Source organism: Salmo trutta, chromosome 16 (assembly GCF_901001165.1).
Source record: "Salmo trutta chromosome 16, fSalTru1.1, whole genome shotgun sequence".
NCBI lineage: Eukaryota > Metazoa > Chordata > Actinopteri > Salmoniformes > Salmonidae > Salmo > Salmo trutta.
Window position 1 is genome coordinate 18,233,951 of NC_042972.1, and position 121,402 is coordinate 18,355,352.

At 42.7% G+C, this 121,402-nt stretch overlaps 5 protein-coding genes, 1 long non-coding RNA gene and 1 pseudogene across 21 annotated transcripts; 3 read left to right on the top strand and 4 right to left on the bottom strand.

The window, feature by feature from the left end:
• Nucleotides 1–3,451: 3,451 nt before the first annotated feature.
• On the bottom strand, nucleotides 3,452–50,292 carry rhobtb3 (Rho related BTB domain containing 3). Of its 2 annotated transcripts, none has more exons than XM_029693260.1 (12): nucleotides 42,952–43,448; nucleotides 42,174–42,402; nucleotides 24,062–24,254; nucleotides 19,831–19,988; nucleotides 19,284–19,392; nucleotides 17,660–18,064; nucleotides 12,806–12,915; nucleotides 11,951–12,056; nucleotides 10,781–10,954; nucleotides 9,451–9,617; nucleotides 5,692–5,788; nucleotides 3,452–4,955 (listed from the first exon to the last, which is right to left on the bottom strand). In XM_029693260.1, coding segments are annotated over exons 1-12 (1,869 nt in total). In that variant the 5' UTR covers nucleotides 42,954–43,448; the 3' UTR covers nucleotides 3,452–4,836. The 2 variants fall into 2 exon arrangements, with proteins under 2 accessions (XP_029549120.1, XP_029549122.1); XM_029693262.1 differs by lacking the exon at nucleotides 42,952–43,448 and adding an exon at nucleotides 50,210–50,292 and having other exon boundaries at nucleotides 3,454–4,955.
• Nucleotides 50,293–50,308: 16 nt separating this feature from the next.
• On the top strand, nucleotides 50,309–53,337 carry LOC115150207 (uncharacterized). Its single transcript, XR_003867070.1, has 4 exons — nucleotides 50,309–50,586; nucleotides 52,210–52,271; nucleotides 52,361–52,446; nucleotides 52,743–53,337. It is a non-coding gene; the product is annotated as an uncharacterized LOC115150207 (long non-coding RNA).
• A 962-nt stretch (nucleotides 53,338–54,299) lies between these two features.
• LOC115150210 (Rieske domain-containing protein-like) lies at nucleotides 54,300–62,985 on the bottom strand. 5 transcript variants are annotated; one of them, XM_029693278.1, is made up of 5 exons: nucleotides 62,906–62,985; nucleotides 56,278–56,465; nucleotides 55,327–55,361; nucleotides 55,050–55,086; nucleotides 54,300–54,776 (listed from the first exon to the last, which is right to left on the bottom strand). In XM_029693278.1, the coding sequence occupies exons 1-5, from the start codon at nucleotides 62,959–62,961 to the stop codon at nucleotides 54,769–54,771; spliced, it is 324 nt and encodes a 107-aa protein (XP_029549138.1). In that variant the 5' UTR covers nucleotides 62,962–62,985; the 3' UTR covers nucleotides 54,300–54,768. The 5 variants fall into 5 exon arrangements, with proteins under 5 accessions (XP_029549138.1, XP_029549133.1, XP_029549134.1 ...); XM_029693273.1 differs by lacking the exon at nucleotides 55,050–55,086; XM_029693274.1 differs by lacking the exons at nucleotides 55,050–55,086; nucleotides 62,906–62,985 and adding an exon at nucleotides 62,292–62,366.
• On the top strand, nucleotides 62,335–67,255 carry nudt2 (nudix (nucleoside diphosphate linked moiety X)-type motif 2). 6 transcript variants are annotated; one of them, XM_029693267.1, is made up of 3 exons: nucleotides 62,335–62,513; nucleotides 65,278–65,410; nucleotides 65,924–67,255. In XM_029693267.1, exons 1-3 carry the CDS (start codon nucleotides 62,505–62,507, stop codon nucleotides 66,244–66,246), a joined length of 465 nt encoding a protein of 154 aa, XP_029549127.1. In that variant the 5' UTR covers nucleotides 62,335–62,504; the 3' UTR covers nucleotides 66,247–67,255. The 6 variants fall into 6 exon arrangements, with proteins under 6 accessions (XP_029549127.1, XP_029549128.1, XP_029549130.1 ...); XM_029693268.1 differs by having other exon boundaries at nucleotides 65,281–65,410; XM_029693270.1 differs by lacking the exon at nucleotides 62,335–62,513 and adding an exon at nucleotides 62,960–63,092.
• Nucleotides 67,256–70,540: 3,285 nt separating this feature from the next.
• On the bottom strand, nucleotides 70,541–81,223 carry ube2r2 (ubiquitin-conjugating enzyme E2R 2). Of its 4 annotated transcripts, none has more exons than XM_029693266.1 (6): nucleotides 80,893–81,223; nucleotides 79,758–79,944; nucleotides 77,574–77,660; nucleotides 77,376–77,473; nucleotides 76,377–76,511; nucleotides 70,541–73,837 (listed from the first exon to the last, which is right to left on the bottom strand). In XM_029693266.1, the coding sequence occupies exons 2-6, from the start codon at nucleotides 79,932–79,934 to the stop codon at nucleotides 73,546–73,548; spliced, it is 789 nt and encodes a 262-aa protein (XP_029549126.1). In that variant the 5' UTR covers nucleotides 79,935–79,944; nucleotides 80,893–81,223; the 3' UTR covers nucleotides 70,541–73,545. The 4 variants fall into 4 exon arrangements, with proteins under 4 accessions (XP_029549126.1, XP_029549124.1, XP_029549125.1 ...); XM_029693264.1 differs by having other exon boundaries at nucleotides 79,758–79,947; XM_029693265.1 differs by having other exon boundaries at nucleotides 80,610–81,223.
• LOC115151232 (uncharacterized) lies at nucleotides 72,931–73,091 on the bottom strand (annotated as a pseudogene).
• Nucleotides 81,224–86,204: 4,981 nt separating the features above from the next.
• Nucleotides 86,205–108,614, top strand: LOC115150211 (ubiquitin-associated protein 1-like). Of its 3 annotated transcripts, none has more exons than XM_029693280.1 (7): nucleotides 86,210–86,447; nucleotides 97,455–97,585; nucleotides 97,712–97,836; nucleotides 98,080–98,862; nucleotides 99,033–99,179; nucleotides 100,112–100,213; nucleotides 105,676–108,614. In XM_029693280.1, exons 2-7 carry the CDS (start codon nucleotides 97,552–97,554, stop codon nucleotides 105,814–105,816), a joined length of 1,332 nt encoding a protein of 443 aa, XP_029549140.1. In that variant the 5' UTR covers nucleotides 86,210–86,447; nucleotides 97,455–97,551; the 3' UTR covers nucleotides 105,817–108,614. The 3 variants fall into 3 exon arrangements, with proteins under 3 accessions (XP_029549141.1, XP_029549140.1, XP_029549139.1); XM_029693279.1 differs by having other exon boundaries at nucleotides 97,545–97,585; XM_029693281.1 differs by lacking the exon at nucleotides 99,033–99,179 and having other exon boundaries at nucleotides 86,205–86,447; nucleotides 97,545–97,585.
• Nucleotides 108,615–121,402: the final 12,788 nt, after the last annotated feature.

Below are 121,402 nucleotides of genomic sequence, written 5' to 3' on the forward strand. Positions count from 1 at the left end.
ATCAACTATTTTACACCATTTTAAAGATAAGACTCTCGTTAATCTAACCACATTGTCCGATTTCAAAAAGGCTTTACAGCGAAAGCAAAACAGATTATGTTAGGAGAGTACATAGACACAAATAATCACACAGCCATTTTCCAAGCAAGCATATATTTCACATAAACCCAAACCACAGTTAATGCAGCACTAACCTTGGAAGATCTTCATCAGATGACACTCCTAGGACATTATGTTATACAATACATGCATGTTTTGTTCAATCAAGTTCATATTTATATCAAAAACCAGCTTTTTACATTAGCATGTGACGTTCAGAACTAGCATACCCACCGAAAACTTCCGGTGAATTTACTAAATTACTCATGATAAACGTTGACAAAATACATAATTATTTTAAGAATTATAGATACAGAACTCCTTTATGCAATCGCTATGTCCGATTTTAAAATAGCTTTTCGGCGAAAGCACATTTTGCAATATTCTGAGTACATAGCTCGGCCATCACGGGGTCACCTAAACTCAGAATTACTATTAGAAAAATTGGATTACCTTTGCTGTTCTTCATCAGAATGCACTCCCAGGACTTCTACTTCAACAACATGTTGTTTTGGCTCCAAATAATCCATAGTTATATCCAAATACCTCCGTTTTGTTCGTGCGTTCAGGTCACTATCCGAAGGGTAACGCTCGAGCGCATTCGTGACAAAAAAATTCAAAATATTCCATTATCGTACTTAGAAGCATGTCAAACGCTGTTTAAAATCAAATTTTATGCTATTTTTTTCGTAAAATAGCGATAATATTCCAACCGGGCAACGTTGTATTCATTCAAAGGCTGAAAGAAAAAAAAATGTCTGAAAGAAAAAAGTCTCGTGAAAGCGCATCTCAGTCTCACTGTTCCCAGGCTGACCACTTACAAACTCTGCTGCTGTGCTTTGCCCAGAGACAGCAGACACCCCATTCCACTTTCTGGTGGCTTTAGAGAGCCAATGGAAGCCTTAGAAAGTGTCACGTTGTGCTGTAATGTCGATAGAGATGCAACATAAGGACAACAAATTGTCAGACAGGGCACTTCCTGTATGGAATCTTCTCAGGTTTTGGCCTGCCATATGAGTTCTGTTATACTCACAGACACCATTCAAACAGTTTTAGAAATGTCAGTGTTTTCTATCCAAATCTGCTAATTATATGCATATTCTAGTTTCTGGGCAGGAGTAGTAACCAGATTAAATCGGGTACGTTTGTTATCCGGCCTTGAAAATACTGCCCCCTATCCCAAAGAAGTTAATTGAAATTACAGGTGACTACCTTATAAAGCTGGTTGAGAGAATGCCAAGAGTGTGCAAAGCTGTCATCAAGGCAAAGGGTGGCTACTTTGAAGAATGTCAAATATAATATTTGTTTAACACTTTTGGTTACTACATGATTCCATGTGTTATTTCATAGTTTTGATGTCTTCATTATTATTCTACAATGTAGGAAATAGTCAAAATAAAGAAAAACCATTGAATGATTAGGCGTAGCCAAACTTTTGACTGGTACTGTAATAGTAATTAACCCTTAGGATAGGGAGAGACATCTATAACAGCCCGGCATTTATATTTGCAATATAAGTAGTTAGGCTTTCGTAAGGTATTATGAGCCAATGGTAATCTATAAGGCATTTATACAGTAGTTTTTCTGCTTTATCTAATGTGTCTATTCATTCACAACTAGGATGTTGCTGGGCCCAGCACAAGCATTGTGTTCCCCTGGTCTTCTGGTACCATTGCTGTGGGAAAGTATGCTAAGCTTAGCTGAGACAGCTCAGGGGTGAGTGCAGTGGAGGTAGGAAGAAAACAGAGACACAGATGTACTGCCAGTTCCTTAATATGTTGGCTCTATATGGAATAGCAATTAACACAGGGAGGTAACAGAGGCACAGTTATAGTGGTGAGTTGTATCTCCAGTGGTGCTTTTACATGTTGTATGTGTATTAAACATGAGCTAGTTAAAAAACAAGGAAGACTTTCACTGGTACAATAAATGTTGAGAAACGCTGTACTAGAGTGTACTGCAGCCATACTCAACGAACGGGGTCAATATAGACCGAGGGTCCCGGCTTAAAAAACTAATACTTTTAACTTGCTGCTGTTGAGAATTGTAATAGTACAATGCAAAAGGATTAATTTCAAAATGAATTTGGTAGTGCGTGGGTATATTTCCTTTTATATCATTTACTGACAGAAAATAGAGCTAATTTTAACGTGTCAGCTAAGTAGTGGAACTGGACATTTCTATCTAAGTATAGTAGTTATCATTGCCAGATTACATGCCCAGGGGCCTCAACCCCCAAGGGGCCCACATTGATGTTGTTGAGTCACTCCGGTATCCCAACACACTCAAGACATGGAAAAATGTGTAGAATTGCAGGACATTTGCTTTAAACCTGAAAGATTTTCTCCGCCCCATGGCAAAATGTGTAGAATTGCAAGGAATGAGCTTCAAAATGCAACATTTCTGAAAAGGGGTGGGAACAGTTTTGTGTCGCATCAGTCGCGAGGTGTTTTTTTTCTTCCACTGAGCCAATAAATGACAATATACATCCAGACCTTTTCCATCTAAGAAATGTGTGACCCGGACCTTCTCAATTAGTAGTTGAGTACCCCTGATGTACTGCCTATGTCATGTAGCAATTACTGCTTGTGTGTGGACTACCTGGCCTGATGACTCCTTGCTGTCCCCAGTCCACCTGGCCGTGCTCCTGCTCCAGTTTCAACTGTTCTGCCTGCGGCTATGGAACCCTGACCTGTTCACCGGATGTGCTACCTGTCCCAAACCTGCTGTTTTCAACTCTCTAGAGACAGCAGGAGCGGTAGAGATACTCTGAATAATCGGCTATGAAAAGCCAACTGACATTTACTCCTGAGGTGCTGACCTGTTGCACCCTTGACAACCATTATTATTTGACCCTGCTGGTCACCTATGAACATTTTGAACATCTTGGCCATGTTCTGTTATAATTTCCACCCGGCACAGCCAGAAGAGGACTGGCCACCCCTCATAGCCTGGTTCCTCTCTAGGTTTCTTCCTAGGTTCTGGCCTTTCTTGGGAGTTTTTCTTAGCCACCGTGCTTCTACACCTGCATTGCTTGCTGTTTGGGATTTTAGGCTGGGTTTCTGTACAGCACTTTGAGATATCAGCTGATGTAAGAAGGGCTGTATAAATAAATTTGATGTGTATGTGTGTGTAAGTAGCATGGGGGGGTTAGAAATTGTTTCAAGTCATATTGTGTGTATGAGTTTATACAGTTTAAATTCAAGACAAGCAACTACGCTTCAGACTAACCTTCAACACATGACATACTGTATGTGCATTATTAATGCATACTAACACACTCGTGACTGCTCAGTAAGAGATGTACAATAACGATTCAGTAACATGTACAATAACGATTCAGTAGGCGGTGTGCCAACGTGTACTTCTAAAACATGTTTTTATTCCGAGTGACTTAGGTCACAATTATTACTGTACACAACCATCCCCAATGGCCGGCTGGTCACCAAATAAAACACCTACACCCTCTAGTCTCCACATGCAGTTAGCTCTACTCCAGACGTTACAAAACACCCCCTGGTACAGGCAGTACACAGTACAAAAATAGTTGCAGCACCATCAAATTATAATCTAATGGCAAAAAAATACACATTTTAGGTGTGGTCAAACCAGAGGTGTTGTTTGGCTAGGGTTTCAATGAATGTGTGTGCGTTTTTAAGTCTCCAGGTGCCCCAATGCTGTTAAACATGAGTGCTCTCTTTTGAGGATTTAGCATTGCAGAAGAACCCAGTAAGACAACCATGTAGGACCACTATGTACTCACAGTTATGGTGGCCTCGACCCAAATCAACTCCTATAGCCCTAGACATTTCTTGATGAACCATTATGGATATGAAGGAAGGGGACATTAACAAGTGTGTAGGGTGTAGTGCCTTGGGGTTGATTTGGGACTGAAGGATTGTGTCCATAGATTAAATAGACATCCTCTATAGATGCACAATCAATAGTCACGTTCATTAGACAGAACACTCCCAAACGTTTTAGATGCGTTTCAGCCTGTTCCCGTGAACGTTTCCCGTGCACATATGTTCATTTGAGCACCGTCTTCGCTTAAATAAAAATATATGTATCTCCTGTGTGGAGATGGCAAAGATGATCACTGTCCATTCTACATGGATACACAGTTAATTTGCCTTAAATGGTTATGGTTCGCCATGGACACAACCATTTTTCTACCAATAATCTCCGGGCCACAGATGCATCCTCTATGGACAGGTTATGTTTTTGCAGCTGCACAGTGCCTGAAGAAGGATTTACATCTCAGGAACCACAAGTATGCTATAGCAATCTTCTGAAATATGCAGCCACCGCGACTGCAAAGATAAACCTGGAATGTAGCCATTTTCTTTTTTCCACCCTAGTCTGTCATTTTGAAATTCTCCCTGGTTAAAAATATCAGTCATTTTGTCCCAAAGACAGTCACGTGTTGGTCTTAAAGGACCAGGGTGCGTCAGTCTTGCATTTCACCTCCCGTTGACGTCGCCTTTTGACCTTTTCTGCTCCACGCTCAACCCTCTGGGTCTTCTTTTCCCAAGCTGCCTAGCTTTCTGTCCCCGTTATCGCTGTCCAATTGAGGCAGATAGCTTGGAATTAAAGTCTGGTTTGTTTATAGCGTCTTCTCTCATTCTCTCTCAAGTCCTCCCTGCCAACCTTCTCCCACTCTTCTTTGTCCTTTGTCTCTTGCCCCACACCTCTCGGTCTCTCACTATTTCTCCAGGGTGTGGCGGCGGGTGGGTGTCACATGACGAGGCAGCGGGACTTCTTGAGTTTGCGTCGGCGCTGCTGATACTCGCTCAGCTCCTGCAGGTAGCCTCGGGAGGGCCAGCGCAGTCTCTCCACCTGTTCCCGCTCCTCCTCTGTCAACCGAGACAACAAAAACATAAGGTTGCCGTGATGATATCACCATGGCGACATGTCTCGCTCTCGCACACAAACAGTGCCAGGATACATTTTTCTGTCATTGCCTAAACAAACATTTTCAATGAAGCCATCATGCCGCCTAAGTGTTCTGCCTGATACCCCTGTGCTTACACCTGAGAACTGCACCAGTGTGAATAATAATGTGTAGTAGGCCTACTGTCTAGTCTTTATCTCTTCACTTGTGCCCTTCCAGACCCGTCCATTTGACCTGATATATGCACTTGTGTACGTTGACATTGTTAATGGAAATAAACCTGTTGTAGATGCTACTAAATGTGCATTGTGTGCTTATTAACCAGTGTGTGTGTCTTCTAAATCTGTCATAACCAGGGACCTCGTGGCTTGATTAGGCATTAAGAAAGGTAAATGCCAATTTAGCGTCGTAGGTGTGCAAGCCCTATTTACAAAATTGGAAGGTGTAAATGTTTTTTTACACGCTTTAGCAATCCACTATTCCACTACATCGGCAGTCATAATTCATTTAACTTGTAATATGTCTCATTAAAAAGCCATTAGCTTTCACAACAGCTTGCATCAGCCATAGCTTATGGTGACTGTCATGCAGGTCCAATTGCTCAGTTGGTCGCCGCATGGGGCTTGCAACACCAGTTGTACTTAGTAAGTAGCTTTGACTTATTAATATGCCCTGTGATCTGCCCTATGCTTTCTCACCTGAGAGCTCCAGGAAGTCAGGCTTGTGGCTGAAGATTAGGTAGTTATTGGCTATGAAGTGGAGTAGCCATACATACAGCTGCTCTGCATTGTGGCACTGTGAGAGAGAGAGAGAGAGAGAGAGAGGAACAGTGACCATGTTTACATACGCACAGTATTCTTGATGTATTCACAGTATTCTTGTAAGTAGCTCATATCCCGCTTCAGGTTTTATTTGGGATAAGCTGTGTTAACATGCACCTTTTGATATCCCACTCACGAGTATGCCTGTATCCATGAACTGAATATTCCAAATGTTTTAAATGGCTTAGTTTTGAAGTATGGACACTGACTGTAGGCTTAACCTCTCATATTTACTCCTGCAGAAGTATGCATTTCTTGCATTAAAAATGAACAAATGTTAATTTTGTCTCGAACAGGAGTGGATAAATAATTTCTTTCAGCATTTCATGAGAAAATGCAAATGTCCTGTAACTTGTTACATTTGACACTTATGCAAGCAGACAGTATTTCAACCATAAAATATGCACACCAGACCAACTGAAATCTTATCAGAAACGTGTTAAATCGTTTTCTCAGCTTTTCATTCTCTTAAAACCAGTCAAACTGACATTTTGCACAGAAATCTTTTCACTGTTTTTGAGTTATTGCGTTTTTCTCCCCGGTCCCTAAACGAAAGACAACTTTACCGATGTTACATCGATTTAATTCATTAGTAATCTAGTTACGACAATATTCTGTGGAGCACTACTTTATGGCAACAAGTTATAACAGAAGGGAAGATGCATGTATCTAACTATAGTTGACAAATAAATGGCCTACCAAATGTAATAAATTATAAACAGAAACAAGTAGCCAGTAGGCTATATGGTCCAATACGGACTATCAGCCAAATTAATTATTATGGTGGATCAAACTACTCAGATAAGTTACTTTAAGTTATTTGTTTCAAAATCAGATGAAAACATCAACACACAACATCCATGATATGCAAAAATGACTCCACAGACTGCAAAAAACAACAGTAAATGGGCTAAGATGTTTACATGCCATAGTATCAAGTCTAAAATCGGCATAGCCCAGGCTTCTCATAACCTTGATTTTAACAAAATGTAGGGATATGATGTTTATATGCATCAACTCAAAAACAGAATACTCGAGTATCCCGAATAACAATGGGTCATTGGTGCGCATGTAAATGTGGTAACTTGTCAGCTGTTTGAGGAAATATGTACTGTCACTACAAAGAGAGGGATATGGAGGAGGTAAGTCAGCTATGTTGTAGCTTTTAAAATAGAAACTACAAGGCAGAATACAACAATGACTTCCACATGGAAAATGTCATTTTCCAACCCTGTGAAATGTGCATGCATGCATATGCTCTCCTTGCCTCAAGCTTTTTTAACCAATGACCTGAAAGCTGGATAGGTGACAGCACAATGGTATAAACGCTTCACAGCTTAGGATACAAGTGGCTTTCACCAACCACATCCTCTCAGGTTTGTGGTAAGGATTGTAAAATAAAATAAAAAATACTAGCATTATTTAATAATTTCTCTCTTTATTGGCACAGAGTTAAACCTTGTTGAAACCTCAAGGGGTGCATCTCAATAGTCTGAAGTGTTTTGTCCTTGTCTCATCTCTCTGGAAAGCAATGTGGAGGATGCTGCTGGAGAAGTTTGTCAATGCAGATAAGGAACGGATACAAGCAGAGGAATATTATTCAGAACCATGGTCAGATAATGATAGACCCATGGTCTTTGTCAGGTTGTGAAGGAAAGGAGACCATTGAGGATTGTGGGAGCTAGCCCCATACACAGAAGAGAGAACACATACACACTCTCTTGCTGAATACCAAATCCTTCCCCTAGGACAGGGCTGTTCAATTCCGGTCCTGGAGGGCCAAAACATATCTAGTTTTCATGCCCTCCTTCAAACCAGGGACTGATTCAGACCTGGGGCTCCAGGTGAATACAATTAACTACCAGTTAAAAACATAAACCAGAAGTGATTTGGCCCACCAGGACCGGAATTTAACAGCCCTGCTCTAGGCCCTCCTGTATATCTGAATATGAGTTTATGGTTGTGAGAATCTTCACCGTATTGCTTCCACCGATCCAATGTTTCAGATATATAGGAGTGTGGAGAGGTTGAGGAGTAGGGGTCGATTTGGAATGGAGTCGGAAGTTCACATACACTTAGGTTGGAGTCATTAAAACTCGTTTTTCAACCACTCCACAAATTTCTTGGTAACAAACTATAGTTTTGGCAAGTCAGTTAGGACATCTACTTTGTGCATGACAAGTATTTTTCCCAACAATTGTTAAGACAGATTGTTTCACTTATAATTCACTGTATCACAATTCCAATGGGTCAGAAGTTTACATACACTAAGTTGACTGTGCCTTTTATACAGCTTGGAAAAATCCAGAAAATGATGTCAGGGTTTTAGAAGCTTCTGGTAGGCTAATTGACAATTTGAGTCAATTGGAGGTGTACCTGTGGATGTATTTCAAGGCCTACCTTCAAACTCAGGGGCTCTTTGCTTGACAAAAGAAAACAGCCAAGACCTCAGAAAAACATTGTAGACCTCCACATGTCTGGTTCATCCTTGGGAGCAATTTCCAAACGCCTGAAGGTACCACGTTCATCTGTACAAACACTAGTACACAAGTATAAACACCATGGGACCACGCAGCCGTCATACCGCTCAGGAAGGAGATTCGTACTTTGGTGCGAATAGTGCAAATCAATCCCAGAACAACAGCAAAGGATCGTGTGAAGATGCTGGAGGAAACCAGTACAAAAGTATCTATATCCACAGTAAAACAAGTCCTATATCGACATAACCTGAAAGGCCGCTCAGCAAAGAAGAAGCCACTGCTCCAAAACCGCCATAAAAACCCATGCACATGGGGACAAAGATTGTACTTTTTGGAGAAATGTCCTCTGGTCTGATGAAACAAAAATAGAACTGTTTGGCCATAATGATCATCATTATGTTTGGAGGGAAAAGGGGGAAGCTTGCAAGATAAAGAACACCATCCCAACCGTGAAGCACGGGGGTGGCAGCATCATGTTGTGGGGGTGCTTTGCTGCACTTCACAAAATAGATGGCATCATGAGGATGGAAAATTATGTGGATATATTGAAGCAACATCTCAAGACATCAGTCAGGAAGTTAAAGCTTGGCCGCAAATGGGTCTTCCAAATGGACAATGACCCCAATCATACTTCCAAAGTAGTGGCAAAATGGCTTAAGGACAAAAAAGTCAAGGTATTGGAGTGGCCATCACAAAGCCCTGACCTCAATCCTATAGAAAATGTGTGGGCAGAACTGAAAAAGTGTGTGCGAGCAAGGAGGCCTACAAACCTGACTCAGTTACACCAGCTCTGTCAGGAGGAATGGGCCAAAATTCACCCAACTTATTGTGGGAAGCTTGTGGAAGGCTACCTGAAACGTTTGACCCAAGTTAAACCATTTGAAGGCAATGCTACCAAATACTAATTGAGTGTATGTAAACTTCTGACCTGAGAATGTGATGAAAGAAATAAAAACTGAAATAAATCATTCTCTCTACTATTATTCTGACATTTCACATTCTTAAAATAAAGTGGTGATCCTAACTGACCTAAGATGGAATTTTTACTAGGATTAAATGTCAGGAATTGTGAAACTGAGTTTAAATGTATTTGGCTAAGGTATATGTAAACTTCCGATTTCAACTGTATATCTCTCACACACACACACGCACTAACCTTAGCCCTGCGGAGAAGGCGGATCACACTGATGCCGGTTGATGCCAGCTCTCGGCTAGGCATGCTCTGGAGGTAGGCGCATACACACACCTCACACAGGTGCTGCAGACGCTTCACCTGGTACATCTCTGCACAGACCAGCACAGCCATGGCCTGCAATACACTGGCTGGACACACACACACACACACACACACACACACACACACACACACACACACACACACACACACACACACACACACACACACACACACACACACACACACACACACACACACACACACAGTCAAACATACTGGAACCTCGTTGAGAAAATGATCATACTCATGCACAAATTTGATTGTAAATTGTGGTTGAAATGCACACTTGTGATTTATAACACACACACACACGCCGCTGTACTGTCATATCACATTAACCAGCTGGGAAACATATCAACCCCAAGATAACATCACAAACACACAAAATCCCTCCCCCTTCAAACAAATCGGCCTACAGTACTATCCATCATATCGTAGTGTCATGGTGTCCACTCCAATTGCTCTTGATCTTCCCCCAGCCTGTCAATCATTTTGGGGGAGCTGTCAGTCAAATCCCTCTGGGCCTTATGAGATACTGTTAGTTCCATCTGAGAGTGTAAATCCACCGCCATTCATTTTCCCAGCCTGTACTGAGCAGCACTGAGGACTTGGCATGTTCACTGACAGGTTGCAGATAGAAATACATCTTTATCTTAAGTTTAGGATTCTGTTCTCCTGGGTTTGTAAGCTTTTGCTCCAGCCCTGCTGAATCACACCTGCTTCTAGAGAATCCGCTGCTCATAATAATGACCTTAATTTGCTGAATCCAAGTGTTAGTTAAAGTAGGGTTTCCCAAACTTGGTCCCCTCCTAGGTGCGCGTTTAATTTTTTTGCCCTAATACTACACAGCTGATTCAAATAACCAACTCATCAAGCTTGAACCACTGAGTGAGAGCAAGGCTGCAGCAAAAGCCTGCATACTCCATAGCTGTCCAGGAGGAGGGTAAGCCACCCCTAGGCTGTGTGCGAAAACTTTTCTAGCCCTCAAATTCTTGCTTCATCCGTCCTTGTTTCCTCAATTACTCACACCCCCCTCATAGCACATTGGCGGAGAGGATCCACGGTCCCTCCCTCGAACCTCCTCTTCCAATGAACTTAGAGAGTGAGGCGAGGAATTGAGGAAACAAGGGCAGAGGAAGAAAGAATTTGACAGCTACCGGTAGTAGCGTTTTCAGACACAGCAGTCTAAAGTGGGTGGGCCCCAGCCTATAATGAGCCTGTTTTTGTTCCTGCACTGCAGTGGACCCACCAGGACAGCAGGTGTCAGTGTAAAGGTACTCCAGGAAGGAGAGGAAGGTGTCAGAGGAGACTCCGTGGATGGGCACCACCCGACTCCGTGCCTCCGCATACTTCCCGCTGAACATAGCCGCCATGACATCACAGCGGGCCACCAGGACCGCCCGGTGAGCCGGTAACACACTCCCTGAAACACAGTCTGTTTTTAAATGTAATCCTTATTTTGACCAACTTATTGAGAATCCATTCTCTTTTTATACAGTCTCCTTCACAGCAAGACCTCGGGGAGAAGTTGCTGGAGGAGAGGGGTTGAATGGTGGTTTTCGGTAACACATTGCTAATCGTTTCCCTGACAGACACCAGTTGTAAGAGGGAAGGTTTTCACAATACAACTGAGGATAATAGCTACAGCTATTGTCGGTTTCTTGTACTTTTCTGACAAGCTTCCACATTACAGCTTCACATCAGCCAATCATATCTACCGAATGATCTTCTCATACACAGTCTAGGTGCAAGGTGAATTTAATCTAAAACTGTCATAGTTATGAATTGATGCCTTTCAGGAATGGGTCATTTTAATTAACCCAGACCTTATGACCGCTATAAAGCATAGCATAATGGTTGTCTTGAAGTATTTTCCATCTAATGACAGGCATTGTTACACTCATGAAAGTGCTCTCTACAGTTGGATGCAGCGCAGGTGAAGCAAAGTGGACATTTTGAAGTGTCAGGAGCAGAAAAAAAAATTCATTTCATTATATGAGTTATTGTAGATGATTGCTAATGCACTTGGAGCCTGGCGTCACCATGCAATAGTTTCTCATTGTTAAAAAGAAAAATGTACAGTTGCTGCATCAAAGGCATTCAAAAAATGTACACACACATCTAACATATCAGGGGGTTTTTAACATTACTGAGTGTTTATACCCCAAAAAAGATACAATAATTGCACAAAAAGACATGAATTGTACATACATTTCTAAAGGACCTTCTAGCACTGTGGTTATTGTATAGCAAGTGTATGTCATACGAAACACCCTGAATTATGTTGACGGCATTTTCTCTATTCGATGCAATAATGAACTGGACTGACTCCCTGAGAGCCCCCAATGAAGGAATCAGCTAATCATGTTTAATAAAAAAAGGTGACCTGAATGTAATTGTCTGGGGTGTGTGAACTTGCCTTGCACCATAAAAATTACATCAGAATAGAGAGGAGAATTGAAGAGGTTGACCAGAGACTGAGGACCAAGCTGGGCGGCCCGGGCGTTGGGCGTGTCCCTGGGACCCTACAAACACACACACACACACACACACACACACACACACACACACACACACACACACACACACACACACACACACACACACACACACAGACGCGCACATGCACGCACACACAAACATGCACAGGAACACGTGTGCACACAAACACAAACCGACACACACACACAGCGTGGGTTAAGTCTGAGAATTCCGCCACTGTTGGTGTTTACAAGCATTAGTGCCATTTCATTCTGAGCTTCCACATCCAGCTCCCCCGTGGCATCAAAATAGCCTGTCTAACAGCCTGCCTCAGCAGCGGGTAACTCCACCGTCCCTGGCCTCACTGCCAAGACCGCCTCAATGGAGCTGGCGAATGCTGCATATCAAACTCATGGCTTCATTATGCTGCATTTTGTTATAACATCGCATGGATCATTGATTTTCAGCTGCTTAGTCAATTCCACTGATGGTTTGAAACCAAACATATGAAATGCTCCTTGATAAGAACTAGTGCAAAAGTGACACTTCATTTTTGATGGAATTGAAAAAGAATGAACTCAACCCTCATCACCAGATCTAATTATGACCCTGCATGTCACGTGTCTCCTGATGTTAAGTCCCACATCACATTCCCTTGGCTCAATCTGAGAGTTTACCCTATCCCAAATTAATCATTTAGTGCACTGCTTTTGACCAGAGCCACATATTGTGTTATATCGGGATTAGGGTGCGTGCGTGCGTGCATTTGTATCTGTTCAAGCCTCTGGGTCACCTTGTCTCTGCCCAGGAAGGAGCGGATGCGGTCCATGAGTTGAGCCACGGCCAGAGAGTTGTTAAGCTTCTCCCCCATGGCCTCCTGGAGGTGCTCCCACTCCCACGCCCCTGGATCACACCAGAACCACAGGCACACAAACACTCATAAATACCACAGAAACAGACTTATATATAAACATACTTATATATAACTTATATATAAACATACACACATAAGTTCGGAGTCACTTAGAAAATGTCCATTGTTTATTTAAAGAAAAGCACATTTTTTGTCCATTAAAATAACATCAAATTGATCAGAAATACAGTGTAGACATTGTTAATGTTGTAAATGACTATTGTAGCTGGAAACGGCAGATTTTCGTGGAATACCAACATAGGCGTACAGAGGCCCATTATCAGCAACAATCCCTCCTGTGTTTCAATGGAAAGTTGTGTTAGCTAATCCAAGTTTACCATTTTAAAAGGCTAATTGATCATTAGAAAACTATTTTGCAATTATGCTAGCACAGCTGAAAATTGTTGTTCTGATTAAAGAAGCAATAAAACTGGCCTTCTTTAGACTAGTTCATTATCTGGAGCATCATCATTTGTGGGTTCCATTACAGGCTCAAAATGGCCAGAAACAAACTGGCTCTAACCAGAATAGAAAGAGGAGTGGGAGGCCCCGGTGCACAACTGAGCAAGAGGACAAGTACATTAGCGTGTCTAGTTTGAGAAACAGACGCCTCACAAGTCCTCAACTGACAGCTTCATTAAATAGTACCCGCAAAACACCAGTCTCAACTTCAACAGTGAAGAGGCGACTCCGGGATGCTGGCCTTCTAGGCAGAGTTCCTCTGTCCAGTGTCTGTGTTCTTTTACCCATCTTAATCTTTTATTTTTATTGGCCAGTCTGAGATATGGCTTTTTCTTTGCAACTCTGCCTAGAAGGCCAGCATCCCGGAGTCGCCTCTTCACTGTTGACGTTGAGACTGGTGTTTTGCGGGTAGTTATTCCATTCCATTCTGTTTCTCAAACTAGACACTCTAATGTACTTGTCCTCTTGCTCAGTTGTGCACAAGGGCCTCCCACTCCTCTTTCTATTCTGTTTAGAGCCAGTTTGCGCTGTTCTGTGAAGAGAGTAGCACACAGCGTTGTACAAGATCTTCAGTTTCTTGGCAATTTCTCGCATGGAATAGCCATAACTTCTCAGAACAAGAATAGACTGACGAGTTTCAGAAGAAAGTTCTTTGTTCTGGCCATTTGGAGCCTGTAATGGAACCCACAAATGATGATGCTCCAGATACTCAACTAGTCTAAATAAGGACAGTTTTATTGCTTCTTAAAACAGATCAACAGTTTTCAGCTGTGCTAACGTAATTGCAAAAGGTTTTTCTAATGATCAATAAGCCACTTAAAATTATAAACTTGGATTAGCTAACACAACGTGCCATTGGAACACAGGAGTGATGGTAGCTGATAAATGGGCCTCTGTACGCCTATGTAGATATTCCATTAAAAATCTGCCGTTTCCAGCTACAATAGTCATTTACAACATTAACAATGTCTACACCGTATTTCTGATCAATTTGATGTTATTTTAATGGACAAAAAAATTGCTTTTCTTTCAAAAACAAGGACATTTCTAAGTGACCCCAAACTTTTGAACGGTAGTGTATATACCATAGAAACTCAATGATAATCATATATACCACAGAAATACTACAATACGGGCCTCCAGGGTGGCGCAGTGGTCTAAGGCACTGCATCGCAGTGCTAGCTGTGGCACCAGAGATTCTGGGTTTGAGCCCAGGCTCTGTCGCAACCGGCAGCGACCGGGAGGTCCATGGGGCGACGCACAGGTTAGTGAGGGTTTGGCCGGGCGCAGTGCACGCTGACACGGTCGCCAGGTGTACGGTGTTTCCTCCGACACATTGGTGCGGCTGGCTTCCGGGTTGGATGTGCATTGTGTCAAGGTTGTGTTTCGGAGGACGCATGGCTCTCGACCTTTGCCTCTCCCGAGTCCGTACGGGAGTTGCAGCGATGAGACAAGACTGTAACTACTACCAATTGGATACCACGAAATTGGGCAGAAAAAAGGGTTTAAAAAAAATATATATATATAATCATATCACAGAAACAGACTCAAATAAACCATATAGACGCTAATACCAGTATATGTATAGGCTACAACACAAACACAAGCACAAACACTGTATTGCTGAAGCGTTACAGATTCCGGCTAGAAATGTAAAGGTAATTTCCTATCACAGAGCCAAAGTCACTGTTGCTGAGAGAGTGCACTGCACACGCTGAGACATTTCCACTACTCACATTCACAACTGTTACACTGAGATGAATGGTCACAGACAGTTTTGAATCTTAATTCAGAGGCGTTTTTGGAAAACTTGACATCGCCACTGTTCTTTGAGTAAAATGTTCTGTGGAAATTATTAAAAGTAGTCCATAGGTCTATGGTTTGTTTAATTTTGCAATCAATGGTTTTTGTTAAGCATACTTTTGAATTCTCAGCATCATTCTGTTACTGTGGAATTGCCCAGACACGAATATCCCATGCTCTTCCTCCTCCCTCTCCCGCCACATACTCTCTCTCACAAGCACAACCACCTACACACACACTCACGCACACGCGCACACTGTCTCATTGTCCTGGAGTAACTGGTCTGCTACTCTGGAGCCTGGTGAAGCATACTGTAGTTAGTAAGACACTACGTTCTCTCTCTCCCACCATATCCCCACTTTCTCTCACACACAGGCGTGCATGTGAGCGACACAATCAATTCACAGAGATGCCATTTAGACAAATATATGTAGCTGCAGACACACACACACACACACCATATACTCAGCCAGTCACCCTTCCTCACATGTATGTAAAGGCATGAATCAGCCAGGTCCCAGTTTGCCAACTTGAGCACTACAGTAATCGCTTTCCATAATGAGTGAGAAAAACCACAGCCAACACACACACACAAAAACTTCTCCCTCAACATCAGCACGACAAAGAAGCTGATCGTGGACTACAGGAAATGGAGGGCTGAGGGTAGTGTGTACGGCCCAGTATATCACTGGGGCCGAGCTCCCTGTCACCCAGCACCTCTATACCAGGCAGTGTCAGAGGAAGGCCCTAACATTTTTAAAAGATTCCAGCCACCCAAGTCAAAGCCTGTTCTCTCTGCTACCGCACGGCAAGCGGTACCGGAGCGCAAAGTCTGGGATCAAAAGGCACCTGAACAGCTTCTACCCCAAAGCCATCAAACTGATGAACAATTAATTAAAATGGCTACTCAGACTTTCAGTTTTTCACTCCTATCTACAGGATCAAAAGTATGTGGACAGCTGCTGGAACATCTCATTACAAAATCATGGGCATTAATATGGATTGATCCTCCCTTTGCTGCTATAACAGCCTCCTCTCTTATGGGAAGGCTTTCCACTAGATGTTGGAACATTGCTGCGGGGACTTGTTTCCATTTAGCCACAAGGACATTAGTGAGGTTGGGCGATTAGACCTGGCTCACAGTCTGCGTTCCAATTCATCCCAAAGGTGTTCGATGGGGTCAAGGTCAGGACCTCGCTTTGTGCACAGGGGCATTGACATGCTGAAACAGGAAAGGGCCTTCCCCAAACTGTTGCCACAAAGTTGGAAGCACAGAATAATCTAGAATATCATTGTATGCTGTAGCGTTAAGATTTCCCTTCACTGAAACTAAGGGGCCTAGCCCGAACCATGAAAAACAGCCCCATACCATCATTCCTCCTCTACCAAACTTTACAGTTGGCATCCAGGCAGGTAGGGTTCTCCTGGCATCTGCCAAACCCAGATTTGTACGTTGGACTGCCAGACGGTGAAACGTGATTCATCACTTCAGAGAACGCGTGTTCAACGCTCCAGAGTGCAATGGCGGCAAGATTTACACCACTCCAGCAGATGCTTGGCATTGCGCATGGTGATCTTAGGCTTGTGTGCGGCTGCTCGGCCATGGAAACCCATTTCATGAAGCTCGAACAGGTCTTGTGCTGACGTTGCTGCCAGAGGAAGTTTGGAACTCGGTAGTGAGTGATGCAACTGAGGACAGACGATATTTACACGCTACGTGCTCCAGCATTCAGCCGTCCCATTCTGTGAGCTTGTTTGGCCTACCACTTCGTGGCTGAGCCGTTGTTGCTCCTAGACTTTTCCACTTCACAATAACAGCACTTACATTCTCTCTCTCCCACCATATCCCCACTTTCTCGACTGTCCAGTCGGAAAGGTGACGGTACTAAGTTGAAAGTTACTGAGCTCTTCAGTAAGGCCATTCTACTGACAGTGTTTGTCTATGGAGATTGCATGGCTGTGTGCTCACGTTTAAAATAGGCTGAAATTTTTGCAAAATCCACTAATTTGAAGAGGTGTCCACATACTTTTGTATATATAGTGTACATGTACATTGATTAAAGTACTATCACCTAACCTAAATGTACATATTACCTCAATCATTCACCCAACTACCTTGTACCCCAGTACAGTGACTCAGTACTAGTGCTCCTAGTATACAGCCTGTATAAGCCTCGTTATTGTTATTTTATTGTGTATTTTATTATTTTCTTTTTATCTATTTGATCATTGTATTTTTAACTGCATTGTAGGGAAAGTATACACTTGTTGTATTCGGCACGTGACAAATAAAATTAGATTAGAAACACACAGAATGGAGACTGCAGATAGTCGTAGCAATAGGTTTCATACAGCGATGGTAAATTATCCATTGTAAAAGAAGACAACATTATCTCACTTAGCTACAGCCTCGCTCTCTATCTCTGCTCCACGTGCTTATAGCGAACAGCACTTGAACCAGTAGTTTACCTCGGTAGAGGAACATGAGCGTCTCCCACAGGCACAGGCACAGCAGCGGGTCCTTTACCACCAGGCGTGATAGCTGTCCAGCCAGATGCCCATCAGGCCGTGACCCGTCCTCTTTGCCCAGACCCCCATCCCAGGTGGAGAGCAGTGATGGGGGTCCCCCATCTCCCCGGCCGTCCCCCCGGCAGGCGCAACGCGAGATGGGCCTCTCCCTGGCCTTGGGCCCCAGCAACAGCTGTCTGAAGTAGGGGCTGACAGCACAGAGGACGGCGGCATGCCCCCAGCCCAGCTCCTTCCCAGAGTCCCCAGCGTAGAAGGCTACATCGGCAAACTGGACGCCACGCTCCAGCAGCCACTGTAGGTCCTGAGAGAAGCTGGACTCCTCCACTCGGATGGGGGGAAGACGTGCTGGATGGATGGAGAGAGGGAGAGAGGGAGAGAAAGAGAGAGATTAGAGAGTTGGGCGAGGGGATGAGGGAAAATCAGAGTATTAGGTAGAAGGTAAACAGAGGCAGTGTTAAGGTAAATCAATGTCCTATTATAATCCTATTTATGCTTACTCCATGCTGCACCCCTGTGCACCTCATCACTTTTTTATTGCCACTCAGTTTTGGCCTGGTTTACAGGAAAGCTTCTCCAGGAATCAATGCACTTCATATTTAATGGATGTTGCACTACAGAGCGAGAGAGAGTTAAGTAGAGTTGGACGGGCCCCAGGCAAGCCAACCCACCCACCCACCTACTTTGGCAGTGCTGCTCTTCGCTGTCAATCACCAAGTCAAAGTTCATCAGACATAGTGGCTAAATGGCAAGGCTGCTATATTTAGTATGTTTACTGTAGCTTAGCCATGTGCTCTGTACATGAACACAGATAGGTGTAGTATTTGTACTACACATTCACAGGAATAAACAAACAAAGAATGAACACTATATGGTGAGGGGCTGACTAACAGATCATTTTAAACTTTGATAAAGCAGTGAAAGTTTGTTTTCTATATTGAGAAAAGGAAGCAAATGTGCACTCACAGTTTGCTACAACCAAAATGTGATAATCTACTGAAGCTTAAGATACAGCGACAAAGTTTCAACAATGTTTCAACCAACATGATCTGATCTTCGTCAGGTCACCTGTATAATGATGTATTATCACTAAGCTTCAGTCGAAGATCCCATTTGGGCAGGAAACTCCCCAATTATTTATTCAGCTCCTCTGGCATGTTTGGATATGCGCAATTACTCTCTTTTCATAATTCCTAATTAATCTCATGAGCTAAAAATAGTCCTGATATTCTCATCTCAGATCTCACAGACCTTGAATCCATGCAAAATAAATCCCCAAAAAGTAAGGTATCTATTAGATTGGTCCAGCTGTAGAAATGTTGTAATTTTACTATTCTGTGTCTACTATACATTTGGTTATAACACCCAACCGTGTAATTGATTGGTTAAAATGTAGTCACATACGGTTGGGTGATTATCAGAAGAAAGAATATATGTATAATTCAAAACATCTAGTAGCATGTGCAGGGAGAACAAAAACCCCGAGGAACACCACAAGTAAAGTTGTTATAAAATACACATAGAACTGATTTAAAGGTGCCCCTATTCTAGTATTACAGTCTCTCACCTGGTTGTTCCAGATGAGGGGGGCGGGGCTCATTCAGCTTGTTGCCACGCCTCTTTTCTGGACGGTCATTGGCCTTCTGCTTCAAACATTGAATCATGAAGTACTCCAGCTGAATACATACACAAACACACCCTAGTTAGCATAAACACCAAGATAAAATTGTGACATAATTAAAACATTTTATAATCACACAGCAGCCAGTCCCATTCTTATCTCCACTAGCACTATGGCCAATAACATAATACTCTGCCATCTACATCAGGGATGAGCAAATTCAGTCCTCTAGGGGCCGGAGTGGTGTGACACTGTTTCCCAACCCCTAGCAAACACGGCTAATTGCATTCTATACTGAAGATCATATGATTAGTTGATTAATGGAGTTAGCTGGGGCTGGGGCAAAGGTTTGACACCAATCAGGCCCCTGAGGCCTGGCATTGCATCCCTGCTCTACATCATCAATGATGAATGATAACATTGATCACACACCAGTCATAAATCACACCATCAAAGAATGATCACTTCATAACTGGCAGATGCCAACACTCACCACGCTGCCAAAGTAGCGGCTCACAAAGACATGGTTGAGGGAGGGAAGCTCCAGATAAGTGGCCCCCAGGTCCCTAGAGAGCTGCAGGCCCTCACTGTGGGGGACACAGCTGCTCCAGTCTGATGCACATAGGGGGCATGTGCAGGGGGGCCCCTCATCTAGACAGTGAGAGGACAGGAGAGGTGAGTGAGACAGGATGAAATGTAGTTCCTCTAAACATCCACCACAGGAGGCTGCTGAGGGGAGGACAGCTCATAATAATGGCCGGAACAAAGCGAATGGAATGACATCAAACACATGGAAACCATGTGTTAGATGTATTTGATACCATTCCACAAATTCCGCTCCAGCCATTACCACAAGCCCCTTCCTCCCCAATTAAGGTGCCACCAACTTCCTGTGATGTACACACACTCAGTGCACAAGTTCCAGCAGAAAATCTCACAATTATATTTTATCCATCATAGATATAAGCACATACTGACATTCAGATGGATTTACAATGCATGCATAGACATACCCTGCATATGCATACTGCAGCCTACATGCAGAGAGACAAAGTCAGAGAGCCAGAATATAAAGAAAAAATGACGCATCTATCAGAATCCTAAATGTGTACTCAGCAGTGTTCTAGAATATTGGACCGTTCATACTTTCCGAATTCTCAGCGTGGTGTAGCAATTTCTCCAACAGTCACCCCATTCAAATGAATAGAGGACACGTTCGCAGAGCCGCGTTGGTTGGGATGTTTGGGGAGGTGTGCGGTCGGGCGTTTGAGTCCCTTGCGGATGGTGGACTCAGAGCCACGCAGCTATGTCACAATGGGATGCTGGATTATCGCACCTCTGCGTCTGTGGACTCTGGATTACATTTAAGAGGGAAATGTAGGGAGAAGTAAAAAGACGTGGTGAAGGAGCCAGAGAGAGAGACAGAGCTGGGCGGTCTGCTCAGTGCCAAATGCAAGGAATAAATCACTCTGCTAATAAAACTGCAGGCATAGAGTGAAAGGTAGACAATGTCTGTTGTGCGTGCGTGCGTGCGTGTTGCAATGATTTTGCCCTAAATCCCCTAACCAAGGCAACAGGAAACAACTGGACACAGCTGTCATCCGCCACATTCATTTGGGGATAGTTTTAGCACAGACAATAAAGCAGCGACAAAACAATACAAAAACAGGGTGTCAGATCCACCACCATCCCACAAGCCCCCTCTCTCACCACCAAAGAGTTATCAAATACTTTTATCATCTTGCAATGAAGCTCTGGCATGATCTTAAAGCATCTCACCAAGCTAAATATAACCCATCATGAATGTGGTGTATTCGTTTACACCACTGAAATAAAAAAGATGGTGACACACAGAAGCATAGACATTAAAGTGGGCATGATGGTTAATACTTTGATAGTTTAACACCACTGACCTGGGTAATACCAGGTGTGACTGTACCACTCAAAGTGTGTGTGGGTGTGTGTGTCAGGGTTTGGACTTTGCCTACTTCTTTCATGCACCAGATTATGCTTGGATTGTTTGTTGTTTAAGCCATGAAGACACATTACTTAGATGCAAAAGCCTGGGGCCTGTTTGAGATTTAATCATAAAATGAGAATCATCCCCTTAACTGAAAAGACAAATCCACTCCTTCAGCCATTTCCTCTGCTCCTACAGTATGTAATGTAGCCATATTTTCAAAAGACACAAAATGCTATAGATGAGATTTTTGGCTGATATTAGTTTAGTTTCAGTTTATTGCATCGTAACAGGATTATGTCAGATGGCTTTAACGTGGTTGGAAGACATAACCTATTATGACTGGTGTGAGAGGTCTCATATCCAGTCAATGTCAGTGTTTCTAAAAGTTCTGTGAGGCAACCATTGACTGCAATGGATTGTAAGACTGCCGAGCAAAACTCCCCCCCCCCTACATTATACAAAATGTAATCTTTCTTTTTTTTACTTTTTTTTATTTCACCTTTATTTAACCAGGTAGGCAAGTTGAGAACAAGTTCTCGTTTACAATTACGACCTGGCCAAGATAAAGCAAAGCAGTTTGACACATACAACAACACAGAGTTACACATGGAGTAAAATAAACATACAGTCAATAATACAGTAGAAAAATAAGTCTATATACAATGTGAGCAAATGAGGTGAGATAAGAGAGGTAAAGGCAAAAAAGGCCATGGTGGCGAAGTACATACAATATAGCAAGTAAAACACTAGAATGGTAGATTTGTAGCGGAAGAAAGTGCAACGTAGAAATATAAATAATGGGGTGCAAAGGAGCAAAAATAAATAAATACAGTAGGGGAAGAGGTAGTTGTTTGGGCTAAATTATAGATGGGCTATGTACAGGTGCCGTGATCTGTGAGCTGCTCTGACAGCTGGTGCTTAAAGCTAGTGAGGGAGATAAGTGTTTCAAGTTTCAGAGATTTTTGTAGTTCGTTCCAGTCATTGGCAGCAGAGAACTGGAAGGAAAGGCGGCCGAAGAAGGAATTGGCTTTCGGGGTGACCAGAGAGATATACCTGCTGGAGCGCGTGCTACAGGTGGGTGCTGCTATGGTGACCAGTGAGCTGAGATAAGGGGGAACTTTACCTAGCAGGGTCTTGTAGATGACCTGGAGCCAGTGGGTTTGGCGACGAGTATGAAGCGAGGGCCAGCCAACGAGAGCGTACAGGCCGCAGTGGTGGGTAGCATATGAAGCTTTGGTGACAAAACAGATGGCAATGTGCTGCATTTAGCTGTGGTTTTGGTTTTTGTGACATTATATGCTAGCTTGAAAAATGGGTGTCTGATTATTTCTGGCTGGGTACTCTGCTGACATAATCTAATGTTTTGTTTTCGTTGTAAAGCCTTTTTGAAATCGGACAGTGTGGTTAGATAAAGGAGAGTCTTGTCTTTAAAATGGTGTAAAATAGTTATATGTTTGAAAAATGGAAGTTTTCGGATTTTCGAGGAGTTTGTATTTCGCGCCACGCCCTATCATTGGATATTGGAGTGGTGTTCCGCTAGCGGAACATCTAGATGTAAGAGGATAAGCTACAGCCAACTAGCACTGCAGTGCATAAAATGTGGTGAGTAGTTGACTCAAAGGGAGAGAAAGAAAATAGTGGAACAGTTAAACAAATTAATTTATTCCTAAATGAAGGAGAAGCAAGAGGGAAATAGAGAGAGAGAGAGAGAGAGAGAGAGTCATTTTTTTCAGTTTCACTTACTTAACTAGCTAATGCAGCTAGCTAGTTTAGCCTACAAAAACACCCTGCTCAAACAGAGGGATGCTATGTTAGCTAGCTGGCTATGACTATCCAACACAACACTGGAACTGTTCCAAGTCAAGGTAAGCTTTTGGTTTAAATAATTTATTGCCACCGGGGCCTGCCGGTGTAACTGCTTACTGACTGTACACTGTAACGTTACTGCATGATTGTTGCGAGTTCACGAACGCGTTAGTTCTATTAGCCTAGCTGACTATGACGTTACTTTAGCTAATATGGTGACAACGATGTAGGCTGTGTGTAGCGGTTTAGCTTGGAAAGGTTTTTTCGCCTGGTCCCATAAAGCTGATGTGTTGTGCATTGAAGTCCACAGGCGATGGGAAGATGTGAAAGGAGGAGAGTGTATAATGTAGACGCAAGAAGGAATACAACGTGGCTGCTATGAAACTGAACTGTGTGTGCGTGTGATCAGGGGTGTATTCATTCCGCCAATTCTGTTGAAAAACGTTTCTTCAACAGAAGCAAACGGCACAAAACGGGGATAAACATACCTGAATTTGTCCAATAGAAACTCTTGTTTGCAACTGTTGGGCTAATGATTACACCCTAGATCAGATAGATGCAGGCAAGAGTGTGCAAGGCGGTATTGAATGTCACTGTCTGTCCATGTGTCACTGTTTGTCACCTCAAATGTGCCTCTCAACCTGTGTGCAACTACGTTGTAAACTTTCATTCATAGACTAGGTTGTAGCAACCTCATGATGGATATAGGGAAAATTTGTTGTAGTGTAGTAGCCTAAACCTATCGCTGTTACATTTAACTGGGTGAATGGAATATGAATGACAGTCATCCAATATGCTGTAATAGAAATAAGGCCATGCTCATAAAAAAATATATAGTCCTCCCTCATCTGAAACGGCACTGACCGTCACTGGCACACGGCAATACAAAATACAGCACAAGAACACAACAGGACAAAATGGTGTTGTGGTCGAGGATAGACCAATGTTATCTCACCGTTTAGGCGGGCGCCCACAGCAACCAGAATAACAGGCATGCCCCAGTGGTGTAGGAGGGGGCGAAGTCTAGGGGCGTATCCATTGCGCACTTGCTGGAAGGCCAGCTTGTCGTTGACCGAGTACTTGATAACCAGGATGTCAGCCTGTTCTAGAACGCTCCGCACGCCGGCCCAGTCACTGTCCAACAGATCCTGTCCACACACACACCAATCTCATTAGTAATGCATGAACATTATAGGGGCCATTTCCCGGACCCAGATTAAACCTCATCCTGGACTAAAAAGAAATGCAAATTGAGACTCGCAATCAGTCTCCATCAGACCTGGGTTCAAATATTATTGGAAATAATTTCAGTTTCCTTAGTTGTGCTTGATTCAGCTTGCCTGTCTTAAAGGAACCAATAGAGTGGCCTCAAAAAGTTATACCCCACCCATCTGATACTCCAGGCAGGCTAAAACCAGCCAGATTTCAAATAGAATTTGAACCCAGGTCTGGCCTCAACCAAGCAGGCCCCAAAGGTTTTATACCGGAAAAAGATTGAAAATAGTAACAGTAGCTGTGGTATGCTTAATTACATGCTATCTCATCTACGCCCTCAGAGAAGAAGCGGTTAGATTTGTTCAGCTGCCCTTGCTAAAAACGGTTTTGGAATTCAAAATGCGGTTACATCTCAAGAGCACGCGTCACAATCAAGCCAGCTGGGTAACAAACATCAACAGTGGCTGGAAGAGTGACTCACTAACTCCTTTATGATGACAATGGTCTTATGACAAAACAAAGGCCTTTCTTCCCTGCCTGCTTATTGGACTGGCTTGGCTTGGCCCCTGATAACCTCCGTCTGTCTCCACTAATCAAATCTATCCTGAAAGGGAAAAGATTAGCCACCGTTGTGGAGAAGACAAAGCTCTGCCTATTTCCAGCCATTCTACACATTTTGTCATGGGGTGCAGAGAAAATGTTGCTGTTTTAAAACGTATTTTCTTCTATACATTTTACCATGTCTAATGTGTACTCATGATATTTGAGTGACTTGAACATTACTACAAAATCTATGGGCTAAAAAACCTAGCTACCACACGTAGCTTACAATGCCTAGTTGATCTGGACATTTGACAAGTTATAAATAGCTCTCTAAGGTGCTTCATTCTATAGCTAGAGGACTCCTGATATCTCTAGGATACATCTCCAGGAGTGATAAATATATTTTTTGTCTTTATCTGTTGTTGTTTAGTACTGTCTTTTTGTTTGCAAGGGCCATCTACTTTAAGTGCTGCCTGACTTCACAGTAGTCTACTTGGTGTGTGAACTGCTGACCGCTCATAACAATCAACCAGGAATAAGGTACAGGGCACTTTGTGACTTGTTTTGGTAATCAGTTGCTGTATTGGAGGGGGAGTGGTTTCTCCTCTCCTAGGCAATCATCAATTAATACTGGGAGCTTTGCTCTTCACCTAAAGTAGGCAATTAGCAATTAGTGTTAGTACTTCAGTCTCCCCTGGTTGCTCAGCAGCAGCTGTAAGTGGCGGTCTCATCGGAAAAACTAAGACCGTCGGGAAAACAAAGACCGCTCTGTGAAGTTATTTGAGGAAGGAAAGAGCGGAAGGCTCCACACCACTATCTCACTTATCTTGCCTAGTACCTAGTTACACTACATGACCAAAAGTATGTGGACACCTGCTCGTCGAACATCTCATTCCAAAATCATGGGCATTAATATGGATTTGGTCCCCCCTTTGCTGCTATAACAGCCTCAACTCTTCTGGGAAGGCTTTCCACTAGATGTTGCAACATTTCTGTGGGGACTTGCTTCCATTCAGCCACAAGAGCATTAGTGAGGTTGGGCACTGATGTTGGGCGATTAGGCCTGGCTCGCAGTCGCCGTTCCAATTCATCCCAAAGGTGTTTGATCGGGTTGAGGTCAGGGCTCTGTGCAGGCCAGTCAAGTTCTTCCACATCCATCACAACAGACCATTTCTGTATGGACCTCGCTTTGTGCACAGGGGCATTGACATGCTGAAACAGGAAAGGGCCTTCCCCAAACTGTTGCCACAAAGTTGGAAGCACATAATCGTCTAGAATGTCATTGTATGCTGTAGCATTAAGATTTCCCTTCACTGGAACTAAGGGGTCTAGCCCGAACCATGAAAAACAGCCCCAGAACATTATTCCTCCTCCACCAAACTGTACAGTTGGCATTATGCAGTTCGGCAGGTAGCGTTCTTCTGGCATCCGCCATTCTCAGATTTGTTTGTCAGACTGCCAGATGGTGAAGCGTGATTCATCACTCCAGAGAACACGTTTCCACTGCCACAGAGTCCAATGGCGGTAAGCTTTACACCATTCCAGCCGACGCTTGGCATTGCACATGGTGATGTTAGGCTTGTGTGTGGCTGCTCGGCCATGGAAACCCATTTCATGAAGCTCCCAACGAACAGGTCTTGTGCTGACATTGCTACCAGAGGAAGTTTGGATCTCGGTAGTGAGTGTTGCAACTGAGTACAGACGATTTTTACGCGCTACGTACTACAGCATTCGGCGGTCCTGTTCTGTGAGTTTGTATGGCTTACCACTTCGTGGCTGAGCCGTTGTTGCTCCTAGACGCTTCCACTTCACAATAACATCACTTACAGTTGAGCGGGCAGCTCTAGCACTGACTTGATGTGAAGGTGGCATCCTATGACAGTGCCACATTGAAAGTCACTGAGCTCTTCAGTACAGGTCATTATTATTATTATTATTATATATTTTTTAAAACCTTTATTTAACTAGGCAAGTCAGTTAAGAACAAATTCTTATTTACAATGACAGCCTACCAAAAGGCCTCCTGCGGGGACGGGGGCCTGGGATAAAAAATAAAAAATAAATACAATAAATATAGGACAAAACACACATCACAACAAGAGAGACAACACAACACTACATAAAGTGAGACCTAAGATGACAACATAGCAAGGCAGCAACACATGACAACACAGCATGGTAGCAACACAACATAACAACAACATGGTAGCAATACAACATGGTAGCAGCACAAAACATGGTGCAAACATTATTGGGCACAGACAACAGCACAAAGGGCAAGAAGGTAGAGACAACAATACATCACACAAAGCAGCCACAACTGTCAGTAAGAGTGTCCATGATTGAGTCTTTGAATGAAGAGATTGAGATAAAACTGTCCAGTTTGAGTGTTTGTTGCAGCTCGTTCCAGTCGCTAGCTGCAGCGAACTGAAAAGAGGAGCGACCCAGGGATGTGTGTACTTTGGGGACCTTTAACAGAATGTGACTGGCAGAACGGGTGTTGTATGTGGAGGATGAGGGCTGCAGTAGATATCTCAGATAGGGGGGAGTGAGGCCTAAGAGGGTTTTATAAATAAGCATAAACCAGTGGGTCTTGCGACGGGTATACAGAGATGACCAGTTTACAGAGGAGCATAGAGTGCAGTGATGTGTCCTATAAGGAGCATTGGTGACAAAACTGATGGCCGAATGGTAAAGTACATCTAGCTGCTCGAGAGCACCCTTACCTGACGATCTATAAATTATGTCTCCGTAGACCAGAGCATACCGGACCTATTTTCTCTCCATATCCCTGGCTTTCTACCGCAACCTCTTTACATTTACACCTGGATCTTGCAGCTAGCTAGCTGCTATCCGAGTGACTATTGGATAACGCCGGTCCCGGAGCTAACATCAATTATTCCGGAGCTAGCCAGCTGAAGAGTTCCATCAGCCACTCCTGGGCTACAATCACCTATCCGGACCCGTTTTACTGCCGATGCGGAGCCCCATCGGCCTTCACGACTGGACTACCGACGTTATCTGCCTGAGGGAGTAATCCAACTGGCCCCTCCGTCGCGACGTAACCTGAACGCTCATCTGCGGCCAGCTAATCGTTAGCTGTCTTATCGGCTGCTATCTGAATAGGTCTATCGGCAAATTTTTCTTGGGCCACTATAACTATAACTATTTTGCCAATTGGATTGGTCCCCTCTACCACACGGAACCCCACTAATCTACCGACGGCAACGCACGAGGTGACTAACAACAGACCATCTTCTGCCAACTTGCTACCCATGGCCCGGCTAGCTGTCTGAATCGTCGTGACCGCAACCGACCTCACTACTGTCTTCTGATCCCTCCTGTCTCAGCCTCCAGTATTTATGCTGCAGTAGTTTATGTGCCGGGGGGCTAGGGTCAGTCTGTTTCATCTGGAGTATTCTCTTGTCTTATCCGGTGTCCTGTGTGAATTTAAATATGCTCTCTCTAATTCTCTCTTTCTCTCTTTCTTTCTTTCTCTCGGAGGACCTGAGCCCTAGGACCATGCCTCGGGACTACCTGGCATGATGACTCCTTGCTGTCCCCAGTCCACCTGGCCATGCTGCTGCTCCAGTTTCAACTGTTCTGCCTGCGGCTACGGAACCCTGACCTGTTCACCGGACGTGCTTGTTGCACCCTCGACAACTACAATGATTATTATTATTTGACCATGCTGGTCATTTATGAACATTTTAACATCTTGACCATGTTCTGTTATAATATCCACCCGGCACAGCCAGAAGAGGACTGGCCACTCCTCATAGCCTGGTTCCTCTCTAGGTTTCTTCCTAGGTTTTTGGCCTTTCTAGGGAGTTTTTACTAGGGAGTTTTTCCTAGCCACCGTGCCTCTTTCACATGCATTGCTTGCTGTTTGGGGTTTTAGGCTGGGTTTCTGTACAGCACTTTGAGATTTCAGCTGATATACGAAGGGCTATATAAATAAATTTGATTTGATTTGATTTGACTACTCACTGGACCCTTTTGATCACTTGGCTAAGCATGCCGCTCCTTAATGTCAATATGTCTTGTCCATTGCTGTTCTGGTTAGTGTTTATTGGCTTATTTCACTGTAGAGCTTCTAGCCCTGCTCATTATACCTTAACCAACCTCTCAGTTCCACCACCCACACATGCGATGACATCACCTGGTTTCAATTATGTTTCTAGAGACAATATCTCTCTCATCATCACTCAATGCCTTGGTTTACCTCCACTGTATTCACATCCTACCATACCTTTGTCTGTACATTATACCTTGAAGCTATTTTATCGCCCCCAGAAACCTGCTCCTTTTACTCTCTGTTCCGGACGTCCTAGACGACCAATTCTCATAGCCGACCAATTCTCATAGCTTTTAGCCGTACCCTTATCCTACTCCTCCTCTGTTCCTCTGGCGATGTAGAGGTGAATCCAGGCCCTGCAGTGCCTAGCTCCACTCCTATTCCCCAGGCGCTCTCTTTTGATGACTTCTGTAACCGTAATAGCCTTGGTTTCATACATGTTAACATTAGAAGCCTCCTCCCTAAGTTTGTTTTATTCACTGCTTTAGCACACTGCCAACCCGGATATCCTAGCCGTGTCTGAATCCTGGCTTAGGAAAACTCTGAAATCTCCATCCCTAACTACAACATTATCAGACAAGATAGAACGGCCAAAGGGGGCAGTGTTGCAATCTACTGCAGAGATAGCCTGCAGAGTTCTGTCCTACTAGCCAGGTCTGTACCCAAACAATTTGAACTTCTACTTTTAAAAATCCACCTCTCTAAAAACAAGTCTCTCACCGTTGCCGCCTGCTATAGACCCCCCTCTGCCCCCAGATGTGCTCTGGACACCATATGTGAACTGATTGCCCCCCATCTATCTTCAGAGCTCGTGCTGCTAGGTGACCTAAACTGGGACATGCTTAACACCCCAGCCACCCTACAATCTAAGCTTGATGCCCTCAATCTCACACAAATGATCAATGAACCTACCAGGTACCACCCCAAAGCCGTAAACACGGGCACCCTCGTAGACATCATCCTAACCAACTTGCCCTCTAAATACACCTCTGATGTTTTCAACCAAGACCTCAGTGATCACTGCCTCATTGCCTGCATCCGTAATGGGTCAGCGGTCAAACGACCTCCACTCATCACTGTCAAACGCTCCCTGAAACACTTCAGCGAGCAGGCCTTTCTAATCGACCTGGCCCGGGTGTCCTGGAAGGATATTGACCTCATCCCTTCAGTACAGGATGCCTGGTTATTTTTTTGAAATGCCTTCCTCGCCATCTTAAATAAGCATGCACCATTCAAGAAATGTAGAACCAGGAACAGATATAGCCCTTGGTTCTCTCCAGACCTGACTGCCCTTAACCAACACAAAAACATCCTGTGGCATTCTGCATTAGCATCGAACAGCCCCTGCGATATGCAACTTTTCAGGGAAGTTAGAAACCAATATACACAGGCAGTTAGAAAAGCCAAGGCTAGCTTTTTCAAGCAGAAATTTGCTTCCTGCAACACAAACTCAAAAAAGTTCTGGGACACTGTAAAGTCCTTTGAGAATAAGAGCACCTCCTCCCAGCTGCCCACTGCACTGAAGACAGGAAACTCTGTCACCACGGATAAATCCACTATAATTGAGAATTTCAATAAGCATTTTTCTACGGCTGGCCATGCTTTCCACCTGGCTACCCCTACCCCGGTCAACAGCACTGCACCCCCCACAGCAACTCGCCCAAGCCTTCCCCATTTCTCCTTCTCCCAAATCCAGTCAGCTGATGTTCTGAAAGAGCTGCAAAAACTGGACCCTGACAAATCAGCCGGGCTCGACAATCTGGACCCTTTCTTTCTAAAATTATCTGCCAAAATTGTTGCAACCCCTATTACTAGCCTGTTCAACCTCTCTTTCATGTCGTCTGAGATTCCCAAAGATTGGAAAGCAGCTGCAGTCATCCCCCTCTTCAAAGGGGGGGATATTCTTGACCCAAACTGCTATAGACCTATATATATCCTACCCTGCCTCTCTAAAGTCTTTGAAAGCCAAGACAACAAACAGATTACTGACCATTTCACATCCCACCACACCTTCTCCGCTATGCAATCTGGTTTCAGAGCTGGTCATGGGTGCACCTCAGCCACGCTCAAGGTCCTAAACGATATCTTAACCGCCATCGATAAGAAACAATACTGTGCAGCCGTATTCATTGACCTCTGTCAATCACCACATCCTCCTCGGCAGACACAATAGCCTTGGTTTCTCAAATGATTGCCTCGCCTGGCTCACCAACTACTTCTCTGATAGAGTTCAGTGTGTCAAATCGGAGGGCCTGTTGTCCGGGCTTCTGGCAGTCTCTATGGGGGTGCCACAGGGTTCAATTCTTGGGCCGAGTCTTTTCTCTGTATACATCAATGATGTCGCTCTTGCTGTTGGTGAGTCTCTGATCCACCTCTACGCAGACGACACCATTCTGTATACTTCTGGCCCTTCTTTGGACACTGTGTTAAACTAACCTCCAGACGAGCTTCAATGCCATACAACTCTCCTTCCGTGGCATCCAACTGCTCTTAAATAGAAGTAAAACTAAATGCATGCTCTTCAACTGATCGCTGCCTGCACCTGCCCGCCCGTCCAGCATCACTACTCTGGACGGTTCTGACTTAGAATATGTGGACAACTACAAATACCTAGGTGTCTGGTTAGACTGTAAACTCTCCTTTCAGACTCACATCAAACATCTCCAATCCAAAGTTAAATCTAAAATTGGCTTCCTATTTCGCAACAAAGCATCTTTCACTCATGATTCCAAACAGACCCTCGTAAAACTGACCATCCTACCGATCCTCGACTTCGGCGATGTCATTTACAAAATAGCCTCCAATACCCTACTTAATAAATCGGATGCAGTCTATCACAGTGCCATCCGTTTTGTCACCAAAGCCCCATATGCTACCCACCACTGCGACTTGTACGCTCTCGTTGGCTGGCCCTCGCTTCATACTCGTCGCCAAACCCACTGGCTCCAGGTCATCTACAAGACCCTGCTAGGTAAAGTTCCCCCTTATCTCAGCTCGCTGCTCACCATAGCATCACCCACCTGTAGCACGCACTCCAGCAGGTATATCTCTCTGGTCACCCCCAAAGCCAATTCCTCCTTCGGCCGCCTCTCCTTCCAGTTCTCTGCTGCCAATGACTGGAACGAACTACAAAAATCTCTAAAACTGGAAACACTTATCTCCCTCACTAGATTTAAGCACCAGCTGTCAGAGCAGCTCACAGATTACTGCACCTGTACATAGCCCATCTATAATTTAGCCCAAACAACTACCTCTTCCCCTACTGTATTTATTTATTTATTTATTTTGCTCCTTTGCACCCCATTATTTCTACTTTGCACTTTCTTCCACTGCAAATCTACCATTCCAGTGTTTTACGCGCTATATTGTATTTACTTCACCACCATGGCCTTTTTTGCCTTTACCTCCCTTATCTCACCTCATTTGCTCAAATTGTATATAGACTTATTTTTCTACTATATTATTGACTGTATGTTTGTTTTACTCCATGTGTAACTCTGTGTTGTTGTATGTGTCAAACTGCTGTGCTTTATCTTGGCCAGGTCGCAATTGTAAATGAGAACTTGTTCTCAACTTGCCTACCTGGTTAAATAAAGGTGAAATAAAATTTTGAAAATAAAAAAATCTAGCATGGGTAGGATGATCATCTGAATCAGGGTTAGTTTGGCAGCTGGGGTGAAAGAGGAGTGATTACAATAGAGGAAACTAAGTCTAGATTTAACTTTAGCCTGCAGCTTTGATATGTGCTGAGAGAAGGACAGTGTACCGTCTAGCCATACTCCAAGTACTTAACCCTCAAAGGTAGTAATAACACCTGTGGGAAGAGGGGCATTCTTCTTACCAAACCACATGACCTTTGTTTTGGAGGTGTTCAGAACAAGGTTAAGGGTAGAGAAAGCTTGTTGGACACTAAGAAAGCTTTGTTGTAGAGCCTTTAATCTCTTATGGCTAGGGGGCAGTATTTTCACGGCTGGATAAAAAACGTACCCGATTTAATCTGATTATTAGTCCTGCCCAGAAACTAGAATATGCATATAATTATTAGCTTTGGAGAGAAAACACTCCAAAGTTTCTAAAACTGTTTGAATGGTGTCTGTGAGTATAACAGAACTCCTATGGCAGGCAAAAACCTGAGAAGGTTCTGTTCAGGAAGTACCCTGTCTGACCATTTATTTGCTTTCTTTGACATCTCTTCCAAAAACTAAGGATCTCTGCTGTTACGTGACACTTCCCACGGCTCCAATGGGGTCTCAGAGCCCGGGAAAAACAGGAATGACGTATTTCAAAGCCCTGGCTGAAACAAAGGAGAGCAAAAGCTAAGTGGTCTCTCAGTGGAGTAAGCCTTACGCTCGCGACCCGCCCCGCCCCCGGTTTTCGGTTTTCCCCTCAGTTTACAGGCATGCACCTTCCCGGTCGGAATATTATCGCTTTTCTACGAGATAAATTGCATAAAAATTGGTTTTAAACAGCGGTTGACATGCTTCGAAGTACGGTAATGGAATATTTAGATTTTTTTTGTCACATTCTGCGCCATGCTCGTGACCGTGATTTAGCGTTGGGATAGTGTCTAGAACGCACGAACAAAACGTCGCTGATGGAACATAACGATGGATTATTTGGGACCAAACCTACATTTGTTATTGAAGTAGAAGTCCTGGGAGTGCATTCTGACGAAGAACAAGAAAGGTAAGACCATTTTTCTTATAGGAAATGTGATTTTGGTGAAGGCTAAACTGGTTGGGTGTCTAAATAGCTAGCCCTGTGATGCGGGGCTATGTACTTAGAATATTGCAAAATGTGCTTCATCCGAAAAGCTATTTTAAAATCGGACATATCGAGTGCATAGAGGAGTTCTGTATCTATAATTCTTAAAATAATTGTTATGCTTTTTGTGAACGTTTATCGTGAGTAATTTAGTAAATTCACCGGAAGTGTTCGGTGGGAATGCTAGTTCTGAACGTCACATGCTAATGTAAAAAGCTGGTTTTTGATATAAATATGAACTTGATTGAACAGACATGCATGTATTGTATAACATAATGTCCTAGGTGTGTCATCTGATGAAGATCATAAAAGGTTAGTGCTGCATTTAGCTGTGGTTTTGTTTTTTGTGACATTATATGCTAGCTTGAAAAATGGGTGTCTGATTATTTCTGGCTGGGTACTCTGCTGACATAATCTAATGTTTTGCTTTCGCTGTAAAGCCTTTTTGAAATCGGACAGTGTGGTTAGATAAAGGAGAGTCTTGTCTTTAAATAGCTGTAAAATAGTCATATGTTTGAAAAGTGGAAGTTTTCGGATTTTAGAGGAGTTTGTATTTCGCGCCCCGCCCATCATTGGATATTGGAGCAGACGTTCCGCTAGCGGAACATCTAGATGTAAGAGGTTATTAAGACAAAATCTGGGGAGGGGCCAGCTGAGTATAAGACTGTATCATCTGCATATAAATGGATGAGAGAGCTTCCTAGTGCCTGAGCTATGTTGTTGATGTAAATTGAGGAGAGCGTGGGGCCTAGGATCGAGCCTTGGGGTACTCCCTTAGTGACAGGCAGTGGCTGAGACAGCAGATTTTCTTACTTTGTACACCTCACTCTTTGAGAAAGGTAGTTAGCAAACCAGGCCAAAGACCCCTCAGAGACACCGTATCAAAAGCTTTGGCCAAGTCAATAAAAAAAGCAGCACAATATTGCTTAGAATCAAGGGCAATGGTGACATCATTGAGGACCTTTAAGGTTGCAGTGACACATCCATAACCTGAGCAGAAACCAGATTGCATACCCAAGAGAATACTATACACATCAAGAAAGCCAGTTAGTTGATTATTGACAAGTTTTTCCAACACTTTTGATAAACAGGGCAAAATAGAAATAGGCCTATAACAGTTAGGATCAGCTTGATCTCCCCCTTTAAAGGACGAACTGTGGCTGCCTTCCAAACAATGGGAACCTCCCCAAAAGGAGAGACAGGTTAGAAAGTTGGAGATAGGCTTGGCGATGATAGGGGCAGCAACCTTAAAGAAGAAAGGGTCTAAACCATCTGACCCAGATGGCTTTTTGGGGTCAAGTTTAAGGATCTCCTTTAGCACCTCAGACTCAGTGACTGCCTACAGGGAGAAACTTTGTAGCAGGGCAGGGGAAAAAGAGGGAGAAGCATCAGGGATAGTCGCATTAGAAGGGGTGGGAGATTAGGAAATGTTGGACAGGCAAGGAGGCATGGCTGAGTCAAATAGGAATCCTGACTTAATGAAGTGGTGATTAAAGAGCTCAGCCATGTGTTTCTTGTCAGTAACAACCACATCATCAACGTTAAGGGACATGGGCAGCTGTGAGGAGGAGGGTTTATTCTCCAGGTCATTAACCGTTTTCCAGAACTTCTTGGGGGTTAGACCCACAGAGAGAGAGAGAACTGCTCCTTCAAGTAACTAACTTTGGCCTTCCGTTTAGGCTGAGTGCACTTATTTCTAATTTGCCTGAACGATAGTCAGTCAGCCTGAGTATGCGTGTACCGAACCTTTCACCAAATGCAATTCTAGAGGTGGAGAACTCTGCAAAATCACAGTCGAACCAGGGGCTGAACCTGTTTTTAATTCTCATTTTCTTTATGGTGGCTTGTTTGTTAACAATACCACTGAAAATATCAAATGCCATTGTCAGTAACAGCCATTCTACTGCCAATGTTTGTCTATGGAGATTGCATTGCTGTGTGCTCGACTTTATACCTGTCAGCATTGTTTGTGGCTGAAATAGTCGAATCCACTAATTTGAAGGGTGTCCAAATACTTTTGTGTATATATAGTGTATTTTCTGATGATTTTCTTTTGTTGTAAAGTGGTTGTTCCACTGGATATAAGGTGAATGCACCAATTTGTAAGTCGCTCTGGATAAGAGCGTCTGCTAAATGACTTAAATGTAAATGTTCTTTTGTAGGTTTGTCAACTGTATGTGTTTTCTCTATACCCTGTTTGCTCCTCTCCCTGCAGGCTTTACAGACACTCCCCAGCCCTTGGCTGCAACCCTTCTATACTGAACAAAAATATAAACGCAACATGCCACAATTTTACTGAGTTACAGTTCATATGAGGAAATCAGTCAATTGAAATCAATTCATTAGGCCCTAATCTAAGAATTTCATATGACTGGGAATACAGATATTCATCTGTTGGTCAGATACCTTAATAAAAATGGGCCTCACATTGGGCCTCAGGATCACATCACGGTATTTCTGTGCATTCAAATTGCCATCGATAAAATGCAATTGTGTTCCTTGTCCTTAGATTATGCCTGCCCATACCATAACCCCACCGCCACCATGGGGCACTCTGTTCACAACGTTGACATCAGCACACCGCTCACCCCCACACAACGCCATACACGTGGTCTGCGGTTGTGACGTTGGAGGCGGCTTATGGTAGAGAAAATTACATTCAATTCTCTGGCAACAGCTCTGGTGGACATTCCTGGGGTCAGCATGCCAATTGCACACTCCCTCAAAACATCTGTGGCATTGTGTTGTGTGACAAAACTGCACATTTTAGACTGGCCTTTTATTGTCCCTAGCAGAAGGTGCACCTGTGTAATGGTCATTCTGTTTAATCAGCTTCTTGATATGCCACACCTGTCAGGTGGATGGATTATCTTGGCAAAGGAGAAATGCTCACTAACAAGGATGTAAACAAATTTATGCACAACATATTAGAGAAATAAGCTTTTTGTGCATATGGAACATTTCTGGGATCTTTTATTTCAGCTCATGAAACATGGGACCAACACTTTACATGTTGCGTTTATATTTTTGTTCAGTGTAATATAGTGTATCCTATGAGCACAACCCATGTGAAATTCCAGGTCTCTGGCCGTGTTTGGAACTGCCGATCTGCTGTCAAGAACGCAGAGTTCATCTCAGCCTATGCTACCCCTAAGCTACCAGTACCTTTTTTGCCCTGACAGATCACCCCAAAGAACACAGCTACTCCAGCTGCTCTCTCTTCATCTGACTACGTTTTCTCTCATAGACCAAGAGCATCTGGTCGTTGCGGTGGTGGCACAGGGCTATTAATTTCTCCTAAGTGGAGATTTTCTCTTTTTTCCCTCTTTTACCTGTCCATCTCCTCATTTGAATTCCATGCTGTCACTGTCACTTGTCTACTCAAGCATAACATTGTTATCATCTATCGCCCACCAGGTGCCCTTAGAGAGTTCCTCAATGAGCTTGACACCTTGATAAGCTAATTTCCTGACGATGGCTCACCACTCTTTGTACTTGGAGACTTCAACCTCCTGACATTTCCAGATCTCTCTATTTCCCTCCTTACCTCTTTTGACCTCACCTTTTCCCAGTCCCCTCCAATTCACAAGGCAGGCAATACGCTTGACCTCATCTTTACTAGAGTCTGTTCTCCTACTAATGTCACTGCAACCCCCTTCCAGGTCTCTGGTCACTACTTTCTTTCCGTTTCTGTCTCCCTTTCTCAAACCCTAGCCACTTAGCCCCTACCCAGATGGTCATGCACTGTCGTAATCTTCGCTCTCTATCTCCCACTACTCTCTACTCTTCTATCCTATCATCTCTCCCTTCTGCTAAATCCTTCTCCCTCCTTTCGCCGGATTCTGTCTCTTCGACCCTACTCTCCTCCCTTTCTGCATCCTATGAGTCACACTGCCCCCTTTCCTCCCGGCCGGCTCAGCCCTCCCCTCCTGCTCCATGGCTGAGTGACTCATTGCGAACTTACAGAACAAGGCTGCGGGCATCTGAGCGAAAATGGAGGTAAACTAAACTTCCGGAGGACCGATCATCTTTTCACTTCCTCCTCTCTACCTTCTCTTCCTCTGTATCTGCTGCTAAAGCCACTTTCTATCACTCTAAATGTCAAGGTTCTTCCTCTAACCCTAGGAAACTATTTTCCACCTTCTCAACCCTTCTTAATCCTCCACCCCATCCTTCCTCCCTCTCTGTGGACGACTTTATCAACCACTTTGAAAAAAAGGTTGACGACATCTGCTCCTCATTCACTCAGCCTATTGAGTCCACTGGTCCCGCTGACACAGAACTACCGTACGCCTTGACTTCTTTCTGCCCTCTCTCTCCAGACAAAATCCTGTGACTAGTGAGGTCTGGCCGCCCAACAACCTGCCCGATCGACCCCATCCCCTCCTCCCTTCTCCAAACCATCTCTGGAGATCTTCTCACTTCCCTCATCAATTCATCCCTGACCACTGGCTGCATCCCCTCTCACTTCAAAATGGACCATGTCTCTCTCCTCTTCAAGGAACCAACACTCGACTCATCTGACGTCAGAAACTATAGACCTGTATCCCTTATTTATTTTTTTACATTTATTTTTTTACTTTATTTTATTGAATATCCGAAACATACAATATACTTGCAGTGAAGCCGCTCAACAACTACACCACAGCAGTCATCCAACAGACTCCCATTCAGAGCGACACACAGAAGCATCCAGGGTCAATGCCCTGCTCAAGGGCAATGCCCTGCTCAAGGGCCAAAAAATGTGAACCCAAACCCTCCAAGATCCCCCCACAGTTCCCCAATAGCTGTCCCTCAACCATCCGAGACCCCTCCCACAGTCCCCAGAGAAGAAAAAACAATTTTTAAAAAATCATAAAATTAATTCCATTCCCCACCCCAAGTACCCATCAATGCACCAACAACCAAGAAAATTAACTAAAGAGAAAAAAGAAAAAGGCAGAAGAAAAACAGCAAACAACAATTCAAAAACATTTAAAAATGTTTTAAATAAACAAAGGACATCAAGGACGACTCAAATCATAACAGCGATGCCAACTGTATATGTTTGAATGCATGTCTGGCACTAGTACATGTGTGCGTGTCCGTGTATGTGTGTATTTGAATGAGAGTGTGTGTATATGCATGTGTACAAACACCTGCACGGCATCAGCCTCAGGCAAACCAGCATTAGCTGTAAAAACACTGCCCCTCAGTGTCATTCAAACATACCTTTTCTTATGTTTTATTTTGACTTTATTTTTTACTTTTATCTTTGACCATCATTCACAGCAACTCCACTCCCACTTGTCTCCAATTCCACCCACATCCCAACCCTCAGCTTCCCTCAGCCCATCCCACCTATCTCTGCTGGCCACCCTCTTCGTATTTCTACGCAACATATCTTTCAGCTGTGATGTTTAATGTACAATTTCAATCTATCTGATTGAATAGAATCCACAGATTGTGAGTTGAAGATAAATACTTTTACTAAGAGTATTAGTATATTAGTAATTGACTGACCCGGTCTCTCCAGATCTCCTAACAGTACTATATATCTAGGGTCAATTTTAGATCAATGCTATGCATTTTCAGCCATTCCTGAACCTGAGACCAGAAACAGGCTACCTGGGGGCAATACCAAAATAAATGGTCTATTGATTCTGTATCCTTAAAACAAAATCTGCAGAGCTTCGATGATTTTATGCCCCAAATATTTAACATTTTGTAGGTGGCAAGAATTCTATATAATAATTTTAGCTGAAAAGCACGAAGTCTTGAATCTTGTATATCTTATATATCAACTCATACACCCTGTACCATGGAATCGGTACATCAAAAATCTCTTCCCAACTATTTTGCAATCTGTATGGCACAGTTATCAACATCCTGGTCATCAAATGAAACTGGTATACTTTCCTATTTATGTAATTTTTATTCCTCCGCCAGTTTTGATCCTTTATATTGGGCAGACAGACCAGTTCCCTACCTCCTCCTGCTGCCACCTGCCTCCTCCATTTTGGGGGTAATGCTGTAATCAATTGGTTGTACTCTTGGATTGAGCAGACCTTCCCGTACAATTCTGATAACTCCAAGAAGGACATAACTCTACCATTCCAATTTACAATATCATTTAAGAACAAAATACCTTTTCAAACATCTTTCTCATAAATACAGGTATTTTATCAACCAGCACATTTGAGTTCAGCCATCATATTTGTTGTAATGTTTGTTCTATCTTTTCAGGGGGATGAAATTGAAATTGTAGCCAGCTCTGCAATGCTTGTTTGAAAAAGAGAGAAACTTTGAAAAAGTAGCATTTTCAATTAATCGAAAATGAGGCATGGTAATCTGCACAAAGGCAAAAAGGCAATTTTTAAACAATGGATTAACTTTTCTTAGTAATCTACTTGAGAACCATTTAGGGTTCAAGTAAAACGTTTGAATAAGCGAAGCTTTTAGAGAGAGGTGTAGTGCTTTTATATTTAATAATCTCAACCCACCCAATTCCTATTCATTATATAGATAGGCATGCTTTATCCTGTATCCCTTCTTTTTTTTCTTTCCAAAACACTTGAGAATGCTGTCTCCGATCAACTCTCTCATTATCTCTCTCAGAACGATCTTCTTGAACCTAACCAGTCAGGCTTCAAGACGGGCCACACAACCGAGACTGCTCTTCTCTGTGTCAAGGAGTCCCTCCGCACTGCCAAAGCTGAGGCTCTTTCCTCATCCTCCTAGATCTATCCGCTACCTTCAAGAACCGTGAACCATCAGATCCTCCTCTCCACCCTCTCAGGGCTGGGCGTCTCAGGCTCTGCACACTCTTCGATTGCATCCTACCTGGCAGGCCACTCCTACCAGGTGATGTGGAGATGATCCATGTCTGCACCACGTATTCTCATTCCTGGTGTCCCCCAGGGCTCCATTTCTATGCCCTCTTCTCTTCTTTTTATACACCAAGTCACTCGGCTTTGTCATATCCTCACATGGTCTCTCCTATCATTGCTATTAGGATGACACTCAACTACTTTTCTCCTCCCCCAGACACCCAGGTGGCGACATGCATCTCTGCATGCCTGGCAGGTATCTCAGCTTGGGTGTCAGCCCACCACCTCAAGCTCCACCTTCACAAAACCGAGGATCTCTTCCTCCCAGGGAAGGCCTGCCCGCTCAAAGACCTCTCCATCACGGTTGACAACTCCCCAGTGTCGCCCTCCCAGAGTGCAAAGAACCTTGGCGTTACCCTGGACAATACCCTGTCATTCTCTGCAAACATCAAAGCAGTGACTCGCTCCTGCAGGTTCATGCTCTACAACATCCGTAGAGTACGACCCTACCTCACACAGGAAGCGGCACAGGTCCTAATCCAGTTACTTGTCATCTCCCATCTGGACTTCTGCCAACTCGCTGTTGGCTGGGCTCCCCGCTTGTGCATCAAACCCCTGGAATTTATCCAGAACACAGCAGCCTGCCTGCTTTTCAACCTTCCCAAGTTCTCCCATGTCACCCCGCTCCTCCGCACACTCCACTGGCTACCAGTCGAAGCTCACATCCAATACAAGACTATGGTGCTTGCCTACGGAGCACCCAGAGGAACTGCCCCTACACCCTCAAACCCTATATCCCAACCCGAGCACTACGTTCTGCCACCTCTGGTCTCTTGGCCCTCCCACCCCTACAGGAGGGCAGCTCCCGCTCAGCCCAGTCAAAGCTCTTCTCTGTCCTGGCACCCCAATGGTGGAACCAGCTTCCCCCTGAAGCTAGGACAGCAGATTCCCATCTTCCAAAAGCACCTGAAACCCTAACTCTTCAAAGAGTTTCTTAAATAATCCCCTTTCTCACCTCAACCCCCCCACTTAATTTTTTTTCCTCCTAAACCAACACTTGCACTTCACTCTACCCCCCCATTCTAGCTGGGATTTTGCTGATATGTGGTTGTCCCACCTAGCTATTTTAAGATGAATGCACTAAATGTAAGTCGCTCTGGATAAGAGCGTCTACTAAATTACTAAAATGCTAAATGCAAATGACAAGATAAAAACTGATGATGGACCACCCAATTTCAAAATTGCACCTTGTGCATTCTACTATTACAACTTTAGGAGTAACTTAAATGCCGGACTGAGTTCATTTACAAAAAAAAAAAACACTCCCATAGGGGACAACATTTATTAGGATGTCATTGTCTTCCTACTTGTCTGTTTTAACTCTCAATAATTTCTTATCACCTTACAGAACTGTGCAAGTCATTTGGTCTCTCACTTGCAACACTCTCTAACCCTATTTCTTGTACTCCCCCATTTCCAACCCCCTTCCCTTTACTCTATCACAGCCCCCCACACACTCACCCACCCTAACAGCTCCAGGGCCAAACCTACATAACAACCCTCTGACTCACCACACACACACACACACACACACACACACACACACACACACACACACACACACACACACACACACACACACACACACACACACACACCCAGCTAGGGCAGTCCTGCACCACCACAGTGACGTCTCCAAACACGCGGGATGTGTACTCCATGAAGGCTGAGTTGGACAGACTGCTCTCCTCAGGTCCTCCAGCCACGGCTCCATGGCCCAAGTAGCTCCACAGCAGGCCCCCCTGGAGCTGGCCCTGACCCATGGCCTCTTCCCCGGGCCTCACTCCCCCGGGGCACTCGCTGCCCAGAGCAACAATATGAATGGACCTGTAAGCAAAGCACACCAGCGGGGACACAGTGAAAGTCGGAACCTGGTACACCATTGGGATGAATGTGATGTGGGGCGGCAGGTAGCCTAGTGGTTAGAGCGTTGGACTAGTAACCTAAAGGTTGCAAGACCAAATCCCCGAGCTGACAAGGCCGTGAATTTGTTCTTAACTGACTTGTCCTAGCATTGTTGAATGCAGCAAAGGAGGGAATGTAATTTAGGGGGAAAGTGTGGTGAACATGTCTCTAATGCTGTACCTGTGAGGGATGCAGCAAGGAGGGAATTAAGAAGTGCATTTTTCCCTTATTATACATATCTATCACGGAGACAATGCATCACGTTGTGTCATTGAGCGAATGACACTTGACAGGCGATGCTCCGTCTGAATGTTTTAGATTAGAAAATAATTGGAGGAGAATTGCATTATTATTATTATTATAAATATTATTATTATCATTAGGCAATTGCCTAATCCTATACCCTATTTTTGGCAAAACATGTGTGGTGCAAGCACATACATGCAAGGGGAGGTACAGAGAGCAACTTACATGGTCACCACGGTTTTCCGCTGGTCAATGCCTCTAAAAACACGTTATCCCCGGATGCGTTTTCACATGAGACCGCAGTGAAAGGCTTTTCCGCAATGAGTCTCTGGTACAGGGACGCTAATCCCTCATCGGTGGCTCGCTCACCGCGATCACGTTTGTATTGTTGTATTTCCTTCTCGTTGTTCATTCATAAAGCAAAACCTCCTACAGTTTACGGTAATGTCCTGTCCGCATAGAGACGCTGCGTCCAGGCATGCAAGAATGTAAACACCGCTTGGATCTAGCCGGCGACATGGACTACCAATGCGCTAAAAAAAAGAAACAAGTTGTAAATCGGTAAGAAAAAAATGAAAATAAAAAACTAGGCGGAGAAAGCAGAACCTGAGGCTTGTACCACGGCTCGATCCAATGAAAATTGACGTCACCTTATAAAACAAAGTCCCCTGAGAAGATGAAGAAAAGTGGGGAGATAATGTACAGAGAGAGAGGGGGAGGGAGAAGGGGGAAAGACTGGAAAAGAGCAACAGACCTTCTGGAGAGTGGACTCGCCTGACTCAGCAACAAACACTAGACACACACAGTACATACACACACGCCAACAGCAGCACACGTCCACAAATGACGCGCAGCCCAAATTGCATTGTTATGTCCACTCTTTACGCGGCCCTCTCAACACACCCACTGTTTTCTCCATAGTCTGTATGAAAAAAAACTCGCCCGTTCTTTGACCTAATCTTATTTATTCCAGTTGATAATAATGATTGCAAGTGATTGGGTTTGACAACATGGTCTTTGATTTGCATTATTCAGTAGCTGTGAACACAAATAAATCCAACAACAGAAGCTAAATTAGGAGGGATTATAGTCAAAACATGTCACTTCGACAAAGTGACAAACATTGGACCGCTTTATTCTCACTATAATAATATAGTGATTGCAAGATAATTGTCTATTCCAACATGGCGCCTCTCAGCAATCTATGATCATGTATAATGAATGAGGCTCATTTACTCTCCCAATCAATGTATGGAATTGACTTGCAATTCTTGAAGTCGTGACATGATCGCCAATAGGGCCTATACACCAAGACACCATGGCACACCGAGACACTGTGCCTTATGCAATGATAATGACATGATAATGGTATGGTAATTGCATGATAACGGTGTGATAATGTCGTGATAATGAAGCAATGTTGAAACTGGCATATATGCTAATTAAGCTTGAGTCATGGAATAATTGGTGTTAATTGATTGATGCAGTGTGATACTGTAGTATCTGTAGTTATTACAGATCCCCATTGGCAGCAGCTGCTCTTCCTGGGGTCCAGCAAAATGAAGGCAGATTCTACCATTTTTAAAACATTACAGTTCATTCACAGGTTTCACAACACAATGTTTGCCCTCAGGCCCCTACTCCATCACTACCACATATCTACAATACAAAATCCATGTGTACGTGTGTATAGTGTGTATGTTAAAGTGTGTGTGTATGCATGTGGCTGGGCCTATGTTTGTGTAGCTCCACCGTCCCCACTGTTCCATAAGGTGTATTTTTATCTGTTTTTTAAATCAAATTTTTCTGCTTGCATCAGTTACTTGATGTGGAATAGAGTTCCATGTACTCATGGCTCTATGTAGTACTGTGCCCATCCCATAGTCTGTTCTGGACTTGGGGACTGTGAAGAGACCTCTTGTGGCATGTCTTGTAGGGTATGCATGGGTGTCCGAGCTGTGTGCCAGTAGTTCAAACAGACAGCTCGGTGCGCTTAACATGTCAATACCTCTCACTTTTAATGAGTTATGTGCAGTAGGTAGAGTCACCTTTGGACAAAGGTTCCAGGATCTTAATGGGGTTGTTCCCTCAGGGGGACAGACATGAAGACAAATCAAATTTGATTTGTCACATGCGCTGAATACAACCTTACCGTGAAATGCTTACAAGCCCTTAACCAACAATGCAGTTCAAGAAATAGAGTTAAGAAAATATTTACTAAATAAACTAAAGTAAAAAATGTAATACAATAAAATAACAGTAACGAGGCTATATACAGGGGGTACCGGTACCGAGTCAGTGTGCAGGGGTACAGGTTAGTCGAGGTAATTTGTACATGTAGGTAGGGGTAAAGTGACTATGCATAGATAATAAACAGCAAGTAGCCGCAGTGTAATGTAAATAGTCCGGGTGGCCATTTGATTAATTGCTCAGCAGTCTAATGGCTTGGGGGTAGCCATTAGGCCTATATGTAACAGGGATTGTTCGGTGAACCACGCTCATGTGAAGAGTATCTTGCATAAATGAGACCTGAAGATTTGCGTTGACACCCAGAGCTAATTTGCTCAGCGGGCTAACACTGTCCGAACCCAGGGTCACATTGGTGTTCTGACTTGGATGGATCTCTGTTAGGAACAAGAGGTCAAAGCGAGGGGTGAAGTGTAATGCAGGTGTTTCAGCTTGCGTGATGAGTAGCCTTTAGCTTAGTGGGCTAACACAGTCTTCTGCATAGAAGAACAGGGTTCAAACAGTTGGTGAACTCAGACCTGCACTATGACTGACATAGCGAATCATGTTTTCTATTTTATATTCATGCCTTCAAAAGAAACAGTCGCAAACTTTGCACTGGAATGCTTACCAAATGTGCCCTTGACTGGAACCAAATAAAGCCTAAAAGCCTATTAACCTATCTTTCCATGACATGACTCTCCTAAAAATAACATCTAGAATTCAACATTGTTTGATTGTACATGCCTACGTTTGTGACTTGTATAACCATATTATAATATTTAATTTCTTAGTTATTATTGTGCTCAGCTTTATGTTACCTTGGGCATTTGTCATGTCTTGATGCAATGCAATGCGTCACATAAGGGCTTGTGGCTCTATTCGCGTGCATTGGAGGTTACTGCAGGTCAGCAGAAGAAAACAGGATCATTCACGCACGAGAGCATATTAATATGCCCCCCACACAAATTCCCGGACCACTGACTTCTGCTATTCAAAGGGTGATAGAGTACAACTAGGCCGATCACTCTCAACTCAAAGCATAATAATGCTCCTTTGTGGTGAGAAATTGGCTGATAATATGTAGATTTGATTTTCAAAGGAACAATTTTATTTTCTTCTAAATAGTACCAGATAGGGGTTCTTTGTCTTGTAACCATAGCAGAACTCTTTTTGGTGCTGCAGTATATAGAACCGTTTTTTTAAGGTTCAATAAAGAACCATGCTCATAAGGTTCTAAATGGAACCTGTATGGTGCTATAAATAATCCTTTCTTAAGGTTCCACAAAGAAACATTAAAAATGTTATATATAGCACCAAAACAGGCTTTCACTATGGTTACAAACATTTTGGGATATACAGAACCCTTTTTATAGTACTTTATATAACCTTTATGGAGAAGGGTTCTATAAATAACCTTTTTCAATCTCAAAGATTCTTTGTAGATCCTTTTGAAGAAGCATACAGGGTTTTCTATTCTGGACAGTCATATTATATTGTTAAAATTCCATAGGAGGTATTATTGTGTTAAGGTGAATCAGGTGAGCTACCTCTGGAACAGCTGGGGATCCCTGAGGAGGTAATTGAGAGCCACTGACTGATTTAGTCAACCGTTCACAATTGACACAATTCCATTCACTGGTCATAGTCATACATAATATGTCATGGCATAACACAACAGATTAGATCAACCGGAATGAGCTATGAGTAAACCACGCTCCAAAACATTCTAATGAGCCGCCTACCCGACATTTGAATGATCACAAAAAGTTAAAAAACCCTTTGGTGAACTGCAAAGCACCATTGAAGAGCTCAAAGGGTTAATTGAGGCATTATGGTTCCACATTGAACCATCACCCTTCCCAAAGAAACCCAGATTTTTTTGTGTGTACTGTCACCTCTTTAGTTTGAATTTGAAATCGCATTGCATTATCCTATAGACTATAGCCTGGCATTGCACTATTCTTTAGGCTATAGCCTGTCAGGGAAATGGAAGCCTGGTGTCTTAATCACATCATAGGGCCATTTATTTGGGCTTGAAACTACACTGAACTAAAATATACAGTACCAGTCAAAAGTTTGGACACACCTACTCATTCAAGGGTTTTTCTTTATTTTGACTATTTTCTACATTGTAGAATAATAGTGAAGACATAAAAACTATGAAATAGCACATATGGAATCATGTACTAACCAAAAAAGTGTTAAACAAATCAAAATATATTCTTCAAAGTAGCCACCCTTTGCCTTGATGACAGCATTCTCTCAACCAGCTTCTTAAGGTAGTCGCCTGGAATGCATTTCAATTACCAGGTGTCCCTTGTTAAAAGTTCATGTGTGGAATTTCTTTCCTTCTTAATGTGTTTCAGCCAATCAGTTGTGTTTTGACAAGGTAGGGGTGGTGTACAGAAGATAGCCCTATTTGGTAAAAGACCAAGTCCATATTATGGCAAGAACAGCTCAAATAAGCAAAGAGAAACAACAGTCCATCATTACTTTAAGACATGGTCAATCAATCCGGAAAAATTAAAGAACTGAAAGTTTCTTCAAGTACAGTCGCAAAAACCATAAAGCACTATGATGAAACTAGCTCTCATGAGGACTGCCACAGCTAAGGAAGCACCAGAGTTACCTCTGCAGCAGAGGATAGGTTCATTAGAGTTAATTGCACCTCAGATTGCAGCCCAAATAAATGCATCACATAGTTTAAGTAACAGACACATCTCAACATCAACTATTCAAAGGAGACTGCGTGAATCAGGCCTTCATGGTTGAATTGCTGCAAAGAAACCACGACTAAAGGACACCAATAAGAAGAGGAGACTTGTTTGGGCCAAGAAACACGAGCAATGGACATAAGACCGGTGGAGATCTGATGAGTCTAAATTTGAGATTTTTGGTTCCAACCGCCATGTCTTTGTGAGACACAGAGTAGGTGAACAGATGATCTCCACATGGCAGCATTCGCGCAAAACTGAAAGCGTGAACCACCGCATTTAACCATGGAAAGGTGACTGGGAATATGGCCAAATACAAACAGTGTACTTATTCCCTCCTCTGTCCCCACGTTTCAAGATGGCCACCATTGTTCCTGTACCCAAGAAGGCAAAGGTAACTGAACTAAATTACTATCGCCCCGTAGCACTCACTTCTGTCATCATGAAGTGCTTTGAGAGGCTAGTCAAGGATCATATCACCTCCACCTTACCTTTCACCCTAGACCCACTTCAATTTGCTTACCGCCCCAATAGGTCAACAAACGATGCAATTGCCATCACACTGCACACTGCCCTATCCCATCTGGACAAGAGGAATACCTATGTAAGAATGCTGTTCATTGACTATAGCTCAGCATTCAACACCCTCCATGCTCATCATTAACTTCTATGGGCTAGGTGACACAGCCAGTGAAATATCAGGGCGGCAAATTCAAAAACAACAAAATGTTATAATTCAACTTTCTCAAACATACAACTATTTTACACCATTTTAATGATACACTTCTCCTTGATGTAACCACATTTTAGATTATGTTAGGAGAGAACATAGACAAAAATAATCACACAGCCATTTTCCAAGCAAGGACATGTGTCAATAAAACCCAAAACACAGCTAAATGAAGCACTAACCTTTGACGATCTTCATCAGATGACACTCCTAGGACATTATGTTACACAATACATGTATGTTTTGTTCGATAAAGTTCATATTTATATCCAAAAATAGCATTTTACATTGGCACGTGATGTTCAGAAAATGTATTCCCACCAAAACGTCCGGTGAATGTGCACGTCAATTTACAAAAATACTTCATAAACGTTGACAAAATATATAACAATTATTTAAAGAATTATAGATGGACTACTCCTGGATGCAACCGCTGTGTCAGATTTTAAAATAGCTTTAAGGAGAAAGCACATTTTTCAATATTCTGAGTACATAGCTCAGCCATCACGGCGAGCCATTCAGACACCCGCCAAGTTCGGGGCAACCTAAACTCAGAATTAGTATTAGAAATATTCTATTACCTTTGCTGATCTTCGTCAGAATGCACTCCCAGGACTGCTACTTCCCCAAGAAATGTTGTTTCTGTTCCAAATAATCCATATTTATGTCCAAATACCTCTGTTTTGTTCGTGCGTACAGATCACTTATCCAAAGGCATAACGCGCGAGCGCGGAAGCAGAGACGAAAAGTCAAAATGTTCCATTACCGTACTTAGAAGCATGTCAAACGCTGTTTAAAATCAATCTTTTGTAGAAGAACTACAATTGTAGAAGAACTACAATTCTCAGACTTTCCACTTCCTGCTTGGATTCTTCTCAGGTTTTTGCCTGCCATGGGAGTTCTGTTATACTCACAGACACCATTCAAACAGTTTTAGAAACTTCAGAGTGTTTTCTATCCAAATCTACTAATAATATGCATATTCTAGTTTCTGGGACAGAGTAGTAACCTGTTTAAATTGGGTACGTTTTTCATCTGGCCGTGAAAATACTGCCCCCTAGCCCAGACAGGTTAAGCTTGAGGCCCTGGGTCTCAACCCCACCCTGTGCAAGTGGGTCCTAGGAAACAACATCTCCACTTCACTGATCCTCAATACTGGGGCCCCACAAGGGTGCGTGCTCAGCCTCCTCCTGTACTCCCTGTTCACCCATTACTGCGTGGCCATGCACTCCTCCAACTCAATCATCAAGTTTGCAGACGACACAACAGTAGTAGGCTTGGGGGCGCTGGTGAGCAGCAACATGTGAAGACGCATTTTCTCGGTGCTCCGATCAAGGGCGAACAATTTACTTTTAATACTTGACCAACATCTCCCCCACCGTGCTAATTTTGTAACATTTAATTTGGAATCGAACCCAATTTACTAATCAGGCTTTTTTTCGGACATTTTTGGCCTTTTAATCGTAAAATGTCGAGACAACAACGGCCGCGAGCCACAAAAGAGCAAGTCTCTGCTGAAGTCTCGGGCTCACCTGACACGGACTCTGATCCCCCCGACCTAGCCATGGTAATGGCGGCTATCATTAAATCTGAACAGACTGCTGGCTAAGGTGGAGTCACTATCCACTGACCTATCCACACAAATAGCTATTCTCGCCACCGAGGTCAACATAAAGATCGACTCTGTTAAGGATTCGAGACATGACATCCGTCTGAATAGCCTGGAAGATGGCGCAAATATTTACTCCGACAAAGTGGTGACACTGGAATAGCAAGTCACCCGGCTATCATCAGATGTCATCAAACTCACTTCCAAGGTTGAGGACCTCGAGAACAGACAGCGCCGGGGGAACGGTCACATTTTCGGCATGAGAGAGGGACTCGAGACCGTAGGCGGAATGCGGCCTAGCCTGTCCATAGCTAAACTTTTACAGGAAAGTCTAGGCCTCGATTACGCCCCCACCCTTGACCATGCGCACAGAAGCATACAGTCCGCACTGAAGAATGGGGAGCTGTCCAGACCCATAGTAGTTAAATGCCACTATCTTCAGGAGAAGGAGGATGTCTTCCGTAAGGCAGCGCAAGCGGCTCCATCACCCACGACGGTAATCAAAGCCAAAAAGATAATCAAGGACAACAACCACCCAAGCCACTGCCTGTTCACCCCGCTATTATCCAGAAATCAAGGTCAGTACAGGTGCATCAAAGCTTGGACCGAGAGACTGAAAAACAGCTTCTATCTCAAGGCCATCAGACTGTTAAACAGCCATCACTAACACAGAGAGGCTGCTGCCTACATACAGACTTGAAATCGTTGGCCACTTTATTTAATGGATCACTAGTCACTTTAATAATGCCATTTTAATAATGTTTACATATCTTGCATTACTCATCTCATATGTACACTACCATTCAAAAGTTTGGGGTCACTTAGAAATGTTCTTTTTTTATTGAAAGAAAAGCACATTAAGAAAAGATTAAGATGGGCAAAAGAACACAGACACTGGGCAGAGGAACTCTGTGTTCTTTTGCCCATCTTAATCTTTTCTTTTTATTGGCCAGTCTGAGATATGGCTTTTTCTTTGCAACTCTGCCTAGAAGGCCAGCATCCTGGAGTCGCCTCTTCACTGTTGACGTTGAGACTGGTGTTTTGCGGGTACTATTTAATGAAGCTGCCAGTTGTCTGGTTTGAGAAACGGACGCCCTACACAAGTCCGTGTAGGGCGTCTGTTTCTCAAACCAGACACTCTAACGTACTTGTCCCTTTGCTCAGTTGCAGGAATGTTCAACAGAGCTGTTGCCAGATAATTGAATGTTTGTTTCTCTACCATAAGCTGCCTCCAACGTCATTTTAGAGAATTTTGCAGTATTTCTGTCTGTAATAAAGCCCTTTTGTGGTGAAAAATCTCATTCTGATTGGCTGGGCCTGACTCTGCAGGGGTTAGGTCCCCCTCCCCAGTGGGTGGCTGCGCCCCTGCCCAGTCATGTGAAATCCAAAGATTAGGGCCTAAGGAATTTATTTCAATTGACTGATTACCCTCTATGAACTGTAATTGAGTAAAATCTTAGAAATTGTTGCGTTTATATTTTTGTTCAGTATAGATTGCCAAGAAACATCATGCTGCCAGGAGGCCTGCAACAGCAGTTTACTAGCCCCAGGCACAAACATTCAGTAGCCTACCATGGACAGTGCCTTGATCAGTGCGAACTAAAATAACATCACCATGACCATGCAACAATGGGTGGGGCTTGGGCTGTAGGAAGCTTGGCCTGCTGACAGACTCTGCCATGGTTTTGCTATTGTTCCCATTCCCCTGACAATTTGAATTGTGAAATAAATAGGCAAAAAAATCTATTGCAATACTGCTATTGGACTCTTTTTGGTTGGCCCATCCCACTACTAAACATGAGTAGACCTACACATTGCGTAGGTCCACTATGACATCTAGATGGACGTCATCTCTTTATGTTATGTGCGTTGTTTTTCTATTTCGCTGTTTTTCTTCTTCTGGTGTTGAACACCCGGGACACATGCAAGGTTAGAACATGTAGGATGTTTCATATAAATATCATATGGTTATGTCCATGTCACAATTCTTTCCCCCATGTTTTTGGTTCACATTTCATCTCATTAGAAAGTTTTTCTTGTAATTTATATATTTTTCTTAAATAAATATCTTGGGGATAATGTTAATTTGCTGCTTAGGATATAATAATGGTTCATTTAATCTTGTAGGCAACCTATTCGCAGTTTAAAGTTAAAATTGCAGTATAGGTCTATATGGATAAAATATTTTGGTATTATTGCAGGTCATCAATGCAGCAGCTGGGTTGGTTTTGCGGCAACCTGCTGAAAGCGTTCTCAGAGAGAGGTAACCGACACAGGTCTATTGGCTATCCTTTCTAGACCCAAATGTACCATATTAACCTATATTGCAATAATATACTTGCCTTATTATAGCCCAGGTGTTGCAGCGGATCGTCATCAATGTGTTTGACGAGGTCAAAGAGGAATGGTCCAGAGACAACACATCCAACCCCTCCCAGGTGACTATAGCCTAGGCCTACCCATATTTCTGAAATTATAGCAATGATATAAACATCTCAACAGCCAAGCGGTCAAATTAACTTGGACTAGGTAGGGCCTATACAATGTTACACGAGTTCTTCTCAATAGGTCTGTTTATTTCAACCGTACAGAAACCTTTAGCCTACTCTAGAAACAAGGGTGCTTCACCTACCAAAAATAGGCTAACCTGAGTAAATGGGATAAAACACTTAACGTATTTTGGTGACACACAAGGACTGAACTTCAGTTGTTAACCCCCTCACGGCAAAATTAGCTTTCCCAGAGGTCATGCGCGGCCAACCTCGGGCGCAGGAGTGAGCCGGGGACCATGTTGGCTTTTCCAGCAGCTGGAAGTGCGGGGATGCACCAAGCATCTCAGCTAACCCCAGCGCTGCCGTGAGGGAGAGCATGGGACCGGTCTCACATCTCCCATGTCGACCAAGGACTGATGAGTTGACTGCGCGCTACCGCAGCCTGTGGAGAGAAACATCATCCCGTGACCGCCTCATGCAGTCCAATCATAACATCGACATGAAAAACAATTCAATCCCAAGACGTGTGTTGTTATTTTTTTTTTTGGTCAATGGTTTATATTAGGTTAGAGAACCACTTCAGGGGGGGTTTGAATCAATGGCCTAGTTTTCCTTTCCACACATTCAATTTAATGGTAACAATATCAATATGTACCTATTCCTAAGAACGAGAGAGGGGATTTCAATCATTCAGTTTAATGGTAACAATATCAATATGTACCTATTCCTGAGAACGAGAGAGGGGATTTCAACGCTGCTGTAAAGGACTGAATACACATTTTATGTGGGCCTACTTACTTACCCATCCTCATTGGAATATAAAGCCATTAGATTATAGGCTGCTACAGATGTAGGATCTTAATTGTATCGCCCTGTTGTTGCAGGAAACATCCTGCACAGCAGTAAATACAAACTTGTAGTGTCTTCAAGGTTTTAAAAAAGCTTATAAAATTAGTAATTTCCACTTTAAAAAGTCAAACTTGATTTGCCCAAACTAAAAATGTATCAATCCATGCAAAAAGTATCATTATAATCCACACACTAATTCATATTTCCTGTTGCTGAGGGATTATTTTCCTGCTGTGAGTAACTGCTTAAATTAAGATTCTACATCTGTACACATCTAAACCAGAGGAAAACAAGCCATCAGCACTCATTTTATTATCTGAACCACAGGAGTCTTGTGCTTTTCAGGCAGAGGAAGCCGCTGAGGGGAGGACGGCTCATAACATAGGCACAGACACATGCATATGCACACACACACACACGTACGATTTTGTATTGTAGATATGTGGTAGTGGTGGAGTAGGGGCCTGAGGGCACACAGTGTGTTGTGAAATCTATGAATGTATTGTAATGTTTTTAAAATTGTATAACTGCCTTAATTTTGCTGGACCCCAGGAAGAGTAGTGCTGCCTTGGCAGGGACTAATGGGGATCCTTAATAAATATAAATAATAATGGACATTTGATAATGAAATACAATAATAATTCACATTTGACTTGTAGCTCCTTCTCAAGTCGGATGAGTTAAATCTACCTGGAAACACAGGAAGTTGGTGGTACCTTAATTGGGGAGGGCAGGCTCATGATAATGGCCGGAACGGAGCAAATGGAATGGCATCAAACACATGGAAACCGCTCCAGCCATTATTACGAGCCTGCCCTCCCAAATTAAGGTGCCACCAACCTCCTGTGTTTCCAGGTAGACTTAACTCATCCAACTTGAGAAGGAGCTACAAGTCAAATGTTCAACAAAAAAAACAGAAACCCCTACCCCACACATTAAGGACAGAGACATGTAGTTAGTCGTTTTTAGTTCAGTCAAATCCTGCCTTTAGCATTTTTATGTCAGTGATCTGATTTGCCACTTACGCATCTGGACATGAATCAAATGTCAAAGGTCGGGGTTGCCATAAATACTTCATCCCCATTTGAATACAAGTAAACTTCAGGAAAACCCCCAACTGTATATTAATAGTTTGACGTGGCATCCTCTCCAGGCCTCCTTCCCTCTTTCACCTTCCCTTCAGATCAGTGCAGATGAGAAAGCGAGGAGAGGAAGCAACTTTAGACTATTGACATGCAGCCAATCAGGAGGTTGTGGCCTTAGATTTCGGTCACCGTGTGGATTCTTTGCTTGATGCCCTTGGAGTACCACCTTGGTGTCGGCACAGGGTCATAGGGGTTGGTGGCCCTATAGATGCTCTCCCCCTTGGCGAGAGAGATCTTGAACTTGTGCTTTGGACACACAATGCACAGTTTGCCGTCAAATTCCTGCAAGAAGAACCAAATTAAGACGATAAGGTCTTTATCAATTTAGATTGAGCGTATATGTACAGAGGAAAATATATGTCGCTAGCAGAGGAGGCTGATGGGAGGAGCTATAGGAGGACGGGCTCATTGTAATGTCTGGAATGGAATTAATAGAACAGTATCAAACATATTGAAACCATATGTTTGGCTCCTTTCCATTCATTCAATTCCAGCCATTATAATGAGACAGTCTTCCTATAGCTCCTCCCACCAGCCTCCTCTGGTCACTAGTACCTTGTTTCCAACCAAGGTGCATGAATAAAGGAGCAAACTGAAAATGTGAAAGATATGCAACAATGTTATATTTATTTACGATAGAAACCAATGATTTATTTGCTGACACTGTTAAAAACCCAGCACACGACACAAACACCGACAGGCACAGGCACACTAGGCACCCTGGAGCAGTTTGGGGTTTGTGTGCCTTGCTCAAGGGCACCACGACTGTAGGTGGCACCTGAGATATTGATTACAACAAAGATTAAATAGATTACAATACTAGGTAATTTACCTCTATGTCTCCATTTTGCAATGGTCCTCCAGCATCTGTCCAAAGAGGAGAAGATCAGAGTATTGCAGAATAAGCAAACAGTTTATGGCACTGTAACCATACCGATGTTATGTGGGAAAATGTCCCATAGATAGTGACGTAAATCTACCACAGTGGTCGAGAGATGCTCCCCAAGAGCATTTATTTAATTACAGTAGATTGATAGCACTTTATTATTATTTATTTATTTTTAACCCCTTTTTCTCCCAAATTTCGTGATATCAAATTAGTAGTTAGTGTCTTATCTCATTGCTGCAACTCCCGTACAGACTTGGGTGAGGCGAAAGTCGAGAGCCACGAGTCCTCCGAAACACGACCCTGTCAAGCCGCACTGCTTCTTAACACATTGCTTGCTTAACCTTGGAAGCCAGCCGCACCAATGTGTCGGAAGAAACACCTGACGACTGCACTCAGCTTGCATGCGCCCGGCCCGCCACAAGGAGTCGCTAGAGCACGATGGGACAAGGAAATCCCAGCTGGCCAAACCCTCCCCTAACACGGACAGCGCTGGGCCAATTGTGCGCCGCCTCATGGGTCTCCCGGAGGCCCTGATTGATACCACTTTTGACATATATAACAGCTACTGAAGATTATGCAGAATGCATCTTCAAAGCTAGCTCGAGTCACAGATCTGTTTGCTGTCTTGCCCAACTCTGATGTCATTGTCACACCAAACAAAAGCCCTGTTAACACCTTGCACAATATGTGTTTTTTGTGATCTGATCAAGATGATCAGGATGTGGAATTAGAGACAAGTGGAAGTGGAGTTGCTGGGTGGGGGATAGAATGATGGTCCAAGATAAAAGTATTCTAAAAATTAAGTCAAAATAAAACATAACAAAAAGTAAGTTTGAATGACGGCACAAACAGATCTGGTACTCAGGCACATGAAGGAGCAGTTATTCTACTCACGGTAGCAGTGGAAGTCCAGAGCGTAGAATATCTCCTGGTGACAGAGCACAAGTATGTCCCGGCCCTCCACGGTCCTGAACGACCGCTTGGCTTTTATCAGGTCCTCCTTCTTGCCCACAAAGTGTGAACCTGTTGCAGGCTCTTGTCTTTCTTCCCTCTCCTCCATGGATATGCTGATATTCCAAACACTGCTTACATAGTGTAGAAAAACATGTGAGATTTTTAGCATAGCTTTCAACTGTCCTAACAGAGTTAAAAAAGTTCAATATTTAATGGTGTGTACATAAATGGTAACAAAATGCTTTGGCCTAAAAGGCAGATGCAATACATAAAGTATTTGATTTCTCACATCTTCAAAACATGAATTACAAAGTGATGACTTTGTGACTAATATGTTGTGTCTGTGAGTATGTCCATATAATTTAAGTGACAGTGTAGAAAATCTCTCATGGCTACTTGATGGATTCTGACCCTTAAGTGTTTGATGTATTACAGAGCGGAATAATGAGCATATCAGTTCAAGTTGAGTAATTTCTGAGAGCACATAAATAGTAAGAGCAGCAGGAGTCTGTGCCACATGTCCAATACCCTCTGGCAAAACCATGCCATGTACTAAGCTGCATATTTCCTGTTGCAAAAATATGAATCACCTGATGCATTCTAAATAATATAGGCCTATTTATAGTGGCTTCAGAAAGTATTAACACCCCTTGACTTTTTCTACATTTTGTTGTGAATTTAAAATGTATTAAATTTAGATTTTGTGTCACTGAGCTACACACAATACCCCATAATGTCAAAGTGGAATTATGTTTTTAGAAGTGTTTACAAATTAATAAAAAATTAAAAGCTGAATAAGTATTCTACTTAATAGAACAAGTATTCTTAATACTTAGAATAAGGTTATATAATATATAGAATAAGGTTATGGCAAGTCTAAATAAGTTCAGGAGTAAAAACATGCTTAACAAGTCACATAATAAGTTGCATGGACTCACTCTGTGTGCACTAATAGTGTTTAACATGATTTTAAAATGACTTCCCCATCTCTGTAGCCCACACATACCATTATCTGTAAGGTCCCTCAGTCAAGCAATGAATTTCAAGCACAGATTCCACCACAAAGACCAGTGAGGTTTTCAATGGTTCGCAAAGAAGAGCACCTATTTGTAGATGGTTGAAAAAAACAGACATTGAATATCCTTTTGAGCATGGTGCAGTTATTAATTACACTTTGGATGGTTTATCAGTACACCCTGTCACTACAAAGATACAGGCATCCTTCCTAACTCACTTGCAGGAGAGGAAGGAAACCACTCAGGGATTTCACGAGGCCAATGGTGATTGGGTATGCTTGTCATCGGCAAGGACTAGGGAGTTTTTTAGGATAAAAAGAAACGGAATAGAGCTAAGCACAGGTAAAATCCTTCCTTGCAAAAAAGTCCTTCAGGAATCTTGCTGGATTGTTTTCCTGAAGGACTACCGGCATGATTCTGACAGGATCCTGCAGGATTCCTGCAAGGATTGTCCAATAGGAAAGTGGCCCCAAAAATCCTGTGCGATATCCTGCAGGACTTCTTATTCTTGCAGTATATATATATTTATATATAATATACTGCTCAAAAAAATAAAGGGAACACTTAAACAACACATCCTAGATCTGAATGAAAGAAATAATCTTATTAAATACTTTTTTCTTTACATAGTTGAATGTGCTGACAACAAAATCACACAAAAATAATCAATGGAAATCCAATTTATCAAAATCAAAATCAAATCAAATTTATTTATATAGCCCTTCGTACATCAGCTGAAATCTCAAAGTGCTGTACAGAAACCCAGCCTAAAACCCCAAACAGCAAGCAATGCATGTGAAAGAAGCACGGTGGCTGGGAAAAACTCCCTAGGAAAAACTCCTGAGAAAGGCCAAAAACCTAGGAAGAAACCTAGAGAGGAACCAGGCTATGAGGGGTGGCCAGTCCTCTTCTGGCTGTGCCGGGTGGATATTATAACAGAACATGGTCAAGATGTTAAAATGTTCGTAAATGACCAGCATGGTCAAATAATAATAATCATAGTAATTGTCGAGGGTGCAACAAGCACGTCCGGTGAAACAGGTCAGGGTTCCGTAGCCGCAGGCAGAACAGTTGAAACTGGAGCAGCAGCATGGCCAGGTGGACTGGGGACAGCAAGGAGTCATCATGCCAGGTAGTCCTGAGGCATGGTCCTAGGGCTCAGGTCCTCCGAGAGAAAGAAAGAGAGAAGAGAGAATTAGAGAGAGCATATTTACATTCACACAGGACACCGGATAAGACAAGAGAATACTCCAGATGTAACAGACTGACCCTAGTTCCCCGACACATAAACTACTGCAGCATAAATACTGGAGGCTGAGACAGGAGGGATCAGAAGACACTGTGGCCCCATCCGATGATACCCCCGGACAGGGCCAAACAGGCAGGATATAACCCCACCCACTTTGCCAAAGCACAGCCCCCACACCACTAGAGGGATATCTACAACCACCAACTTACCGTCCGAAGACAAGGCCGAGTATAGCCCACAAAGATCTCCGCCACGGCACAACCCAGGGGGGGGGCGCCAACCCAGACAGGAAGACCACGTCAGTGGCTCAACCTACTCAAGTGACGCACCCCTCCCATGGACGGCATGGAAGAACACCAGTAAGTCAGTGACTCAGCCCCTGTAAAAGGGTTAGAGGCAGAGAATCCCAGTGGGAAGAGGGGAACCGACAAGGCAGAGACAGCAAGGGCGGTTCGTTGCTCCAGCCTTTCCGTTCACCTTCACACTCCTGGGCCAGACTATACTTAATCATAGGACCTACTGAAGAGATAAGTCTTCAGTAAAGACTTAAAGGTTGAGACTGAGTCTGCGTCTCTCACATGGGTAGGCAGACCATTCCATAAAAATGGAGCTCTATAGGAGAAAGCCCTACCTCCAGCCGTTTGCTTAGAAATTCTAGGGACAATTAGGAGGCCTGCGTCTTGTGACCGTAGCGTACGTGTAGGTATGTACGGCAGGACCAAATCGGAAAGATAGGTAGGAGCAAGCCCATGTAATGCTTTGTAGGTTAGCAGTAAAACCTTGAAATCAGCCCTTGCCTTAACAGGAAGCCAGTGTAGGGAGGCTAGCACTGGAGTAATATGATCAAATTTTTTGGTTCTAGTCAGGATTCTAGCAGCCGTATTTAGCACTAACTGAAGTTTGTTTAGTGCTTTATCCGGGTAGCCGGAAAGTAGAGCATTGCAGTAGTCGAGCCTAGAAGTAACAAAAGCATGGATTAATTTTTCTGCGTCATTTTTGGACAGAAAGTTTCTGATTTTTGCAATGTTACGTAGATGGAAAAAAGCTGTCCTTGAAGCAGTCTTGATATGTTCTTCAAAAGAGAGATCAGGGTCCAGAGTAACGCCGAGGTCCTTCACAGTTTTATTTGAGACGACTGTACAACCATCCAGATTAATTGTCAGATTCAACAGAAGATCTCTTTGTTTCTTGGGACCTAGGACAAGCATCTCTGTTTTGTCCGAGTTTAAAAGTAGAAAATTTGCAGCCATCCACTTCCTTATGTCTGAAACACAGGCTTCTAGCGAGGGCAATTTTGGGGCTTCACCATGTTTCATTGAAATGTACAGCTGTGTGTCGTCCGCATAGCAGTGAAATTTAACATTATGTTTTCGAATAACATCCCCAAGAGGTAAAATATATAGTGAAAACAATAGTGGTCCTAGAACAGAACCTTGAGGAACACCGAAATTTACAATTGATTTGTCAGAGGACGAACCATTCACAGAGACAAACATATCTTTCTGACAGATAAGATCTAAACCAGGCCAGAACTTGTCCGTGTAGACCAATTTGGGTTTCCAATCTCTCCAAAAGAATGTGGTGATCGATGGTATCAAAAGCGGCACTAAGATCTAGGAGCATGGGGACAGATGCAGAGCCTCGGTCTGACGTCATTAAAAGTTATCAACCCATGGAGGTCTGGATTTGGAGTCACACTCAAAATGAAAGTGGAAAACCACACTACAGGCTGATCCAACTTTGATGTAATGTCCTTTAAACAAGTCAAAATGAGGCTCAGTAGTGTGTGTGGCCTCCACGTGCCTGTATGACCTCCCTACAACGCCTGGGCATGCTCCTGATGAGGTGGCGGATGGTCTCCTGAGGGATCTCCTCCCAGACCTGGACTAAAGCATCCGCCAACTCCTGGACAGTCTGTGATGCAACGTGGCGTTGGTGGATGGAGCGAGACATGATGTCCCAGATGTGCTCAATTGAATTCAGGTCTGGGGAACGGGCGGGCCAGTCCATAGCATCAATGCCTTCCTCTTGCAGGAACTGCTGACACACTCCAGCCACATGAGGTCTAGCATTGTCTTGCATTAGGAGGAACCCAGGGCCAACCGCACCAGCATATGGTCTCACAAGGGGTCTGAGGATCTCATCTCGGTACCTAATGGTAGTCAGGCTACCTCTGGCGAGCACATGGAGGGCTGTGCGGCCCCCCATAGAAATGCCACCCTACACCATGACTGACCCACCGCCAAACCGGTCATGCTGGAGGATGTTGTAGGCAGCAGAACGTTCTCCACGGTGGCTCCAGACTCTGTCACGTCTGTCACGTGCTCAGTGTGAATCTGCTTTCATCTGTGAAGAGCACAGGGCGCAAGTGGCGAATTTGCCAATCTTGGTGTTCTCTAGCAAATGCCAAACGTCCTGCACGGTGTTGGGCTGTAAGCACAACCCCCACCTGTGGACGTCGGGCCCTCATTCCACCCTCATGGGTGGTATGAGGTCTGTTTCTGACCGTTTGAGCAGACACATGCACATTTGTGGCCTGCTGGAGGTCATTTTGCAGGGCTCTGGCAGTGCTCCTCCTGCTCCTCCTTGCAAAAAGGCGGAGGTAGCGGTCCTGCTGCTGGGTTGTTGCCCTCCTACGGCCTCCTCCACAGAACCACTCCTTTATTGGGGGTGTCTTGCTTATTGCCTATAATTTCCACCTGTTGTCTATTCCATTTGCACAACAGCATGTGAAATTTATTGTCAATCAGTGTTGCTTCCTAAGTGGACAGTTTGATTTCACAGAAGTGTGATTGACTTGGAGTTACATTGTGTTGTTTAAGTGTTCCCTTTATTTTTTTGAGCAGTATATATATATATATATATATATATATATATATATATATATATATATATATATATATATATATATTCTGCAGGATTCTTGTAGGACCTTTTTGTAAGGGCTAGAGGAAAACTTGGTTCAGTCCTTACAAAACATCCTGTGCAATATCCTGCAGGACTTCCTATTCCTGCAGTATATATATTCTGCAGGATTCCTGTAGGACTTTTTTGTAAGGGTTAGAGGAAAACTTGGTTCAGTCTGCTTTCCAACAGACACTGTGAGACAAATTCAACTTTCAGCAAGACAATTACCTAAAACACAAGTCCAAATATGCACTGGAGTTGCTTAGCAAGACTACATTGAATGTTCCTGAGTGGCCTAGTTACAGTTTTGACTTAAATAAGCTTTAAAATGTATGGCAAGACTTGAAAATGGCTGTCTAGCGATGATCAACTTGACATAGATGGAATCATTTTGTTAAAAAAAATGGATAAATATTGTACAATCTAGGTTACCCAGAAAGACTCACAGCTGTAATCGCTGCCAAAGGTGATTCTATTTTTACATAAATAAAGAATGTAATATATACATTTATTCCACTTTGACTACAGAGTATTTTGTGATTGTTGATTAAAAAAAATACTATTAAATCCAAGTAAAGGGGTATGAATACTTTCTGAAGTTTTCAGGCCCATAATCATTTGACCCATAGAAGAGGCATTTTATTTTAAAACAAGATTGTTTAAATTTTTTAAAAACGACCCCTCCTCCTCTCTCCATCACTCTCTACTCACTTTTCTCTTTAATAAAGTAAAAACACATTTCCATTTTTTTTTTAAATTATGTCATAGTGTTTTCGTTTTACCTTGGTAGCAGCTTGTTCTCCTCTCTTACTGAAGTTGTAATGAACTGATTTTAGACGCACCCAGTGGCCTGGTCTAATAAGGAGGTACCATGTCGTTATCTTGTCCCACCGACCCATTTCAGCTGGTCATATCTACCCATCTCACTCTCCCGAGTGGGCACGTTGTTTTTTTTGGATCTCTAACACAAGGTGGATATTCGCAGACAGACTAGAATGTTTGATGTAAGACCATTTTTTTAATACATCAAATGTTATCAGTATTATTTAGTAAATTGTTTAATTGTTATCAGTCATTGCATGAATTCCGTGATAGCCTGCTAAAGATATCATAATACAAATAACATCTTAACTATCAACACGTTAACTATGTTAAGCCTTTGAGATATGCGCTGCCATTTTTGTTGTTTTTAATTAATGACGTTTATTTATGTTTTTTTATCCAACGCAATGATAACATGCCCTTTTTCCTCGAAAATACGTAATGTCCCGATTCCAAAGCTATACGATATTACAGCAAACAAGTTAATTATCTCACATCTCTGAAAATATTTGTAATGTTGTACTTCTTGTTCACAAAATTAATGTTTGGTTTTTGAGCTAGCTACCATTCACACCTTGAAGGAAAGCTCCCCTTGTCCCCAAATTGCCCAAAATGCAACGCGCGGCCCATTGACGACGCATGGGCAACGTACACAATGTGCGTTATCCAATGCAATTTCCAATTTCCTCAAAAGTATCTCTGGACATTCAGCCTACTTTCTCGCTATCCTCGAGTTGAAGTTCCGATTTAATGTGGTTAAGGTAAGGGTTTAGAGTTAGGCGTCCCAGGAATAGCACGAACTATTCAGCCAATGGGAACGCGAAATTAGAATGAGGAAAGCTACGTTCAAGAGTGTCTGAAATCAAGAAATGTTCATCAACACCCGCGCTTCTTACAAGTATTTATGATGTAACTTGAGTAATTGCACAGTAAGTCAGTGTAGTGAATGATATAACTTATTTCAGAAACATGATAGACTAGTGTGAGACCAAGCTAGCGAGCAATGGACAAAATTCAATTTTTCCCAGCGACAATTTTTTCAAGATAATATGTCATGCTAACGCTAGTTTACCATGTTCAGTGTTAACCGTTTACGGTTATGGCGAGAAGATGTGGAATTATTGTATTGCGTTGTCTATGCTTATTAGGGGGCATTGCTAAAATCCTGTAAATGTAGTTATATAGCTTGCTGCATTTTAGAGTGGCTACTGTATGTACAGTAACCACGAACTCAGGCTAGTTTCAGTAGCCAATGATTCAACAACATAGTCGTTCAAATCAATGTGTGCTCTACTAGGCCTAGTACAGCCCACCCTAATTGTTAAATAACAAAATCATTGGAGTGTCATGTAGTATGTCATCATGGAGTTAATGTTTGAGTGATCATAAATGCATTTGTGAATGTACCGTGCATTCGGAAAGTATTCAGACCCCTTCACTTTTTCCTAATTTTGTTACGTTACAGCCATATTCTAAAATTGATTTAATTATTATTTTTCCTCATCAATCTACACACAATAATAACAGGTTTTTAGAAATTTTTGCAATTGTATTAAAAATAACAAATAAATACCTTTTCAGACCCTTTGCTATGAGACTCGAAATTGAGCTCAGGTGCATCCTGTTTCCATTGATCATCCTTGATGTTTCTACAACTTGATTGTAGTCCACCTGTGGCAAGGCACAAACCTGTCTATATAAGGTCCCACAGTTGACAGTGCATGTTAGAGCGAAAACCAAGCCTTGGGGTCGAAGGAATTGTCCATAGAGCACTGAGACAGGATTGTGTCGAGGTACAGATCTGGGGTAGGGTACCAAAAAAATGTCTGCAGTGGCCTCTATCATTCTTAAATGGAAGAAGTTTGGAACCACCAAGACTCTTCCGAGAGCTGGCCGCCCGGCCAAACTGAGCAATCAGGGGAGAAGGGCCTTGGTCAGGGAGGTGACCAAGAACCCGATGGTCACTCTGACAGAGCTCCAGAGTTTCTCTGTGGAGATGGGAGAACCTTCCAGAAGGACAACCATCTCTGCAGCACTTCACCAATCAGGCCTTTATGGTAGTGTGGCCAGACAGAAGCCACTCCTCAGTAAAAAGCACATGACTGCCCGCTTGGAGTTTTCCAACAGGCACCTAAAGGACTCAGACCATGAGAAACAAGATTCTCTGGTCTGATAAAACCAATATTGAACTCTTTGGCCTGAATGCCAAGCATCACATCTGGAGGAAACCAGGCACCGCTCGTCACCTGGCCAATACAATCCCTACGGTGAAGCATGGTGGTGGTAGCATCATGCTGTGGGGATGTTTTTCAGGGACTGGGAGACCAGTCAGGATCGAGAGAAAGATGAACGGAGCAAAGTACAAAGAGGTCCTTGATGAAAACCTGTTCCAGAGTGTTCAGGACCTCAGACTGGGGTGAAGGTTCTCCTTCCAACAGGACAATGACCCTAAGCACACAGCCAAGACACTGTAGGAGCGGCTTCGGGCCAAGTCTCGGAATGTCCTTGAGTGGCCAAGCCAGAGCCCGGACTTGAACTTGATCGAACATCCCCGGAGAGACCCGAAAATAGCTGTGCAGCGACGCTCCCCATTCAACTTGACAGAGCTTGAGAGGATCTGCAGAGAAAAATGGGAGAAACTCCCCAACTACTGCTGTGCCAAGCTTGTAGTGTCATACCCAAGAAGACTGGAGGCTGTAATCGCTGCCAAAGCTGCTTCAACAAAGTACTGAGTAAAGGGTCTGAAAATGTTGTTTTTTTTAAAATGCATTTGCAAACATTTCTAAAAATATGTTTTTGCCTTGTCATTATGGGGTATTGTAGATTAATGAGGGGAAAAAAACAATTTCATCCATTTTAGAATAAGGCTGTAAAAATGTGGAAAAGGTGAAGGGATCTTAATGCTTTCCTCATGCACTGAGGGTAATGACTATTTCTGTGCTTCAGCAGGTGATGGCCTTGCGTGCGTGTGGATTCATTGTGTTTCGTCAGCTGGCACAGTCTTCACCTCCCCCTGACAACATTGAGTACCTCCTCCTACAGACTTCATATGGCAAGCACCACTGGACCCCACCCAAAGGTATGGTGCATATCAGTGGCATATTAGTGTTCATACCCTTTCGGCCTGTTATAACAGGCATAATATCACTCTTATGAGGGTCATAAGGGTCTATTGACAGCAGGCTACATATTTTAGTAGCTAACACTTTACTTGAGGTGTAGCCTACTGTCAATAGTCCCCTTGTGAGTTTTATAAGCATGACATTACGCCTGTTAAAACAGACCTGAAGTATGAAAATAAACATGCCATTCATGGCATCTGACCCATGTCATGTTTTGTGACACATGTTCTCTAATGTGCAGAATAAGGTGTAGAATACATGCTCTATTCTAGCTTGCACTATCTTTGGTCCCATACCAAATCGTGAAACACACCATTACCTTTTGTTATGTCATTAGGGCACACTGTAGCAAAACATTTTGCAACAGAAAACAAAAAGGTTCAGATTGATCAAGGCCAAGAAGTCCCTCCCTGTTTGTCTGTTTTCTTTTGTTTGGTGCCTAATGAACACAACCCTGTGCTGGTCTCTAGGCCACGTAGACCCTGGGGAAGATGATCTCACCACCGCTCTGAGGGAGACGCAGGAGGAAGCAGGGCTGGGGGAGGAGCATCTGCAGGTGGTGGATGGCTTTCTCCAGGAGCTGCACTACGAGGTGAGAGGGCGGCCCAAGACGGTTCTGTACTGGCTCGCGGAGCTGAGGGACCCCAAGATGGCCGTCACGTTGTCGAAGGAGCACCAGGACTACCGCTGGGCCAAGCTGGAGGAGGCCTGCTCCCTGGCCCAGCATAAAGACCTACAGGACACCCTGAGGGCAGCACAGCAACACCTAGACACAGAGCAAGGGAAACATTAATACACTACTACACACAATGCTGTGCTAGGAATTGTGAAGAGCAAGCTGCAAAAGCAAGTCTCTAGCTTTAAAAAAAGTGTTTGTAACCTCATCCCCAGGCTATTGGTCACAGATGCGCGAGACTAGTGTCTGTGGGACTGCACAGCCTTAATAATTAATGGAACAGAAAGTGTGAATCTAAAGTGAGTTATAATTCCTAATTCTATGGTGGTAATTTGGTCTGAGCAAGTCATTGAACCCCTGTGTCACATACTTATACCCCCAAGGAACTGCCACCAAACTAAGGGTCAGAAAAGGATAATCTCTGTACTTGGGAACCAGTGGCCAAATCATTCAATAGACACTTAAGTGTTTTATGTGTTAACATTGTGTGATGACCAATAACCTTTTTTGTCTTGCACTTTAAACAAGATTAAAAACCACCCCTTAAATATGGACCTTTCAGTATGCAACTTCAGCATTGACTCACTGGTCTTTCACCCTTACTCCTGAGATATTTAGGGAAAATATACAGTAATATGATTTTGATTTATGATCACAATGAGTGTGGAAATCTATACACAACTATGTGATAGTTAATTGGACAAGGCAACTACTGCTGAGATTTGCACACTCACCTTGACTGTACTGCAACACATCACCACTAGGGGGAGACAAAAATAAGTAGAATTTCACAGGAGGTGCACCAATTCATTCTCTGGTCAGCCAGGGCACAATTCAACCAATGGCTCATTTCATGCTTGAGAAACCAGATGGAGGTACTTTTGACAATAATGAATCTAGATTCATATTTCGGGTAAAATGAGCAGCCTAACATCCAATGGGGACTCATGCACCCCTGTTGTAAACATATTCAGGAAAAGCCCCAGAGCATTCACCCAATTCAAGTCCTCAGACCTACCAGTTCCAATGGCTTCCTAAACAAGTTCCCGTGAATGCAAAAGGACATGGTTAAATTCACCTGAAGTAAATTCTGTTAAACTGTGTGTCCTTTTAAAGTTGCAGTAAACTCATTGTGGCATTTTATTTTTTTCCTACACCAGAACTTTCACTCTTTCCATAATCGCATAGCCTAACAGCTCATAAAACTTTCATTAGGAATTGCATTAAAATGGTGGGAGGGGAGGGAAGGAGGGAGAAGGAAACAGAGAGAAAGCTTGAGACCGGGACTGGCTATGTGTACATAACTAATGTTGCCTAACAATGATTGAACCAGGAAAGAAAATAATTCTTAATTTCCCCCTTTTTCCAAGTCCAAAGATTGAAACCTGAACACATTTTTAAGAGTTTTTCCCCCCTGCTTTTCAGTGCAAGCCAAACAAAGAAACATCTGATCCTCAGGTGAGAGAGAATGTGATTTTGGGTAATGAAAGGAGAAAGGATGTCTAAGTGAACAAAAATAACTACTGTAGAAAAAAGGTATTGTCCACTGACTGTTCGATGATTGCGCTTTACATTTAGATTTTAGTTACAGAAAAAATGCTTTGACGGGTTAGATTTGTGAGGGTTAGATTTCGACTCAGGAATCAGTTTTTTGCCAACCCATCCCACTTCAGGGTTCATGCAGCGTCAGGTCAGGATACCCTTCAACCCTCTGTGAAGAACTAAGTAATATCCTGACTGCATAATCATAGAAAGGGCTACATACTCTGAACAATGCAGATGTAAGAGTGCATTTTGTGCTGCCCCGAACAGGGATCGAACTAGTAACCTTCTATACAACACCACTTGTAAATCAAAGCCAACCATTTTAGGCAACAGAGCAAGAGATAATCCGGTCACTCTATGCTCAACCGTTGCCTTTAGATCTCATGGTGAAGGTCACTGATTTACTCCAGCCAACATGCTACTGGCGAGTTTCACATCCACTACAGACTGTTTTGTTCTAACCAATATTATTCATATAAAGTTCATGTTTAACTCAGGATGGCAGAAATCCACATCCAAGGAACTGCAATGAGGTAGGAGTGAAACCAGCCTGTCTCATAGATTAGACGTAACAAAGTAAATGTAAATCCGGGAAACTCAAATTACTATGATATGCTACGTTTGGTATGGTTACATAATACAGATGATTGGGGCAAAAACTTAAGTAGCTACTTTGCGACTACTTAGCATGTTAACTAACCCTTTTAGCTAACCCTTCCCCTAAACCTACCCTTAACCCTTAGCCTAGATAACGTTAGCCAGCTAGCTAACATTAGCCACCTAGCCAGAATTCGTAACATATTGTAAGTTTTGCAAATTTGTAAGATAAAAAGGAATGTGTGATGGACATCCACAAATTAATACACGCCATTCAAAGCATAACATATACTAAATGGAGTGTCTCGACTTTACGTACAGAACAATACAAAATTCTTTGAGACCAGGATGGTGAAGAATATTTATCGCATGGGGCTTTCCCTTATTCGCCTGATGCAAATTAATCAAAACTTCCTCCAGCCTTGCGATCTCAAGGATCCTGTTGAAAACCTATTTAAAGCAGCCAGTCAAGATTCAGCTCTAGTCTACTCTACAAACTGGTATCAGCATCTGAACTTTCTCAGTGGAATAGTCTTCATGCAGGTGATGATGATGAGGGTGATTATGCCAACGCATCTCTCTGCTCTTCTCTCTCCTCCCTCCTGTGATCTCTCATGTGGTGGAGAGGTTCAGTGACGTTTCAGTGTGTCAGGGATTCTTCATGGAGGAGACGACTCCAAATATCTCAGGTATTTTGGATGATGGGAACGTCCAGGACCAGAACCGCTTCATGCCGATTTGCCAGTTGTACAAGAACAACTACAGGTATGCGACACAAAAAAACAGATCCCTGTGTTCTCAGCCTACACCTTCACTGGTGCTACTAAAGGCAGACCAAATGTAACACGGATGATAGAACCCCAGCTTGAAGGGGGAAACGAGACAATGAGTCTGGAGTCAAAATGTGTAAATTACACACATCAGGCTGTGAACAAGGACTATAGGAACTCACTGAACACAACAGGTGAACAGAGGTCACCTGTTCCCAAATTTGCACGCGTCTGACAATGATACCAAGATTTCACCCTGACCAACAGTGTTGCTCAGGTAGAGTCCTCCAACAGTGGGAGCTGGTGTCGTATGGAGTGCAGTCAGACAAAGGCCTTTGGATAACTGCAATGACAATAACAATAAGACAAAAGGCTTTGTGGTGACCGGAGCGGTGCCCAGTAATGGCACTGTGAACTACACTCTGAACAGAGTGAACATCCCGTCTCTCCTGTGGACAGCCTACTGTTGTTTCAACAGCAAGGTGGGACAGACTGGACAGTGGATGGCCAAAGCACACTGGAGTCTGAACGAAAGGGAGGAACCCCCCAAAAAAGACTTGCCCCCGAAAACCCTGGCAGAGCTGCATAACATGCTGAACTCATTCTACCCAGGAGGTGTCCGGCTGTTTCCAGAGCACTGTCCGAGAGATTTTACGTCTGAGGACAGCGGACTTAAAAACCTTGAAGATTGTGAGTGTCTCTCTGCCTCCCCCTCTCCTCCAACCACTATCAGCATTGTTACTACTGCTCACTCTTGCGGAGATCTGGGGTTCAAAGGTCCTGCCCTTTGTGTGTCCTGGTGATGTGGTGCGCATTGTAAGCATGGGGACCACATTTGACCTGTGCTTGAGTTAAGTTGATCAACCTCATTCAGAAAATATTTCAATATTTTATTTAACACCAAGAAGACAATCATTCAACTTTGTCTATGCAAAGGAATTTGGTTTTAAATGTATATTTTGGGGGTGGTCTAAATGTATATTCCGATACACCAACACCAGTGAAATATTTTCTTGGGATTGAGTAGTCAACATGCGTTGACTCACTTGATCTATCATTGCAATGCCATTTTTTAAAATGACAAATTGTATCACTACATTATGAATATATATTAAAGTAATAAATCTATAAAAAAATTGAATGTGCAGTTTTGTGTGGTAAATCCAGTGAGAAACGTGGGTGTTTGGATACTTCCAAGATGAGGATATCTTAATTAACTTGTTCCAACCTGTTCATCTCAGATCAGCGTTTACCATGTAGTGGAACCCCTGCGTTCACCTATACAATTGTGTTGGATCAGATATTATAGTTCAAGGAAGAAATATGCACTTGAAAACTAGTTAAACTTCCTGCTTTTCAAAATGATTTGTTCTCCCATTTCTTAAAGTATGTCAAAGTACAGCAGCTGCCTTCTAAGAAACAGAAATTAGTTCAATACCAACTGGCACCATTGACAACAGATAACACTTATTTGAAGACATTCCAGACAATTCTGTCAATTCAACATTTTTAGAATATAAATTTAATAAGTGACATTTGCATCCTCAACACAATAGGAAGAGGAAATTAAATGAAAAACTACAAAACAAAGGAGGACTGCGTCGTCCATATCACTGGCTGTGGAAACAGTGAAGTAGTTTGTCCAAACGTGACCATTTTCAGCCACAGAGGGAAAAGCTCCTCAAAACACTGGTACACACACTTCGCAATAGAGAGATTCTGACAGCCTAGCATGTGGTCCTTCTAAATGAGTGACATTTTGACCTAGGATTCAGAACCAGGTAAATGCTGTTCCAACTGCCTGCTCCTCAACACGCAGAAGGCAAAAGTCAGTGAGAATAAGAACGCTGGGTCTCAACACTCAATGGCTTCCTTCCTAGTGGAAATGTATCCATTCCTTTCACCCATCAGTGATCACGAAGAAAAAGGGGGTGAAGAGAGGAAGCCATTTAAAGAGTATTGAGACATGGTTCGCACCGGTCGTTGACATCATATCCCTGAACGTCCAGTGGCTGAGGAGAAGGACAATCCATTTGTGATCCATCAGTCAACAATTTTTTTGACTTGAAGCCAGCCCCAGTGAGGGCGTCAGTTCAACAGAGCAAGGGAGGAGAAAAGTTTTCATTTTGATTCTGTTAGTCTTCCTCAGACTGATTAGTCAAGTCTCTCCCTTATAGTTGTTAAAAACAGGACAAATTTCACACATATCCATAACTGACTGATGGTCGTAGTGTTACTGGAAGTGGTCATGAAACATTTCCTTGGCATAGAATCCAGGCCAGCACCTCCTTGTGAGTGCGAGGTGCAACAGGTTCTGTGTTCCATTGAACGGGGTAATGGTAAAACACACGCGCACGGAAACATGAAAAGTGCAGGCCTAATGAGCACAGATGATAGATTGACTTGTCTGTGATGTCACCTCACTTACACATCCCAAGTATTTGCAGCAGAGTTCCAAGAAGCATCATTTTTTCCCACCCAAAAAAATGCAATTGTGCTCCATGTGTAACTCTGAATCACCAATGCAGCATGTGCTCAGTCACAAATTAGAAAAATCTACTTTCCTGGCTGATACATGTTGTTGATGACTAAATGTGCTCTTTTAGCTATATATGTGCTAACTAACATAAACCATGGCTAATGCCTTTTGGCATGTGTAAATAGTTGATTAAAATACAGAATACCACTTATTCAATTTCACTTTCCATTTTGACCGCCTGACTGGCTCGCATAGAATTCCAGGAGTTTGCGCCAATTCCAAGAAAGCATATCAAGAACGCGACAAGGAGCCTGGTCTGGTTTAGTTTTGTGAAGCATGGCCAACGGAACAGGGCAACACAGAAATAACAAAGAGAAGGAAACCCTGAATGGAGGTTGGAGGGGAAAAAGGTAGGAGACATGGGGATCGATAGTGTTGTTGGAGATTTGAAGTTCCCTCTGTAAACACACAACCACAAAATAAAAAAAGAATCTAAACAATACCAAGCTCAAGCTGAGGAGCAGTTTGAGTGAGCCCTCTCCAGGGATGTAGCAGTAAAGACATAAGGTGGGTAAACGCTGAATGAGTGCCAACAACACTTTTCACAACATATAGAGGTGCGTAGACGGCGTTAAGGTGCGTTTATCCTCCACTACATCCCTGGTTCTCTCCCAGTGAGAGTCTATGGAGGCCCTGAGGTTTGCAGGCAGGGAAAGGATGGATGGAAAGAGTGAAGGAGGATGTAATACTCCTGTGGTTCTGTGTCCGAGACGGCACATCCTCTCAGTACCCCATAAAGGCTCATAGTCATAATGTTTTGCTACGGAAAACAAAAATGTGCATTTCTTACTGGACAGTTGAAGATGGTAGTCCATCCCTGTTTCAGTCCATTTTGGTACCTAATGAACACCCCCCAGTTCTACAGGGATCAGAGTTCAGAGGTGAAACAGGAGGTGTTGGGTGAAGGTGGGGTCGGTCAGGGCAGAGTTTGTGTTGTGTCTGTAGGTTAAAGTTGATCGCCTTAAGAGTGAACAAACAGAACGACTGAGGCTGGCTGGCTGACAAAGCAGTGAGGGTGATAAGACAGACAGAAAGAGGGAAACATTGACAGTGCAAGACAGCATGCCTGACAAAACCGAGATTCAGCCATCCAGACAGTGAGACAGAGAAAGACCGAGACAGCCAGACGTACAACACAAAATGAAAGATTACCATGGTATGAAGGGGCCAAGAGGGGACCAAGTTCAGTGAGTTTGGCTTGAAAATTAAAGATTTAAGCCCAGAACAATCTTCTAGCAAATACATCTAGTGACATGACAAAATGCACAGTTGTTGGACATAAACAAAAGCAACCGCACCCAATGCTGTAAAGCAGCACGAACACCACATTTCATTTAGCAGCATCTTTCTTGTGTGTGCTCCATTACCAGAGGCACTGCAATACCGGGTGGTTCCGTAGAACAGACAGATTAAGCCCATTTTCCATCTCCCCGTTCTAAAATTCTGTTCAGATTTTAAACTGACAAGAACAGATACTACACTTGATCTTAGCCTAAAGGCAGAGATTATCTGCACATTTTGCAACAAACTAGCTCCCCTTGGGTTTGGATGTTTGTTTGTGTTTATGTTCAACAACTATCTTCTTTCTATCAAGCTATCAGACCAGGGAGGCAGGCTTTGACTATATGACCATTGAGTAAGGAAACCAAAAGCATGCATTAAAGTCACATTTCAAAAGGAGAAATTAAAACATTTCCGACTCCATCTGTGCTAAAAATATAATTTTAACTACACAAATTATATTCGCTGAGATATTCAATATTTTTCATTGTTGTACGCGCCTTTAATTGGAATCCACTCAAATTGAGGAGTCCTATTTGTCCAGTTATTATTTGACTATCAATGCACCAGATGACGTACATGTGTTTATCTTAGGGGATGTCAAAGCTTAACAGGATCAGAAGGGAGGCTAGGATTGGACGTAGCAGGGTGTAAGGCGTCAATTTAGGGCGTCCATCATCACCATCAAGAGTCCTCGTTCCCAGAATCCTCCTGGTCATCGTCATAGCAGCAAGTAGAGACGCCTCCTCCTTCACTTGTCCCACCTGCCTCTCCTCCTGACTCCATGTCATTATCTTCCTCCTCTTCATCCTCTTCTTCCTCCTCCTCCATGTCATCGTCGTAGAGGTCGTCGTAGAGTAGGTCTGAGCTGCTGTCCTGGGAGGGAACCCGGGTCTGGACGCAGTACTCTGCCAGCGTGGTGGGTACCTTGACACCGTCGCGCTCCGCCTCCGCCACCGTGGACACCACCTGCTTCCTGTGGGAGGTGAAGAGAAGTCATAAAGGTCTCACTCACTGTGTGTGTGTGTGTGTGTGTGTGTGTGTGTGGTAGGGCTGTCCCTGGCAAAACAAAATCTTGGTCAACCGAGAGTCATCCTGTTCTTTCGACCAATCGATTGGTCAAAATGTTTAAACTTATAGACAGACGACACACCCTGTGTTTGAATAAAACCAACTACATACGCACTGAGCTTGTCTGATGTTTTAAGAACACCGTTTGATTAAATAATTAAAACACAAATGGCTCAAGAAAGCGTCCAATGGTCACACTGTGTTAAAACAAATGTTTTACAGTGAGAGCCTGTGTGACTGACACAAGTTGTCTCACTCTCATCCCTACTGCAGCAAAAAGGCACCACAGCACAGCAAGTGTGTATTGCGCTGTCTGTGCTGAAACTGCAACATCATTACAGCCATTTTGTTTATTACTTGTTTAACTGAAAAAAGTTATATTACCGAAATCCCTAATTTGTTTATAAACAACATGCCCTAAACCCTTGCTCTCTTTACATGCAACATGTAAGCATCGCATGCATGTGACCAATAGGGCCTGACCTATAGCCTATCATAATCACATCAATAAATTGGTTATTACAAACTCCGAACACAGTAACACGTGAAAGCAAAATGGATGCGGAGGATGTGAAAAATAACACCAAAACAGGCGAATGTTTACTGGTTGCTCAGGAGGGAAAGGAGAAATCAGATCTGTGGAAAACATTTGACTTAGTTGTGGAAAATACTAAAGCTCAAGCATTGCATGAGTATTATGAGTGCCAAAAAGATGCTGTTAGATTACAATATTATTACTTATTCTGACCATTTGGAACAGTGGGGCAGCAGGTAGCCTAGTGGTTAAAGTGTTGGGCCAGTAACCGAAAGGTTGCTGAATCGAATCCCCGAGCTGACAAGGTAAAAATCTGTCATTCTGCCCCTGATCAAGGCAGTTAACACTCTGTTCCCCGGTAGGCCGTCATTGTAAATAAGAATGTTCTTAACTGACTTGCCAAGTTAAATAAAGGTTAAATAAATAACTTTTTTTTTTTAAACACAAAATAAAGTGTACCAGAGAGAGTAAAAAAATTAATATAGCCTTTATTACAGCATACAAATTATTCAAAGCTCCCTTTATTTAATTTCAAAACTAAAATGCTTGATTGCATTTCAAAACATGAATGTCTCGTATGCTGTGTGATGACATGAACAAATTAATAATTGATTCACCGATACAGTAGCCTATATTTTGAATTATAGGCCTAAGTTACGGTATTAAGACTAAACAGGATGCACTCTTAGGCCTACAGCTCGATGGTGGTTATACAAGGCTGCTATACTAAGCCTACTAATGATAATGACATTACTTATTATAATGATGATCATAATAATTGTAATAATAATAATAATAAGGAGATCAAGAAAAAGGAGAGTATAGGAGCGAGACCTGCGTGCGTATTATGTGTGACAAATAGGTGCTGTTAAATTACAATATTTTTCTGCTTGTTTGGAACAGTGTAAACATTAAATAAATAAGTAATACCAGTCTGTTCTAACAAAAACAAATTGTAAAGCCGAATCTGAAATTGCTTTATGTGATATTTTGCATGAGGCTTGGTGCTCACGGAATAAGTAGGCTATTTAACGGGGCGGCAGGTAGTCTAGTGGTTAGAGCGTTGGACTAGTAACCGAAAGGTTGCAAGCTCGAATCCCCGAGCTGACAAGGTAAAAATCTGTGGTTCTGCCCCTGAACAAGGCAGTTAACTCACTGTTCCCTGGTAGGCCATCATTGTAAATAAGAATTTGTTCTTAACTGAACTTAACTGACTTGCCTAGTTAAATAAAAAGGTAAAAAAAATATATACAAAAATATTTAAAAAACACTCAGGCAACAGAAGCAGGATCTGTCTTACTTATGTAGACATACTGTATATGGATGATTTATAAAGCCAGGTTATTGATTATAGACCTAATTAAGTTGGGGTTTCTTTCCTCAATTTTCTTAGACAATTAGGCTGAGGAAAAGGCTGTTTCCTTGCCTCTGCTGCTGCAGCTGCCTTCGCTGCATTGTTCTCAATCCCAATATGATGGTTAACTTCGTTATTATGCACGTAGCAACATAGGGAAAGGCGCCAATTCTACAGGGAACTGAAGATTATGTTTCAGAACAGCAGACAGCGACCGTATCCAATGCGGGAGAAAGGGCACTTGTAATAAAATAATATTTGATTTATTAGTGTTGCACCAACATTTTTACATAATATAACCATATATAATTTCCATATCACGTCTTAGAGTGATGGACTGTGCCATCCCCCACATCCTCCACAATTGGTTAATACACTGAGACAGGCGTCTTGTGCACCACGAAATAAAAAAATATATTGGTTGACCAACAGCCTATCGACCAAACAATCGACCAGTAGACTAAATGGGGTCAGCCCTAGTGTGTGGGTAAGCCAACTTGTTTGTTGTGAAAAGGGTACTCAATGGTTGGGTTAGTGTGCGTATGTTCTTCCTACCTGATAATCTCTGCGTACTCCTTGTCCTTGCCCTTGCTGTCCCTCCACTTGCGGAACATAACTGAGGCATCCACGTTGGCCGGGGAGAAGGTGTTGGGCTCATTCAGCAGAGAGATCACACTCAGCAAAATGGTCCTGTACACACACACACGTCACTAATAGGACTTTATGTCCTCTAAAACGTACCCATTACCTTATAGTGTATAGTTAACCTTAGCTTACCTTCTAAGTAATGTGGCCTTCATTTCCTTGAGTGGGTGAGTTATCTGACCTGACTTCCTCTGTGAGAGCAGTGTTACCTCACCATCCCCCATTGTTGCTCCATTAGATGCTACTTCCTCTCTGGGTGGTTGGTTAAACACACACTCAAAACGTTCAACCTGCCCCGGGGGTTGAGGAATTGTCCCACCGACTGCCATGTGTCTTTGACACTTTTACGGCTGTTAGGGACTGTGTCTATTCCTAAGCTCTGCATTTTAAACATTTGACATATTTGAGCAGTTATGATGACACATCATATTGTATTTTTGTTTCCCCCAAGTATCCGGTAAGATGTGAAGTCAATGGCTCTTTCTGCCGATGTAATCCAGTGTCACTTGAATCAACTTATATTGTAAATGTTGATTGTCTTTTTGTGGAAAACTGCTAAAAATGTGTAAAAGTCAAATCAAATTTGATTTGTCACATGCACCGAATACAACTGGTGTAGACTTTAGCGTGAACTGCTTGCTTACGAGTCCTTCCCGATGCAGAGTTTAAAAATAAAAATGGAGCTATACACAGGGAGCATCAATGAAGTGAGCTAGACCAACCTACATCAAATACATCATTTCAAATATGTAAACACACTTTGGTTTTATAGCTTGACCCGCATGCAAGGTGGGGGGACTTTTTACTTTTAAGACTATTCCATTGGTTCTGTTGTTCCATTGAGCTAAATTAAGCAAACCTCAAATATGTATATATGTGTTGAACCAGGTTTGGAGCTAGGTGAGGTACCTGACATTCTGAGTGGGGTTCCACCTCTCTGAGGGGAGCTCCCCGCTCTGGGGGTCGTCGACGGGAGGGTGAAGGATGGAGATACACACGTCGCCGTTCTGTTGGAACACGACCTGTCAACTTCTGGATGGAGAAAACTCTTCAAATATGTTTGAATTCATATACATTGGGAATACATTAACTGGGCTTAACTCTTACCTCATAGATGTTGGGATGCCACATCTTTGTTAAAAAACGGAAGGTCGGAGGGGAGTAGGGGTAGTCAATGGGGAACTTGATGTGAGACTGATAGAGAGACACAGAAATTGCCATCAGCTTCAAACATTTAATTGAATTGACAGCCAAATAACTCTTGACAATTACAGTTAGATACAATTCGGCATGAGAATGATCCTGGTTTGTAGGTCATTTTAGTGTGTATGAGTTACTGGGTGCCACGTGTGTGTGTGTTTGTGCCTGCATGTGTACATGTACAGAAGTATGTGCATGCACGTGTGCGACTAAATGTACTTCTCTATCGCTACCTCCCACCTGTCTATATGAATTGTGCCAATTCAGCAAAATCCAATCACACACAGAGCTTGTTATATGTGCAAAATTCCAGGCCTGTGCCATCATCACACTACCATAGCCATTCAATTTGACACATATATACTGCCTCTCTCCACTGTGTGTAATCCACTGTATAAATTAATCCACTATCAAAATGAAACCAAAGAGAAGTGTGAGAACATTCTGTCCAGCTGCCCCAGCCCTTTGGGGAGCATTGCTCTGCTTCCAGATAGCATTCGCACCATTTCAAAACATGCCCTGTGCAGACATGTTGAGGTCAGTGTGAACTTTACCTTTGACACTCTTCACTATGCTCCCCTTTTGGATCAGTTCCCTCTACGGCGCCTATATTTTAAAAATTCTAAACAGAGCACGTATAACAGGTGCAAACAGTAGCTTACTTGTTATAGGCATACTTCTGCCTCAACCACTAGCTGAAAACCTAGTCTACAAATCCAGAAAAGGTTGGAATGTGATGACATTTAATGATTGTAAACTGGATTTATGGTTGAGAAGGCATCATATAAAAGCATATTTTTTATATCTGTTAAGACAGTTTATCTGGTCCGATAGCCAGACAAACACATGTGGTTGCCCAAAAAAATTACACAACCAGTATACAACCTGACCATGAAATCACTCACAAAATATGTTATAATGATCATTGCATCTATGTCAATGCAATCAGTTTTGCCTTCTTGGAAGAGTTTGCATGCCCTGGGCTGGATGTGAACTCTCACCAAACTGATATGCTAATGTGGAGGACTAGCCACACTGAATAAGTTATACAGGGCAAAAGGAGAAGAGCCTCATCATGCCCTTCTCTCTCTACCTCTATGCTGAGATGCCATTTATATCCGTCCACAGCTAAAAATAGGAGTCTGGAGCATAACGATCACACTGCAAGGGGGAAAGAGGCCGGGTGGGGGGGGGGGGGGGGGAAGAGACCGGGTAGGAAGGGGGGGAAAGAGACCCGGGTAGGAAGGGGGGGAAAGAGACCCGGGTAGGAAGGGGGGGGGGAAAGAGACCCGGGTAGGAAGGGGGGGGGGGAAAGAGACCCGGGTAGGAAGGGGGGGGAAAGAGACCCGGGTAGGAAGGGGGGGGAAAGAGACCCGGGTAGGAAGGGGGGGGAAAGAGACCCGGGTAGGAAGGGGGGGGGAAAGAGACCCGGGTAGGAAGGGGGGGGGAAAGAGACCCGGGTAGGAAGGGGGGGGGAAAGAGACCCGGGTAGGAAGGGGGGGGGAAAGAGACCCGGGTAGGAAGGGGGGGGGAAAGAGACCCGGGTAGGAAGGGGGGGGAAAGAGACCCGGGTAGGAAGGGGGGGGAAAGAGACCCGGGTAGGAAGGGTGGGGAAAGAGACCCGGGTAGGAAGGGTGGGGAAAGAGACCCGGGTAGGAAGGGGGGGAAAAGAGACCCGGGTAGGAAGGGGGGGGGAAGAGACCCGGGTAGGAAGGGGGGGGAAAGAGACCCGGGTAGGAAGGGGGGGGAAAGAGACCCGGGTAGGAAGGGGGGGGGAAAGAGACCCGGGTAGGAAGGGGGGGGGGGAAAGAGACCCGGGTAGAAAGGGGGGGGGGGAAGAGACCCGGGTAGGAAGGGGGGGAAAGATACCCGAGTAGGAAGGGGGTGAAAGAGACCGGGTAGGAAGGGGGGGGAAAGATACCCGGGTAGGAAAGGAGAGCGTGGGAGAATGGAAGACTGAAATAGTGACAGGGAGTGAGAAAGGAGGGAGAACCACCTGAACACGTCATACACACGCACAAACATGCTACACAACGTGTTGAGCATCCAATGAATGACCCTCCCTTCCCCATCCCTCCACAGTTGCCTCACCTTAAAGTAGCCTCCCTCGTACAGTGTGTTAGGGGGGCCAAAGATGGCCACCTCCCAGTTATAAAGGTCTGACTCCTCCACCAGGCCGATGCGGAAGCCCTCCACCGGCTGATCCTGCAGGGACTTGAGTTCCATCATCAGGGCCTTCTGGGAGCTGGGCGTCGAATGGTGGGCCATGGCTATCCCACTTCTGACACCAGTCCGCACAAAGAGAGGGAAAGTGGGAAATTAGGGGAAATGGAGAGAGGAGAAATGGATGTTAAGGTAACTTTAAAAAGTGTACAACACTCATTTCAGAATTTCCTCCTTGTGGGTTGGCTAATTTAATTACGTTTTAATAATGGCACAACCCAATCAAACAATGCCAAGTTCACGTGTTAGTCGGAACTAGGAATCGTCAGACTTGTTCTGTGGTTGTAGCTATACACGTGCCGCGTTCAACCAGTTAGCAAGTCAGAAATGTTCCTAGTTTAGACAAGCAAATCAACACGGCACAATAACTGGGCCTTGTTGGCTTACTGGCTACAATAAATACATAGGCCTGTAACAATATTATACATGCATATAAGGGAGGTGGTTAAGCTGGAAACTCCCGGAACCTAATGAGCAATATCAACAAACAATAGTTTAACTTCGAAAAGATTTGAGTTAGGCTATTAAGTAAAAGTTGCATGACGTTTGAGTACTGAGAGGGCAATGACGAGACTAGCAAACGGCAACATCATATGTAATCATTAGTTACGAACTCAAAGCAGGACAAGCTCTGTATTCGTGTAGCAAAGCCTGGCGCTGACTGCAACGATTAGGCCTTTGACAACTCAAACGGATTCAAGTTAATGACACACGAATTACCTCTATCCACTCAGCGTTTGTACTATATTGTACCGTTTCAATGGGATAAAGCAAGACGTTTCTTTTGTAGCCAACTGCTGAAGCATACACAGTCAAATCAATGGCACATATCAAGTTGTTGACAGTGTTCTATCAAGCTAGGCGACAGGAACACAGTGAAACAATGTTGTCCTCGCGTGGTATTTTTCTTCTTTGTGCCACTCTTTGAACTAACGTTAGCACACTATTTTAGCCATTATTGGGTCCAAAACTCTAGCGACGATTTGCTCTCGCTGACATTTACCCAGTCTCGCCTGGTTAACGTTAGCCCCCGTTTGGACAGGCAGTCGCTCAGCTGACTCCCTGCTTGTTTGTTTATCTGCTCTTTTCTGGCAGCTCGAACTTCTCCACACGTCAGCTCAACCCCCACCAAGTAACTTGAAAAAAGAAACAGCCTTCTCTCTCCACAACATTTCCTCCACCGCCACGTCGAGAGGTCTGTAATTTATCGAGCTAACTTTCGTGGAAAAGGCAGTCCGTCGAAGCTTTGCACTTACGAACTACACTGAATTTGATCGATTTCTATTTTCACCCTATCGATGCTTCCGGCTATCATTGCGCGTGTCTGTCTCTCCACGACGTACTTGCGTAGATAGACTCACGTCCGACATGCGCGGTCCTCTCAGAGGTGCACATTTTTTCTTGTCTAGTAGGTTTTGTAACGCAATGACAGTTTACATAATTTAACGTAATTTAGGCCTATAGTTTTTCCTCATGTATAATTTACAGATAGAGTTGAGACTATGGACTGTCAATAGTGACATGAAAATATGGTGAATTGGAACCCATGCACAGATTCTAATCTAGGGCAGGGTTACGCACACTTGGTCCTGGGGGCCTCCCCTGGGTGTACGTTTTGGTTTTTGCCCTAGAACTACACAGCTGATTCAAATAACCAACTCATTATCAAGGTTTGATTATTTGAATCAGCTGTGTAGTGCCTGGGCCAACACCAAAACGTGCACCCAGGGGGCCCCAGGACCGAGTTTGGGAAACCCTGATCTAGGGTATAAAACCCTCAATGGTGATTGGTCTGTGTAGGCCTACTCATTGTCAAACTAATACCATTAAAGCAAAAACAAGTTAGTCACTCTAGAACATGTTAGAATGCTTACGCTAGTCTTGTCACCAACGAGAGGTGTGTGCGTGATTCTCTTTGGTGTGAGCATTATTGAATCCAAGAGATGGTGCATGCTAGACCCTGCAGAAAGTATTCATACCCCTTGACTCATTACACATTTTGTTGTTACAGCCTGAAAAATTGATTAAATCGTTTTTTCCTCACCCATCTACACACAATAACCCATAACAACAATGTGAAAACATGTTTTTAGAAATGTTTGCAAATTTATTGAAAATTAAATACAGAAATATTGAATTTACATAAGTATTCACGCCCCTGAGTCAATACTTTGTAGAAGCACCTTTAGGCAGCAATTACATCTGTGAGTCTTTCTGAGTCTGTAAGAGCTTTCCACACCTGGATTGTGCAACATTTCCCTTATTATTTTCAACATTCTTCAAGCTCTGTCAAATTGGTTGTTGATCATTGCTAGACAAGCATTTTCAGGTCTTCCCATAGATTTTCAAGTAGATTTAAGTCAAAACTCGGCCACTCAGGAACATTCACTGTCTTTTCGGTAGGCAACTCCAGTGAAGATTTGGCCTTGTGTTTTAGGTTATTGTCCTGCTGAAAAGTTAATTAATCTCCCAGTGTCTGGTGGAAAGCAGACTGAACCAGGTTTTCCTCTAGGATTTTGCCTGTGCTTAGCTCCATTCCGTTTATTTTTTATCCTGAACAACTCCCCAGTCCTTAACGATTACAAGCATACCATAACATGATGCAGCCACCACTATGCTTGAAAATATGGAGAGTGGTACTCAGTAATGTGTTGGATTGTATTTGCCCCAAACATAACACTTTGTATTCAGGACAAAAAGTTAATTGCTTTGCGACAATTTTTGCAGTATTACTTCAGTGCCTTGTTTCAAACAGGATGCATGTTTTGGAAGATTCGTATTATGTACAAGCTTCCTTCTTTCCACTCTGTCAATTAGGTTAGTATTGTGGAGTAACTACAATGTTGTTCATCCATCCTCAGTTTTCCCCTATCACAGCCATTAAACTCTGTAACGGTTTCAGTCACCATTGGTCTTATGATGAAATCCTTACCGTCAACTGAGTAAGGAAGGACACATGTATCTTTGTAGTGACTGGGTGTATTGATACACCATCCAAAGTGTAATTAATAACTTCACCATGCTCAAAGGGATATTCAATGTCTGCTTTATTGTTTATTTTTACCCATCTACCAATAGGTGCCCTTCTTTGCGAGGCATTGGAAAACCTCACTGATCTTTGTGGTTGAGTTTGTGTTTGAAATTCACAGCTCGACTGAGGGACCTTACAGATAATAGTGTTTTTTTCCAAATCAAATCAAATGTTATTTGTCACATGCGCCAAATACAACAGGTGAAATGCTTACTTACAAGCCTTTAACCAACAATGCAAGAAAAATATGTGTTGACTAAAAAATAGATGAGTAAAATTTAATTTTTTGAAATAAAGATTTATTTAAAGAGCAGCAGTAAAATAACAGTACGGGGGGTATCGGTACATGGTCAATGTGTGGTGGCACAGGTTAGTCGAGGTAATTAAGGTAATATGTACATATAAGTAGAGTTAAAGTGACTATGCATAGATAATAAACATAGAGTATTGGCGCTCCGGTACCATTTGCCGTGCGGTAGCAGAGAGAACAGTCTATGACTAGGGTGACTGGAGTCTTTGAGAATTTTTAGGGCCTTCCTCTGACACCGCCTGGTATACAGGTCCTGGATGGCAGGAAGCTTGGCCCCAGTGATGTACTGGGTCAGACGCACTACCCTCTGTAGTGCCTTACAGTCGGAGGCCAAGCAGTTGCCATACCAGGCAGTGATGGTAGTGATGCAACCACAGCCTCGTCGATGAGAATGGGGGCATCATTCAAAAATCATGTTAAACACCATAAATGCACACAGGGTGAGTCCATGCAACTTATTATGCAACTTATTATGTGACTTGTTAAGCACCTTTTTACTCCTGATCATATTTAGGCTCGCCATAACAAAGGGGTTGAATACTTATTGACTCAAGACATTTCAGCTTTTCATGTTTAATTCATTTATTAAAAAACATAAATCAACGTTGGGGTATTGTGGGTATGCCATTGCATTTTAAAAAGCATTTAATCTATTTCAAATTCAGGCTGTAACACAACAAAATGTGGAAAAAGTAAAGAAGTACATTCGTAAAGTATTCAGACCCCTTCACTTTTTCCACATTTTGTTATTTTACAGCCTTATTCTAAAATGTATAAAATATTTTTTTCCCTCATCAATCTATACACAATACCACATAATGAGACAAGAGCACCAGAGTTCCACTGTAGAGATGGGAGAACCTTCCAGAAGGACAACCATCTCTGCAGCACTCCACCAATCAGACCTTTATGGTAGAGTGGCCAGATGGAAGGCACTCCTCACTAAATGGCACATGACAGCCCGCTTGGAGTTTGCCACAAGTCACCTCATGACTCTCAGACCATGAGAAACAAGATTCTCTGGTCTGATGAAACCAGGAAGTCTTTGGATTGAAGTCTTTGGACTGAATGCCAAGCATCACATCTGAAACCTGGTGGTGGTGGCAGCATCATGCAGTGGGGATGTTTTTCAGCAGCAGGGAGACTAGTCACGATCGAGGGAAAGATGAACGGAGCAAAGTACAGAGAGATCCTTGATGAAAACCTGCTCCAGCCAAGACAACGCAGGAGTGGATTTGGAACAAGTCTCTGAATGTCCTTGAGTGGCCCAGCCAGAGCCCAGACTTGAACCCGATCTAACATCTCTGGAGAGACCTGAAATAGCTGTGCAGCAACGCTCTCCATCCAACCTGAAAGAGCTTGAGAGAATCTGCAGAGAAGAATGGGAGAAACTCCCCAAATACAGATGTGACAAGCATGTAGCGTCATACCCAAGAAGAGTCGAGGCTGTAATCACTGCCAAACGTGATTCAACAAAGTACTGAGTAAAGGGCCTGAATACCTATGTAAAATTTCCGGTTTTTATTTTTAATAAATTTGCTAACATTTCTAAAAACCTGTTTTTGCTTTGTCTTTATGGGGTATTGTGTGTAGATTGATGAGGGGGAAAAAACAATGTAATACATTTTAGAATAAGGCTGTAACGTAACAATGTGGATAAAGTCAAGGGTTCTGAATACTTCACGAATGCACTGTATATGGCTCTGATGCATGCCACACGAATTAATGGGAAGGATAGACAATCCAAAATTATGATAATCTAGATTTCTCAATCATTAGGTATTGAGGCATTTTCCTAAACTGGATCTTTGCATCATAAAGGCTACTGTGGTACAGTACACTTGCATTTGACTGTTGATGACATGACTATTGATTTGATAACGTAGTTCTGATTTTATCCTTGATCAAAGCTTTGGAAGGAATATAAGTGTGTGGCTGATCTTAGTTTCATTCAAGGCACAATCTGGGATATTACCTGCTGTTCAATTGTCATTTGAATTAGCATATCATATTGTAGGGAACTTAGACTGACACCCAGCCATCTCGTCAAGAGACTCAGGATTGAGTTGGGCTACCCACCCGGATTCGTTATGTTGGTGTTAGAAGTGGGATGGTTCCCTGGTATGGCCATTGAAAGTATGGGCACAAGGGAATTGTGAGAGTGAAGCATGGGGACATGTTTTTAGAATGAAGGGTGTTGAGTAGTGACCTTGGTACAACACCTTACCTGGACCTATTTGTGTAATGCATAAGGTGTTGGACTAACAGTCACATGTACCTGGGTTTGGATTTGAGAGTGGTTACATTTCCCCAGCACCATCCCTTAACTTTATACAAAACCAAACCTTAGGATTGTGGCTTTAAAGAGATTTGTAGCCGTGATCAGATGAAGCTTTAGTGCTATTTTGTTCTGAAAGGTCTTCATGCATAATGCTGAAGTATGTCATGGTGATAAGCTTTTGGGCAATATCATACCAACATTGGATCCAAAGCTAGTCACTGTTTTATGAAAATTATCAATAAACTCAATGACATTGGCATGGTTATGGTTCTCAAGGGAACACTAACCATGCTTTCCATGTAAACACTTGACTGACTAGCCATCATGATCTCCTGATCCCTATTCAGTTCAGACGATATTCGAGGGGATTAAATAATTAATGAATCCAGAGTAGGGTGACAAAAATCTTATAAAGAAAATGTCTGGGAACATCTCTTCAGTGTAGCCAAAGGATGATAGACAAAAAAATACTATACATTGCACTGGCATGTGCCATTTTTTTATTTAATTGTTTTATGTTTTTTCAATTACATTTTGTGATTTCTGAGAGAAATTACATTCGTTGTCCAATTTCTGTTATGGTTGTGTAATCCAAAAGTGTATAATTTTCAATTTTTTATGTACAAAAATATTACAAAAAACGTACACAACCAACTATTATGTACAATTCAATGTGATGAGAGAATGCTGTAAATAAAATTACATAGCACCCTGTATGTTTATTTATCTACACTTGTGTCGTCATCAAGTGAAAACGTGACTTCAAACTGGAACCATAGGAAGGAAGGCGAATAAATCAAGATGGCGTTCCACTATGAAGCATGAACGAGATTTCGATTCCAATAACATTTATTTTAATATAAAGTTTGAAGAAGGTGTCTTTGCTTTGAGGTGTACGTACGTTTTTGGAGAAGCAAGACGGAGCAGATAATACGGGTAAGGGGGTTCATGGAAGATGTTATCTCAGTTTTCTTTCAGGGGCGGTGGCGGAGAGGGAGTGAACTAGCCAGCACTGTCTAGTGCAGGCCACCAAACTAACATTAGCTAGCTAACGTTACCTAAATTGTCCACATCGGATATTCTTTATTTCTGATTGTCTTCCTAGCTAGCTATGTTCCAGACTTTCAGTTAAGGTTTAAGTTAACTTGTGGGTTATTTTGTGTCAGCTATCTAGCTAACGTTAGCTTGTCATGAAAAAGTTAGTTAGCTCATTTGTAGCTAACGTATTAACGTTAGCTAGCTAGCTTTAGGAGTTTAAGTTACCGTCCTATGCTATGCTAGCCTGCTATCTTTCTCCTCTTGAATTATCTTAATCTAACCCTTACTCGCCAATTGTTTTCCAAGGATAAATCACTCAAAATACCAGCTAACTAGGTAGATAGTCACAAGCTGAGACAACCGAGCTAGCAGTCTAGAGTCAGTAAGGGGTACTTTTATAGCCACTCTGACAGCTAGAAAAGTACACCTTACTGACTGTCATAGTTAGTTACGTTTTCGAGTACGTTCTTTACACATCACATGTATTTAATTAATTACTTAGCTAGTTACTGGAATGTTACTTCATAGAAAGTTGTAGCTACTCTTGCTACCTCTGTGGATGAGTCATGCAAGTATGACTCGTTCAATGTTTCCAAAATGACATTACAGTTGGCTAGCTATAGCTGCTTGAAAATGTCACGTGATTTTGTTGATTAGGGTTTGAGTAAAGGACGGGTGGTCATTGCATCGACATTCTGATTGATCGAGCTATATTTTGCTCCATGGTACGCTAATGTCCCCCCATGACTTTTTTTAAATGTATTTTTATTTCACCTTTATTTAGCCAGGTAATCAAGTTGATAACAAGTTGTCATTTACAACTGTGACCTGGCCAAGATAAAGCAAAGCACTGCGACACAAACAACAACACAAACCACAACACAGTAACACATGGAATAAACAAGCTTACAGTCAATAACACAATAGAGAAAAAAAAGTATATATATACAGTGTGTGCAAATGGCGTGAGGAGGTAAGGCAATACATTTTCCATAGTAGCGAAGTAATTACAATTTAGCAAATTAACACTGGAGTGATAGATGAGCAGATGGTGATGTGCAAGTAGAAATACCTGTGTGCAAAAGAGCAGAAAAGTAAATAAAAACAGTATGGGGATGAGGTAGGTAGATTGGGTGGGCAATTTACAGATGGGTTATGTACAGCTGCAGCGATCGGTTAGCTGCTCAGATAGCGGATGTTTAAAGTTAGTGAGGGAAATATAAGTCTCCATCTTAAGCGATTTTTGCAATTCCTTCCAGTCATTTGCAGCAGAGAACTGGAAGGAAAGGTGGCCAAACGAGGTGTTGGCTTTGGGGTGACCAGTGAGATATAGCTGCAGGAGCGCGTGCTACGGGTGGGTGTTGTTATTGTGACCAGTGAGCTGAGATAAGACGGGGCTTTACCTAGCATGGATTTATAGATGACCTGGAGCCAGTGGGTCTGGCGACGAATATGTAGCGAGGGCCAGCCGACGAGAGCATACAGGTCGCAGTGGTGGGTGGTATAAGGGGCTTTGGTAACAAAATGGATGGCCCTGTGATAGACTGCATCCAGTTTGCTGAGTAGAGTATTGGAAGCAATTTTGTAAATGACATCGCCGAAGTCGAGGATCGGTAGCATAGTCAGTTTTACGAGGGTATGTTTGGTGGCGTGAGTGAAGGAGGCTTTTTTGCGAAATAGGAAGCCGATTCTAGATTTAATTTTGGATTGGAGATGTTTAATATGAGCTTGGAAGGAGAGTTTACAGTTTAGCCAGACACCTAGGTATTTGTAGTTGTCCACATATTCTAAGTCAGAACTGTCCAGAGTAGTGATGCTTGTCGTGCAGGCAGCAACCGGTTGATAAGCATGCATTTGGTTTTACTAGTGTTTAAGAGCAGTTGGAGGCCACGGAAGGAGAGTTGTATGGCATTGGAGCTCATTTGGAGGTTAGTTAACAGTGTCCAAAGAAAGGCCAGATGTATACAGAATGGTGTCGTCTGCATAGAGGTGGATCAGGGAATCACCTGCAGCAAGAGCAACATCGTTGATTGAACCCTGTGATAACCCCCATAGAGACTGCCAGAGGTCCGGACAACAGGCCCTCCGATTTGACACACTGAACTCTGTCTGATAAGTAGTTGGTGAACCAGGCGAGGCAGTCATTTGAGAAACCAAGGCTGTTGAGTCTGCCGATAAGAATACGGGGATTGACAGAGTCAAGCCTTGGCCAGGTCGATGAAGACGGCCGCACAGTACTGTCTTTTATCAATGGCGATTATGATATCGTTTAGTACCTTGAGCGTGGCTGAGGTGCACCCGTGACCAGCTTGAAAACCAGATTACATAGCAGAGAAGGTGCGGTGGGATTCGAAATGGGCAGTGATCTGTTTATTAACTTGGCTTTCGAAGACTTTAGAAAGGCAGGGCAGGATGGATATAGGTCTAACAGTTTGGGTCTAGGGTGTCACCCCCATTGAAGAGGGGGATGACCGTGGCAGCTTTCCAATCTTTAGGGATCTTGGACGACTTGCCGAAAAAGTGTTGTGATCTCGAAGTACAAACTGCTTCTGGGGGCCGTCTTGCATAACAGTAAACAGTGTTTTAAAAATGTGTGCAGTCTGGATTTCTTAATATAAGGAATTTGATGTGTAATTTTTACTTAGTACTTTTCCCACCATTGTACATTTTAAAACCAGGTGCTTTTAGACTTTTACTCAAGTAGTATTTTACTGGGTGATTTAAACTTTTAATTTAGTAATTTTAGGGCACTGAGTGGCACAGTGGTCTAAGGCACTGCAGTGCTAGAGGCGTCACTACACACCCGGGTTCGATCCCGGGCTGTATTACAACTGGCCGCGATCGGGAGTCCCATAGGGCGGCGCACAATTGGGCAAGGGTTGTCCGGGTTAGGGGAGGGTTTGGCCGGGGTTTTCCATCATTGTGAATTAGAATTTGTTCTTAATTGACTTGCCTAGTTCAATAAAAAAAAAATAATAATACATATGGGGTACTAGTACAGAGTTGATGTACAGGGGTATAAGGAAATTGAGGTAAATATTTACATATACAGTGCCTTCAGAAAGTATTCACACACCTTTACTTTTTCCACATTTCTTTGTTACAAATTGGGATTAATGTATTTAATTGTTATTTTTCATCGATCTACACACAATTCTGTCAAAGTGGAAGAAATGTTAACATTTGTAAAACATCTATGAAAACAAAAAAATTGTATTAGGTAAGTGTCCAAACCTGTGAGTGTTAGAATCACCTTTCGCAGCGATAACAGGTGTGGGTCTTTCTGGGTAAGTCACTAAGAGCTTCCCGCATCTGGATTGTGCAACATTTGCCAATTTTATTTAGATTATTTTCAATATTCTTCAAGGTCTGACAAATTGGTTGTTGATCATTGCTAGACAGGTCTTCAGGTCTTGTCATAGATTTTCAAGCAGATTTAAGTCAGCTAACTTTTAAAAATAAATTAATTTAACCTTTATTTAACTAGCCAATTCAGTTAAGAACAAATTATTTTTTACAATGATGGCCTACCAGGGAACAGTGGGTTCTGCCTTGTTCAGGGGCGCAACGACAATTTTTTTTTTTTACCTTGTCAACTCGGGGATTCGATCTAGCAACCTTTAGGTTAGTGGCCCAACGCTCTAACCACTAGGCTACCTGCTGCTCCAGGTAACTAGGCCACTCGGGAACATTCACTGTCTTGGTAAGCAACTCATGTAGATTTGTCCTTGTGTTTTAGGTTGTCCTGCTGAAAGGTGAATTTATCTGTGTCTGGTGGAAAGCAGACTGAACCCGGTTTCCACTAGGATTTTGCCTGTGCTTAGCTTTATTCTGTTTTATTTTTTTTATCAGTCCATAACGATTACAAGCATATCCATAATATGATGCAGTCACCACTATGCTTGAAGATATACTTTTCTCTCTGCTACCGCACGGCAAACAGTACCGGAGCGCTAGGTCTGGGACCAAAAGGCTCCTGAACAGCTTCTACCCCCAAGTCATAAGACTGCTAAATAGTTAACCAAATACGTAACATGACCAAATGTATGTGGACACGTGCTTGTCGAACATCTCATTCCAAAATCATGGGCGTTAACGTGGAGTTGGTCCCCCCTTTGCTGCTATAACAGCCTCAACTCTTCTGGGAAGGCTATCCACTAGATGTTGGAACATTGCTGCGGGGACTTGCTTCCATTCAGCCACGAGCATTAGTGAGGTCGGGCACTGATGTTGGGCAATTAGGTCTGGCTCGCAGTCGGTGTTCCAATTCATCCCAAAGGTGTTTGATAGGGTTGAGGTCAGGGCTCTGTGCAGGCCAGTCAAGTTCTTCCACACCGATCTCGACAAACCATTTCTGTGTGGATCTCGCTTTGTGCGCAGGGGCATTGTCATGCTGAAACAGGAAAGGGCCTTCCCCAAACTGTTGCCACAAAGTTGGAAGCACAGAATTGTCTAGAATGTCATTGTATGCTGTAGCATTAAGATTTCCCTTCACTGGAACTAAGGGGTCTAGCCCGAACCATGAAAAATAGCACCAGACCATTATTCCTCCTCCACCAAACTTTACAGTTGGCACGGCATTGGTGCTGGTAGCATTCTCCTGGCATCAGCCAAACCTAGATTTGTCTGTCGGATGGTGAAGCGTGATTCATCACTCCCGAGGACGCATTTTCTCTGCTCCAGAATCTAATGGCGGCGAGCTTTACACCACTCCAGCCGATGCTTGGCATTGTGCATGGTGCTCTTAGGCGTGTGTGTGGCTGCTCAGCCATTGACACCCATTTTCTGAAGCTCCCGACAAACAGTTCTTGTGCTGACATTGCTTCCAGAGGCAGTTTGGAACTCGGTAGTGAGTGTTGCAACCGAGGACTGATGATTTTTGCATGCTACAGCACTTGGCTATCCCGTTCTGTGAGCTTGTGTGGCCTACCACTTCACAGCTGAGCTGTTGTTGCTCCTGTTCTGTGAGCTTGTTTCCACTTCACAATAACAGCACTTACAGTTGACAGGGGCAGCTCTAGTAGGGCAGAATTTTTTTTGTTGGAAAGGTGGCATCCTAAGACTGCACCACAGGGGCATCCTAAGACTGCACCACATTGAAAGTCACTGAGCTCTTCAGTAAGGCCATTCTACTGCCCATATTTGGCTATGGAGATTGCATGGCGGTGTGCTACATTTTTATACACCTGTCAGCAACAGTTGTGGCTGAAATATCAGAATCCACTAATTTGAAGGGGTGTCCACATACTTTTGTGTGTATAGATAGTCCAGGTAGCTACATTCTACTGTCTGCATTGACTCCTTTTTGACTCTGCACACATAATGGACGACATACACAATGCACACTCGTCACACACTGGCACACTCATCACATATGCTGCTGCTACTGTCTATCTATCCTGTTGCCTCATCACTTTACCACTACTGCCCTACCTACAGTGCCTTCAGAAAGTAATCACACCCCTTGACCTTTTCCACATTTTGTTGTTACAGCCTGAATTTAAAATTGTTGGAATTGCATTTTTTAACTGGCCAACGCACAATACCCCATTTTAATGTCACTGTTAAGTTATTTCAATAAGTATTCAACCCCTTTGTTATGGCATGCCTTAAAATGTGCTTAACAATTCAGAAGTTGTGTGTACTCTGTGTGCAATAAGTGTTTTAACATGATTTTTGAATAACTACCTCATCTCTGTACCCCACACATACAATTATCTGTTAGGTCGTGCTGTGAATTTCAACCACCAGTAAGGTTTTACAATGCTCGCAAAGAAGGGCACCTATTGGTAGATGGGTAAAAAAATAAAGCAGACATTAAATATCCCTTTGCGCATGGTGACGTTATTAATTACGCTTTGGATGGTGTCTCAATACACCGAGTCACTACAAAGATACAGGTGTCCCTCCTAACTCAGTTGACGGAGAGGATTTCATCATAAGACCAATGGTGACTAAAACAGATTGAGTTTAATGGCTGTGATATGAGAACTGAGGATGGATCAACAACATTGTAGTTATTCCACCATACTAACCTAAATGACAGAGTGAAAAGAAGGAAGACTGTACAGAATTAAAATATTCCAAAACATGCATCCTGTTTGCAACAAGTAATACTGCAAAAAATGTGCCAAGCAATTAACATTTTGTCCTGAATGCAAATTTATGTTTGGGGCAAATTCAACGCAATGCATTAGAGTATCACTCTCCATATTTTTAAGCATAGTGGTGGTTGCATCATGCTATGGGTATGCTTGTAATCATTAAGAACAGGGGAGTTTTTCAGGATAAAAAATAAACTGAATGGAGCTAAGCACAGGCAAAATGTTTGAAAACCTGTTTGTCTGCTTTCCACCAGACACAGGGAGATTAATTCACCTTTCAGCAGGACAATAACCTGAAACACAAGGCAAATCTACACAAGTTGCTTACCAAGAAGACTGTGAATGTTCCTGAGTGGCTGATATTTTCAAGTAGATGTAAGTCAACTCTATGTCAAGAACTGAAAGTGGTTGTCTAGCAATGATCAACAACCATTTGACAGAGCTTGAAAAATATTACAAAGGCTAATGTGGCACAATACAGGTGTGGAAAGCTCTTAGACTCATCCAGAAAGACTCACAGCTGTAATTGTTGCTAAAGGTGCTTCAACAAAGTATTGATTCAGGGGTGTGAATACTTATGTAAATGAGACATTTCTGTATTTCATTTTCAATACACTTGCTCAAATGTCAAAATTGTTTTTACTTTGTCATTTTGGGGTATTGTGTGTAGCTGGGTGAGAAAATAAGTCCAGGGGAATAAATACTTTCTGAAGGCACTGTAATATGCCCCCATGGACATGCCACTGTGTTTCTACAAAGGGGGCCTGTATGGTAGCTTTTTGGCAGAGGGGGCTCCCCAGTTGCCTGGCTACTCAGACTCCTTGCTCCGGCCAAACACTACACCACGCCTACGGACGTTGATTTCTTCTCCGCAATGAGTCTGGATCTGAGTACCTCCCCAAACGCTTTACTGAATGTGAACACATTCGGTGGCCATCTGATTGGTCCAGAGCTAGAACACACGTGGGTAAAGCGGCAGTTTGAAAATTCATCATTGAATTGATACATATGATACTCAGATTGGTTAGGCTATCCAATCGTTGATTACTTTGTTTTGTACAACGCCACTCGTCACCACCAACGACTAATATGTCAGACTAAAGTATGTAGTGAGTGACAGAGCAGTTGAAGAATTTAGTGTGAGTCGTCAGGCTAGATCCCCAGCAGCACAAATTATCATAATGTTTTTCATGTATGTACAGACTGGGATGTAGTTTACAGTGCGTTTGGGAAGTATTCAGACCCCTTGACTTTTTACACATTTTGTTATTGATGAGTTTTTTTTATTTTAATCCAACTACGAACACTACCCTGTTTGTAGTTGTGTTTGCAAATTCATTACCAAAAAAAAACGTATTTACGTAAGGAAAGGGGGATACCTAGTCAGTTGTCCAACTGAAATGTGTTTTCTGCGTTTAACTCAACTCTGAATCAGAGAGGTGTGCTAATCGACATCCACGTCTTCGACGCCCGGGGGAACAGTGGGTTAACTGCCTTGCTCAGGGGCAGAACGACAGATTTTTTTTATTTTTTTACCTTGTCAGCCTCGGGGATTCGATCCAGCAACCTTCCGGTTACTGGCCCAATGCTCTAACCACCTGCCATATTCAGACCCTTTGCTATGAAACTCGAATTTGCTCAGGTGCGTCCTGTTTCCATTGACCATCATCCTTGAAATGTTCCTACAACTTGGAGTTTCACCTCTGGTAAATTCAATTGATTGGACTAGATTTGGAAAGGCGCTCACACCTGTCTATATAAGGTCCCACAGTTGACAGTGCATGTCAGAGCAAAAACCAAGCCATGAGGTTGAAGGAATTTTCCGTAGAGCTCTGAGACAGGATTGTGTCGAGGCACAGATCTGGGGAAGGGTACCAAAATAATTCTGCAGCATTGAAGGTCCCCAAGAACATCCTTCTTAAATGAAAGAAGTTTGGAACCACCAATAGTCTTCCAAGAGCAGGAAGCCTGGCCAAACTGAGCAATTGGGCGGAATGACCTTAGTCAGGAAGGTGACCAAGAACCTGGTGGTCCCTCTGACAGAGCTCCAGAGTTCTTCTGTGGAGATGGGAGAACCTTCCAGAAGGACAACCATCTCTGCAGCACTCCACCAATCAGGCCTTTATGGTAGAGTGGCCAGACAGAAGCCACTTCTCAGTAAAAGGCACACGACAGCCCGCTTGGAGTTTACCAAAAGACACCTAAAGACTTTCAGACCATGAGAAACAAGATTCTCTGGCCAGATGAAACAAATATAGAACTATTTGGCCTGAATGCCAAGCGTCACATCTGAAACCTGGCACTATCACCACAGTGAAGCATGGTGGTGGCAGCATCATGTAGTGGGAATCTTTTTCAATGGCAGGGACTGCGATGCTAGTCAGGATCGAGGGAAAGATGAGCGGAGAAAAGTACAGAGTGATCCTTGATGAAATCCTGCTCCAGAGCGCTCAGGACCTCAGACTGGAGCGAAGGTTCACCTTCCAGCAGGACAATGACCCTAAGCACACACCCAAGACAGCGCAGGAGTGGCTTCAGGACAAGTCTCTGGCCTTGAGTCGCCCAGACAGAACCCGGACTTGAACCTGATCGAACATCTCTGGAGAGACCTGAAAATAGGTTGGATGTGGAGTGTCGCTGCACAGCTGACAGCTTGAGGATCTGCAGAGAAGAATGGGAGAAACGGAATGGGAGAAACGGAATGGGAGAAACGGAATGGGAGAAACGGAATGGGAGAAACTAGAAGGCCAGCCTCCCGGAGTTGCCTCTTCACTGTTGACATTGAGACTGGTGTCTTGCGGGTACTATTTAATGAAGCTGCCAGTTAAGGACTTGTGAGGCGTCTTTCTCAAACTAGACATGCTAATGTACTTGTCCTCTTGTTCAGTTGTGCACTGGGGCATCCCACTCCTCTTTCAATTCTGGAGAGCCAGTTTGCGCTGTTCTGTGAAGGGAGTAGTACACAGCGTTGTACGAGATCTTCAGTTTCTTGGCAATTTCTCGCATGAAATAGACTGACGAGTTTCAGAAAAGTTATTTGTTTCTAGCCATTTTGAGCCTGTAATCGAACCCACAAATGCTGATGCTCCAGATACTCAAGTAGTCTAACGAAGGCCAGTTTTATTGCTTCTTTAATCAGAAAAACAGTTTTCAACTGTGCTAACATAATTGCAAAAGGGTTTTCTAATGATCAATTAGCCATTTTAAAATGATAAACTTGGATTAGTTAACACAACGTGCCATTGGAACACAGGAGTGATGGTTGCTGTTAATTGGCCTCTACGCCTATGTAGATAATCCATTAGAAAATCAGCCGTTTCCAGCTACAATAGTCATTTACAACATTAACAATGTCTATATTGTATTTCTGATCAATTTGATGTTATTTTAATAGACAAACGTGCTTTTCTTTTCAAAACAAGGACATTTCTAAGTGACCACAAACTTTTGAACGGTAGTGTATAACCTGTTTTTGCTTTGTCATTATGGGGTATTGTGTGTAGATTGAGGGGATTATTATTTATTTTTTTTTTATAGATTTTAGAATAAGACTAACAATGTCAAAAAAATTATAAATAAGGTCAAGGGGTCTGAATACTTCCGAATGCTCTGTATAATGGTGGATATGGGGTGATGTCTTGTTTCAGGCTGTTTTCACACTTGGGCCCTTTCAGCCAATTTTTGTGTACTCAGTGCAGTTCGCTTAGTTTTTTTTTGTGCAGTGTGAACTCTCCAAATGAACTCAGACCCTTCAAAAGATCACCCGAACTGAAACCATCTCGAGAGGTGGTCTGAGTTCGATTCTCTTGAATTCTGCGGTCTGTTTCTCCCTTTTTGAAGACAATTTTAACGCAAAGCTCCCCAGGTTTGCATGTCATTATTCCCGCACTGCACACTAGACTACTACAACACATTTTCCTCTAGATGTTGATTAGTGATTGTCAAGGACCCACAGACATCCAAAATGTCTTTGTTCAGATTGTTTGCATTATGTGATCAATAGGCTGAGGGCTTCATAAGCTGTTTATTGATTGTCTGGTTTGAATAGTGTGAGAAGACATGTTTGGTGAGAAACAGATTTTGTACTCTATTTTAGCTCTTAACAAAGTAGTAGCCTACCTTGGGTGTACAATTTTTCTTTTTCAATTACAGCGTTGATTGAATAATTGCGGAATAAATAATCAAATGTATTTAAAGCCCTTTTTACATCAGCGGTTGTCACAAAGTGTTATACAGAAACCCAGCCTAAAACGCCAAAAAACAAGCATTGTTGATGTAGAAGCACTGTGGCTCGGAAAAGCTACCTGGAAATGCAGGAACCTAGGAAGAAACCTAGAGAGGAACCAGGTTATTTGGGGTGGCCAGTCATCTTCTGGCTGTGCTGGGTGGAGATTATAACAGAAAATGGCCAAGATGTTCATATGTTCATAGATGACCAGCAGGGTATTATAATAATAGTGGTAGTTATTCTGTTACCAATCAAATGCACATATTAATAGCACCTTCTGATTACAATTCTCTCTCATATTTTAACTAAATGCAGTCAATCTATTAGCGTACAAAATGTATAGCTAGCTGTCCAATAACGCTTTCTGATTGAATGGCTTGTCCTACACATTGTAAAAACCCAGAGTGCATGTTGGAAAGATCTTGATTCCTTTCTAAACATAGCAATGTGAATGCAAAGAGGACCACAAAATAGTTTAAGTGAACTGGCTAAAGAGTCGAGTCTTCATTCAAAGGCAAGGGCAGTGTGAATACAAAGAGAACTGACTTCTTTTGCTCTTTGTTTTTACCCCAGAGTTCACTTTAAATAGGACTGTGTGACAACACCCTCACTGCTTCCTCTAAGGCATCTCCCACTCATTCAAGAGCCCTGTGTGTTTTACAGACTCTAAATGGCTGCGAGGAAGTCTGATACCCACAACAATGGTGAGTGTGTCTGTCTTTCGGCCTCTTTCTCTGTTCTCCATCTGCTCATTTTGTTTTAAAATATTCCTACGTTTGCATTATGGTGTCATTTTTCATTTCGGCCATTCACTCATCCTGTTTTTCCAGGACCCATCAGCTACCTTGATGACGTTCCCTTTAAAATCAACGATAAGTTCCGCTGCCCTGCCAAAGTGGGGCTTCCTGTTGGCTTTTGCCTGCCCGACTGTCTTTCTGTGCTCGCAGACCTGCAGGTACGTCTTCTGACTTATGTCACTGTTGCATCAAACGTTTCAATGACAGGGATGCTTGGGGGTAAGTTTTATTGCTTCCCTGTAATATTAGTCTGTATTAGGGGGGGCACCTCTGTAAATGTTGAAAATAAGATATCTCATTTCTCGACCAGATTCACCCGGGTTGATTAGTCTCTATTCCTTTAGTCCTTTGTCTGTTGCTCCGCTCTAACTAGTCATGCTGGTTGTCTCTGGCCACTGCAGTATGACTTCTCCCTGGAGAGGCGGAGTGTGCGCTGGGGGGCGGAGCTGGCCGAGGCCAGGGCGGCAGAGGCCCGAGCTGCAGCGGTGGAGCTGGAGAGCAGGGAGCACTCACCCCCCGCACAGGACCCTGACGGGGGATTGGCCGGCGGGGGCAAGAGGCCTCGCCCCGCCGAGGAGCAGGACGCTCTCCCGCCCGCATTGAATCCGCTGATGGCCGCACTGCGCCACAACGCCATCCTCACCCCGCTGCCCGCGCCCGCCAGGCAGACCGCTCCCAGCATCCCGGAGCCACAGTACCTTAACCTGGCTGACTTTGAGCGCGAGGAGGACCCCTTCGACAAGCTGGAGCTGAAGACGCTGGACGATAGGGAGGAGCTGCGCAACATCCTCCAGAGCCAGCCACAGCCCCAGCAGCAGTCTGTATCACCACCTGAGGAACCCCAGCCCGAGCTGGCATCGCGAGGCAGCACGTCTCCACCCCAACTCCCCGCCACCAGCCTTCCGGCCAAAACAGCCTTTTCCCTCAACGGGCTGGTGGCGCAACTGGACATGGACAGAGCTGGGGGTCTGGCCCAGGGACGGACAATGGACCCAGACCGGCCCTGCAACATCCGCTCGCTGACCTTCCCCAAGCTGTCGGACCCTGGGGACTTGTCGTTTGACTCCTACTCTCCAGCCCCTGTACCACCTAGCCTATCCACCGGCAGCCCACCAGCACCCCAGCAGAAGACTGAGGAGCCACCCAGGCACACCCAACACACCCAAAATGGGGCACCAAAGCAGGTGAGCTTACACACACAGAAGGTGAAGTGGGCTTTGCTTAGTTTCAATGACTAAATGTATTGCTTAATTATTTCAAACTTCTGAAAAGCTTAGAAGTTTTGTGGACCAGAGGAAGATGCTTTTTTTTGGACTCATATAGAGATATGATGCTATAAAAACTCTCTGCATAGATAAATGCAGGTCCTCTCCCGTGCGGAGCGGCACTGCTCAACCTGTCACCCAGTGGGCTGCAATGTGTGGAGACCATCGTGTCCATGGGGTACTCCTACGAGGGGGTCCTGCGGGCCATGCAGAGGCGAGGCCAGAATGTGGAGCAGGTACGCCCCTCCGCTCTCCCTCGCGGTCACAGCAGCCTAGGCCCATTTCCTCTACACAGATCTGTTATAAAGACATTTTCAATTTGAATCTGTGCTGTCATTCACTCACTGCCCATTGCGCCCAGAGAATTGTCTGTCTGTCATGGTTGACTGTGAAGTCATCAGATGTCTGCGTTATGTGATTGTCTGTGTTCACAAAAAAGTCCACCAGGCAACAATTTGAGGATGGTGGTTGTGAATAAATGAATCGTTTACGCAGTGTTTTCTTTTGTCTCAAAACACACCATCCATCACCTTTGTTTGATGCCTAAACACTATGATGGCATTGCAGTGAAGGATTACAGTAGTACTGTAGGAGACACTCGTTAAGGGGCTAGTTAACTCCTGAGTGGCGCAATGGTCTAAGGCACTGCATCTCAGTGCAAGAGGCGAATCCAGGCTGTATCACATCTGGCCGTGATTGGGAGTCCCATAGGGCGGTGCACAATTGGCCCATTGTCATCCGGGTTTGGCTGGGGTAGGCCGTCATTGTAAATAAGAATTTGCTCTTCTGACTTGCCTAGTTAAATAAAGGTTACAAAAAAAATATTGAATAAACATTGGCTAACAATGGAATGACACAGTGGTAGTTGATACGTTTGACAGCTAGCTTCCAAAATGAAAAAAATGTATCCTCAAGCATCACGCAAGTACAATATTTTATAATGTGAATTTAGCTATCCCTCTAATCAACAATGAATATTCATGTATTTCTATTAAATGCCAACATTAGCTATTTCATAAATTCACCTCCAAGAATTTGGTCACCATCATATTTGCAGTCATAATTATCTTGCTCTCAGCTTGTAAAAGCACCTAGCAGATAGACAGTCTGGACTTGCACATGAAGCCCTCACCTAAAGATCAACAATGTCTGTCATCCTGTGAACCAGGTGCTGGAGTACCTGTTTACTCATACGCGTCTTTGTGAGCGGGGATTTGAGCCCAGTGCCGTAGAGGAGGGCTTAGAGATGTACCAGTGCTCTGAAGAGAAGGTGAGTCCACCCACAGTCTCTACCGTCACATACACTGATATGCACGTTTATACAGATGAACTCAGCATGCAGAACCAAAGACTATTAGGACGACTAGCCAGCCAACTCCATTATCTCTGATGTTTCAACACACAAATGTTGAGTGGCCTAAGGTAAGGTTCACTTCCAGTTTTCCCTGAACTTAGATACACCAAGCATGTGCTGTTCTCCTCCTCCACCTTTCTTCTCAAATGTGTGGCGGCCTAGGGAAATCCTTTGCTTTGTGAAATTTACTATTTCTGAAAATTGCAAACTGTCCCAAATCCAGATATATTTCAGACCCTGAGTTATGAGCTTTTAAAGTTGACTTCGGACAAAAGAATAAAAAATTACAATTGCATTCTAAGATAAGTTATTATTTTCTAATTCCATTAACACTTGAGAGAAGAACACCAACACTGATTAATTGTTTCAAAATATTTGTCACTATTTATTCTGAACAAAAATATAGACACATTTGAAGTGTTGGTTTGTTTTTTATGAGCTGAAGTAAAATATCCCTGAATTTTTCCATATGCACAAAAAGCTTATTTCTCTCAAATGTTGTGCAGAAATGTATTTACATCCATGTCAGTGAACATTAATTTATTTGGCAAGTTAATCCATCCACCTGACAGGTGTGGCATATCAAGAAGCTGATTAACCAGCATGATCATTACACAGGTGCACCTTGTGCTGGGGACAAAAGGCCACTCTAAAATGTGCAGTTTGGTCACACAACACAATGCCACAGATGTCTCAATTTTTTGAGGGAGTGTACAATTGTAATGCTGACTAGGAATGTCCACCAGAGCTGTTGCCAGAGAATTTAATGTTAGTTTCTCGACCATAAGAGAAACGTTGTTTTTAGAGAATTTGGCAGTACGTCCAACCGGCCTCACAATTGCAGACCACGTGTAACCACGCCAGCCCAGGACCTACGCATCCGCAGTGGTGGAAAAAGTACCCAGTGGTCATACTTCAGTCAAAGTAAAGATACCTTCATAGACAATGACTAAAGTTAAAGTAAATGTCACCCAGAAAATGTCTAAAAGTATTTTGTTTTAATTTATTTATTTATTTATTATATTATTATTATTATTATTATTATATTATTTTTTTACATTTTTTTTTTTTAACACAGATAGCCAGGGGCCCCCTCCAACATTCAGACATAATTTACAAACAAAGCATGTGTTTAGTGAGTCTGCCAGATCAGAGGCAGAAGGGATGACCAGGGATGTTGTCTTGATAAGTGTGTGAATTGGACCATTTTCCTGTTCTGGTAAGCATTCAAAATGTAATGAATACTTTTGGGTGTCAAGGAAAATATATGGAGTAAAAAGTATTTTATTTAAAAAATAAATAAAAGTACATTAAGTTAAAGTTGTCAAATATAAATATTAAAGTAATGTACAGATACCCCCAAAAATAACTTAAGTAAAAATACTTGAAAGTACTACTTAAGTACGTTACACCACTGCGCATCCAGCTTCTTCACGTGCGGGATCGATTTGAGACCAGCCACTCGGACAGCTGATGAAACTGAGGAGTATTTCTGCCTGTAATAAAGCCCTTTTGTGGTGGAAAAACTCATTCTGGTTGGCTGGGCATGGCTCCCCAGTGGGTGGGCCTATGCCCACCCATGGCTGCTCTCTTGCCCAGTCATGTGAAATCCATAAATTCCTTAAATTAACTGTAACTCAGTAAAATCGTTGAAATTGTTACATGTTGTGTTTATTTATATCTTTTTTTTTTTTTTTACCGTAACTGCTGTTTTTTTTTTCTTATTCATTTACTAGAACAAATTTATTATACTATACAACACATTACACTGCCTTGAGTTATTCCACATTTTGTTGTTACAGCCTGAATTCTAAATGGATTCAATATTTTTTTGTTGTTCGCCAAATCAAATTTAATTTGTCACATACACATGGTTAGCAGATGTTAATGCGAGTGTAGCGAAATGCTTGTGCTTCTAGTTCCGACCATGCAGTAATATCTAACCTAACAATTTCACAACTACCTTATACACACAAGTGTAAAGGAATGAATAAGAATATGTACATAAAAATATATGAATGAGCGATGGCCGAACGGCATAGGCAAGATGCAGTAGATGGTATAGAGTACAGTATATACCCTGCATTACTCATTTCATATGTATGTAAACATTATATAAAGTGGCATTGTTTAAAGTGGCTAGTGATACATTTATTACATACATTTTTTCATTATTAAAGTGGCTAGAGATGAGTCAGTATGTTGGCAGCAGCCACTCAATGTTAGTGATGGCTGTTTAACAGTCTGATGTCCTTGAGAGAGAAGCTGTTTCTCAGTCTCTCGGTCCCCGCTTTGATGCCCACCCATCTGATGACGAAGTGTAAACATGTTTTTAGAAATGTTAGCAAATTTATTGAAAATTTAAAAATATCAAATTTACATAAGTATTGACTCATGGGTGTGAATACATGTCAGAATTCCCTTTCTCTAAGAGCTTTGCCCACATGGATTGTAAAATATTTGCCCATTTCTAACTCGGCCACTCGGGAACATTCACTGTCTTGGTAAGCAACTTGTGTAGATTTGGCCTTGTGTTTCAGGTTATTGTCCTGCTGAAAGGTGAATTAATCTCCCTGTGCCTGGTGGAAAGCAGACTGAACCAGGTTTTCATCTAGGATTTTGCCAGTGCTTAGTTCCATTCTGTTTCTTTTTTTATCTTAAACTCCCCAGTCCAAAGCATACCCATAACATGATGCAGCTACCACTATGCTTGAAAATATGGAGAGTGGAACTCAGTAATGTTGTATTTGACATAACATTTTGTATTTAGTACAAAATGTTTTTGCAGTATTAATTAATTGCAAACAGGATGCATGTTTTGGAATGTTATTTTATTCTGTACAGGCTTCCTTTTCACTCTGTCATTTCGGTTAGTATTGTGAAGTAACTACAATGTTGTTGATCCATCCTAAGTTTTCTATCACAGGCATTCAACTCTGTAACTGTTTTAAAGTCACCATTGGCCTCATGGTGAAATCCCTGAGTTGTTTCCTTACTCTCCGGCAATTGAGTTAGGAAGGACGCCTGTATCTTCGTAGTGACTGGGTGTATTGCTACACCATCAGTGTAATTAATCACTTCACCATGCTTGAAGGGATATTCAGAGTCCTCCTTTGCGAGTCATTGGAACACCTCCCTGGTCTTTGTGGTTGAGTCTGTTTGAAATTCCCTGCTCGACTGCGGGACATTACAAATATCTGTATGTGTGGGGTACAGAGATGAGGTAGTTATTTATAAGTTGTGTTAAACTCTATTGCACACAGTGAGTCCATGCAACTTATTATGTGACTTAAGCACCATAACAAAGGAGTGGACTACCTACTGACAAGACATTGCAGCTTTTCGTTTTTTTTAATTAGTACAAATTTCAAAATACGTAATTCCACTTTTCATAAAGTTAAGGTTTGTGAATACTTTCTGAAGGCACTGTACCCCTGATTATACCAAACATTAGGAACACCTTCCTAATATTGAGTTCCCTCCCCCCTTTTTGCATTCAGAACAGCCTTCATTTGTTGGGGCATGGACTTTACAAGGTGTCGAAAGCGTTCCACAGGGATGCTGGACCATGTTGACTGCAATGCTTCCCACAGTTGTGTCAAGTTGGGTGGTCGACCCTTTTTGATACACACAGGAAACTGTTGAGCGTGAAAAACCCAGCAGTGTTAAGGTTCTTGACACAAACCGGTGCGCCTTACTACCATACCCTGTTCAAAGGCACTTAAATATTTTGTCTTGCCCATTCACCCTCTGAATGGCACACACACACAATCCATGTCTCGAGGCGTGTACATCGTTCTTTAACCGGTCTCCTCCCTGTCATCTACACTGATTTTTGAAGTGGATTTAACAAATGACATCAAGGGATCATAGCTTTCACCAGGTCAGTCTATGTCATGGAAAAAGCAGGTATTCTTAATGTTTTGTATACTTACTGTATATTTGAATTGGAACCCAAGTAATGTCATTATGAACGGTCAACAACCAATCCTTAAAAATAAAAACATAAAATTAAGGTCCTTTTGATTTGACTATATGCAACACTGGATGGCAAAAATAATGAGAATTGAAGTTCAGCTTGATGAACTGGTACTGGAAAGTGTTGCTGACGTCTCCATGGCCAGGAGGAACAATCTTATCTGCTGAGATGATATTACATTTTTGTTTTTCATACATGCAAAGTAAAAACAATAAAAATACTACAAGACAATTGCACAAAGCGTAAATATAATGGTAGAGGCAAATAAAATGGTACAGTACGTATGTAAAAGCAAATAGTGACTGAGTAGTGCCATGTAACTACGACCTGGTGTTGTTGAAGGCCCAGATGGCAGTGGGTAAGAAGGAGTGATTTCATATTGATATTCATTAATTTGACTCTCTCTGACAAACACACAGAGATTTCTAACACACACAAACCACTAGGTCGTCATTCTTACCTTAGCTGAGTGCTCCATGGTGAAGACCACCTTGTATCCAGCGCTGACAACCAGATCTTTGAGCCTGCCCATGATTTTATCAGTCTTGTTTATTTGGGTCCATATTAAAGTAAATTATCATGGAGACAATGTTGAAACCACTCAAAGTAATCCTTGATTAGCCGTTATTCAGAGCTCAAAGTAATGACAACTAACTACCTAATCAAACATCGCTATTTATCTGAGAAGTCAGCTTCAACGATGATTGATGACTAATTAGAAAGCGGAAAGACTGCGTGCGTTTCTTACTACTAGGCTGAATGGAGCCCAATCCCATATTGCACCCCTTCTCGCCTGTGCACTCATTCACACTGCCTCAAAGATTTAGAGCATTGGATTAGTGTAGCTGTGTTGGTAGGCAGTGAAGGCAAGTGGCCAGGGCTAGCATGATATGTGATGCGGCTCAAAATGACATGGCTAACAAATGACAGCAAGATGCCTCTCGCTTCCAACAAGTTTAGGATAGGGCATCGATTGCTACCTTTTTTTTAAATAAAAAAAAATTCTGAACTGCAGAAATTGCTGCAATACTGTTAATCTATTTTGTATCACTTTTCATGTCATTTTGGCCCGCTGATAGGCCTACCAACCGATCAAGCATCATTAAAAGGTGTGAAACTCTCATGCGCATCAGCTCCTGTGTAAGGCCACTTGAAGACAAAATGAAAATCCAACCCACTTGTATTCATAACTACATTGTTGATTGTAAATAATGACTTTATACTACTACATTACTAACCAGATAGCTAATTATTGTCTAGACCAGCCTAATTTCATTGATCTGTTCAGATTCTTATAGATCGCCTTGCAAATGTTTGTAAAAAATCTAGTTAAATTGTACAGAAACAATCCGTAACAAGAATTCCCAATTACAATGTATGTTTTTCATGATTTCTTCAGGCCTTAGAGTTCCTGTCGCTGATGACGAGGTTCGGCGAGATGGGCTTTGAAAGGGACACCATCAAGGAGGTGCTGCTGGTGCACAACAACGACCAGGAAAAGGCTCTGGAGGATCTCATGTCCCGTGCCGCAGCCAGCTGAGCCCCCCCCCTTCAACCATCCACCCACATGCTCCTTGTTGGCTTCCCCCCCCCCCCCTCCCCCCATGTTTCAATAGTGTTACAGCACAGAGGGGTGAACCATCCAACGCAGCTCATGACTTCCGCTCATGATCCCACTCTGTTCTACTCTCACAGTGACTCCGAGCGAGCAAATGCATATACTTCCATAGTCTATTCTTCTGTTCTTAGAGTGTGGGGGGGTAAATGGAAGAATATGAGGAGCACCTGCGAATTGAGATGGTTGGTTTGTGCTGACCACACCTGGGAACCTTGCCTGTTTTTTTTTTTTTTTTTTTTTACATTTCCTAGCTTGTCAATTGACGTGTGTGCACCGTGATGGTTGGAAAGGAGGCATGAACTTCCCAAAGGAGCATAGAGGAGGAGACCCAATGCTGCACAGCACTTTGGTGAGTGTGTCTGACTCTGTGGATGGGGACAATGGGCCCCGAACTGGGAGGAACCACTAGCCAGGCTCTACATTCTACAGATGCACAGTTAACACTCCCAGCTAACTAAGCTGCCATCTTCCGCTGCCCAACGTAGGCCTACAAAATGGTAGAGCGGAGGGGACGCCAAGCGGCCCGTGTGTGACTAACTGACCGACTGACGCCAGAACCTAAAAACACAGCTGGCATCGTCGCAGAACAGAGAACTGAGTTCAAGAAGTGCCCCCTCTGTTCCTGCGACTGGCGTTCAGTTCTCCCTCATCTTTTCTCTGCTGTTGTTTTGCTTGTTAATTTGTCAGTTTGTTCAAAAGGACACACATTATTGTTTCCCGAGTCCTTGTATAGAGATTATTTCTTTGCTTTCTGTTTTAGGAACTGCATTAACTAAACCTTAAAAGTAATAATAACATAACTGCTACTACTGCCCGTTGGCTCGTCCTGCACTGGAACAGACTGCAAGACCAGTGGAGGAGAGGTGGTCAAATTATTTTGCAGGAAACATCATGTCCAAACGCATACAAACACTCACTGGCACAGAGAAGTGTGACAAACTGTACAGACACACACACCTCACCAACATAGATATTGACTTATTTAAAATTACACTGAAATTTAGTAATAAAGAGGTGAAATAGGATCTAAAATGAGAACCTTGTATGAGAAGCAAGCACTAGGATGCAAGTGGTGCTTTGAAATGGTCCCTATTGGTTTTTATTCACAGACTGGACAGAGAGCTGGGAAAAAATAATTATTTTGCAACCTAAACTTTTGTGCAATATGTTTTATGATGTGTGACTGACTGGCATATTTTTGGGACCCAGTAAACCTTGGGTCTGAGCAATGAGTAACTCCCAAAATGACAGATTTCCTTTGCTGGAGACACGCTCACTGGAGGAGGAAATCTGTGGAAAACATTTGATTTAATTGTCTGCTGTCATTTACTCGCCTCATTACTGAAGATCAGGCTCTGCTATCAACTATGATTGTGGTCTTTGTCTCACTCGTCACACACATTCATGCTGATCTGAAAGTGTTTTCACCTCTTTGCCTGGTGTCATGCATAGGAATCAGACTGGCAAATCTTCCAAGAACGGGTCAGAAGATCAAACAGCTTGTCAGTTAAATATTAACCAAATTCGTTAGGGTGGCTTTTATTTTCTAATTGCACTTCATATAGCTATTGTTTCACCTTGCATCGACCCTTTTTATTTTGACTACTGACCTGTTTGTATGAGTCTACAGGTGTTTTTGAAGTGCCATGAAGATGCTCTCCATTTCATGTGTGAATCTTGTGTGCAGAAAAGCAGCTTTCCTCTCCCAACCAAGCAGCGTCGGTTCAAGCTTCATGATTACTTTCCTAGTGTAATGACCAATGTCTTTAGAATACAACAGTCTTGATCTCTCTGGTAATCAAGAGGATCTCATGTGACACATTACAACATTAACATTTGATTTGAAGATTCAGAGCTGAGAAGTTGAATGCAGGATATGGGAATGTGACTGAAAATTGTCACTTACGTCTGAGGTTGTACCTAGTTCTACCAAAAGAAGACATGAACAAACCAATTGTTACAGATTTACATTATCACATAGGCCTACTATTGTAAGAAGAATCTGTTATTGAGAGCATACTGTTTGTGGATTTTGATCTTTGTATTGATAATATGTTGCCAATACGTGTGTGTGCGTCTGCATCTGAGAGTGGTAGAGGAGAGCAGACCGAAGGTGCTTTCTGGCATTATAAGACACTGGACCCTACGGTGTTCACAGAGCGCTTTGTACACCAATGTCAATGTGAACCGGTCTAGAACTTCCCCTAAATAGGTGTGTTAACATCTAAGAGATTAAAACACCCCAGATTCCATTCTGAATTATTAGACTTGAGTATAGCATCTAAACGCAAGGCCACCTCCAGATCTTGCTCTGAACTAAAGGCAACATTTTGCTTCCTGATAACTGGTCAATTTCCTTTTGACATTACTGGCTTCTTTGGGGAGGGGGGCACAAGATGCCAAGCCACATGGAACATGGTGATGGTTGAGGGGAAAAAAATATTGCTGGACTGCTTTCTGCATTGTGGACATTATTGGGTCTAATCTTAACTTGAGATCTTGGTTTTGTAGTAAGCCTCGGAGTCAGTGAGAGACTTGAAGTGTGGGTCTGATATGACATCTGGATTTTGATGTCTTAATTATAAAAAATAAGCAGTGGTGTTCCTGGTAGCCCCTGAAATGTGATTTTAAAAAATGTTAGTTAACTCCTGAATCATTTGGCAGTTCTTCAATGTGATTAAATGTACACATCTTTTCAATGGTGTGGCTGTTACTATTTATAAGGTGTGTGGGTTGTTTCTATCCATGGTTATTGGAAAACCATGAATTTGTTAGTACTCAAGCAGATTAGAAATTATCAATATTTCATAGATTGTGGTGTGTTTCTCACTTAGTGTGTACAGCAGCACAATGGTGAAGCGACAATAATGCAAGGAGATGATTGTTCCCTGAGCATTATGGGTAACGGCAAAAAACTTTCAGTGTTGTGGAGTGGTCAGCAGAAAAAAACAATAATGGAGCCATATTTCTGCTGTCTCAGTCAAAGCAGATGAGCTGTTCTGTTCATATACCATTACTGTGACATCACAGACCATATCATGTTTTTTTTCCATGCCTGGTTCCATTTTGGAACCTTACCTTTTTGAAAATGCCAGTGTGTGAAATTACTTTTTGTGTTCACAGAGATCTCTAAGCTGTATAGGTGAAAGCAATATGGTTACAGCTAGACTCTGCCTATTGAGCAGCTGGTCTCAGATCTGTTTTTGTTATATTGCCAACTCCAATGCTGTCATTGTCAAGCCAAACAATAGGCATGATAATGAGTGACAAGGAGTTTGTATGATAGCACAGACAGACTGGAACTTAGGAAACTAGACTTAAATGGAACTAGGCTGAACGTGGGCTAAAAGCCATGACAATGTAGGCCATGACCTATATTTGTATTTCCTGTGTGCTTCCTAAATATACCATGTTTATTTTACTATTCCTGATCTTGACACTGTTGGGAATATAGACTTTGGTGATCAGACTAGATTATGTATTTTATTGGCAGGCCGTGACCAGTTGCTCAACTGTTCCAAGGCAGCAGAGGTTGCCTCAGACTGATCACCTTTCCCAACCCTGACCCCTGTATGGTCTAGTCACTATTCTCATGTGTAACGTAGCCTAATATTTGACTAAAGGAGCCTAACATTTCGCCTTATAGTCCAAGGACCTTACATGTTCTGTTTAAAGGCGAAATGGCTCTGGAAGCCAAAACAACCAAATACTCCATCTAAACATGAATTGATTCTCAATTGCGGTACTGTTCTATTAACATAAATCCCTCTTTCATATCGCATCAAAATATTTTTGCAAAATGCACACCTACTGCAGACTGTTTTTAACCGCGTTCAACACAGTTGCAGCTGACAGTATTTTTCAGTGACAACACGTTTGTGACATCCTTACACTTACACACAGCTGTCCGGAGATAGCTAATTAGCACAGGTAGTGCACTCTGTCTTCATTCTGTTTTCTGTAAACAAGCACTGGAACATGGAAATATGGCTGTGTGGGAACACTAGCCATAACCTTATAAAAGTGTGTAGTTTTTTATTTTTTTGAAAATGATTTCTCGCTAATATGAAAGATAAGGTCTTTATGCTTCCAAAACCATACCGCAAGCAACGCGTGTTAACATTGAGACAGTGTCGGGGCTCTTAACACAACTCCCCCATACAGAATACGCCTTCGTCCAATGTGTAATGTAATGGATCTGAGAGTCATGATCAAGGGCTTGTGTAACGATGCAATGACATGAACAGGCAAGCACCAGTAGTTTATTTGGATCCCCATTCGCTTTTGCAGGAGCTACCCTTCTTGGGGTGCACAAAAAAACACAAAACATGACAAGTAACAAAACATTGGTACACTTGTAGACACGGACATTCACACAAATGTAAAACACAATGATGTTTAAACAATACAACAGAAAATTATAATACCAACAATACAACAAAACATTATGTCCCATCACAGTCCCTGCAGTTAAGGTAATTTTGCTGTTTGTAATTGGAGATGGAATGGAGTTCCATGCGATCATCATGGCTCTGTATAATACTGTGCATTGCCGTGAATTTGTTTTGGACTTGGGGACTGTAAAGTGTCTCGTGGTGACAACTCCAGTGTCCCCATCCCAGAGTGCAAAGAATCTTGGCGTGACCCTGGACAACACCCTGCCGTTCTCTTCCAACATCAAAGCAGTGACTCGTTCATGCTTTACAACATCCGTAGAGTACGACCCTACCTCACACAGGAAGCGGCGCAGGTCCTAATCCAGACACTTAACATCTCCCATCTGGGCTACTGCAACTCGCTGTTGGCTGGGCACCTCACTTGTGCCATCAAACCCCTGCAATTTATCCAGAATGCTGCAGCCTGCCTGGTGATCAACTTACCCAAATTCTCTAATGTCACCCCGCTCCTCTGCACATTCCGCTGGATTCCAGTCAAAATTTGCATACACTAAAAGGCCATGGCACTTACTTATGGAGCAGCAAGAGGAACTGCCCCTCCCTACCTTCAAAACCTACACCCCAACCCTAGTACTCTGTTCTGCCACCTCTGGTCTCTTGGCCCTCTCACCCCTTCGGGAGGGCAGCTCCCACTCAACCCAGTACAAGCTCCTCTTTGTCCTCTTTCCCCAATGGTGGAACCAGTTTTCCCCCTGAAGCTAGGACAGAAGAGTCCCTGTATCTTCCAAAAAATGTCAGAAACCCTACCTCTTCAAAGAGTATCTTAAATAATCCCACAGAACCCCCCCCCCCCACACACAAAAAAACCATGTATATTGAACAAATATAAACGCAACAGGTCGGTCCCATGTTTCATGAGCTGAAATGTAAGATCCCAGAAATGTTCCATATGCACTAAAAGCTTATTTCTCCCTGTCAGTGAACATTTCTCCTTTGCCAAGATAATCCATCCACCTGACAGGTGTGTCATATCAAGAAGCTGATTAAACTGCATGATCATTAGACCGGTGCACCTTGTGCTGGGGACAATAAAAGGCCACTCTAAAATGTGCAGAGCTGTTACCAGAGAATTTCATGTTCATTTCTAGACCATAAACTGCCTCCAATGCGGTTTTAGAGAATTTGGCAGTATGTCCAACCGGCATCACTGCAGACCACGTGTAACCACGCCAGCCCCTGTCCTCCACATCCGGCTTCTTCACCTGACCAGCAACCAGAATTTCTGCACAAGCTGTCAGAAACCGTCTCAGGAAAGCTCATTTGCATGCTCGTCGTCCTCACCAGGGTCTTGACCTGACTGCAGTTCTGTGACGTAACCGACTTCAATGGTCAAATACTCACCTTCGATGGCCACTGGCACGCTGGAGAAGTGTGCTCTTCACGGATGTATCCCGCTTTCAACTGTACAAGGCAGATGGTGTCATGTGGGCAAGCAGCTTGCTGATGTCAACGTTGTGCACAGAGTTCCCTAAGGTAGCGGTGGAGTTATGGTATCGGAAGGCATAAGCTACGGACAACGAACACAATTGCAGTTTATCAATGGCAATTTGAATGCACAGAAATACCGTGATGTGATCCTGAGGCCCCTTTTTTTTATTAAGGTATCTGTGACCAACATATTCATATCTGTATTCCCATCCATTGATTAGGGCCTAATTAATTTTTTGGAATTGACTGATTTCCTTATATGAACTGTAACTTAGTAAAATCTTTGAAGTTGTTGCGTTTTTATATTTTTGGTGAGTGTTATATTTCCAAAAGCCTTTTGTGAACTAACACTCACTTGAATCTTTCCCCCTTAGTATATCTGACTTTGCTGATAGCTACTTCATTGTGTACTTACTATGACTGTGATATGTGGTTGTCTCACCCAGCTGTTTTAAGATTTTTACATTTTTTTTTTTATTTTAAGTCATTTAGCAGACACTCTTATCCAGAGCGACTTACAGTAGTGAATGCATACATTTCATACAATTTCATACATTTTTTTTTTTTTTTTTTCTGTGCTGGCCCCCCGTGGGAATCGAACCCACAACCCTGGCGTTGCAAACACCATGCTCTACTAACTGAGCTACAGGGAAGGCTAGATGAAGGGAAGATGAATGCTGTAAATCCTTCTGGACAAGAGTGTCTGCTAAATGACTTGAATGTAAATATCTTGTGGAGAATGTATGGGTGTCTGAGTTGAATTTTATTTCATTATGCAGACAATCTGGAATTTTCATTACATTACTACATCTCATAACTAGTAGAGAAGCACTTAATCTCTCATTAACCCTCAACCAGGAAAGACTGGCATGCATGTTGTTCTTAGTTCTGTATGTGAAGTTAAGGGCAAGGTGTGCTGTTCTGTTTTGAGTCAGCAGTAGTTTTTCGAGGTCTTTCTTTTGCTGCATTTTACCATATTAACGGACAGTAATTAAGATGGGTCAAGACCAGAGCCTGAACAGCTAGTACAATTGATTGTTGTGCCAAAAAACAGAAATATATATATATATATATATATATATATAAAAATATATATATAACAGCTTCAGAACCACTTTGTCAATATGACTTGACCATGATAATTGAGCTTCCAAGGTTATACCTAGGAGTTTAGCTTCTTCAACTTGCTCAATGGTTGAGGTTTAGGTCTTAGAATGTTGATGTAAAGCCATAGCAATTGAGTTTCTTCAATAACAATTTATGATCATTAACATCAAAAGCTGCACTTAAATCTAACAATACAGTTCCAACTATCATCTTATTATCCATGTATTTTAACCAATCATTTGTCATCTGAGTCAGTACAGTACAAGTTGAGTGCCCTTCTCTATATGCATGCTGAAAGTCAGTTAATTTGTTCTCTGAAAAATAGCAAACACAATTCTCTCCATCAGTTTACTAAGAGCAGGCAGCAAACTGATTTGGGCAGCTGTTAGAGCCAGCAATTTGTGCTTTACTATTTTTAGGCAGTGGAATTACTTTAGCTTCCTTCCACGCCTGTGGACACACACTCATTTAAGCTTTAGCCAAAGATATAGCAAATATGGGTGGAAATTCAGTCTGCTACCGTTTTCAATAGTATCCCATCAATGTTGTCTATACCTGGCAGCTTATGGATAACAATTGTTTTTCCACCTCCCACATTAACTTGACCAAATTCTTTCATTATTAGATGTTTTATACAAAAATAAAATGTCATTTCACTTTCCTAGTGAAATAGTAATTGAAATATATGTTTTTTATTTAACTAGGCAAGTCAATTAAGAACACATTCTTATTTACAATGACAGCCTACCCTGGCTAATGCTGGGACAATTGTGCACCGCCCTATGGGATTCAAAATTAGAGCCAGATGTGATGCAGCCTGGATTCAAACCAGGGACTGCACTGATGCCTCTTGCACTGAGATGCAGTGACTTAGAGCGCTGCACCACTCGGGTGATTGGTAATATTGAAAGATTTTGTTATAAATGACCCATCAACTTCAATGAACGATGGAGATTCATTTGGTTTTCTGCCCATGATATCAGGTACTCAAGTCTTTTTCCATTGTGTTTTATGTCATTTATCTTGGTTTTGTAATATCATTTTTTAAATTTTTTAAGTTTAGTCAACATTTCTCAATTTATGTCAACCAATCAGCTGAGCAGCCTGACTTCTTTGCCACCTCTTAGGCATAATTTATTTGAACCATGCAGTTTTCAATTCATCATCAATCCAGAGGGCTATAACATTTTTTGTTGTTGATTTTATTAGGATCTCACATTCCTATTACCTACACATAATACGACCCCCCCCCCCCCACACCACCACCACGAACCTCATGTGCATATATGAATTTGAACATAACATATTACAATATCCTCTAAGACCAACTTTAGTCGTTCAAGACATTTTGTGAATTAATCTCTTGGAACATTCTGGCAAGAAGTTCCAGGTCTTTACTGCCCTGAAACTAAAAGCTATTTTGCCCAGCTCTAATTTGGGGTTTGGTGGTCTAAAGGAGGCCTGGGTTCTGCACTGTGTTACGAGAGTGTTTTGTCTTTCACCATATTCAGTTTATCTCATATACCGGTTGGTCTTTCAGTGGTTAATTTTATGAAAAAGGATTTGTGTATTTTCTGTCAGTTCCTTGACAGTCGTCCATTTCAGTGCATTATGTAACTCTTTGGAAGACCTCTTGTAACCACATGGTAGAACCATTCTGGCGGCCTTATTTTGTGCTGTCTGCAGTCTCTTTAGGTCACCAACACTTGCATTACTCCAGACGACAGAGCAGTACAGTAGTTAATTTGACTATGGATGAGAGCTTGTGAGGTTTGTTTTAAAATTTGCTCTGGCATATATTTCGCAATCCTTCTGTGCATACACGAGGTTCTGATTTTGTTGCAGAGCTGTGAAATGTGTGATGAGCAAGAGAGACAGTGTGCTGCTAAACAACAAACAGCCGCGTCTCTAAATCCTCTTCTATGGGTGTCCCGCCAACTGTCAGCTGTAAGGAGGGTAGCGTCTTCCTACTCCTTTTCGTACATATTAGCATTGCCTTGGTTTCCTTTATATTTAGCACTCATTTGGGTTATGCAATTTGAAATACTTGTCAGCTTCAAGAGCCTCTTTCAGCTGCCCTACAGAATTGCCTGTTACATAGACAGTGGTATCGTCAGAAAACATGGTTGGATATTTGGATAGCACCAGAGGGAAAACATTTGTATACAGAAAGTACAACATTTTACGGCTAATTTCCCTCTTAATTTAAGTGGCAAATGTTAAGGGTGCCCATGAGGTCCCTTAAGTGCTTCATTCAGTATGGGTGTCAATTTAAATATCATTTTTGGAGTTGAATGTTGCTTTCCTCTGCCCTGGTTGCAAATGGAAAATATCTACCAGCAAGCTAGGTGTATAGCTAGCTAGCTAGCTAGCTAGCTACTTAGCTAAACAATGGAATGTGCACAATCCATGGCTACAAAGCTAGCTCGCTAGCGACCTACTATGTAAGCTCACCTGACGTGCTAGAAAGTAATAGAAACTAGTTGAGAAAAAAGTAACAACAAGAAACATGTTTTATTATCAATTTGTTTATCCTGTCTTGAATGTAGAAGTCCTATTTTGTGATCTCCCAAAATAAATGTGATTTTATTTCACAAGAGAGTTTCATACAGTGAATCAGGTCATCTCTGTGGTAACCAGAGAATTTCTGCCATACATGCCTTCAAACTACCGGTACTGTAAAACCCCTTAAGTATGCCATTACCTAAGGAAAACGTTTGCGCGGCTCTATGCAACCGCCTTAAACAATTCCCCCCGGCAAGGGGAAATTATTCCTTGAGGTAAATCCTTAAGGGATACACTGAAGATGTTTTATGCAACCGGGCCCTAAGCTATTGATCTGTTAAATCAACCAGGGCTGTTGCAGTCGAGTGATCCGTACGGTATGCATGCTGGTAGGCTGTGATCATTTTCATTTGTTCTATATACTCCCATACATGGTTACTGACAATTGCTTCCAAAATCTTACTAAATGATAACAGTAGGCTAATTGGTCTACTCTTTGATACACTAAAAGGTAATTTTTTTGGTCTTTTGGATATGGACACAATTTTGCATGCTGCCATTCATTTAGGAAACTTTCCCTTGAGTAATGTGAGGTTAAAAATAAGCTTTATTAGAGCTGCAATATAGGGTGCTGCTAGTCAAAGTCATTTTTTTGTCAATGAGATGGAGCCCAGGTGACTTGTCCTCATGTAAGGACGTTAATGCTTTGAGCACTTCATCAGTAACTGTTGATACCTGTGGTAATGTGAAACTGCAGGCTTTTGATGCCATGATTTGGTCAATAGAACAAACAATGTCCCTTTCATTGACAGAATGACTCATATTCTGCCTAACATGCTGACCAGACCACTCGTGCATGTTGATTTTTTTTTTTTCACCCACACCAGATGTGATCAGGACAAGCAGGTTGAAATATCAAAACGAACTCTGAACCAACTGTATTAATTTGGGGACTGGACGATAAACAAACTCTTATGGCAACTGTGATGTCCTCAAGCACTGCAATGCAGTGCCTTAGACCGCTGGGCCACTCTGGAGGCCCCACAGTTAATTTCTTAACAGGTGTGCATGCTTTGTCAACAATTGGCATGAATCATTTTATAAATACTTCAAGTGTTGCATCTGGAATCACTTCCTCGTACACATCAGACCAACATACAAAAAGTTTTGATGATGTAAAACATGTATGATCTCTTACAGTGAGGGGGGAAAAAAGTATTTGATCCCCTGCTGATTTTGTACATTTGCCCACTGACAAAGAAATGATCAGTCTATAATTTTAATGGTAGGTTTATTTGAACAGTGAGAGACAGAATAACAACAAAAAATCCAGAAAAATGCATGTCAAAAATGTTATAAATTGATTTGCATTTTAATGAGGGAAATAAGTATTTGACCCCCTCTCAATCAGAAAGATTTCTGGCTCCCAGGTGTCTTTTATGCAGGTAACGAGCTGAGATTAGGAGCACACTCTTAAAGGGAGTGCTCCTAATCTCAGTTTGTTACCTGTATAAAAGACACCTGTCCACAGAAGCAATCAAGCAATCAGATTCTAAACTCTCCACCATGGTCAAGACCAAAGAGCTCTCCAAGGATGTCAGGGACAAGATTGTAGACCTACACAAGGCTGGAATGGGCTATAAGACCATCGCCAAGCAACTTGGTGAGAAGGTGACAACAGTTGGTGCAATTATTCGCAAATGGAAAAAAAACTAAGAACTGTCAATCTCCCTTGGCCTGGGGCTCCATGCAAGATCTCACCTCATGGAGTTGCAATGATCATGAGAACGGTGAGGAATCAGCCCAGAACTACACGAGAGGATCTTGTCAATGATCTCAAGGCAGCTGGGACCATAGTCACCAAGAAAACAATTGGTAACACACAACGCCATGAAGGACTGAAATCCTGCAGCGCCCGCAAGGTCCCCCTGCTCAAGAAAGCACATATACATGCCCGTCTGAAGTTTGCCAATGAACATCTGAATGACTCAGAGGACAACTGGTGAAAGTGTTGTGGTCAGAGGAGACCAAAATGGAGCTCTTTGGCATCAACTCAACTTGCCGGGTTTGGAGGAGGAAGAATGCTGCCTATGACCCCAAGAACACCATCCCCACCGTCATACATGGAGAAGGAATCATCATGCTTTGGGGGTGTTTTTCTGCTAAGGGGACAGGACAACTTCACTGCATCAAAGGGACGATGGACGGGACCATGTACCGTCAAATCTTGGGTGAGAACCTCCTTCCCTCAGCCAGGGCATTGAAAATGGGTCGTGGATGGCTATTCCAGCATGACAATGACCCAAAATACACGGCCATGGCAACAAAGGAGAGGCTCAAGAAGAAGCACATTAAGGTCCTGGAGTGGCCTAGCCAGTCTCCAGACCTTAATCCCATAGAAAATCTGTGGAGGGAGCCGAAGGTTCGAGTTGCCAAACGTCAGCCTCAAAACCTTAATGACTTGGAGAAGATCTGCAAAGAGGAGTGGGACAAAATCCCTCCTGAGATGTGTGCAAACCTGGTGGCCAACTACAAGAAACAAGTCTGACCTCTGTGATTGCCACCAAGCACAAAGTCATGTTTTGCAGAGGGGTCAGATACTTATTTCCCTCATTAAAATGCAAATCATTTTATAACATTTTTGACATGTGTTTTTCTGGATTTTTTGTTGTTGTTGTTATTCTGTCTCTCACTGTTCAAATAAACCTACCATTAAAATTATAGACGGATAATTTCTTTGTCAGTGGGAAAATGTACAAAATCAGCAGGGGATCAAATACTTTTTTCCCTCACTGTATATCTTACTTTTGGACCAACCTTGGGCACTTTGGCTTTCCTTGGTATTGCCACAATGTTATGGTCACTACAGCCAGTGGGAATTGATATTTCTTTGGAGCAAAGCTATGCAGCATTAGTGAAGATATGATCAATACAAATGGATGTCACATCTAACACTATTGGTATGCACTCCATTTGGTTGTGCAATAACCTGGATCATATTACAGGCATTAGTCACAGATAGTAGCTAATCAGTCAATGTTCAGGTCACCCAGAAATTAGACCTGTCTGTTAACATCAAACACAATTGCTGCACACAAACAGTGCCTTCAGAAAGTATTCACACCCCTTGGCTTTTTTTCACATGTTGTGTTACAAGGTGGGATTAAAATAGATTTAATTGTATTTTTTTTTTTTTTTGTCAACGATCTACACAATGCTCTGTCAAAGTGGGAAAAAAGTCTAACATTTGTAAGAAATTAATAAAGAAATAAGTGTACAAAACATAAACACCTGCTCTTTCCATGACATACTGACCAAGTGAATCCAGGTAAAAGCTATGATCCCTTATTGATGTCACTTTTTAAATCAACTTCAATCAGTGTACATGAAGAGGAGGAGACAGGCTAAATATGTATTTTTAAGCCTTGAGACAATTGAGTCATGGATTGTGTATGTGTGCCATTCAGAGGAGGAATGGGCAAGACAAAAAATGTAAGTGCCTTTAAACAGGGTATGGTAGTACGGTAGGTGCCAGATGCACCAGTTTGTGTCAAGAACTGCAACGCTGCTTGTTTTTTTTACACTCAACGGTTTCCTGTGTATATCAAGAATGGTCCACCACCCAAGGACACAACATGGGCCAGCATCCCTGTGGAATGCTTTTGACACCTTGTAGAGTCCATGCCCCCATGATTTGAGGCTGTTCTGAGGGCAAAAGGGGGGGTTCAACACAATATTAGGAAGGTGTTCTTAATGTTTTGTACACTGTATCTTCATTGGATAAGTATTGAACCCTCTCAGTCAATCAATACATGTTAGAATCAACACCTTTTGTCTTTCTGGGTAAGTCTGCAAATAATTTTTAAAATAATTCTTCAAGCTCTGTCAAGTTGGTTGTTGATCACTGCTTGTCAGCCATTTCCAAGTCTTGCCATACATTTTCAAGACTATTTTTGAGTCAACTGTAACAAGGCCACTCAGGAACATTCAATGTTGTCTTGGTTAGCAACTCGTGTGTATTTAGCCTTGTGTTTTAGGTTATTGTCCTGCTGAAAAGGTGAATTTGTCTCTGTGTCTGTTGGAAAGCAGACAGAGCCAGGTTTTCCTTTAAGATTTAGCCTGTGCTTAGCGCTATTCACTTTATTTTATCCTAAAAAATTCCCTAGTCCTTGTCGATGACAAGCATAACCATAACATGATGCAGCCACCACCATGCTTGAAAATATGGAGAGTGGGACTCAGTGATCTGTTGTGTTGGATTTGCCCAGAACATAACACATTGTATTCAGGACATGAAGTCAATTTCTATCCCACATTCTTTGAAGGTTAACGTTAGTGCCTTATTGCAAACAGGATGCATGTTTTGGAATATTTGTATTCTGTACACGCTTAAGTCTTTTCACTCTGTCAATCAGGTTAGTATTGTGGAGTAACTACAATGTTTTCATCCATCCTCAGTTTTCTCCTATCACAGCCATTAAACTCTGTAACTGTTTTAAAGTCACCGTTGGCCTCATGGTGAAACCCCTGAGCGGTTTCGTTACTTTCCGGCAACTGAGTTAGGAAGGACGCCTGTATCTTTGTAGTGACTGGGTGTATTGATACACCATCCAAAAGTGTAATTAATAACTTATCCATTCTCAAAGGGAATAGGCCCACACACTTTGGAACCAGGCCCAGCCAATCATAATGAGGATTTACCCACAAAAGGGCTTTATTACAGACAGAAACACGACGATCCTGCAGGTGAAGAAGCCGAATGTGGAGGTCCTGGACAGACATGGTTACACGTGGTCTGAGGTTGTGAGGGCTGTGGGACGTACTGCCAAATTTTCTAAAATGACGTTGGAAGCGGCTTATGGTCAAGAAATTAACATTCAAATCTATGGCAACAGCTCTGGTGGACATTCCTGCAGTCAGCATGACAACTGCACGCACCCTCAAAACTTGAGACATCTGTGGCATTGTGTTGTATGACAAAATGACACATTTTAGAGTGACCTTTTATTGTCCCCAGCACCAGGTGCACCTTTGTAATGGCCATGCTGTTAAATCAGCTTCTTGTTATGCCACACCTGTCAGATGGATGGATTGTCTTGGTAAATGAGAAATGCTCATTAACATGGACATAAATAAATTTGTGCACAAAATTTGAGAGAAATAAGCTTTTTGTACATATGGAACATTTTCTGGGATCTTCAATTTCAGCTTATGAAACATGGGACCAACACTCTCCTGACTTTATATTGTGATTGGCAACTTTCATAAATCAGGTGCATTACCGGCATTGACCTCGTTCGTCTTTCAGTCACCCACGTGGGTGTAACCAATGAGGAGATGGCACGTGGGCAGCTGCTTCTGTTAAAACAATGAGGAGATGGGAGAGGCAGGACTGGCAGCGCAATCTGCGTTAGAAATAGAACTGACTTCTATTTTACAGGCTGACTACACCGCTCGCGTTGCAAAATAAATGTAGATATCTATGTTATTCAATTATTGCACCAACGAGCGTCTGCGTTACCAAGGGCTAAAATAGAAGTCCGTTCTATTTCTGACGCAGATCGCACTGCAAGTCCTGCCTCTCCCATCTCCTCATTGGTTTAAAGAAGCAGGTACCCACGTGCCATCTCCTCATTGGTTATACCCACGTGGGTGACTGAAAGACAAACAAAGTCAGTGGCGGTAATGCACCTAATTTATGAAAGTTACCAATCGCAATATAAAGTCGAGAAGAAAAAGCCTGGAAGGAGGAGAGATGACTAGAAACGATTCGGTTCACCGTTTTATGTGTGGATTAATTGGCGGAGTAGAGGACCTTGTGCATTTCAGGTAAAATAACAACTCAATATTTATATCCCAGGACAAATTAGCTAGCAACAGCAAGCTAGCTAAAAAGGACAAATTAGCTAGCAAGTGCAAGCTAGCTAGCTAAATTGCCATAAATGTTTAATGCTTTTTGACCTGTCCCCAAATTAATATAATTGGTTCAGAGTTTGTTTTGATATTTTAAC

Bases quoted from the DNA above. Each gene is read 5' to 3' on its own strand.
- rhobtb3 (XM_029693260.1), bottom strand. The intron at 19,989-24,061 runs GTGAGATAACAT...CTCACTGTCTAG, and splicing joins TGTGGGCGCCCGCCTAAACG to ATGAGGGGCCCCCCTGCACA. The intron at 12,916-17,659 runs GTAAACTACTGG...GGTGTGATCCAG, and splicing joins GCTCATGTTCCTCTACCGAG to GGGCGTGGGAGTGGGAGCAC.
- nudt2 (XM_029693267.1), top strand. The intron at 65,411-65,923 runs GTATGGTGCATA...GCTGGTCTCTAG, and splicing joins CCACTGGACCCCACCCAAAG to GCCACGTAGACCCTGGGGAA.
- LOC115150210 (XM_029693273.1), bottom strand. From the start codon at position 62,961: ATGGGCCGCGCGTTGCATTTTGGGCAATTTGGGGACAAGGGGAGCTTT. The intron at 55,362-56,277 runs GTGAGTAGAATA...CTCTTTGGACAG, and splicing joins TCTGGACTTCCACTGCTACC to ATGCTGGAGGACCATTGCAA. The intron at 54,777-55,326 runs GTAAATTACCTA...TTCTTCTTGCAG, and splicing joins TGCAAAATGGAGACATAGAG to GAATTTGACGGCAAACTGTG.
- ube2r2 (XM_029693266.1), bottom strand. From the start codon at position 79,934: ATGGCCCACCATTCGACGCCCAGCTCCCAGAAGGCCCTGATGATGGAA. The intron at 77,661-79,757 runs GTGAGGCAACTG...TCTCTCTATCAG, and splicing joins ACGAGGGAGGCTACTTTAAG to TCTCACATCAAGTTCCCCAT. The intron at 77,474-77,573 runs GTAAGAGTTAAG...GTGTTCCAACAG, and splicing joins GGCATCCCAACATCTATGAG to AACGGCGACGTGTGTATCTC.
- LOC115150211 (XM_029693280.1), top strand. From the start codon at position 97,552: ATGGCTGCGAGGAAGTCTGATACCCACAACAATG. The intron at 97,586-97,711 runs GTGAGTGTGTCT...CTGTTTTTCCAG, and splicing joins GTCTGATACCCACAACAATG to GACCCATCAGCTACCTTGAT. The intron at 97,837-98,079 runs GTACGTCTTCTG...TGGCCACTGCAG, and splicing joins CTGTGCTCGCAGACCTGCAG to TATGACTTCTCCCTGGAGAG.